The sequence below is a fragment of the Neoarius graeffei genome, chromosome 25 (genome assembly GCF_027579695.1).
Source record: "Neoarius graeffei isolate fNeoGra1 chromosome 25, fNeoGra1.pri, whole genome shotgun sequence".
Classification (NCBI taxonomy): Eukaryota; Metazoa; Chordata; class Actinopteri; order Siluriformes; family Ariidae; genus Neoarius; species Neoarius graeffei.
The window spans coordinates 35,159,794-35,271,077 of record NC_083593.1 but is presented as its reverse complement, the minus strand read 5'-3'; the positions used below and the strand labels follow the sequence as shown (position 1 = coordinate 35,271,077).

The window sequence follows — 111,284 nt, the reverse complement described above, 5'->3', positions numbered from 1 at the left end:
CTCTTCTTCCTGTACACCAACAGCTGCACCTCCAGTCATCAGTCTGTCAACCTCCTAAAGTTTGCAGATGACACCATCCTCATTGGACTCATCTCTGATGAGGATGAGTCTGCCTACAGGTGGGAGATTGACCATCTGGTGTCCTGGTGCAGGCAGAACAACTTAGAGTTTAATGCTCTAAAGACAATGGAGATGATTGTAGACTTTACGAGGAGCTCTGCCACACCCTCCCCCATCACCCTGCTTGACTCTCCAGTAACCTCTGTGGAGTATTTTTGCTTCCTGGGCACTACAATCACTCAGGGCCTTAAGTGGGAGACGAATATCTGCTCTTTCACCAAGAAAGCACAGCAGAGGATGTACTTCCTACAGCAGTTGAAGAAATTTGATCTGCCAAAGGCAATGATGGTGCACTTTTACACCACCATCATTGAGTCCATCTTCACCTCTTCCATCACTGTCTGGTACACTGCTGCTACTGCCAGGGACAAGGGCAGACTGCAGCGCATCATTCGCTCTGCTGAGAGGACAATAAGCTACAACCTTCCATCTCTTCAGGACCTGTTTGAGTCCAGGACCCTGAGGACAGCAGAAAGGATTGTGGCTGAATTGCTCCCCTCTGGTAGGAGGCTGCGGTCCATTAGAACCAAAACCTTATGCCATAAGGCCAGCTTTTTCCCCACTGCAGCTGGCCTTATCAATAAGGCCCAAGACCCCCACTGACTCTAACCTCACACTTCCAATCTGTAACATTAATGAATTTTGTCTCTGAACTGTGATTTTGCACGTTTCAAAGTCATGTCATACATCTTCATTCTGTGAACTTTTATTGCACATTCCGGCACACACTGCACAGCTTGATTATTTATTTAACCCATTGCACATATTCTCTTCGCCACGAGTTGGCCTAGTGTTAGGGTTAGGGTTAGGGTTAACCCTAACCCTAGTGTATCCGCCTCTCGATTGGAAATCACGAGTTGTGGTCGGGTCATACCAAAGACCATCATAAAAATGGTACCTACTGCTGTCTGGCAATACAGATACGAGTGGGGAGTCAAACTCTTGTGGTTACCAGAGGACTAGCCCCCCACTGTAACCCTAGCTATGTGAGAGACCGAGGGCTACAGAAACGGAGATTGGCGCAGCCATATGGCGCGGGAAGGACTTTCGACATATCACAATCAGTCCATATCACGACTCTTCTCCAGCTTCATCATGTGACCTATTTTTGCACATTCCGGGACATACTGTACAGCTTAGACTTCAACAACTCATGGATATACTCCTTAAATTTGTCCAATTTTCAAATTTCTCATCTCATCTCATCTCATTATCTCTAGCCGCTTTATCCTTCTACAGGGTCGCAGGCAAGCTGGAGCCTATCCCAGCTGACTATGGGCGAAAGGCGGGGTACACCCTGGACAAGTCGCCAGGTCATCACAGGGCTGACACATAGACACAGACAACCATTCACACTCACATTCACACCTACGGTCAATTTAGAGTCACCGGTTAACCTAACCTGCATGTCTTTGGACTGTGGGGGAAACCGGAGCACCCGGAGGAAACCCACGTGGACACGGGGAGAACATGCAAACTCCACACAGAAAGGCCCTTGCCGGCCCCGGGGCTTGAACCCAGGACCTTCTTGCTGTGAGGCGACAGCGCTAACCACTACACCACCGTGCCGCCCTTTTCAAATTTGTATATTTTAAATTCATCTTGTTTTTTATTCTATGCATATAGCTACTTTTGTCTTTGCTAAATTCTTCTCCCTTAACTGTTCAAGCACCAATCACCAAAGCAAATTCCTTGTATGTAAAAACGTACTTGGTAATAACTTGATTCTGATTCTGATAGAGAGAGAGAGAGAGAGAGAGAGAGAGAGAGAGAGAGAAAGTTGCTACTACTACTACTACTACACACACACACACACACACACACACACATTATTTATTATTTGTCATACAATTTTCTTCATCAGTTTTGCTTTTTTTAAACAACATTGTCTGAAACAATCCTGGTCCTATTCTCCATATTACCCTGAAGACTAACAGTATATTGTGATTTTGCAAACATACACACATCAGTCATGGTATTATGATGCATGTGGTTCTCGTTATCTGTAGCAGCTTTATCCTTCTACAGGGTCGTGGGCAAGCTGGAGCCTATCCCAGCTGACTATGGGCGAAAGGCGGGGTACACCCTGGACAAGTCGCCAGGTCATCACAGGGCTGATACATAGAGACACACAACCATTCACACTCACATTCACACCTACGGTCAATTTAGAGTCACCAGTTAACCTAACCTGCATGTCTTTGGACTGTGGGGGAAACCGGAGCACCCAGAGGAAACCCACGCGGACATGGGGAGAACATGCAAACTCCGCACAGAAAGGCCCTCGCCGGCCACGTGGCTCGAACCCGGACCTTCTTGCTGTGAGGCGACAGCGCTAACCACTACACCACCGTGCCGCCATGCATGTGGTTATGTATCATAATATTTATAATCATATAATAATGTATCATATAATATTTATAATCATAATATAATTATTAAATTGATTAATTATAATACTATGAAGTGCGGTGCGGTGGTGTAGTGGTTAGCACCGTTGCCTCACAGCAAGAAGGTCCTGGGTTCAAGCCCAGCGGCCAATGAGGGCCTTTCTTTGTAGAGTTTGCATGTTCTCCCCGTGTCTGCGTGGGTTTCCTCCAGGTGCTCCAGTTTCCCCCACAGTCCAAAAACATGCAGGTTAGGCTAATTGGTAGCTCTAAACTGACCATGAGTGTGAATGTTTGTTTGTCTCTATGTGTCAGCCCTGCGATGACCTGGTGACTTGTCCAGGGTGTACCCTGCCTCTCACCCATAGTCAGCTGGGATAGGCTCCAGCTTGCCTGTGACCCTGTACCGGATAAGCGGCTATAGATAAGATGGATGGACGATACTATGAACATATTTTAAAGGTTAAACTATTATGCCACCAAACAGCACAGTGAAATGTCTTTTAATAGGACTCAGCAAATATCTATCATAACAATTAATTATAACCAAGAGCTACAAAAACTCACTAGTTTCTAATCAGGGGTGGGTTTCCCAAAAGCATCGTAGCACTAAGATCGTCGTTAAATGGTAGAGCGAGCATCACAATGAACACTCACTCTCTCTCCTAGTTAAGATGCTCTTAGAATTAAGAGGCTTTTGGGAAACCCACCCCAGGACTGTATGTCTGTCACATCACACTCAACAATGAAATTAACACAGCGTGTTCTTTATACCAGAATGATACTGTATGGCCCAAGTCCATTTTAGGCTCCATGAATGGTTGTTGAAATGTTAGCATGATGCTAATGGGACATTCCACTGAATGGCTGCCATTTGCTTGTTGTACCACTCCCAAATTAAACTTAATTTGTTATATCTTTTCAACACTGATTATAATAACACACATATTTAACTATTCAAAATGTGCATTGGTCAACCTCAGGCTACGTTACAAGGTTTGGAAGTCAAAGATGGCTGCATTTTTTTCAGTCCTGTTACCAAAACTCTGAAAGTAACAGGACTGAGTTTTTAGCCTAGGATTAGCTAATACATGGAATTAAGCCACGTCACTAATAGCATGACCACACTTAGCACATTCTAGTGATTTACCAAAAATCTGTATTTTTAAAATAAACAAATATCATCTAAGAAATAATTTAAGTAACAGGACAGTATGTTGACATTGACCTTATCAGTCAAAGTTAAAAAATCATCAAATATACAGAAAAGTAAATGAGAGAACTAACTTTTGGTCTTCCCATGGCCTTCAGAAGACACAACTGATGTAACTTCCTGTTGAGCATGTGATTTATGGAATGTTCCAAATTTGCAGAGATGGGACCAAGTCACGCATGTGCAAGTCTCAAGTAAGTCTCAAGTCTTAACCTTCAAGTCCCAAGTAAGTCCCAAGTCTTTTTTGTCTTGGGCAAGTCAAGTCAAGTCACAGGCTCAAGTCAAGTCAAGTCAAGTCCAAGTCAAGTCACCTTAGGCGTATTGGTGTAATTTTAGCAGCAGAATATGAATTTAATACATTGAAAAGGCAATACATAAGTAAATGTCAGTAAACATCCCTGGCACATGTGCCCAACCTGTTAAATATTTGCATTTTAAATACTCATGTTCTGTAAAATACATAAAACAAAACAGTAATAATGTCACAAAGTTATTTATTGATGGCAAAATTGATTGCAAGATTGAAAGCCAACAAATGCCGCTTTTCCACTACCAACGCGGCTGAGTTGGGCTGAGCCGTGCCGTGCTGAGTTGGGCTGAGTCGAGCTGAGTGGGGCTGCTGGAGTTGCATTTCGACTACAACCGCGCTGAACCGTGCTGGCTGGAAGTGGGTGGACACATTGGGTGAAGTTACTGAAAGTGGGTGGACGTCAGGTGATGTCATTAGGCGGTGCAAACAGTGACATCAGTGATCTTTTAAGCGGTATAGTCTCACGACCCGGATAGTAAACAATAAACATGGAGGACATGGAGTCGTTAGTGTTGCTGGTCTTGGTGCTGTGGCTTGTTGTCACCGACAACGCCAACAGATACTGGCAAGAGCGTATAGATGAGGCGAGGCGCAGAAGGCTTCATAATTCTCGTAATTCGTAATTCTCCTTCTTCCGGGTTTACAGTGTTTACAGATCCCAGCGTGCTCGCGGGGCGTGTGTGGGCATGTGAGGACACTCCTCCTCACCAATCAGTGCACAGGGGAGTGTCTCCTCATGCCCCTAGCCCCACTCGGCTCGGTTTGGCTCGCTTCAGTCCTACTCCAAAACCGTGCAAGTTTTGGGGGCTGAGCAGGGCTGAAGCGAGCTGAGTCGTGCTGTTCTTAGATAGTCAAAACGCGAGCCATGTCGGGCTGAAGTGAGCTGAAGCGAGCTGAAGTGAGCTGAAAAAGGGTAGTGGAAAAGGGCCATAAGTTTCTCACATTGTCATCAGCCAACAAGAAAAATAAACAGAGAATTGGCATTCTGTTATGTGCATAGTTAAAAGAGGGTAGGACGACACTTTGGGTTAACAGGGGCATGAGCTCCTCCAATCTCTAATCACGTCAGATGAGATGATTATTATTAATAAGATACACGTGGAGAAACCTGAAGTGACTTCGATGTATGTTTGCGCCAGTAAAAAAAAAAACCCAAAGGATAGAGAAATGTGTCAGACATAATTTAGGTCTCAAAAAGAAGACCTGTTCGCCTGTGCAAAAGTGACATCATCTTACCCCATATGACAAGCTACAGAGGTGTGTGCAAAAGCGCTCTCTCGCTCTCTCCCTCTCCGAGGCTGCCTCAGCCTGTGCGGAGCGGGGACATATAGAACGACTTTGGCGCGGGAGTCTTGGTTCCCGCTATAATAGATTGTTACGAAAATAAATGTTCAATGAAATATGCATCCCGCGCATTCTTTTCCACAGGAACTTTGCTCACAACGTTTCGGTCGTGGCTAACGCACTGTCCTCCTTACCACAAGTGCAACGTTTTGGGAACAATACGGAAAGGACAGTGCGCGGGATTCAGCTTTCCTTGAACAATTACCCAGAGACTTTTTAAATTACCTCACTGGGAAATATCCAATGCACCTGTTCAGTTACAGAATTGTGCTCTCTAAATTGTAGTCATTCAAACCATTGTTTTGGCGGCCTGGTAGCCTGATATACTAAATGTAAATTCATGGTTTGGATGACTGCACAATTTATTTTCGTAACACGTGTTACAGCGGGAACCGAGACTCCCGCGCACAGTCAGCCTATTTTGCAGAGTTTAGTATTGCTGCTAGCCTGTATTCAAACAGCGAGTGGCATGCCGGGGAATCCAAATCGTGGCGCTTTTTTCAATAGTGCATGATAGGCAGTGGGACGGAGTTTTCTTTTCTTTTTTGATCGGCTAGTGTGACGAAAAAAATGTGCAGGTTGCTGCACTGCTATTTCAAACGGCTATGATAAACTCCCCTGCCTCTCTGCCCTATGGACAGTCTGGCTAATGTACACGAACACACTTACACGAATTTGTACTGCTCATGAACGTGTACATGTTCACAAGCTGACCATTAGCTTAACCCTGAAACAGAACAACAGGGTAGGAAGCTGCTTATGTTATTCAGCATCACGACTGCAAAGTGCACAATCAACTTACTACTACTGATATACAATATCATTAAACTTGACGTAACTACATTGCTTACCAGCATTCACATAAGAATTTCACAATAATAAACTGAATCCCTAGCTATATCTGCAACGGCTAAAATCCTCCTACCGCTCACTCTCGTGGCTAACACTGGCTAACGAGGAGTTTAGCTGCTATCACCAAATAACAACACATTAATAAACTTACTGGGCAGAATGGATCTTCAAATGCTGGACGAAATTGGAGGTCGTGGTCTGGCTGTCAGAAATCGTCACGTTGCAAATCTTGCACTGCGCCGTTCGTCGTTTACCTTCTAGGCAGTAGCCCTTGAAGCCGAAAGTGATGACTCTTGGGATGGCTGACATGATGATATGATGTGAAATCTGTGAACACATCGTGGCATGGGGTGTGCCGGTATATAGCCCACGCAGAGAGCGTGCCTGATGGACAGGGCGGTGACAACGCAATGGCAGTGCAATCAAAATTACTGAAGTATGTGCATATTACATTTTATTTTCACAATAAAAACACGATGGAAATAACACTCAAGTCACTCAAGTCATCGTGTGTCAAGTCAAGTCAAGTCCCGAGTCTTAAACTTCCAAGTCAGAGTCAAGTCTCAAGTATTTTCATGTTTTGTCAAGTCAAGTCACAAGTCATGAAAACAGTGACTCGAGTCGACTCGAGTCCAAGTCCCCAAGTCTCAAGTCCCCACCTCTGCAAATTTGTCAGATGGGGTAATATGTTTGGGTAACAGGACTGAGTGAAAACCCAGGGACACGACTAAAATGTGTATTTTAACGAAGATATTGTGGATTTCTTATGAAAAAAAAATATTTAAACCATGGATAGGATATGGAGTCACACAACAGTGCAAAAGAAATACTGTTTCTGAAGGATTTTAATCATAATATTTCATAGTTAAGTATAAAGTTAGAGTGCGGGGACTATGCTATTTTTCAGTGTTTTAGGTAGTTTTTATTAATCCTTACAATTATATATGGGTTGTTTTACAATCAGGGTATGCAAGCTAAAAATCACATTTAACACTTATTATCTTCAATATCAAAAGGCTTGACTAAATAAACTTGGTTGTTTATTGTAGCCCTGTGATAGCTCTATTTACCATGCAAAAAAAATTTGGTGATAACGTTATTTTTGGTGAATGTATGGCAATATATGTCATATTTAGCAAAATTACTCGTGTTATTTAGAAAAAGTGCTTTTTTGACCACAGGTAGCTCCAAAAGAGATGCACTTAAATCATTCTTTATACCATAAAACAAATATTTGGTTCCATATCATTGGAAACATAGTTAAGTTTTAATGTTGAATGCCAGTAAGTTTTCAGACTATTTTGATCAAATTAGTATGTAATTGTGTCAAAAAATGTCCTCTCCGAGACAGCTAATTTTTCAATATAAAATAACATATCTAAAATGATTATTTTCATCCTAAAATGTGGTCAAGATATTGGGACATAAATATTAGAGACAACTAACACAAAGCTTACAGCCTTATATTTAAAAGCACTATGGAAGTAGTGGATTCTGAATTGTCAAAAAAAAAAAAGTCCTCTCCGAGAATCACTTCATTTTTGACAAGGAGTCTTTGATAACATTTTTGCTACTTTTCTTTATCTTATAGCAGATTACACAAAACTACCATACACATATGTCAAAAAATTACCTGAAATCTGTTCTTGTCCTTCACTTAAAAACTGGTACAAGAACCAGTTTGAATCAATTTGAATTTTGGACCCCTGTGACACAAACTTTGTACCCTGATTGTCAAACAACCCTTATTTTAAATTTGAAATCAGATCAATGTGCAGGACATTCTGCGTAATAAGGAAATGTATTTTAAAGTACATTTTTATGTGCATTCATACATATAATTTTCTAGGGACGGAAATGGCACCGATTCGGTGGAATGGCTCTAATATGCACGCCAGGAGGTTTTACAGATCATAATTTTCTAATACCTTTGTTGTAAACGGTGACTAATGGATTGACAGGCACGTCTCCATGGCAACGTAAACAGCTCGTCACCAGCCCTTATGCTAGAAACGTGTATAGAACGACAGGGAGAATCTTCGAGAACATTCGTTTGTTTGTGTTAAATGGTGGCAAATTCGAACGATTAAGATAAATGAAGATTTTTTTTTTCAAACTGATGAGGAGTTTTGGGTTTTAAAGGGTTAATTTCAAAGAACCGGCGTCAACCAGATCACGTGACCAGTCAGCTGACTCAACGGATATTAAAAACAAGGGGCAAAAGTCAAGTAGGAGAGACTGAGAGGAGCTGCAGAGATATTGTGGGGGGATTCGGTGTACTTCAGCAGTTTGTGTAACTGTTCTGCAGAGTGAAACTTGCTTTTAGAAAACAAAAAACAAGTGAGATCTGGTGGTTGTTATACTTCCTGTTTGACATTGTGAGTCAGTCATGTGTGGTGAGAATGAGAAAGCGAGTCTGAGTCGGTTTGAACACACGGCTTGCAGGAGCCAGTGAACGCTTCACTGTTGAACTCGTTATCTGTGGATGATAAAGCGGGTGTTTACTGAGAGGATCACTGAGACTTTACTCCCATCCTGCTGCAGCTTGGCGGTGTTCAGGATGACCAGTGTGTGTTTGATCACTGCAGTTGTTTTGTTCCTGGCCTCCCTCGGCTCGTCTTCTCCTCTCCATGATGATGATGATGGTCTGGACATGGCTGAGTTCACGGCTGGAAACACACTGGATCGATTTAAAGTTCACTTCAACTGGCGCAACATTAGCTGTCCGGTGTGTAAAGCTTTCTTCACCGTGCTAGACGTTGCCCTTTTGGTAAGGAACATACATCTTTTATTCCTATAAGAGTGATTCCACGCTTATGGGTACTGAAATGGGGACATGAACTTATTTTTAAAAATTCACCTAAAACCATTTCTTTTTTTTTTACCATCAGGTCACAAAACATGTAATCTTTAATGAATGATATGTTAAAAGATAACTTTTAATTTTCTGAGATGTAATAAAAACATATTTATATGCCAAAGTCAGAATGTAACAGAAGTGTTGTGGACATATATATTCTCAATTTTAACAATGTAGAATCTCATCTCATTATCTCTAGCCGCTTTATCCTTCTACAGGGTCGCAGGCAAGCTGGAGCCTATCCCAGCTGACTACGGGCGAAAGGCGGGGTACACCCTGGACAAGTCGCCAGGTCATCACAGGGCTGACACATAGACACAGACAACCATTCACACTCACATTCACACCTACGGTCAATTTAGAGTCACCAGTTAACCTAACCTGCATGTCTTTGGACTGTGGGGGAAACCGGAGTACCCGGAGGAAACCCACGGGGAGAACATGCAAACTCCGCACAGAAAGGGCCCCGGGGCTCGAACCCAGGACCTTCTTGCTGTGAGGCGACAGCGCTAACCACTACACCACCGTGCCGCCCACAATGTAGAATTACTTTTTGAAACATAGGAAGGTGATGTTTTAGCAAATATAATTAATAAACATGTGTAGAATAAACATACACATTCTTTCAATAAGATTAACATGGTATATAGCTAGATTGTAATTAATTTGTAACAGACGCGAGATGGACAATCGTCACAGAAGTAATGTAACAGACATCATTTTGGAACTCATAGGCTTGACTTTGGCATATAAATATGTTTTTATTACATCTCAGAAAATTAAAGTTATCTTTTAACATCTCATCTCATTAAAGATTACATGTTTTGTGACCTGATGGTAAAAAAAGAAATGGTTTTAGGTGAATAAGTTCATGTCCCCATTTCAGTACCCATAAGCGTGGAATCACTCATAAGCTATTTAGGTGTTTTACAGCAAAACAGTCTGTAAAATGTATCTTGAGTATCAGTGACGTTAAACTAACTTCCAAACAGAATTTAATTAACAGTTGTATCAGTTGTGTATTGTGTTTTTAATGGACCTCTTTTTCAAATGCCTCAGTGACTCATGGTTCATGCTTGGGACCAGATGGCAGAAGCTTCAGTCACAAACACTCAACTTCTCAACTGGTTGTGTGTGTGTGTGTTTTTTTTTTTTATTTAAGTGACCTCTATGGGAAAGAGCTTTGACTGACTGATACTTGTGCATGTGACATGTAAAGGGAAAACAGAAGAGCAACCGAGAATATAAATCTAGAATGTTGGTTTCTTTGATTATACAGTGATGCTTGAAAGTTTGAACCCTTTAGAATTTTCTATATTTCTGCACAAGTATGACCTAAAACATGATCAGATTTTCACGCAAGTCCTAAACGTAGATAAAGAGAACCCAGTTAAACAAATGAGACAAAAATATTATACTTAATCCACTATTACATATCTGTGAATGGCAAAAGTATGTGAACCTTTTGCTTTCAGTACCTGGTGTGACCCCCTTGTGCAGCAATAACTGCAACTAAACGTTTGTGGTAACTGTTGATCAGTCCTGCACACCGGCTTGGAGGAATTTTAGCCCGTTCCTCCGTACAGAACAGCTTCAACTCTGGGATGTTGGTGGGTTTCCTCACATGAACTGCTCGCTTCAGGTCCTTCCACAACATTTTGATTGGATTAAGGTCAGGACTTTGACTTGGCCATTCCAAAACGTTAACTTTATTCTCCTTTAACCATTCTTTGGTAGAACGACTTGTGTGCTTAGGGTCGTTGTCTTGCTGCATGACCCACCTTCTCTTGAGATTCAGTTCATGGACAGATGTCCTGACATTTTCCTTTAGAATTCATTGGTATAATTCAGAATTCATTGTTCCATCAATGATGGCAAGCCGTCCTGGCCCAGATGCAGAAAACAGGCCCAAACCATGATCCTACCACCACCATGTTTCACAGATGGGATAAGGTTCCTATGCTGGAATGCAGTGTTTTCCTTTCTCCAAACATAACGCTTCTCATTTAAACCAAAAAGTTCTATTTTGGTCTCATCCGTCCACAAAACATTTTTCCAATAGCCTTCTGGCTTGTCCACGTGATCTTTAGCAAACTGCAGACAAGCAGCAATGTTCTTTTTGGAGAGCAGTGGCTTTCTCCTTGCAACCCTGCCATGCACACCATTGTTGTTCAGTGTTCTCCTGATGGTGGACTCATGAACATTAGCCAATGTGAGAGAGGCCTTCAGTTGCTTAGATGTTACCCTGGAGCCCTTTGTGACTTCGCTGACTATTACACGCCTTGCTCTTGGAGTGATCTTTGTTGGCCGACCACTCCTGGGGAGGGTAACAATGGTCTTGAATTTTCTCCATTTGTACACAATCTGTCTGACTGTGGATTGGTGGAGTCCAAACTTTCACCTGATTGTCATCCCATTGATTGAAAACACCTGACTCTAATTTCACCTTCAAATTAACTGCTAATCCTAGAGGTTCACATACTTTTGCCACTCACAGATATGTAATATTGGATCGTTTTCCTCAGTAAATAAATGACCAAGTATAATATTTTTCTCATTTGTTTAACTGGGTTCTCTTTATCTACTTTTAGGACTTGTGTAAAAATCTGGTGTTTTAGGTCATATTTATGCAGAAATATAGGAAATTCTAAAGGGTTCACAAAATTTCAAGCACCACTGTATACAGTACTACTACCCAGCTATTGGGACTGCACAAGCCAGTACATACTTGGTGCTGGTCATAAGCCCGGATAGATTGGTTGCATCAGGAAGGGCATCTGAGGTGTTTTTAAAAACATATGCCAAATCAATTGTGGATCATGTTAATCTGATCAGAGCAGCTTAGAGGAGGAGAAGAATATTTGTAACAGCACTAACACATTAAAAGAGAACGATCAATTTGTGGTAAAATAAACCATTTGCTATGAAAATAAATTTTAACATCAGCTACTTTTGTACCCAATCAGTTATAAACATCCCAAAGATAGAAATTACACAAGATTCTAACACAATTTTTATGATATCAATATTATTCTCTTCTTGACAAGGTGTAACATTCTTCTCTGAAATTGTGACGACCCATAGCTCGTTTTAACTTCTCTATAAATATACATGTTGACAAGAACTATTGATGCACCAAGTTTCATAATGACTACCCAGACTTTGAAACTTTGACCACATCGCCTCACTTTTTCAAACGGTTTTTGTCGGAAAATCATACCACAGGATTGACACTATGTGAAGTGTGAGGTCTTAAAGCATTGCATGTTTGTGCCTGTGTCACTGTTGTATTTGTAGGACTGTGAAATTGTGACTCAGACACTGGTGTTTTTTGGCCATGGCTGTCTTTTTCAGAGTGACACAAACATGGAGCATGTGGCTCGTGCAGTAGGAGAAGTCTGTGTCCGTTTGCACTTGGAAGAGGAAAATGTGTGCTGGGAAATTACGGAGCTCTTCCGTGATGACTTCATTCGTGCCCTCCAGGAGTCTCTTCTCTGGCCCTCAGAAGCCTGTGCCTTACTTGTGGGACCCTCATGTGGCCATTTTGACATCTATGCCCCCTGGAACATCACTCTGCCCCGTGTCCCCAAACCTCCAGTGGTCCCCCCTTCACCACCCAAACCTGGCTCACCTCAAAGTAGGGTGCTGTTCCTCACTGATATCCACTGGGATGCCGAATACTCAGAGGGCAGCGCGGCTGACTGCAAACAACCTTTGTGCTGCAGGAACGAGTCTGGTAGAGCCAACTGGAAGCACCGTGCTGCAGGTCACTGGGGTACCTACAGCAAGTGTGACCTCCCGTTGCGTACAGTAGAAAACCTTCTGCAGAATGTAGCCAAGACGGGACCTTGGGACTGGGTATATTGGACTGGGGACATTCCTGCACACAATGTGTGGTCCCAAACGAGGGCACAACAGCTGAATGAGCTGACCACCATCTCCAGGCTCATCAAGAAATACCTCGGACCTGATGTTACTGTGTACCCAGCGGTGGGAAACCACGAGAGCACACCAGTTAACAGTTTTCCTCCTCCATTTGTGCATGGGAATCGCTCTTCCCAATGGCTGTATGACACCATGGCAGAAGAATGGGCTCCTTGGCTACCTGCTGAAGCTCTGAAGACTCTGCGGTAAGCATAATTCAGCCAGATTCAGTGGAGGTAAATCATTAAATTCTGTTAACAGATTACTTGAAACTGTGTATAATTTGATGTTGAAATCTTTAACCCCCCCCGCGTTGCAACTTCATGAATGTGCTCAAAACATGGATCAACATTAGAACCTAAAAATAAGCTACAAAGTTAATTGAATAGTCTTTGAACACTGTAGCTAACTAAAATCGTCAATTGCCAACACGACATTTAAAAAAAACCCTGAATTTTCCACACCTGTATCGAAAGGGATAATTTAGAGCCTATGTATTTATTTACTAGAAATCTAGAAGTCAGTGAAAAAATGTTTTATTCCCAACAAGAATCATTAATTCCAATTATACTCTGGACCGTGAGACTTTTATGTTCTTTTGTATAATTATGTAATTATTTTGGTGTACCGTTGATTTGAATATGCATTGCCTAAAAATATATAGATATTACAGACATTTAGCAGATGCTCTTATCCAGAGCGATATACAACATGCCCAGAGCAGTTTGGGGTGCAATTGGGAGTTAGGTGCCTTGCTCAAGGGCACTTCAGCCATTCCTGTTGGTCTGGGGAATCAAACCAGTGAACTTTTGGCCCCCAAGCTGCTTCTCTTAAAGGAACAGTCCACTGTACTTCCATAATGAAATATGCTCTTATCTGAATTGAGATGAGCTGCTCCGTACCTCTCCGAGCTTTGCGCGACCTCCCAGTCAGTCAGACGCGCTGTCACTCCTGTTAGCAATGTAGCTAGGCTCAGCATGGCCAATGGTATTTTTTGGGGCTGTAGTTAGATGCGACCAAACTCTTCCGCGTTTTTCCTGTTTACATAGGTTTATATGACCAGTGACATGAAACAAGTTCAGTTACACAAATTGAAACGTGGCGATTTTCTATGCTATGGAAAGTCCGCACTATAATGACAGGTGTACTAACACCTTCTGCGCGCTTTGACAGTGCATTGATACGGAGCTCCGTATCAATGCGCTGTCAAAGCGCGCAGAAGGCCCCAAAAAATACCATTGGCCATGCTGAGCCTAGCTACATTGCTAACAGGAGTGACAGCGCGTCTGACTGACTGGGAGGTCGCGCAAAGCTCGGAGAGGTACGGAGCAGCTCATCTCAATTCAGATAAGAGCATATTTCATAATGGAAGTACGGTGGACTGTTCCTTTAACCATTAGGCTATGGCTTCAACTAAACCTCATTAAGTGTTGGCAATTCCATTCCAGCCGAGGAGGTTTCTACACAGCCCAGGTGCAGCCAGGTCTGCGGGTGGTGTCCCTGAATATGAACTTCTGTGCGAGGGAGAACTTCTGGCTGTTGGTGAACTCCACAGATCCAGCGGACCAGCTCCAGTGGCTCGTATACATCCTGCAGGATGCTGAGAACAAGGGAGAGAAGGTAGAACTGCAGTCTCTGTTGGACTTTCCATGAAATCTTCCAAGCCCAATTCCTGACTGACCCCTGCCTTGAATTTCATGTCAATGTTTTGAGAAGGTTAAAGGAAGACAGCCTTTCAATTTAATAAAATCGATAAAATTTCGTTCTCTCTGAGACTTGGTCATAATGATGTATGTTTATTTCTCTAATATCTCTCAAAATGTCAAGTCATTCTGTGACAGGGAACATATCTAATTTGAGGGAATTCCGTAACAAATAATATGCATGAAATCGCCCGGTTCATGTAGTCAAGCAAACACAGGAAGTGCATGTGTGCATAGCTGGCAAAACTTTCATGTGTTTCATGGCTGGACTTCACTCTCTGATCATCCCACTGTCTCTGCTGATCACCCAAGGTTTTTTTTTTTTTTTGGCTTTCCGTTACTGTAGTCAGTCTTCCACGTTTCATTCGCACACTCGCGTCCTCCATTTTTCTCTCCTGTTTCAAATTTGTATCCCACAATGCCTTGCGCGAACGGGGAAAGCCTACCACGTGATGCATGACGTAGTATCTTGAATTGGGTCATGGTGAAGCAGGAAAAAATGGCAGAGAATATAGGGCAACGTGGCCTTAAAGTCATTAATTATTCTATTGGGAAAAAAAAAACCTAATAAAATTGGAATTCTGTGATTCGAATTCAGTAGCTTTTGGTCCATTAAACAAAAATAACTGGGTCATCTCTAGCCGTTTTATCCTTCTACAGGGTCGCAGGCAAGCTGGAGCCTATCCCAGCTGACTACGGGCGAAAGGCGGGGTACACCCTGGACAAGTCGCCAGGTCATCACAGGGCTGACACATAGACACAGACAACCATTCACACTCACATTCACACCTACGGTCAATTTAGAGTCACCAGTTAACCTAACCTGCATGTCTTTGGACTGTGGGGGAAACCGGAGCACCCGGAGGAAACCCACGCGGACACGGGGAGAACATGCAAACTCCGCACAGAAAGGCCCTCGCCGGCCACGGGGCTCGAACCCAGGACCTTCTTGCTGTGAGGCGACCGCGCTAACCACTACACCACCGTGCCGCCCAAATAACTGGGTGTCGGGGAAAATTCTTTTTATGACCCACACTTGAAAAATCTGAAAGGCAGTCTACCTTTAAAAGTTCTTTGGGCCATAAGTTTTGCGTTTTATACCAAACATCTCATCTCATCTCATTATCTCTAGCCGTTTTATCCTTCTACAGGGTCGCAGGCAAGCTGGAGCCTATCCCAGCTGACTACGGGCGAAAGGCGGGGTACACCCTGGACAAGTCGCCAGGTCATCACAGGGCTGACACATAGACACAGACAACCATTCACACTCACATTCACACCTACGGTCAATTTAGAGTCACCAGTTAACCTAACCTGCATGTCTTTGGACTGTGGGGGAAACCGGAGCACCCGGAGGAAACCCACGCGGACACGGGGAGAACATGCAAACTCCACACAGAAAGGCCCTTGCCGGCCCCGGGGCTCGAACCCAGGACCTTCTTGCTGTGAGGCGACAGCGCTAACCACTACACCACCGTGCCGCCCAAATAACTGGGTGTCGGGGAAAATTCTTTTTATGACCCACACTTGAAAAATCTGAAAGGCAGTCTACCTTTAAAAGTTCTTTGGGCCATAAGTTTTGCGTTTTATACCAAACATGAACCGGAAATAATAATAACGCATCACGCAGGCGCATTTTTTTTTTTTTTAAACTAAAGCATGATGCATCATACTTGTTATCCATTTATTACATTTAATGTAGTGTAAGACTCTTGAAATAATTCAGAGGCTGTTGTGACTTGTATTATAGCAGCTGTAAACACTTGTTCCCTCTTGTTTTCCTCTGTGTTGAAGCTAATGGTGTAAAACAGCAGCTTTACCTCTGACTGATAAAGGGCTGATGCTTGAGTTCTTTCGAAGACGCTAAATTAATGTCGCCATACCGAAGACTTTTTTTAAAAATCTGTTTGTGGCGTGTTTCTCAGACACATCCCTGTGTAAATTGTTACTACAGAAGCAACAACACAGTAGAATGACCACATTAATATAAACCTTGGAGCCAGCAGTAGTGTCAGAGCGACTGTTATAGAAAATTAATCAACACCTTCTGACCAGTCAGATTCAAGAATTCAGAAGTGCTATAGTATAAGTAGAAGTTAAATACTGGTCTAGAGTCACATGGATATTTTGTTATTCTGTAGTGACACATAAGGACTGCTTTCCTTCTTGCTAGGTGCACATTATTGGTCACATCCCCCCTGGACTCTGTTTGAGCAGCTGGAGCTGGAACTACTATCACATAGTCAACAGGTTAGTTCCAAACTGACTGCTGTTAACCTCGTTCATTGCGTGTCATGTCTTGGTCAGTGGCGTTGTACAATGAGCATGTGGTTTTAGACACGGACTTTGTGCTACTTCCTTGTTGCACTTCTTCTTTTTCCAAGAGAAGAAGTGGTTGTCTTATTTGAAATGGAGGTCACACTGATCATTACAGACCATGTGATTCAGATTGATCCCCAGACCTGTAGATCTTGCTGCATGTCAATAATCCTATATTTTAATGTTTTAAGCTTTTAACTGCTGTTTATTTCTATGGATCAGGTACGAGAGCACTATAACTGGGCAGTTTTTTGGACACACGCACTTTGATGAATTTCAGATGTTTTATGATGAAGAAACAATGACCCGAGCAGTGGGTGTGGCTTACATTGCTCCAAGTGTAACCACTTTCATTAACCTGAATCCAGGTAAGACCGACATGAACATAAGTGTTGGGTTTTGTTTTTGTTGGATGCTTGTTTAGTTTGTGTACGTATTAGAGTATCTTATGACTATGAAGTGCTACATTAAACAGAACAGAAATCATGTCTGTGCTTTTGAAGCATAATAATAATAATAATAATAATAATGATGGGGCGGCACGGTGGTGTAGTGGTTAGCGCTGTCGCCTCACAGCAAGAAGGTCCGGGTTCGAGCCCCGGGGCCGGCGAGGGCCTTTCTGTGCGGAGTTTGCATGTTCTCCCCGTGACCGCGTGGGTTTCCTCCGGGTGCTCCGGTTTCCCCCACAGTCCAGAGACATGCAGGTTAGGTTAACTGGTGACTCTAAATTGACCGTAGATGTGAATGGTTGTCTGTGTCTATGTGTCAGCCCTGTGATGACCTGGTGACTTGTCCAGGGTGTACCCCGCCTTTCACCCGTAGTCAGCTGGCATAGGCTCCAGCTTGCCTGCGACCCTGTAGAACAGGATAAAGCGGCTAGAGATAATGAGATGAGCCCAAGATCAATGCATCAAGACAAATTACTATCAAAATAAGATTCTCCGATCCAATGTGCAGAATTTGCAATCAGTATCAAGACAGTAGACCACCTTGTCTCAGGATGCCCAGAACTTGTCAAAGTAGAATATATACAAAGGCATAACAAGGTAGCAACATATCTCCACTGGGCAATTTATAAGCACCATGACATTTAAAATGCAAGGCAAATGTTTCGAACACAAGCCGTCAACAGTTACCGAAAACAAAGTAGTTTCTGTACTCTGGGATATGTCGATTCAAACTGACAAAGAAATCAAGGTGAACAGACCAGATATAGTAGTGAAGGACAAGGAGAGAACCTGTCTGCTCATTGACATGCCTGTCCCCACAGAAGGGAACACCTCCTTTGAAGACAACAGAAAAACTATCAAAGTATAATGATCTAGAGATAGAAATGGAGAATGTGGGGCATGAAAACAGCAATAATTCCAGTGGTCATTGGTGCCCTTGGGCTTGTTAAAAAGGGAATTGAAAAATACACCAATAAGATCCCTGGGAACGTCAGAATTGAAGAGCTTCAGAAGATCATTCTTCTTGGAACTGCTCACATGTTCAGGAGGACTTTATCCATCGAGACTTGACTGCCTCAGGTTCAAGGGATGAACTTGGCACCATGAGAGAAAAGAGCAGTACTTTTAATAATAAAGAAAATCGAAGCATTGTGGGATTGACCAACAAAAGGAGCCCTGAAGAGAGAAGCGGAAAGCTTACTGATGGCTGCACAGGACCAAGCCCTCAACACCAACTCAATTCAGAAACACGCATACAAATTGGGAGACTCTGACACATGTAGATTGTGTGGCAAGCAGATTGAATCGACCACTCGTGATAAACAGGCGCACAATGCTTGTACAGAAATATTATAAGCGCCGACATGATAAAGTATGCCAACGTTTACATTGGTGTCTGAGCAAAAAATATGGATTTAAGACAGCTGAGAAATGGTATCAGTGTGTCCCAGAGAAAGTCCTTGAAAACGAGAAGGTTAAAATGCTGCAAGGCTTTACCATCCAGACTGATTGGGTGCTAGAGCACACAAGACCAGACATTACTCTAGTAACGAAAAGAACAAATGCTTCATCATCGATGTGGCTGTACCTGCTGACCATGACATCGAACAGAATGAAGTCGACATGATCGACAATTGCTCCCAACTGAGACTAGAGATAGCGAGAGAATGGAATAAAGAGACAACTGTAGTTCTGGTGGTAATAGACCCTTTTCAGTCACGTGACCTTCGTAAACGCGACCACCATTTTGGACATGTAGTGGACTTCGGCTCGAATCGGTTTGAATGTGAGGAAGGCGACAAACGAAAAACATAAAAGAAAAAGGAGCAAGATGCAGAAAACACCTTCACTATCCAGCGACGTAGGGCATTTACAGGGCAAGCAGAGGGAGAGGTATTTGCAAAAATTGAGGTTAGCAGGCTTAGAGAACGACGTTTACCTGCTTCCACCAGGATTGTTCGCTGACGTACGGAAGTACACGAAGCCCTCGTCTTTACCTGACTTCGGCCCACATGATCTGTATACCTATGTCGTTAAAAACCCATCGCCATACACAGGTATTGATCTGAAAGCGTATAAGAGTTTGGATGCCTACAAATATTTTGTGTCAGGCTGGGTAACATGCCTACATCAGCGGGTCGTCCCTGGAGCCGGTGGTCGCCATCTTATTACAGCTAAGGTTTGTTCACATTTTCATTTTCGGTCCTCAGGATAAACAAAATGTTATTAAATGTCATTGAAATAACTTCTTAGTCTGTTGAGACATGGCCCGTTATAAATTTGCTGTTACCAGGCAATGACCAAGAACTGTATTATTAGGGTCAGTGTCTGTGTTGTAGCAGTGCACTAGCAGCTAGCTGTTAGCACTAGCTAATGTCAACAACATCATAGCTGGTATGTTACTGTAGCAATGTTTACGTTCAGTCATTTGGATGACTGTTAAAACCTTTCAGTCTCAAGTTTTTCCTTTACTGTATTTACTAGTTTACTGTAATTATGATCCGGCAGCTATTTATACCGGATCCAGTGTAAATAGCTGCCGGAGCCAACGTCCGAGGTTCCAGAGTGCGCTCCGCTTAATTTGAGGGGGAGCAAGCCGGAGCGCGCTCCAGAACCTCGGCCGGAGCACTCCGGGAGCAAGCCGGAGCGCGCTGCAAAATGGCGGCCGCGTTTGTCGTGACGTTACGTGAAAAGGGTCTATAGAGTGCTTACTGACAAATTAATCTATTCCAGGTGTCTGTAACACGTTTTTTTTTCAAGCTGGTTCTCCCTCTCCGTCTGCAGCGTTAGTATGTAGCTTGACCTTCAAAATGGCGGACACCGGGGCGTCACGTGACCCTGTGACGTCAGGTGAAATATCTCAATAGGAGTCTTAGGGTCCATATCAAAAAAGCTAGATTACTACCTGAACAAGATGATAGAAATAACACCAGACATCGCCACCTTACAAAAGAGTGCTCTTCTAGGATCAGCAAACATCATCAGAAAGATGCTGTCTGTCTCAGGTTGTGAAAATTTGAACACACAAGAACAACTTCCAGTTTGGTAAAACTTTAATTGTGGAAAAACAAGTGTTGATGATGATGATGATGATGATGATAAAACATTATTTGAATTAAGCAAAGATCATAACTTTGCTGATAACCCTCAGATACCGTATGCTTTAATCTTGATTATTTTTTGTTGTTTTTGTAGGCTATCGTGTGTATTATATTGATGGTAACTACTCTGACAGCAGTCGTCTAGTCCTGGATCATGAGAACTTTATTCTCAATCTGACCTTGGCAAACGGTTTTCAAGAAAACTCCTCATGGTTGCCCAAACCTGACCCAGATCCAGCATGGACATTGCTGTACCGGGCTTCTCAAGCCTATGGTCTGTCCACCTTGTTCCCCGCTGACTGGGCTGCTCTGGTCCGAGCCTTCTTAACCAATGACCACATCTTCCAACAATTCTGGTACTTTTTGCACAAAGGCCATGTGTCTGTGCCCTGCGAGGATGTGTGTAAGAGCACACTGATCTGCTACCTGCGCAGTGGCCGTTATGACCTGCTGGAACAGTGCGATCACATTGGAGTCAAGAAGCCGAGAGGAAGTTCTATCAGAAAGACTCTGTGCTGATCAAGTTAGACATTTGCTGAAGTTCATAATTCCTCAACTAGTGTCAATGAAGCTATTGATCACTACTGAGTTCTCAAAACTGGGCACTTTTTTCTATGTTGTCAGAAGTGTGAATTTCAGGGATTTTCAGGGTTTCTCTAATGTGTAATATGCACTTTGTTCCCCAAAAATCAGTCTGTTTTGGAATTGCTGCATACAATTTCATAATTACTTTATTAATGCTTGGGAATAATTACAGTGATGTGTGTTGGGTGAAATGCTGTGGGGATTGTGGTAGAGAGATGTACTATGTTTCTGGTTTGTTTATATTGTAATTATTGACAGTGCTGTACAACAATGAAATAAAGTACAAAATCCATTATCATAATTGAAGACTAAAAAGCACACTTAGTCATGCCAAAACCTCAGATGATATAAAGGTCATGGTATCGAAACTGCACGCTACCTTTGTAGACTTCCTGCTTGTTTCATAATGGAGTGGAGTGATACGATTTGATTTAGATTCAATGCTGTTTTTATCACTGTTTCCACTATATTTACTAGGACTGATTTTATGTCTGACCAGGATTTGATTTTCAAAGCTATAGTGTTAACTTTTCAGTGTACACAGTTTGGCTAGGGGCCATGTTACACATGGTACCATAAAAGAAGTTCCTTTATAAGTTACAGTTGATCTCACCTTGGCCTTCATTGTCCAGAATGTAGCAGTCACTCTTGTAACTGAGAATGTTGTTGGTTTTTGACTGTGTGTGAATTGTTGATTTTTAACTGCTCTAACTTAAATGAAGCATTAAATTAATTTAATATTCTATGATCCAAGTTCCATTACATAATTTTTTTTTCCTAAGGCATGTGTATGTGATTTCTAAAAGTATGTGAATTGGTGTTTTTCACTTACTCTTTTTCTTTTCAATAAACGTAATCCTGCTTGAAGATAAGCTTCTTAAATGCCGTATCCCAGAGGTAGGATTTCTTATAACTGGGATAAATGCAAAATTGGGCCCTGATTCACATTCTTCACTTTTGATTACAAAAAATATAAATGTAGGAGATGAAACATTCAAAACAAATTATTTTTATAAAATACATCACAGACTTTTAGAATTAACCTGCTCCCCTGCTTTTATTGTATTAGACTGAATGTACTCATGGAGACTTGTGGCACTGACAAACTGATTCTTCATGTCCTAACGCAACTTTTTTGCAAGTTTAATTTATAATCTCACTGCACAAACCATATCAATATTCACATTTTGGTTTCATTGAGATGAGTGACATCATGACTACAACACTAAATAATGCCCATTTGAATATGTAGTACACGGTCAGAAATAGGGGTACAGTAGGAGTCCATTTCTGTCCCCTAAGGTAAAGTCTACACTAATGTACCCCCTCGGGCTCATTATTGGACCTCAAGGTACCTTTTAAGAGCCAAAAAGGTACACGTTCCCAAGCAGTACATAAAGGACACAAATGAGTACCTTAGCGGGTACTGGCCCAGTGACAAGCCGTTGTACTGCTAAAGGTACAATAATGTACTTTATTTTCTGAGTGTGTCTATGGCATATAAATTAATGCATGCATTTCATACTATATGGCCAAAAGTATGTGCTATAACAGGCTAATACACTTTTCTGGGAAGACTTTGCACTTTGGGAAAATGGCTTTGGGGATTTGTTCAGTCACAAGTGTATTAGTGAGGTCAGGCACCGATGTTGGAGGAGGCCTGTGCTGCAGTCAGTGCTCTAATTCAGTCCAAAGTGGGGTTGAGGTCAGTGGTGTCTCTGTGTAGGCCCCTTGAGTTCTTTCACATCAACCATGTCTTCATGAATCTTGCTTTGTGCACGGGAGCACTGACATGCTCGAATATGTTTGGGTCCCTTAGTTCCTGTGAAGAGAAATCACAATACTACGGCATACTAAAACATTCTAGACAATTGGGTACTTACAACGTTGTGCCAACAGTTTGATCAGCACCCACATGGTGTGATGATCATGTGTCCACATACTTTTGGCCATGTTGTGTAATTTAAATATATAAATGCATAATTGTTAAAATTTGTATATTGCCTCTCCACTCTGTAATGAGGAGTACTTTGACACATTTTAAAACTTGTGTAGTAGAAATTACTATAGATGGGAGTCGTACATGTTTCATGAGTGCCAATATGGGAACATAACCACTCCGTTTGTACAGTGTTGTACAAATTTCTGAAAGCATCTGTGCGTGTAGGTGTGAAATCTACTGTACATCATTATAATCAGCATAAATATACAGGTGATTACAGGAAATTGTGGACACCGATTAATCAAGAAATTCAGACTATTTCTTGATAATCACCTCGAGTGACTCAGTAAAATGGCGGCCAATCGCTTTGTCACTGTAAGTGAAGAATTACAAATTATGAAGGAAAATGCTGTTTCTAAAAGCACTAAAGATGCTATGCAGTTTGGCCTAAAACTATTCAAAGGTAAGGTGGTATTGTGATTTACTTTATCCATTTCAAAACAAAGTATTTTATGTGAGTCGGCATTGGTAAGCAGAGGTGGACAGTAACAAAGCACATTTACTTGACTACTGTACTTAAGTACACTTTTTGTGTATCTGTACTTGAGTAGTATTTTTTTTTGGAAACTTATGACTTTAACTTCACTACATTTGAAAGACAAATATCATACTTTCACTCCATTACATTTCTATCAAGGTCTTCATTACTTATCATGAGGTGGCTTTGAAAGTGGATTTTTTTTCTTTTCTTTTCTAAAACATGATTATTTTTTTCGCAGGTGACACTGAGACAGCCCATCAGTAATCACTAGGGTCACGTCACATCATAGACTGTATAAAATAAAGTTCAGTGATTTCTCAACAACATTATTTGAACACAATCAGTTGATGGCAGAATGAAAGGAAGCAGCTCTTCTGGGGAATGCACGCACTCATGGCCCATGAACCCATGTTTCAGTTTTCTGAAAGGATTAAAGATTCGTTTTGTTTTAAATGTTTGCTTTGTTTGTCGAAAATGAACCACATTACAGCCTACAAAAACTCACCATCCAACCTGCGGGAGTATATCTATGTACATAAATGTTTTATTCCAAGAGAAAGCTTGCAGTGAAGTTGTCTGTGCTTTTAGAGCTAGTGATAATGTTGCAATAGTAGTCTGGTTAGTCAAATGACTTTCTATGGATTTGCCCGCCAAGTTGCCATAGCGTTGTCCATGGCTAAGATTTACACATAGCTAGTTAACTTGGACACTGTTAGTTAGCATGTAAAAATTGAGTTACATTTTTACATGCTCACCCTCGACTCTGGTGATAATGCCATTCTTATCGTGTTAGACCTTAGTGCTGCATTTGACACTGTAGACCACACAACACTGCTGGCCCAGCTTGAACAGTGGGTTGGGATTAAGGGTTCTGCTCTAAAATGGTTCCACTCATACCTCCAGCAAAGAACCTTTTCAGTGTCCATAGGCCAATACTCCTCACCCCCTGCCCCTGTGTCTTGCGGTGTCCCCCAGGGGTCCATCCTGGCTCCTGTTCTTTTTTGCCTTTATAGGCTCCCACTGGGTAACATCATTAGAAAATTTAATATTACATTCCACTTTTATGCTGACGAAAATTCCTTGCAGCCTCTTCTGGACTGCCTTAAAGAAATTAAAAACTGGATGGCCAATAATTTCCTCCAGTTAAATGAAGACAAAACTGAGGTCATAATCTTCGGCCCCCCAAAATCCAGAAATTCCATCTCTGGCAACCTTGGCTCTCTTACTCCATTTGTCAAAACCCATGCAAGAAACCTGGGTGTTATTCTAGACTCCCAACTCAGCCTTGACAAACAAATCTCTTCTGTTGTTAAGACTAGTTTCTACCAATTAAGGATCATTGCAAAGCTTAAATCTGTTCTGTCATACAATGATCTTGAAAAAGTAATCCATGCCTTTATAACTTCACGCTTGGATTACTGTAACTCCCTTTATTTTGGTCTTCCTCAAACACTGGTGTCATGGCTTCAAATTGTCCAATATGCAGCTGCTAGGTTGCTTACTAACACAAAAAAACATGAGCACATCACACCTGTCCTAGCCTCATTGCACTGGCTTCCTGTCCAGTCTAGGATTCAATTTAAGATCCTGTTAATGGTTTTTAAAGCTCTTCATGGCTTGGCTCCCAACTACTTAGCTGCTGCTATTCATCCCCGTGAGGCTCCCATGTCTCTTAGATCTTCCAGCAGCGGTCTGCTCCATGTTCCCCGAACTTGTCTTAAGCAAAAAGGTGACAGAGCTTTTGCGGTCGCTGGCCCTCGGCTGTGGAACCTTCTGCCTCCTGACATTAGAAATGCTCCCTCTGTTACTGTTTTTAAATAAAAGCTCAAGACACACCTTTTCACATTAGCATTCCCTACATTTTAACTGTTTTTGTTTTGTCATGTCAGAAATTAAGTGTTTGTCTTTTGTTGCTGATGTTTAATTCAGTTGTTTTTGTTTCTTTATATCTATTTATTTTTACACTCTGTACAGCACTTGTCAGTGTAAACTGTGTTTAAATGTGCTTTAGAAATAAATTTTACTTACTTACGCTAACATGAATAACGTTAACTTAGCTGAAGTCCTTTCAGAAATGTTTCAGCATAACCTTGCCAAATAACCAAATGTAGAAATCTTTCATTTCTAGTAGCATTAGCTACCCAATATGATTTCAAGTTTGAAAAGAGTTTGCCAGCATGTCAGGTGGAGTTTCACTGACTAGCTAGCTTAACGTTAAACCACCATGATGGCACAGCATGCGTTCATTTTGTAAATCCAGTCGGTTGCTTCAGAGACATTAGGTATTGTAAGCGTTGTGGCAATAATACAACAATGCATTGACAGAAAATGTACTTTTAAATACTTAAGTATTTTTAAAAGCAAGTACTTCAGTACTCAAGTAAAAATTTGACTGGACAGCTTTCACTTGTATCAGAGTAACACTTGACCAGTGGGATCTGTACTTTGACTTGCATAATGAAGTTGGGTACTTTGTCCACCTCTGTTGATAAGTGACAAGTCTGTGCGCATTACATCTGCATGCTGCTTTTAAAGTTTTATATATTTTATACTAAAACAATTATCTGCCTCAGTGAAGGTCGGTGAATAATAGAGACGAAGTCCAGGTTGTTATTCACCGATCTTCACTGAGCCTTCGGTAAATAATTGTTAATTAAAATCTGCTATTATTTATATTTCCATTAAATGAGTGTGTTCAGTTCTACTTCATGTTCACATAAACCCAGTTTAACCCCAGTTTCCCCAAGACTTTTGTGCTGTTTGCATTCAGCAATCCATCATCAGTTCTACATATACCGTAGTTGCACTCTCAACATGGAGGAAGAAGAGAAAGAAGGGGTGGGGTCTTGGAGCAGGATTTACTTCATCAGTTACTTTAATTTCTTTGTTGCATCAACATTCCTTTCCCCAATCTCCATCTCTGCCAGGGATATCAAACCAAAAAAAATAAATTCATTTCAGCACGAGTTCCATAGTGGATAGGGAGGAGTGTTTACAGTCAGCTGAACTGCACCATGTGAGCAGTAGCCTACACACCTAATGCAAAGCTTTACTACTTCAGTGAAACTTCACAATACTGAGTGAAGCTTAGGTTTTGGCTCAAAATACATTCTGAAGCATATAAAACTTGAGAGGCAAATCTGATTCAAGCTTTTGATCCTGCCACTCAAGTACACATGCAGTAAGAACATTACAACATTTTAGAAGCTTCAAATCTGTGCTGCCCAATATTGTACCATTTTCTAAACATTTCCCCTTTTACATACATATTCCCTTTTTGAACAAGGTGTAAAACACATCATTCTGGGCAAAATCCTCTGTATGGCTCAGTGACAATTCTTCTAGTTAGAGTAGGGTACAGGGATGAGGTTAGCATTAAACTATGGCACAATGATGTGTGTTTCACATCACATCATTAACACTCTCTTCAGAGGTCACTGAATGACACTGTCACACCAAAGTCCTCTTTATAGATGTCCCAGACCTTGGACTTGTGTGGGTTGTCCAGTTCCTCCCTCGGCAGGTACAGCCTGTATCGACATCAGAAAAGTATGAAGAAAATAAATCCCAAACAGTTATGATGACAGAGTATCCAGGGCAGAAGATTCCCATCTGTTTAGACTCCAGTGTAAACAGTGTCTCCTACCTGTTGTTCTCTATAAATGAAGTGTTGAACCAGAAATAGAACGGACAGTCTTCGTATCCCTTTGGAAGGCCCTGGGCATAGAGGAAAGTGAGAAGCATGGTTAAACCATATTTAAAAAAAAAGGGGGGGGGGGGATGTAAAATATATATCACAATAGATAAAGTTGGCTTACAGCACTGGATTCAAACATGACTTTCACATCGCCACAAACCACTGGGCCGTCCTGTAGACTGATCACCACTGCGTTGTTTCCAGCATCAGGGAACAGCTAGGAAAATATATGAACATATACAAATGACAAATCTGAAGTGCAAAATACAGGAGAAATGTAAAAGTTTAGAAATCTAATGAAGATTTTCTATACTTGTATCAGTGTTTTTAAAAAAAAATAGTGTGAGAGATGTAGGCTACACACATGCATCTCTATCCAAAAATGTTTGGCAGATGTAGGGAATAGTTGTCATTACTGCCTTCCATTTAATATCTGTCCGAGTTGCCTACTCAAGCGTAGTCATAAATCAATTTTGACATCATTTTAAAATCTCATTACAAACACGGTCTTAAAAATAAAGAGAACAGATGATAAATTAAGAGACGGCATTAATATTTAGAACGGTTTCAGCATCATAGACAAAAGGAAAAAGTCCATAATAAAACTAGCATTCATTTTAGCATACAGAGGTAATCCTCAAAGGCTAATCTCATGGCTACTTTAATAAACAAGAGTCATCAGGAGATCATTACATATCCCACACATAAAACCCCAGTCCAAATTTTCCTAAGTTGAACTGGTTGCTATGGAAATCCCAAAATGTCAAACAGCACAACTCCTCTAGTCGCTTAACATAACTGTCAGCTTTCATGGAAAATTTCCTAATAGTTCGAGTTATGCTTCGGAAACTAAAATGTTTACAGACGGACGGACAGACAGACCGATAGCTATAGCCCCCTGCATTATATGCGGGGTGGGGGATAATAAATAAAAACAAGTCATTGGGAAATTCTGAAAATCCTTCCAATCTGGTAAAATATGTTTTATATAAAATTAAAGACGTGCATTGTCCAAAATTATAATCAATATAAATGTACCACTTAAGCATTAACATTTTTTTTTAAAGAAGTGTTAATATGGACATTTTCTTACAATATTTTCATTTGTACTACAAGTGCTAATGTATTTTAATTTATGCTAACAACTTTTCTAGCACCAGTACTACCTGACCAAACTGTAGCAGTGAAAACATTTGAACTTGAACAAAGTGATCTTATTTGTGTCCAACATATCCATTTCATACACAGAGAACAATACGATTCTCACCAAACTGGCATACAGATAGGGAAAATACCTAAACCCTTCAGATCCAGAGTAATGTGTTTTATTACCGCACAGTTCTCCTGTTTGGCACAGATGCACTGGAACACCTGCTCATTCTTCACTATGATGCGTACCTTCAGATCGCTGCCATTGCCCTTTCCAACACCTGCACAGCAAACACAAAAGCAGTACTAACTCAAACCCTGACATATCGTCACATATGAGGAAATAGAAATATCTAATGATTACCTGCGATTGAATGAATGCGCAGACTCTTGATTTTCAAGCTTTTTGGTGGGGGCAGCTGCCGGTTATATTTGTTCTTCATGATCTCATAGTATCCAACATACCGGCTCTACAAAAAGAGGGGACAAAAAGGCAGCCATTTAAACTAATCTCAATTGGGAAAGCAGTCTTGGCTTGGACATAGTTCTTGGCATTGCACAAATCACCTGAGATGGAGTTTCAACACCCTGGAATTTTGAACTCATGCTTTTATCCGTGCGCCTTTCACCAAAGTAGTCCAGGCTGTCCTGCCAAACACGAAAGAAAGGCGCAAGTTAAAGGAATACTTTTAAAATGCGATAGAAAAGTAAGTTTGTTTCTTTTTTTAAAAGAAGCATGGTACCTGTGCACTTTCAAACTGATCACTGTCAATTAGCCACGTGCACACCATCGTCCCTGTACGCCCTGTCACAGCAAAAAAGACTTCTCAACATGACCGGCTATAACCACTCCGTGCATCATGTCCTAAATAACTTTGCCATCTCATATTATAGTAGGTTTTGTGATAGACTTAAAGAAATGGACCACACAAAGTGTACCGTCACCTTTTCCCCCTTTGCAATGGATAGCAATGACATTGCACGAGTCTGCAGCCATCCACTCCCTAACATTGGCAGTGTATCTCAGCATGTCCCTGAAAACCACATAACACACCAATTACCTCACACTGTAGATCTTCAAAGCGAGCGAGAGAGAGATTTTAAAAACAGCATGACCTAATGATGACTCACTCTAATGATGGCACATTATGGTCATCAATCATCACACGTTCCACCCGATAATGGAAAAGTTTTGGATCATAACCTTTCTCACCTGAAATAAAATAAACATTAGGCTTAGTACTGTTCATAAGCACCCTTTCGGAAGGCTTATAGGCACACTCAGTGGCCACTTTATTAGGAACACCCATACACCTGCTGCTTTGTGCAGTTCTCTAAGTCAGCCAATCCCTTGACAGCAGCACAATGCTTCAAATCATGCAGATACAAATCAAGAGCTTCACTTAATGTTCACTTCAAACATCAGAATGGGAAAAATTGTGATCTCAAAGTGTGACTTTCACTGTGGCATGGGTGTTGGTTTGAGCCAGATGGACTGGTTTGGGCATTTCAGAAACTGCGGATCTCCTGGGGTTTCCCCCCCCCCACATCTCTAGAGTTTACACAGAATGGTGCAAAAAACAAACAAACATCGAGTGAGTGAGTGATATTTCTGTGGGTGGAAACAAATGCCTTGTTGATAAGAGAGGTCAGAGGAAAATAGTCAGATTGGTTCGAGGTGCCAGGAAGGAAAAAGTAGCTCCTATAAATCACTCTTTATAACCGTGGTGAGCAGAAAAGCATCTCAGCATGCAACAGCAGAAGACCACATTGGGTTCCACTTCTACCAGCCAAGAAAAGCGTAGAATCAAGAACACGTTCCTATAAAAGTGGCCGGTGAGTGTATATGTGTAACTCAACTTACTGCAGAGGTTGTAAACTTTGTAGTGATCCAGATGTTTAGTGTCCAGGAACCGGACAACTTCCTAACAACATATATAGCTAGTTATCTAAATGGTGCAGCCACGCCACTGATTAACTGGTATTCATTTTAAAATAATTTGCTCTAAACCGTATTATCAGCTTTATACTATTTCATAAGGTCCCTTCAAGATTTTACTTACTCTGATGGGATTCCTGTACAGGGCCTGTTTCCCAGATGAGGGGAAGGACATCGCAATGACTCTGTCTGAAAACCCAAAGAGCAAAAACATTATGAACGTTAGCAGACAACAGCACAAACGGATCACCTTTTTTTTTTTTTTAAATGAAGAACCCAAACCTGTGACATATGTGAGGTCCAAATCAAATCCATCCTTTTGGTACCGTCTTTTGTTCTCGGATACCTGAGAGGGTCACAAATATAAGTCTGAATTCAACCTGAACAGAGATCAATTTGACAAAGTGTCAAAAAATGTGAATGAAAAACAGGCCCTTGCTAATTTCCATCCTCACCATTCTTCTAGTGACCTTCTCCATCTCTTTCTTCTGGGAGGCCAGTCGGAAGATGCGCACCAAGATAAATATTCTCAAGGACCTCAGGAATGTCACTACCCTGTTGACAGTCGGGAGAGTACAACACACTCATCAACATGCATAAACGACTAATACAGTACTGTGGGATTCATGAATCTGATGGTCAGAAGGTGTTGATTAATATTTTTAGAACAGCAGCCTTGACAGTAGTGCCTACATTATTGGTTCTATAGTAACAGCTAATTCACAGAGACAGTAAGGTTTATCAAGTCAAAACAACATTTGAAACGGTAACCCGGTTTAAAACATGTCCTTATTTAAAGGTAGACTGCCTTTCAGATTTTTCAAGTGTACGTAAGTCATAAAAAGAATTTTCCCTGACACCCAATTACAGCATTTTGGTTTAGTGGACTGAAAGCTACTGAATCCGAAATCACAGACTTCCAAATTTATTAGGTTTAAAAAAAAAAAAAAAGCCTCCACTATTTTTTCCTGCTTCACCATGACCCAATTCAAGACACTATGTCATGCATCACATGATGGGCTTTCCCTGTTCACGCAAGGCATTGTGGGATACAAATTTGAAACCGGAGAGAAAAATGGAGGACATGAGTGTGTGAATGAAACATGAAAGACCGTCTACAATAACAGAAAGCGAGAAGAAAAGATGTTATGTTGTGAAGGAAAGGAAATGCAGGACCAAACTAAAATATTGGCGGTCAGCGAGCACCTCGGTGTGACCAGCTGTTCGTTTAGCGACAGAATGATGCAACTGTCAGTGCACGGTCAAGATAAACCTGTAGATGGCAGTAATGCAACACTGTGGCTGCCAGCTGCTATAAAACTCAAAAGAAGAAGGTGGTGGTAAACCTGCACATGCACACACGGACTTCCTCTGTCTGTGCAAAGCGAGCAATTTCATGCATATTGTTTGCTAGGGAATCCCCTCAAATTAAATAACTTCCCAGCAACAGAATGGCCTGATATTTTGTGAGATATTACAGAAATAAACACATCACAATGATAATTTCAGAGGGAACTAAATTTCACTGATTAAACAAAATAAAAACAGCATAGAGTAATACAAGAATTTTTTTTTAATAAAATGTACCTGGGAATGAGGCTTGTTCCTGAGAAATCAGAGAATGTGTAGATCATAGTGACAACCAATGTGATGACAACAATGCAGGCATCCATGATGTTGAGTTTGGAACTGAAGTACACCTTAAACCTAAAAACATGAAGGTGGGGTGAGGGTGGATTTACACACTGCACTGTTAATTCACTATTCACATAATTCAACACACACAGATAGATTTGCAATGAGGAAAGTGCTATAATTTCCTCAGCCTACTACATAAGTCAGCAATGAACAGAGCTATTATTTTTCCACATAACTTGCTAGAAACAGACAGGAAACAGCTGCCACAACACTTCCTGTCCCCTCCAGACTTATCAGCAGTTTTTTTTTTCCTGAAAGAGCTTCATATGTGGAAACTAGTATATAAAGCTAACATATTCCCCACTTTGCCGTCCCACACTAACCCTTCTACATAAATCCGCAGAAGCACATCGATGAGGAAGAAGAAAGAGATGACAAGTGAGATGGCCTCCAAAATAGTCCCTGCACCCTTACGGCTCTCGGATGACAGCGACAGATCAACAATGACCAGAATAATGTCCACAAAGATGAGCACCAGACCAAAGACACTAGAAACAACCATATTACAAAAGAATTGTGAATACAGCAAAAATGAAACAAAATGCGATTTTTAATAAACACAGGTCACATAATCACTCACCGAAAACCAAAAGACATCACAAAAGGAGCTATCCTTTTCCTAACACGGCTGTAAGACAATGAGAATAGAGAGAAGCCAATGAGCAAAAGTAACAGAACTGCACTTATCACAGTCACCATTACCATCTTCTTTGAGCTGTACGACGGCAGGATAGGTTCTTACTAGTACATGGTGTCCGGTTCCACGCTTTCCTCTTTGCCATCATCGATTTGAACCTCTGCCTCTTCCATCGCGCCGTTCCTATCCAAAGAAAGAAACCCAAGTAGCAAGAAAGCCTGTTATTAACCCATTAAATCCAACCTGTTATAGATGGACTAGCATTGTGCATCAGCAGTGTTTAAGATTTTCTGTGAAAAATCCCCATAATTTAGTATCTGAGCATGTGAGAGTGAGTGTAACGTAGCACCTCAATAACATGATCGACCCATAACCGTGTATTAGGGCTGCACAATATATAATTTCTGAATCAACCACATTGTCCTTTGGAATACAAATTTGTAACATGCAAATGAGCCATTTAATAAATCACAATATTTTGTTGTGCGCTTGGGACGTCTTGTTGTGTTCAGGGGTTGTTTCAAATCGTGTAATCGTGATATAGTATACTGCATTTTCTCCATATCATGCAGCCCTAAGGTTCAGCATTAGCCAGCTGGACTCTTATGTGCACAGTGTTTAAGCGGTCATTTAAGCTCCCGTTCTTGTGGCATCACTGATTGGGTTTACATTGCATTATATTTTGTGCTGCTTAGATTTAGAAGCATGATGTGCACTGGATTTGCAAATAAGATGAAGCTGCATGAGGGAAGAGTAAAGGTCATGAGTGGTGGTTAGGTTCATTTTCATGAAACGTTGTTCACTCACCCATTAACATCTTTGGAATCCGACCCGGGATTATAATGCACAGATGTCATTTTTTTTTAAAAAGAGATTTAAAAAAAACCTTGGTCTCCTGTTCTGTTCTGTTCCAGAAGAAGAAACCAGTTGTATTTAAGTGTGTGATTAGTTGTTTCATGGGTCATATTTAATACATTCTGAAAAAGAAGCTGCTATTATTGAAGAGAGGAAAACTTTGGGCAAATAAAACACAAACAACAATATGATTAAATGCATGCATGTATGTATGTATGCAGACCTTTTCCAGACCAGATAGATATTTACCTCAAAGTGCTCAGGAGGTCTTTGAAGAGCTCAGCTCTAGGTTACTGAGATTTAGTAAACATGCATGCTCTGTCTTTACACTTGAATCTTTGTGGCCTGTTCCAAAAGCAAGCAGTAGATGAGAACAACTGAGCAGTTCAACAAGCAAAACATCTCAAGTATGAGAGTAAACTTCTGATTTATAGTTTAAAAGACATAAAACAGCAAAGGGGGGTTAAAGTCTAAAGTTGATCATTCTTAAAATTCAATCTAGATCCTCCCCCCCCCAAAAAAAAAAAGATCCAGACCAGAGAGGGTTATTCTTGGCTCCTTTTCTTTGCAATCCTGCTGTTTGTTCAATTCCCAAAACGTTTTAAACTAAATCACAACACCAGGCGTTGCTCGGTTCTTAGTGTCCTACCTTTCTGATGGTTTTCTTTACGATGGCCTGACTATCCCGTGACAAAGGAAACGGTCCAAAGGTTTTTTCCTTCCTCCAGGCCACATATTCCCATTTATCCGCCCATATTCTGTGCAAACACAGCAGAGTAACATTCCTGATGATGATGATGATGTGTCATTTACAAACGAATCGACTCATCGAATCGGCTCTTTCTCGTGAACACTAGGAACTGACTCGCGTTTCTGAACAGCTGGGAAAGGAGGAGAAAATAGTTCTTGTGACTTTCTCGCTAAAAATGTGTTAGTATTTATTTATTTTTTTTGCCTTCAGTCTCATACAGAGTAATTGCTGGAATGTGAACATGAGCACATAGGAAAGATAATTCTACTTAGAATCTAAAATGTGTGTAAACAGGGTTAATGTTCTCATATGGTAGATTAGATAGAACTTTATTGATCCCTTTAGGTCTGGGTTCGAGCCCCGTGGCCGGCGAGGGCCTTTCTGTGCGGAGTTTGCATGTTCTCCCCGTGGGTTTCCTCCGGGTGCTCCGGTTTCCCCCACAGTCCAAAGACATGCAGGTTAGGTTAACTGGTGACTCTAAATTGACCGTAGGTGTGAATGTGAGTGTGAATGGTTGTCTGTGTCTGTGTCAGCCCTGTGATGACCTGGCGACTTGTCCAGGGTGTACCCCGCCTTTCGCCCGTAGTCAGCTGGGATAGGCTCCAGCTTGCCTGCGACCCTGTAGAACAGGATAAAGCGGCTAGAGATAATGAGATGAGATTAGATTAGATTAGATAGAACTTTATTGATCCCTTTGGGAGGGTTCCTTCAGGGAAATTAAAATTCCAGTAGCATCATTATAGGATAAACAGAGAATAGAATAGAAAAAAAGAGAGTTATATACAAATATGGGGCGGCGCTGTCGCCTCACAGCAAGAAGGTCCGGGTTCGAGCCCCGTGGCTGGCGAGGGCCTTTCTGTGCGGAGTTTGCATGTTCTCCCCGTGTCCGCGTGGGTTTCCTCCGGGTGCTCCGGTTTCCCCCACAGTCCAAAGACATGCAGGTTAGGTTAACTGGTGACTCTAAATTGACCGTAGGTGTGAATGTGAGTGTGAATGGTTGTCTGTGTCTATGTGTCGGCCCTGTGATGACCTGGTGACTTGTCCAGGGTGTACCCGCCTTTCGCCCATAGTCAGCTGGGATAGGCTCCAGCTTGCCTGCGACCCTGTAGAACAGGATAAAGCGGCTAGAGATAATGAGATGAGATTAGATTAGATTAGATTAGATTAGATTAGATTAGATTAGATTAGATTAGATTAGATAGAACTTTATTGATCCCTTTGGGAGGGTTCCTTCAGGGAAATTAAAATTCCAGTAGCATCATTATAGGATAAACAGAGAATAGAATAGAAAAAAAGAGAGTTATATACAAATATGGGGCGGCGCTGTCGCCTCACAGCAAGAAGGTCCGGGTTCAAGCCCCGTGGCTGGCGAGGGCCTTTCTGTGCGGAGTTTGCATGTTCTCCCCGTGTCCGCGTGGGTTTCCTCCGGGTGCTCCGGTTTCCCCCACAGTCCAAAGACATGCAGGTTAGGTTAACTGGTGACTCTAAATTGACCGTAGGTGTGAATGTGAGTGTGAATGGTTGTCTGTGTCTATGTGTCAGCCCTGTGATGACCTGGTGACTTGTCCAGGGTGTACCCCGCCTTTCGCCCATAGTCAGCTGGGATAGGCTCCAGCTTGCCTGCGACCCTGTAGAACAGGATAAAGCTGCTAGAGATGATGAGATGAGATGAGATATGAAAAAAGTCCAGCTGGAGAGGTATTGCACATTGTCCAGTATTGCTTTTTGTACTGCTCCTTCCCGTCCTCTGTCCTCCTGTTACCCCTCCTCCCCCCCAGAGAGGAGTTGTACAGTCTGATGGCGTGAGGGGCAAAGGAGTTTTTAAGTCTGTTAGTTCCTGCACTTGGGAAGGAGCATTCTGTCACTGAACAGGCTCCTCTGGTTGCTGATGACGGTGTGCAGAGGGTGACTGGCATCATCCATGATGTTCAGTAGTTTGTCCATAGTCCTCTTCTCTGCCACTGTCACCAGAGAGTCCAGCTTCATGCCCTGAAGCATGATTTTAAATGCAGTTACAGTGAAAGAAATCACAATGCACCATTATCAAAGTGATATTAATTCTTGAGTTCTCCACTCCATCCTCTGGAAAGACTTTGTCACCAACGTAGAGGTCCTTCAGAAAGCTGAGGCTACCAGCATCGAGGCCATGTTGCTCAAGAGTGGGCAGGATATGTGTCCAGAATGGAGGAACACCACCTTCCAAAAATTGTTCTCTACGGTGAACTATCAACCAGGTGGCTCAAGAGTGCCCCAGAAGCGGTACAAAGACCTCCTGAAAAGCTCCCTTACCAACTGCCATATTGATCCCTATGACTGGTCCTCACACGCTGCTGACCACAAGAGCTGGCGAAACACCATTCATGGTATGGTCAAGACCTTTGAGTGTGCCAGACGGGCCAACCTGGAGGACAAAAAGTCAAAGAGGAAGAGCAAAGTGCCCTCTACTACTACTACTACAACCACACTCATACCCTCTACTCCTGCACCCAACCAGTCATTCACCTGCACCCGCTGCAACCAGATCTGCCTCTCCAGAATCGGGCTCACCAGCCATCAGCAGGCGTGCAACAGACATGGACAACACCCTTCATGATCTTCATTCGCAAAGCCAAGCCATGATGATGATGATGATGATACTTATTAGCTTGTTTGACTGGTTATTTGTATAGAATGCCTTTAAAGGGGCTGGCTCACACTTCCCAGAAGCCTTTGTGCCAAGGTGCAAGTCACCATTTTCGTACCTATCTATATTCACTGTTTGAAAAACAAGCCACAACAAAGGCTACACTGACATTACCAGGCCAAAGTGACTCAAATCTGATTTTATGCCTTAATGTGACAGAGATCTGATGTTTTCTGGGCTGTGTGGACACAGAAATCTGAGCTTTGAACATGATTCAAATTTGACTCAGAAATCTGACTCAGAAATCTGAACGTGACTCAAATTTGAGTTACGTTCATATGTGGTCCTAAATCGGATATGTATTTGAAATTAATGAAAATGGGCAGATCGGAATTCATGTGGCTTTTTGCTTATACGTCAGAGGTGGACAGTAATGAAGTACATTTACTTGAGTACTGTACTTAAGTACACTTTTTGAGTATCTGTACTTTACTTGAGTATTTTTTTGGAAACTTATGATTTTAACTTCACTACATTTGAAAGACAAATATCGTACTTTTCACTCCACTACATTTCTATCAAGGCCCTCGTTACTCATTATCATGAGGTGGCTTTGAAAGTGGATGCATTTTTTCCCTTTTCTTTTCTAAAGCATGATTGGTTTTTTCACAGGTGACACTGAGACAGCCTGTCAGTAATCACTAGGATCACATCACGTCCATAGACTGTATAAAATCAAGTTCAGTGATTTCTCAGCAGCATGATTTAACATGATCAGTTGATGGCAGAATGGAAGGAGGTGGTTCTTCTGGGGAATGCACGCATTCATGGCCATACCTAGAACCCATGTTTCAGTTTTCTGAAAAGATGAAAGATTAATTTGGTTTTAAATATTTGCTTTGTTTGCCAAAAACAAACCACATCATGGCCTACAAAAACTCGTCATCCAACCTGTGGAAGCATATTGAGGTATGTAAATGTTTTATTCCAAGAGAAAGCTTGCAATGAAGTTGTCTGTACTTTTAGAGCTAGTGATAACGTTGCAGTAGCTATGCAGTCTGGTTAGTCAAATGACTTTCTATGGATTTGCCCACCAAGTTGCTAACATTTACACATAGCTAGTTAATTTGGACACTGTTAGTTAGCATGTAAAAATGGAGTTACGCTAACATGAATAACATTAACTTATCTGAAGTCTCATCTCATCTCATTATCTCTAGCCACTTTATCCTGTTCTACAGGGTCGCAGGCAACCTGGAGACACAGACAAACATTCACACCTATGGTCAATTTAGAGTCACCAGTTAACCTAACCTGCATGTCTTTGGACTGTGGGGGAAACCGGAGCACCTGGAGGAAACCCACGCGACCTTTCGGAAATATCTCATCTCATTCTCATTATCTCTAGCCGCTTTATCCTTCTACAGGGTCGCAGGCAAGCTGGAGCCTATCCCAGCTGACTATGGGCGAGTGGCGGGGTACACCCTGGACAAGTCGCCAGGTCATCACAGGGCTGACACATAGACACAGACAACCATTCACACTCACATTCACACCTACGGTCAATTTAGAGTCACCAGTTAACCTAACCTGCATGTCTTTGGACTGTGGGGGAAACCGGAGCACCCGGAGGAAACCCACGCGGCCTTTCGGAAATATATTTTAGCATAATCTTGCCAAATAAACAATGTAGAAATCTTTCTTTTCTAGTAGCATTAGCTACCCAATATGATTTCGAGGTTGAAAAGAGTTTGCTAGCATGTCAGGTGGAGTTTCACTGACTAGCTAGCTTAACGTTAAACCACCATGATGGCACAGCATGCGTTCATTTTGTGAATTCACATTTCTGTCTTTGGTAACGGCATTAGGTTTTGTAAGCATTGTAGCAATAATACAACGATGCATTGACAGAAAATGTGCTTTTACTACTTAAGTATTTTTAAAAGCAAGTACTTCAGTACTTTAACTTAAGTAAAAATTTGACTGGACAACTTTCACTTGTATCAGAGTAACATTTAACCAGTGGGATCTGTACTTTGACTTAAGTAATGAAGTTGGGTACTGTATCCACCTCTGTTATACGTATATGCCAAGCGCTGTCTTCATCAGCCAAAACTGGCTGTGAGGCAAATCAACAATGGAGGAGAGATATAATAGCTGCAAAAACAGCAAAAGCATTTTGTTTTCTTGCCCTGATCATGCACAGCTGAGAAACTGTTTGCAGTCCTCCAGAGCAAAGTGCAATGCATACATTAGCTACTAATGAATCTATTTAGTCTATTTTAATATCATGTCTCACAAATATTTTTTTGTTGGTGGTGATGCAGATGACTCATGCAAAAATGTATCAGTGTGCACATGAGCCACTTCAGAGACAGATGTGTTCATGTTACAGTTAGATACAAGTCACTTGTAATTCTGAATGTGAACTGTCAAGATAGGCCAATCTGATCTGAGCAAAAAATCTGAACTGAACAATAAGGCTTGTAATGTGGATGTAGCCAATGTGGCAGCATCCTAAGCCATAGATCATAAATTGTAATGTGAAATTGAAGATATTTTGTCAAATTAGTTATATTTTCAATTATTTCAACCAAGTCATTACATTTTCACATGGTTATTCCAATTTAAGGCGGCATGATGGTGTAGTCGTCACTGTCGCCTCACAGCAAGAAGGTCCTGGGTTCGAGCCCAGTGGCTGGCGAGGGCCTTTCTGTGTGGAGTTTGCATGTTCTCCCCGTGTCTGTGTGGGTTTCCTTCGGGTGCTCTGGTTTCCCCCACAGTCCAAAGACATGCAGGTTAGGTTAATTGGTGGCTCTAAATTGACCATAGGTTTGAGTGTGACTGGTTGTGTGTCTCTATGTGTCAGCCTGGCGACTTGTCCAGGGTGTATCCCGCCTCTTGCCCATAGTCAGCTAAGATGGGCTCCAGCTTGCCTACGACCCTGTAGAACAGGATAAGCGGCTACAGATAATGGATGGATGGATTCCAATTTAAAGGACCGGAACAGGCCTCAGCCATCTCATGGGTGGCATAGTCTATTCAAAACTTCTACATATCATACATCGATGAAGAAAAAGTTCGAGATGGGTTTTCAGTGGATCACTAACAGTGACAGTGAGGTTATGCTGCACAGAGAGCAGAGTAGCAGTCACATGTTTTCAAAAACAACTGGATTCTGGTAAGTGAGCGAGCCCCTTTAATCCAACCTCATAATAGAAGACCAAGTAAGGAGTAACATACTCCGAATTGTGACGTGAGACAAAAACAGTACTCTCTCTCTCTCTCTCTCTCTCTCTCTCTCTCTCTCTAAAACAAGCAAACAAACAATAAAATACCTGTCATTTTACTGAGAAACTAAAAAATGTAAACTGAACTATTTTTGGAGTTGAGGTTGGCTCTTCTTGGTGAACTGAGCTGAGTCATGTGACTCACTGAAAAGATTTGGAATTCCCATCACTACTTCCCAATGAGTGCTGACCCTGATCCCGAACCTCCCCCAGCATTCCAACAACATATACACAACCTTCAGCAATGAACTAAAATGGCATAATGGACTAAGCTCATTTTACTATTTTATTTAATTTTATCCTGACACCCTATAGGCCAATTGGCCTGTCAGCCTCTTACAAGGCTGTCTGTGTCTATCAAGAGCACATTTCATCTACCATCGGCTTGCTAGGCCTGTCGCAGCTTCCCAAACAAATACATGTATTCACACCTGTGGGCAAGTTAGAGTAGTGAGTTAATCTAATCAGTATGTTGTCAAGCTGTGGGGGAAACTGGAGCACCTAGAGGAAACCCACACAGACATGGGGACAACATGCAAACCCCACACAGAAAGGCCCCTGTTAGCTGCTGGGCTTGAACCCAGAACCTTCTTTGCTGTGAGGCGATAGTGCTAACCACTACACCACCTTGCCGCCCCATTTTACTCTAACTTATAAAATTATATTGAAATAAACAGTGAAATATAAGGACATCTCTTAATATGTTTGAAGTGCAAAGTGAATTTTCACAATTTATGCTCCATAAATTTATTAGTATTCAAGGAACCATACAGTGGTGCTTGAAAGTTTGTGAACCCTTTAGAATTTTCTATATTTCTGCATAAATATGACCTAAAACATCATCAGATCTTCACACAAGTCCTAAAAGTAGATAAAGAGAACCCAGTTAAACAAATGAGGCAAAAATATTATACTTGGTCATTTATTTATTGAGGAAAATTATCCAATATTACATATCCCTCAGTGGAAAAAGTATGTGAACCTCTAGGATTAGCAGTTAATTTGAAGGTGAAATTAGAGTCGGGTGTTTTCAATCAATGGGATGAGAATCAGGTGTGAGTGGGCACCCTGTTTTATTTAAAGAACAGGGATCTATCAAAGTCTGATCTTCACAACACATGTTTGTGGAAGTGTATCATGGCACGAACAGAGGACCTCAGAAAAAGCATTGTTGATGCTCACCAGGCTGGAAAAGGTTACAAACCATCTCTAAAGAGTTTGGACTCCACTAATCCACAGTCAGACAGATTGTGTACAAATGAAGGAAATTCAAGACCATTGCTACCCTCCCCAGGAGTGGTCGACCAACAAAGATCATTCCAAAAGCAAGCCGTGTAATAGTCAGCGAGGTCACAAAGGACCCCAGGGTAACTTCTAAGCAACTGAAGGCCTCTCTCACATTGGCTAATGTTAATGTTCATGAGTCCACCATCAGGAGAACATTGAACAACAATGGTGTGCATGGCAGGGTTGCAAGGAGAAAGCCACTGCTCTCCAAAAAGAACATTGCTGCTCATCTGCAGTTTGCTAAAGATCATGTGGACAAGCCAGAAGGCTATTGGAAAAATGCTTTGTGGACGGATGAGACCAAAATAGAACTTTTTGGTTTAAATGAGAAGCATTGTTTGGAGAAAGGAAAACACTGCATTCCAGCATAAGAACCTTATCCCATCTGTGAAACATGGTGGTGGTAGTATCATGGTTTGGGCCTGTTTTGCTGCATCTGGGCCAGGACAGCTTGCCATCATTGATGGAACAATGAATTCTGAATTATACCAGCGAATTCTAAAGGAAAATATCAGGACATCTGTCCATGAACTGAATCTCAAGAGAAGGTGGGTCATGGAGCAAGACAACGACCCTAAGCACACAAGTCATTCTACCAAAGAATGGTTAAAGAAGAATAAAGTGAATGTTTTGGAATGGCCAAGTCAAAGTCCTGACCTTAATCCAATTGAAATGTTGTGGAAGGACCTGGAGCGAGCAGTTCATGTGAGGAAACCCACCAACATCCCAGAGTTGAAGCTGTTCTGTACGGAGGAACAGGCTAAAATTCCTCCAAGCCGGTGTGCAGGACTGATCAACAGTTACCGAAAACATTTAGTTGCAGTTATTGCTGCACAAGGGGGTCACACCAGATACTGAAAGCAAAGGTTCACATACTTTTGCCACTCACAGATATGTAGTATCAGATCATTTTCCTCAATAAATAAATGACCAAGTATAATATTTTTGTCTCATTTGTTTAACTGGGTTCTCTTTATCTACTTTTAGGACTTGTGTGAAAATCTGATGATTTTTTTAGGTCATATTTATGCAGAAATATAGAAAATTCTAAAGGGCTCACAAACTTTCAGGCACCACTGTATGTGGGTGGCACGGTGGTGTAGTGGTTAGCACTGTTGCCTCACAGCAAGAAGGTCCTGGATTCAAGCCCAGCAGCCAGCGAGGGCCTTTCTGTGTGGAGTTTGCATGTTCTCCCCGTGTCTGCATGGGTTTCCTCCGGGTTTCCGGTTTCCCCCACAATCCAAAAGACATGAAGGTTAGGTTAATTGGTGACTCTAAATTGACCGTAGGTGTGAGCATGAATGGTTGTTTGTCTTTGTGTCAGCCATGCCATTAACATATGGAACCATATGTTAATATCAGAAGCTTAGTTTCATGCATCAGAGAATAATTGTCATTTTCTGACAGTTGATTAGTCCAAGAGCTGTTTACTCTGAGCTTAAAGGTGCACTATGTAGCATTTAGGGGGATCTATTAGCAGAAACGGAATATCCATCCACCCATCTATTATTTGTAACCGCTTATCCTGTGCAGGGTCGTGGGCCTATCCCAGCTGACTATGGGTGAGAGGCGGGGTACACCCTGGACAAGTCACCAGGTCATTGCAGGGCTGACACACAAAGACAAACAACAATTCACACTCACATTCACACCTACGGTCAATTTAGAGTCACCAGTTAACCTAACCTGCATGTCTTTGGACTGTGAGGGAAACCGGAGCACCCGGAGGAAACCCACGCGGACACGGGGAGAACATGCAAACTCCACACAGAAAGGCCCCTGTTGGCCACTGGGCTTGAACCCAGAACCTTCTTACTGTGAGGCGACAGTGTTAACCACTACATCACCGTGCCGCCCAGAAATGGAATATAATATTCATAATTGTTTTAATCAGTGTATAATCACCTGTAACTACAAATCATTGTGTTTTCATAAGCTTTAGAATGACCCCTTCATATCTACATAGGGAGCAGGTTCTCTTCCATGAAGCCCACCATGTTGTATCACTATGTTTCTACATTAGCCCAGAATAGACAAACCAAACACTGGCTCTTGAGAACACATTTCATATTTCACATTTTTACAACTGGCAGCTTGAATTCTACACTGGAAGAAGAAGAAAGGAAGACAAAGGACATGAGTCATTTTCAGAGACTGATGGTGTTCAGTACAGGTTTGCTTTTTCTTTTAATTTAGTAATTTGTAAAACATTAATATAAATAGTTGGCCCTGGTACTTATTTAAATTGCTGTTGCAGTTAACAGTTAACCACATCAGTGGTTTTCCTTGTATAGAATATCTAATATATAATTGAATGGTACGTAGTGTTCGTGGATGTGGAAATAATAATGGAAATAAGACAGTCAGGTTAGGAGTAACGTAATTTTCTGATTGACATTCTAATGAACCAACTGTAATTTCTAACTGTCAGTACCGGATTAGTTTTCTTCCTTTTTTTTTTTCTTTTCTGAGAAGTTTTTCATGTGACACTTGTTACAAGTAGCCTGCTCTGTAAGCGGCCAAAGGAACAGAAGAAGAGTTGGTACAAAGAAGTAGAAAGAAGAACTAATGTCAATGAAGTTGCATTCTTGATCATGTAAATGTTTTGGAGGTTCCAATAAAATAACATTATGCTTACAGTTTAAGCTTGTGTGAAGTAAAGTTTTATTTGTGCTCATGTAGTGTAAGTGTACACATAAAGCCCAGGTATATCACGTAGCCAACCAACCACAAGCCAGGGTTTTAGTTTTTGGAAGAAAACCGTAAAAGTTTCAAAAAGTGTTTATGACATTAGTATTATTTTATTTTACTTTTATATCACAAATTTATCGGAAACTCACCTAAAACTATTGAAATGTTAATTAGCCTAACAGTTGCTAAGAGAAACAAAAACGTGGCTGCGGTTTTACAGACAGATATTATTGCACATGATGGCCACTGTAGGTTCTAATACATGCTTGGAAAAGGAGGGGTGAGGGAGAGGTATTCAGTTGGTTGCAGTCTGCAACTTCACCACTAGATGCCACTAAAGCCTTCATAGTGCGCCTTTAATTTGAAACAAAGCTTTCTGAACAGTGAGACTCTTTTGTGCACATAGTACATAATAACAACATCTGGTGGTTAAAAACAAAGTATACTGCACCAGGGTTGACACTGTAGCCGTGCTTCATTATTACCTCTGATAAAATTATCGTTTCGATTGTTGTAATAGCTAATAACTGTCAGACGACATTACTGCATCACACAATTCATGCAGATTTTTCAGTTGAACTTCTCATCTCATCTCATTATCTCTAGCCGCTTTATCCTTCTACAGGGTTGCAGGCAAGCTGGAGCCTATCCCAGCTGACTACAGGCGAAAGGCGGGGTACACCCTGGACAAGTCGCCAGGTCATCACAGGGTTGACACATAGACACAGACAACCATTCACACTCACATTCACACCTACGGTCAATTTAGAGTCACCAGTTAACCTAACCTGCATGTCTTTGGACTGTGGGGGAAACCGGAGCACCCGGAGGAAACCCATGCGGACACGAGGAGAACATGCAAACTCCACACAGAAAGGTCCTCGCCGGCCACAGGGCTCGAACCCGGACCTTCTTGCTGTGAGGTGACAGCGCTAACCACTACACCACCGCGCCGCCCCCAGTTGAACTTCCATTCTGCAAATCTCCCATTCTACCACATCCCAAATGTGTTCTCTTGGATTCAGATCTGGTGACTGGGAAACACACTGAAGAACAATGAACTCATTGTCATGTTCATGAAACCAGTTTGAGAGGACTTTTGCTTTGTAACATGGTGCATTATCATGCTGGAAGCAGCCATTCCAAGATGGTAAATTGTGGCCATGAAGAGATAGACATGGTCAGCACCAATACTCAAATAGTCTGTGGCATTCAAGTGATGATTGATTGGTATTAACATTCCCCACACCATTACAAAACCTCCACCAGCCTGGACTGTTGATACAAGGCAGATTGTGTTAATGGATTCATGCTGTTGGAGCCAGATTCTGACCTTACCATCTGTATGCCTCTGTAGAAATCAAGATTCATCAGACTAGGCTACATTTTTCCAGTTTTCAACTGTCCAGTTTTCTGTTCTTGGCTGACAGGAGTGGAACCATAGGTGGTCTTCTGCTGTTGTAGCCCATACGCCTTAAGGTTCAACATGTGCATTGTGAGATGCTTTTCTGCTCACCAAAATCGTATCGAGTGGTTGAGTTACTGTAACCTTTCTTTCAGTTCAAACTAGTTTGGTCATTCTCTGTTGACCTCTCCCATCAACAAGGTGCTTCAGTCTGCAAAACTGCTGCTCATTAGATGTTTTTTATTGCACCATCCTGAGTAAACTCTAAAGACTGTTGTGTGTGAAAATCTTACAAAGATGACTTCTGACTGTGATGCTGTAAATGTAGATTTAGATGATGTAACAGATGTTACACATAAAAAAATTCATGTTAACGATCCCACACAGATACCCTAAAGATTGCACTTACCAAAAAATCAATTATGCCTAAGACTCATCTACTCTTCAATATACAACTGTAGACTTTAAAACTTCTGCTGCAATCATAAAGAACCTGATGCTTCCAATCCTTCCAATATACTCAATACTGTTTGTCTTTATAGAATACAATTGTAGAAGAATAATGGCTCATAATCACACTATCTGGTGTCATCTAGAAGAGGATGCGTTCCCTTTTGAGTCTGGTTATTTCAAGGTTTCCTTATCACGTCATTTCAGGGAACTTGTATTCAGCACTTTTGCCTTTTTTTAATTTCTCAAAAGGGATCTAAATCTACATTTGGATTTCTGTAAAGCTGCTTAGTGACAGTGTCTGCTGTTATGAGCTATGTAAATAAAATTGAATTGAATAGAATTGAATTGAAAACAGAATTCTGGTAAAATATAGGTGCATTTTTATGAATCCAAGGTGAATGTGAATCTTTGGACTTATATTTTAGAAAACCATTTCAGTTCCTAATAATGGTACTAAAAGTTCATATTCATAAGTTCACAGTATCCATTTTGTAGTTTGGTTTGTTTTAGAGAGAAAAAAAAGGCCAATGGAATGTAAGGAATGGAAAAGTGGTGCAACACTTTCTCTGGATTTAATGTGGACCATGCAGAACAAACTGATCCTATAAATAATAGCGTGAAGATTCTTACTCCTGAGCCATCAGCATGTGGAGAACAGTTCCTGGAAATGAAGCTTGCATTACGCATGTTACAGTCAACTCTTTCTACTGCTACTGGAGTCTTGAATATCTTAAAGAAACTATATTTAACCTTGTAAAAAACTGCTAACATTGCGGTGGAACTGTGGATTTTTATTGCCTTCCTTGATTTTGAAATTTGAGTTTTTTGATTTCGTGGTCATGTCCATGTTGATTCTCCTTTTGATGGTGTTCTCTGGAACTCTGCCATCAGGTGGCTTGGTAAGAAATGTTATTTTTTTGATTGCTATTTCAACACATGGGCCTACTTTTGCTCTGACAAAGTGGCCACAAGAAGTGTTATTCCAAAAGGCTACAGTTAGGTAAATTAGGCTGTTTTTCTTTCCCATCTATAACTTTCAAATATATGTTGATATTAAGCTGGGTCTAGGTTTAAAGTAGTTAATAAATCTAAATCTACAACTTTACTATTATCTAGTTAAATGGGTCGTTCAGTGACAAAGCCATCATTCAGAATAATGCAATGCGTTTTGTTTTCAGTTTGAGTTGACAATAACAGAACAAAAAATTGTTTATATAAAAAAATATGGATTTGGAGGAATAAGAGTTAAAACAGTTCAACAGTATCACCTATACACTACTGAATAGAAATAATAGACAGTCATTGCTGTAAAATACAGTGATTACATAAAATAGTCTAATTTAATTCTTTGAATATGTCTCATCAAGGTTTGTATTTTTAGTGTTTTAATTATATTTGAATAATTATTAATAACAAGAACCATCAAAATACATAGCTCTAGCTTCAGTTAGGTGGCTAATCTTAGTGAAAAAAGTTTGTTTATGTCTTTCTTTTGCATTAATACATCAATGTTAACACAAAGAAATAGCCTAATATATGAATCACCTTTACTAACATTCAGTGAGATGGCAGTCTTATCTAAAACAAACATACTAATATGTGTAAATACGATATGATGATCATTTTTTTGTATTAATAGAGCCATCTTATCAGTGAGAAGTCAAATTAAGCATGTTAGGACATTTTTTATCTGGGCTATTTTACTTGTTGACCGTGATGACTTCACTCGAGGCATATAGACATTTAAATAACTAAAAAAAAAAAGTTTCCCAGTGATTCTCTGTGTAGTTAAGGGTTCCTGGGATCCCAAGGGACCTCTTTGGGACCATCTCTAAAAGGGAGACCCTCTGTTTAAGGATTCCCCAGAATAAACTAAAGAAACCTTTAGGGTTGTAAATTTAACAAGTTTCTTTACACATCTTGTTAGAAATTATTATAATATGTATGTGTGCAAAGAATTAAAATGTTAAAAACAGTCTATATTTAGTGATTAGAAAAATGAAAAATGTCTATAATCCTTTTTTTTTGTCAATTGAGACAGAGGATGATTGTCCTTTGGAGTTGTTGGAACTGAAAGAGAGCATTCAGAAACTTAATTATGAGCTGATACTCGGGGACTGGAAACTGCAGCACCTGCATATACACCGCCACATCAGACCTACAGCACAATCAAATGAGGACATTACGAGCCTACCAACTCTGCCAAGCACTGGGGGAAACCTGCTGGTTCATGATAGAGGTGTTATGTTTATACAAGTTATTATAGATTATACAGTGACATCCATCTTAGCTAACTGCAAATGTAAGAGGGCGACCGACCCTCGATGGTACTGATTGCAAGTAATGAAGTCACTAACTACTAGCAACATCAGCGGCACACTTAAAAGCAGCGTCTTTGCACAAAACAGGAAGCATTTGAAAGTTTACTATTGAAATATTTGATATGTGTAATGGTTATGGTTTTATTATGGTTTAGAAATACAGTACATTTAAAACTTTGTATAGAAAAGAAGGGAAAGATAAAGGACCTACGTAAGAAATCAAACTACAATCAGTATTATGAGAGGAAAAATGTTAAACAACCAAAGTGATGAATAAAGGGAAAAGATGAAAGATGAGGTCAGTGCTGTCCCAAGTGCTGTGCCAGACCCATGCCTGAATTAGCATAATGAGAACTTGAAGAACCGAAGACTATCATTATCAATAGTGCTTGATAACAGTGACTAAAAAAATTATAAGGAAAAAAAAATCAGTTCTCGGTAGCACTCTAGCATTTTTCTTTCTGATTGCAGAATTTTCTCTCAACATGCATTTTATATACACTACCGTTCAAAGGTTTGGGGTCACCCAGACAATTTTGTGTTTTCCATGAAAAGTCTCACTTTTATTTATCACCATAAGTTGTAAAATGAATAGAAAATATAGTCAAGACATTTTTCTAGCCATTTTGAGCATTTAATCGACCCCACAAATGTGATGCTCCAGAAACTCAATCTGCTCAAAGGAAGGTCAGTTTTATAGCTTCTCTAAAGAGCTCAACTGTTTTCAGCTGTGCTAACATGATTGTACAAGGGTTTTCTAATCATCCATTAGCCTTCTGAGGCAATGAGCAAACACATTGTACCATTAGAACACTGGAGTGAGAGTTGCTGGAAATGGGCCTCTATACACCTATGGAGATATTGCACCAAAACCCAGACATTTAGTAGAATTTAGCTAGAATAGTCATTTACCACATTAGTAATGTATAGAGTGTATTCCTGATTAGTTTAAAGTGATCTTCATTGAAAAGAACAGTGCTTTTCTTTCAAAAATAAGGAAATTTCAAAGTGATCCCAAACTTTTGAACGGTAGTGTACTCTTGCTATAAATTTATGGCAGACTGACCTTTTCACCTTTTATGGGGTGTAATAGAGAATCAGAGTGGAGAACTGTAATTATGAAAGGGAATTATGTATTTGGGCTGTGTTTTTTTACCTTCAGACTGCTCAGAGTTGTTTGACAGGCGGAGACCCGAGAGTGGGTTCTACCGGATCAGACCGGATAGAACTCTTGAACCTTTTCTTGTGTACTGCGATATGGAAGATGGAGGAGGCTGGACTGTGGTACAGAAACGTCGCAATGGTAAAGTGGATTTCAATAGGTAGGCTATGACTCTTCTCTGCCATTAATGGGGAATCGGTGAGACAGCTGTTTCCAAATTGGTTGACAAACAAGAATTTCAAATGTTTTCCATTCATTCATTCACTTATTCATCTTCAGTAATTACTTTATCCTGGTATTGGTTGTGGCTGCCAGTCCATCACAGGGCACATATGCACACACATTTGAACACTGATTCATACTTAGGAGTAATTTAGCATAGCCAAGCCACTTACTAGGGTGCTTTAGGCCAGTGGGAGGAAAACAGAGAACATTATACAGTATTATTAGACATACAGGACACTTGTTTTTATTCCATTGAAAGTGCATTCTATTCCCTTCTAGCAGATTTCTTTCATTTGGTTTGATAGCATGCAATATTGTTAGCATATCACTTATGCTATGTGTATTACGCCACTCTACCCCATGGAGAATGAGCGTTGAATATGGTTTACAATATTGCAAGGTGGTCAAGACAACGTGACGTCACACGTTGGAGCTGATGTGAATATTCAATGAAAAAGTTTTCTGCTGCGCATGTGCAGAAGCATTTCTTTGTTCGTCGGGAAAGAGAAAGACGTGTTGAACACCTGAAAGACTACCAAAACTTCATTAGATGTTCTTCACGCATATTTATAAGGGGGAAAAAAAACAAACAAACAATGGACACTGAAAAACTGGAAAAGAGTGTGTGTATGTCAATAGCGGACTGTTACTATTAGAGCTGGGACTTCATCTCAGCCAAACCAAAAAAGCAACAGGGCAAAGGATTTTGTAAGGGATTACTGGCAGGCTGCCAGGTTGCTCTGTTGTATGTAGTTGTCGATGTTTATTTTAAAAGTAACTAAGTAAATTACATAGGGAAATGAATACTTAAGTCTGAGTGAAAAATACTGGCATGAACATACATGGAAGAAGAGTCTGGAGACAGAAATCTTAGTTTCTCGGTCGTTAGCCTGTGCAACTTGCTCTTGATAGCACTGGCTTGACCGCTTTATTAGCATTCGCTAACACTACTGATGAATGCTACATCAGCTGGAAGGTGACTTCACTGCTGCACTGATGGTTAAGCTTGGCGTTGGCCTTTGAGTAGGTCCAGGATGATAAATTTTTGGTTCCTCCCACTATAAATCAAAATCTGATTGGTTAATTCATCTGTCACTTCCTACATAAACATACACTGCCTCCCGACAGTGAAGTCCTAACCAATGAGTGAGCCGGCTCTAAACTCTTCTCAGCCTAGAGACAAGAAACAAAAAAAATCTCATTGGATAACTCTAATGTTTTCAGAACAGTAACCCTTTCATTTCTGAAGCAAATTTGATAGAAAATGAGGCCAAATAAGAATTAGAAGGGAATAATTATAATTAAATTATGAAAGAAATTAAAGAATGAAGGAAATTAAATACATTTGAAATGCTGATATGTTTGGGCCTTCTCTGAAGACCTAGAAGGCCCTGACGGTTCCCCTCTAGTGTATGTATGTATGTATAATAATAATAATAATGGCTTTGAGTGGTATATCAGATATATTCCATTCAGCTAGCATGATATTGAACTTGTCTCCGACTTGTTCAATATCATGCTAGCTGAATGAAACATATCTGATATACCACTCAAAGCCAGCCAATATTATTTAAATATTGGAGGAATAAGTATGTTCCTCAGAATTTGTGCCTGAATGGGCATTTTGAAACCATCCAAGGGATTAAGCTTGGCTATCTTTGTGAGAAGGATATCAATTACGGGATTAAAAAGGAAAAGCTTCTCTAATTAATACTAAATTACAATACATCATGATGTTTGTACATGTTCATGCAACATAACACATAATAACTATTAACCTATTACTGGAATGCCTTCTTTCCAGAGACTGGGAGGAATATAAGAATGGGTTTGGTCATCTCACATCAAGCAAAGATGAGTTCTGGTTGGGCAATGATCATATTCACTCCTTACTTTCCAGTGGTAGGTTGCTGTTGGTTAATCTGTAAAACATGTTATCCCATGTTCATGGGAAAGATTTAGTTTATCTGTATATTCCATGAAGGTGAAAAGGTAATGAAGATTGATCTGATGGACTGGAATGGAGAAAAATCATATGCGATATACGATAACTTCAGAATGGCAGATGAAAAGGTAAGCATTAATATCCTATCATCAATATCTAAAAATAAAAAAATAAAATAATGTTGCATTTGTAGTATTTCCAATCCCCAAACATAGTGTGTCTTATATCCGCTCCTGTACATTCAGGATAAGTACAGGCTATACTTTGGCATGTACAGTGGCCGGGCTGGAAATGCCTTGTCTGGTGGGAGTAATATGGTGGAACAGTGGTCTGCTTCCCACAGTGGCATGCTGTTTAGCACCAGAGACCAGGATAATGATCGCTACCTGCAAGGAAACTGTGCTGTAGAGAACAGTGGAGGCTGGTGGTACAACAGGTAAGGTACAAAACCTATACAATGTTGTAGAACACATTTGCAGGTGCATATTCAAAAGGATCCTTTATTACAGTTTCAACAAGGGTTCAGAACATGTTACTTACAGATGGTGTGTATTCAGACTAATCCTTCATTGATAGCTGTTACACAATTATTTGCTCCTCTTTAGGTGCCATGCTGCCAACTTGAATGGAAAGTTTTATCGTAGAGGAAACTATACAGCGAAGTATGACAATGGGGTGGTGTGGAGCACCTGGCGAGGATTCTGGTACTCCCTCAGACACACAAGCATGAAGGTGCGACCTACAATATTTTTGGACAGCCTGGGAAGTGGAGCAGGACCTGACAGCTAAAACGTTACACTTTATGCTTATGCTTTATGGCATGAGAAGTGAATTTATGCCACACCATTATGAAATCCAAACATGCAGAAAAAGTGCCGACTGCAGTAAAATATTCTGATTATAACCTACAGTTAACATGCATGTGGATCACAGATATACTACAGATAGATTAGGGACAAAATTAGCTCATGTTTTAAGTCGTTCAAATTCTGTAAAGCTGCTTTGCGACAATTTTTATTGTTAAAAGCGCTATACAAATAAACTTGACTTGACTTGACTACAGCATTCCTTTGCTTTCTGGAGTGTAAAATGATATAGTAAACACACATCAAATAATACCTGCATGAAATGTCATTTATGATAAATATATCTTTCAATGTGTATGACCATTATCTGAACAGTACCAGAACAGTCTCTCTCTCTCTCACACACACACACACACACACACACACACACACACCATTCTATCATTATGGGTACCTGCTATTGTCATAATTATTAATACAGCTAATTAACAATATTTTATACCTGCTTTTTTCAATAAAATCTGCAGTTGTTTAAAAATTTGTTTTCCTCCTGGGGGACCAGCAAAGTGTCATATCTCTATCCTTGTAATGACATGATATACAAACACCTCCTTACACCCCCATACTGCACTTTCAATTTCTATAAAATATACACTATTCAGGGTCTGCATTTACATGAAGAACAGGAGGCATAAAAATCTAATAAAGGTAAAGACAGATAAACATGAAATTTATTTACAGTACATACAGAACATAACTTCCCTGCCCATGAGCTGAGACATTTCTTCCAGTGTAAAGAGACTCCCACAGTTTCAACTACTCTGAATTATCCTTTAGACTACATCCAGATTATGATTAGATTCTTTTAAAACAAAATTAATATGCAGTAATCCTGCAAAATTCCTAAGATATGAAAATAGCTTATTTTCCATTTGCAAAAAAAAAATGCATTTATCATTAGATTAAATATTGTTTATATATCACAATTTAAATGGTTTTAGAGACAAACCAAGCTGCTGCAATATATCACTTAATGCAATGAAAAACTAATCACACGAGAGCTTTTTCGTTGAATGTGTACTCATTTACTTGATAATTTCAACTTGGTGTTATCTGTTAAAATATCCAAGTTGACCTTTGGCAGTATTAAACATCCACTGTATAGGATTTAAGGGGATCCATCAGCAGAAATAGAATATTCTTTTCATAAGTATGTTTTCATTAGTGTATAATTAACTACGAATTGTGTTTTCATAAGCTTAGAATAATATATATCTAGAGAGAGCATAGGTCCCCTACTTCCTAGGAGCTGCCATGTTGCACCGCTACAGTAGCCCAGAATGGATGAACCTCCAGAGAATACTTTCCATGTTTCATGTTTTTACAAGTGGCACCATGAATCCAGAAGGAAGAAGAAGAAAGGAAGACAAAGAAGAAGAAAGCAGAGGCATCAGTGCTGACTGACAAGTTTGAGAACCCAAATTTTGAAAAATGGAGGAATATACTTATTATTACCTCGCCCGCTACGGAGTAAGCGGGGTGAGGTATTGTTTTCGGTTGGGTTTCTTTGTTTTTTTGTAAACGATATTGCAGGAAAATGGCTGGATCAATTTTCATGAAACTTTCAGGATAGATGGGCATTGGTCTCAAATAGAACCTCCAACATTTTAAGACTCATCTGGTCAAGGTCACCAAAAAGGTCAAAATAGGTTTTTGTTGTGGCTACTGCCTCATATAGAGGTGTTAGCCACTACATCATTGTGCTGTAAGAATGTAAGTGTAACGATTGCGCGCTGCGCATGCACATGCACATGTTCCGATTAAAATGGCCAGTGAGTGTATACAATTCGGTTCACCATTCAAAATAAATGGACTAGACTAAAGAAATCGCTTTCGGACATGTTTATGCTTATTACAGAGGGAAAGTGCATTCCACTGAGCTCTAGCGCTGGGCCATTTCCAGGAAATAAGTGTTTCGGTCATGGCGACAGTGTGTGTATGTCAGCCTCGGTTCGGTGGTTTCAGTTTCGAAAACTGTAAGAGGTAAGAGTAGAATAATATAAAGTACAGACACTTGGTATATTTTACTTCTATGATTTTTAAATTGTTCGTAAATATATCTGCTATATTTACTGAGTGGACATGGTATCAGAAAATAGTTGTATTTATAAGCAGTAGCCACATGTACCCATAGGGTACCTTTTTTTTGTGATATCTTCCTTCATATCCATCATAAGTGCTACCGGGCGGGGTTTGTTTTGCCGGGCAACATTTGTTTAGAATGAGAAAAAGCAAGAGGCCATGAATGTAAGTATCAGAAGTAGACTACAGGCACCTGATGGCCACCATATTTTCTGATATGTGCTTGGAAAGGGAGGAGTAATGGAGGGGCATTCAGTTGGTTGCAAACAACTGAATCCTACAGTGGTGCTTGAAAGTTTGTGAATTTTCTATATTTCTGCATAAATATGACCTAAAACATCATCAGATTTTCACGCGAGTCCTAAAAGTAGATACAGAGAACCCAGTTAAACAAACGAGACAAAAATATTATACTTGGTCATATATTTATTGAGGAAAATGATCCAATATTACATATCTGTAAGTCGCAAAAGTATGTGAACCTTTGCTTTCAGTATCTGGTGTGACCCCTTTGGTGTGCAGCAATAACTGCAACTAAACATTTCCGGTAACTGTTGATCAGTCCTGCACACCGGCTTGGAGGAATTTTAGCCCGTTGCTCCATACAGAACAGCTTCACCTCTGGGATGTTGGTGGGTTTCCTCACACGAACTGCTCGCTTCAGGTCCTTCCACAACATTTCAATTGGATTAAGGTCAGGACTTTGACTTGGCCATTCCAAAACATTAACTTTATTCTTCTTTAACCATTCTTTGGTAGAATGACTTGTGTGCTTAGGGTTGTTGTCTTGCTGCATTACCCACCTTCTCTTGAGATTCAGTTCATGGACAGATGTCCAGACATTTTCCTTTAGAATTTGCTGGTATAATTCAGAATTCATTGTTCCATCAATGAAGGCAAGCTGTCCTGGCCCAGACGCAGCAAAACAGGCCCAAACCATGATACTACCACCACCATGTTTCACAGATGGGATAAGGTTCTTATGCTGGAATGCAGTGTTTTCCTTTCTCCAAACATAATGCTTCTCATTTAAACCAAAAATTCTATTTTGGTCTCATCCGTCCACAAGACATTTTTCCAATAGCCTTCTGGCTTGTCCACGTGATCTTTAGCAAACTGCAGATGAACAGCAATGTTCTTTTTGGAGAGCAGTGGCTTTCTCCTTGCAACCCTGCCATGCACACCATTGTTGTTCAGTGTTCTCCTGATGGTGGACTCATGAACTCAGAGGTGCCCACTCACACCTGATTTCAATCAATGGAATGACAAACACCTGACTCTAATTTCACCTTCAAATTAACTGCTAATCCTAGAGGTTCACATACTTTTGCCACTCACAGATATGTAATATTGGCTCATTCTCCTCAATAAATAAATGACCAAGTATAATATTTTGTTTCATTTGTTTAACTGGGTTCTCTTTATCTACTTTTAGGACTTGTGTAAAAATCTGATGATTTAGGTCATATTTATGCAGAAATATAGAAAATTCTAAAGGGTTCACAAACTTTCAAACACCACTGTATGTTCATTAACAATGCTTCTAAAGTAACAATGCTTACTGTATATTTAACTTGTTAATCATTTGCCAATAACATACTAAATCTCTTCAGAGCACACTGTATGATCTGAGAATAAAATTCCTGTAGTGTGCACATTTAATATGACTTGTGATGTTAATAGATAACTAATGAAAATAAAATGAAATTTATCCACAAAAATAATAAATTATTTATCATTCAGCTAATTATACAAGTTGTTATCAAAATGGTCATTCCCAAGTAAAGGCTCTAAACTTATTTTAAAAGGCAAACCACAACAACCAGAGAAACATTTAATTGTGGGAATTCAGCTCTGGAGTTTCTGATCTGGACATTCTGAGATATAAATCAGGTAAGTCAGAGTTCTTTCATTATTTCTGTTCCATCCTCTTCTCCCAGATATCCAGAAATGTCCATCATTCGCTGCTCATCCTCAGTCAGGCCATAGGAGGAGCTGCTATAGTCTGCAGAGAGTGGGAGGCTTCGGCATCGGCCCCTGCTCTGATCACAGCTAGAGAACGTAGAACTTCGCTGTCTGTGGTGGCTGGTTGATGAATTGGCTTCTCGCAACTTTCTGGCCAAAATGTTCCTCTGGATGGGTGACGGACCTCTCCTGTTCCAATTTTGTTCTGCCCTTTCTACTCGATCCATCCCAAAAGATGGAGTCCAGCCCACTCCAGAAGTGTCAGTTACTCGATTTTTTGCTGGTATTGAAGTCCCTGAATAACCCATTGAGGGTTTGGATTTTGAGAAGGAAGGTATATCTACCCAAGGTCGCTGCTGATGGTCACTACAGCTGTCATGCATCCTATATTTCGTCTGAGACCAGTCCTCCATCTCAGGTATTGGATGCTCCCAGGCTCTGGTTCTACAGCTGCCTTCTGGAAGCTGACGGGGGGCCACTTGAGTCATGCTTCGCTCCCTAAAAGGCTGTGGCTTAGGTAACTGCTGCAGGTTGCTTTCGTTGAAGCTAGATGTCCTCCTGAATTTTGGATTCTTAGAAAAACTGAGTCTGGTTCGTTCCACCATTGCCACCCAGTCTGCAGTGCGTTCTTGCCGTCGATCCCGATCACTAAAAACAGCTTTTGGTGTGGCAGAAATAAGGTCCACCTTGACCTTGGGGTTCAGTCTGTCAGGCAGAGTGGCAGAGCTTCTGTGAGACCATGTGGGCTCTGTGAAAGGGGATTTGCGGAGGTGACCGATATTGACTTCTTCTTGACTTTCCAGGTCCTGAGGCACCGGCGTAAGTCCAGCAGATGTTGAGGCTGTGGCTTCCACCATGATGTCATCAACAGGACTCTGGGAGACATGATAGACTTGTGTGGCCTCTTTAAGTCCTTTCTTTTTCATTTCCTTAAGCTGCTGCTGTGCCAAACGGTAACCAAAAATGGGTGGAAGAATCTTTTGACCAGAGGGGGACAGCCTCTCAGGATCCTGGGGTAAGGGTGTGGGGAGGGAGAAACTCTGCTGACAGGCCAGTACCCCCTTGTCTGATGCTGTTCGCATAGACATAGGGCATGTTTGGGTTTTCTGAAGTGCAGCTGCCCCTACACTCTCAGAGAAACTAGGCCTCTGCATGCTGCGTCCACAAATAGAAGCCTCATCCGAGTTCTTGCGTCCGCCGGGAGAATGCATAGACTCAGGCCGTGCTGAGCTACACTTTGGGGCATGGCACAATTTCCTCCACACTGTGATGAGAATAGTGACCAGGATGACAGTCAGACAGAGAGAGATGCCAGCCACGACAACTAGATTTCCTCCAAGAAAGGAGTCCACAGTTGGAGGAGGTGGGACAGAAACGGGAGGCAGGATGTCTATAGATAAGACAATTAGATAATAGGGCAGACTTTCAGAAATTAAACTGCTACAAATACAAATTTGAGCTTCTACTTCTATTCTGCAAAAGAATAAAAAGACATGGGACTGAAAAAAATGTTCCATCACACATTATAAGACATTAGTGATGACCATTGCTTACCTGTGCAGTCCTCCAGGGAGCAGAGTGACTGCTCTCGAACCATGCCAGTGCACTGTATCCCACCACCAGGGGGCAGCAGGCACTCACGCATACGCTCTCGCACCCCTTCTCCACAGGTCACACTGCACCCACTCCATGTTTGCCATGGGCCCCACATGTCTACTAATAAATCACACATACAGGTTGTTAACTGAACTGATTATGCATCCCAGTAGAAAAATTTCAATGGATATAATGCTGTTGGTGATGGTTAATCAGCATTATTATATTATCTGGATATGACAAAAATACACTTATATTCAATTCAGGTGACCTGCAGTAAAAACTCTCTTGAAAGTTTAAAAAACTTAAAATCTCACCAGCATTTCTTTGCACAATGATGCACGTGTGTGCCAAACTGGAGGACTGACTGTAGATGCGCTCGTAATGAAAGCAGTACTTTTTCTGGCCAAGATCAAACTGGGAGCAATTAAACTCTGTTTCATTCTCCCCTCGGGTGAGAAAGTGAAAGGCAAGCTGAGAGGGAGGTTCATGCTCTGCAGCTGCACTGGCCTCTTTATACAGCAATACCTTCCCTGTGGTGACTGTGCAGGGTGGAGAGAGCAGGCGGACAGACACTGTTCCCTCACAGCCTCTCCTGTAGATGTTCTCAACCAGAAGCTTGTAGGAGAAGATCCGAGACAAATAGAGTGGTCCTGAGGATTTGATGTCCTGTTGAGTATAGTGGGACTTGAGAGCTACTTGGATGAAGCCAGCCTCAGTCAGCAGGGAGGCACACGTGAGGTCCACATGCTGGGACTTCACAACCTGGATGTCATGTGTCGTTCGTTTCTGCACCTTGTCAATGGTGTTCTTCCCAATCTGGTTGTGCTCCATGTAGCTGACCTCTAGGTAGAGGGATGAGTTGCTGTTCAGGCAGACATGGAAGTCCATGTTGGTAGACACAGAAACCTGAAAAGCACCAGAGCTGTGGTTGTTGTTAGTACGTTCCACTCCAAAGTGGAAAATGGGCCACTGGATGTGTAGTACTGGGCTCCACCAGCTGGAGGTACTTTTCAGGTCACCCTGGTGGCCCATTTGGTCTAATCTGAAGCTGAAATTCCCAGCATATAGGAAGTATGTGCAGTCAAACTCCACAATGCCTGCTGACTGGTTGAACGGCAGAGGTCTAGTTCGCACAGTTAAATTCTTATCAAGGTCAACCAAGTCCATGGATAGTTCGCTGTCTGTCATGTTGCTGTTAGCAGTGTATGTGACAAAAACACTGGCATTGCTTAGAGCAACATGTACTGGGGCCCACGGATGTAGACCAGCCATTGCTGAAAACGGGGGGAAAAACACAAAGTAAAACACAAGCGAACAAAAAAACAAAAAGGGACACAGCTCGTAAATGAAAACAATTAATACAGAATGATGAAAATATACTATAAGTTACTGAAATATACAGTCCAAGTTATAAATCTACAGCATTCACCTTGTTTCCGATTGTTGAACTATTATTTCCCTCATGAACGTTCCCTAAATTAGATCTTCAGAAGGTATAATTCAGTTCACTCCTTTAGTCTCACCCTTGCTTCCATGGATCTTGCAGTAGAATTGTACCCAAGAACTGCTGCTGTAATCGTAAAGACTGAACTGTGTCAGTTCTCCTATTTACATTGTGCTCATTCTGAACATCCTGTCAACGCATTTAGTACTGTTTGGCTTTATAGTATACAGATGTACAAGAGGAATGATTTATAATCCTGTTATCTGGTGTCACCCAACAGAGGATGGGTTTCCTTTTGAGTCCGTTTCCTTAAAGTTTCTTCCACAGGCCATCTCAGGGAGCTCTTCCTTGTCACTCTTGTCTCCTACTTGCTCATTACGGATCTAAATTTACATGTATTTCTTTAAAAGATGCTTTGCTACAACATCTATAATTAAAAGCACAATTGAATTGAACTGCTTTGATACATCTATCATAAACAGGAACCCATATTTGTCTATTCGACACTTACTGCCAGATAATGTACATACTCTAGATCTCTCTCTCTCTCTCTCTCTCTCTCTACCCCCTCACCCCCATTTACATCTTTTTGACAATAGACTCTGGGTCCTTACATTCACTTGAGCAAGTCATTGTGACTTACGAATGCCACTACACAAAGGTCACTTCCCAAGAAAAAAAAATACATAAACCAACGGAAAAGCGGGCAGGAAAAACACTCCCTCCCTTCTCTTCCTATCTAAGCCTGCTCGACTAAAGAACACTGCTTATCCTGGACCACTATGTGATATCAGGTGCCATAATTATATACTTAAAAGTAAATGATTATGTGCAATGAATTTATATAGCTATGGATCAAGGTATTGCAACTAATCTTATCTTGTTGAACTTGTTGTATCATTACAGTCCTTATTTATATCTTCGTGTGTCTACTTACCAAATCCCATAAGGAGGAGCAGGAGCAGAAATTGGACGAGTGGGGTGAAACCCTGTATCATTCCGACGCATGTGTCCTCTTTCTTGCTTGCTCAACATCACCTTTTTATCTTCCAACAGCCCTGTAAGTTCCACACTATTCCACAAGGCAGCAGAAATTATCAATAGTTTTACAAAATGCTTCATTTCATTTATTTAACATCTCAAGACATGCACATATATAATAAAAACAGGATTATAATATGTTAAATATACACAACTGTCTAGTTCATAATATCACCAAAAAGGCACTCTTGGACTACGATCATCTCAGTGAAGCTAATAAATAAAATAAATAGTTCAGCAAGTCCTTATAGAGAGCAAGATCTTTCTAGATTAGCAGTTTGTGCTACAGTTTTCCTTACTTTGTACTTACATAAACATCTACATCCAGCCCAAGCAGTTTGATTCCTGTATTGAAAACTCAGCTGCTCTTTTTCCGCTTGACTCAGCACCAATCTTCGTATTTTGGGGGTTCCTGGGATCCATATACTTTATACTTTCTGAACAATCCTAGCCTCAGGAATGAACGCATCAGAGTCAGATTTGTTCCCCAAACCAGTGATTCCAATTTTCCAGCTTGTCCAATGTCCAGTGAAAATACACAACCATCAGTGCTCCATCTCCAGTGTTCCATCTATGACACACACACACACACACACACACACACACACACACACACACAAATGTAGATGTGTGTGTGAACCAGTTCACAATGAAAGAACAAAAAGAAAAAAGAAAAAGCCACCACATTTCATAAATGACACTAAGCAAAACACATGTTGCACAGGGGAATCCAGAAATGGATTACATTACTCTACTTAATGTCTTAATGTTAGACTCAGCTGTATTTGTGCTCTCTTTATTATGCTTTATTTATATGTTTAGAGACTTCAAACCTTTTCTCTTCTGTATTTAAAGGAGACGGATTCTACGTTAGACTTTACTCCCTTGTTAGTGAGCTCATAAAACTGTGTATTTATAACTCGAGTCAACCACAAGAGCACTACTTAATTTAATTTAAAGTTGTGGCTAGTTGTGCTATTTAAATTGATAGCCTTTACGCCCATTCAAATGTTTGGTGCATGTGAATGCACCCACAAACATAAAGTACTGCAATAGCCTACTAAAACACAGAAAACATTTAAAATTTTTAATAATAATAATAATAATAATAATAATAATAATAGGAAGAAGAAGAGAGATACAAAGAAGAAGAAAAAAAAACTATTTCTTTGAACTCAAGTTGACTTGCCCAGTTTCCACATTTCACTGAGTTCATATGCTGATATTTTATTTAATATTTTCTGTAAGACTGATACTCCCTGATAACTTCATTCTATATAAAATATATTTAGTCCAGTAAGCAGTCTATGTGGTACAACAGATAAAATGCCATTTACTTACAGCATCTGTGTGATGAACAGAAAGAGGAGCTGAGGGAATCATAAACTACATGTTTATCCACTATATCGATGCCTACCAAGGCTCTGGGAGCGTCAAGGAGAGGAGTGGAGAGCAGAGAAGAGGAGTGGAAAGGAGTGGAGTAGTTGCTGAGAGTCTCTCACACTGCTGCCAGACTGGGTGGGTTTCCGTGCTGGTTTTCATTGGATTGGAGTAAAATGTGTGTGTGTTTGGGTGAGTGGACAAAATGTGGTTTAAAAAAAAAAAAAAAAAAATCATAAATTCACTGCTTTCTCATGTACCTTAAGAACCTAGACTTACCGGCCACTTTAATAGGAACACCTGCACCCATGCTTATTCATGTAATTATATAATCAGCCAATCATGTGGCAGTAGCACAATCCCAAACAAATAAATAAATAAATAAATGGGGGGGGGGATCACGCAGAAGCAGGTCAAGAGCTTCAGTTAATGTTCACAGCAAACATCAGAATAAGGAAAATATGATCCAGTGACTAACCATGGCATGGTTGTTGGTACCATATGGGCTGGTTTGAGTGTTTCAGAAACTGCTGATCTTGTGGGATTTTCACACAGAATGGTGAAAAAGAGAAATAAACATCCAGTAAGCAGGAGTTGGGCAGCACAGTGGTGTAGTGGTTAGCACTGTTGCACCACAGCCAGAAGGTCCCGAGTTCAAGCCCAGTGGCCGATGGGGGCCTTTCTGTGGGAAGTTTGCATGTTCTCCCCATGTCTCTGTGGGTTTCCACTGGGTGCTCTGGTTTCCCCCACAGTCCAGTTAGGTTAACTGGCTACTCTAAACCATAGGTGTGAATGTGTATGTAAATGGTTGAGTGGAGAAAGCCTCTATAATCATCCAGCAGAAGGCAACGGGAAACCACTACTGTAATTCTTCCCTAGATTTGATGGCTGAAGCTGTCAGAGTGGACCAGCCATCAGGCAGAACACTAAAGAAGGAATGAGCACGAGTTCTGCTGATTGAAATTCCTTGTCAATGAACAAGGTCAGTGGAGAATGGCCAGACTGGTTTAAGTAGACCAAAAGCCGACAGTAACTGAAACGAAACCGTCAATGACGGCGTAGCTCATTCCAGCCCCGTCTAGTCCAGAAGGAACGATCTAAAGAGAGCCACCTTGCACAATAAATGTTGCAAGCTGTATACACCCTAGGAATACCGACCTATTTGCCAGAAAGAATCCAAAACGGCGAGGAATTGACCAAGCAGGAGTGATTTTTGTTGAACTGCTCATTAAGGCTTAATTAGTCCATAATTTCATTAATAATTGTAATTAAGCAACTCTGGGTAGAAGTTATATGCACCCTAGGTACCCCTACCTTCATGCCAGAAAGAATCAAAATCGGTGAAGAATTGAGAGAGAAGTAGTGATTTGTGTGGAAACTGCTCCTTAGGGCTTAATTATTCCATAGCTTCATTGTTAATTGCAATTATGCAAATTTGGGTAGAAGCTATATGCACCTCAGGCAGACCTAACTTCCTGCCAAAAAGAATAAAAATCAGTGAAGAACTAAGAGAGAAGAAGCGATTTTCGTGAAATGTGGACGACGTCGGATGAATGACGGACAACCCATGATGGGATAAGCTAATTGTCTGTTGGCCAGATGAACTAATAATCACTCTTTACAACCATGGTCAGCAGAAAAGCATCTCAGAAGGCACAACGTGTCAAGCCTTGAGGTGAATGGACTTCAAGAGCAGAAGACCACATTGGGTTCCTCTCCTGTCCATCAAGAACAGGAAACTTAGACTACAGTGGATACAAGCTCACCAAAACTGGATGATGGAAGACTGGCAAAAAATTGCCTTTTATTTTCAGCATATATCCTTAAAATGCTAACATCTTTATTATGCTTTGTCATGTCAAGAGAAGGTCAATGTTTTTGCACAGTTATAGCACATACATTGTACTGTGATCGTGATCTGTTACTAGCATTGGTTCAAAATAAACTATATCAATAATGGGAGTTTAATCATCTATCATGAGTATGCGCTTTATCCTGGTCAAGGTTGTGGATTCGGAGCGAGTTTCAGCAGAGTGTGCATGCAGTGGAGGGAGAATTCACCCCATGATGGGACTCCAGTCCCCATGCACACAAGTGTACAAACTCATTCACACTTGTGGGCAATTCAGCAGAGCCAATCTGCCTACCTGCATGTTCCGGATAGTGGAAACCAGAGAACATGTAAGAAACCTACAAGAACACAGGTGAACATACAAAACTGCACACAGACAGTAATCTGAGCTCAGGATCAAACCCTGTTTAAGTCACATTTCATCATTCTCCTAATCATATGATGACAAGATTAAAGAAAGCAAATATCATTATCATCTTAATGTCAAGGGCAGCACGGTGGTGTAGTGGTTAGCACTGTTACCTCACAGCAAGAAAGTTCTAGGTTCGAGCCCAGTGGCCGACGGCGGCCTTTCTGTGTGGAGTTTGCATGTTTTCCCCGTGTGTGTGTGGGTTTCCCCCACAGTCCAAAGACATGCAAGTTAAGCTAATTGGTGGCTCTAAATTGACCGTGAGTGTGAATGGTTGTTTTTCTCTATGTGTCAGCCCTGCAATGATCTGGTGACTTGTCCAGGGTGTACCCCGCCTCTTGCCCATGGGCAGCTGGGATAGGCTCCAGTTTGCCCATGACCCTGCACAGGATAAGCGGTTACAGATAAGGGATGGATGGATCTTAATGTCAAGTTAAAGGTTTAACCCAAAATCACATACTGGAAGAAATGTCACTTTATTTAGTTAATAAAGGCGATTTTAGGATTAAACTTGCATTATACAGCCAGAAGTTTGACCACACATTAATATATGTGAGCCTTTCCCAAAGTGTTGTCACAAAATTGGAAGCATAGCACACAGTTGCCTAGAATGTCCTCATATGCTACAGCTTTATGAGTTACTTTCACCTGTTCCAGCATGACAAATCCACACACATGGAAGAAATGGTTTGCCAAGGTTGCTGAGGAAGAACTCGTGTCCTGCACAGAGCCCTGACCTCAATCTTGCTCAACACTTCTAGGATGTACTGGAACACTGACTAGGGCCAAGGCCCCCCTCACCTAACCTCACTAACTCTCTTACAGCTAAATGAACATAAATCGCCACCGCAAAACGTTCCAAAATCTAGTGGAACACTGGAGGTTATTTTAACAGCACAGGAGGACTAAATCTGGAATGGGATGCTCAAAAATAATATCGGAGTAGAATTCTCAGGGTGTCCATAAACTTTTGGTCACATAGTGTACAACCATCCATGCCCACTAGGACCTAGGCGTACATATTCTGTGAAATGGAAAGTGTCTTTTAGATGCCTGCATACTGAAGTTCAAACCTAAAATTTATCCACGCCTTTGGTTTCATTAGTGAGGCTCTCGGTCATAGTCTTTCTGATCAGGGGTAGGTCTATAATTACTGTTAAGTAATAGGACTTAAGACAACTTCTTCAAACCCATACCCATATGTAAAGAACTAAGTACAGTAAAAATCAGAATCAAAACCAACATTCACCAATAACACTTCACACTTATTACACAGTTGAGAGCTGAGCATCCTGCAGTGTTGTTCCACAAGTCCAGTCTACATCGTGAACAGTTCTGTCCTGTTTCGAGGGCGCTGGGAGATCAGCAGAAAAGGAGTTCAGTAGAAAAATTTGACTATTCCTGCTTATCAGACTTGTACATCAGAACAAGTTGGGATAAAAACGCAGGCCTTCCACAGAGTCGTCTCTGCATAGATGCCCCATTTTCTCAGCAAGCAGCAGCCTGGAAGAAAGGAAGGCATTGAGACTTAAAAAGAAATAGGCAAGTTAATAATGCTGTTACAGTGGTGCTAGAAAGTTTGTGAACCCTTTAGAATTTTCTATATTTCTGCATAAATATGACCTAAAACATCATCAGATTTTCACACAAGTCCTAAAAGTAGATAAAGAGAACCCAGTTAAACAAATGAGACAAAAATATTATTATACTTGGTCATTTAGTCATTGAGGAAAATGATCCAATATTACATATCTGTGAGTGGCAAAAGGATGTGAACCTTTGCTGTCAGTACCTGGTGTGACCCCCTTGTGCAGCAATAACTGCAACTAAACGTTTCCGGTAACTGTTGATCAGTCCTGCACACCGGCTTGGAGGAATTTTAGCCCGTTCCTCCGTACAGAACAGCTTCAACTCTGGGATGTTGGTGGATTTCCTCACATGAACTGCTCGCTTCAGGTCCTTCCACAACATTTTGATTGGATTAAGGTCAGGACTTTGCCTTGGCCATCCCAAAACATTAACTTTATTCTTCTTTAACCATTCTTTGGTAGAATGACTTGTGTGCTTAGGGTCGTTGTCTTGCTGCATGACCCACCTTCTCTTGAGATTCAGTTCATGGACAGATGTCCTGGTATTTTCCTTTAAAATTTGCTGATATAATTCAGAATTCATTGCTCCATCAATGATGCCAAGCCATCCTGGCCCAGATGCGGCAAAACAGGCCCAAACCATGATACCGGTACTACCACCGCCATGTTTCACAGATGGGATAAGGTCCTTATGCTGGAATGCAGTGTTTTCCTTTCTCCAAACATAACGCTTCTCATTTAAACCAAAAAGTTGTATTTTGGTCTCATCCGTCCACAAAACATTTTTCCAATAGCCTTCTGGCTTGTCTACATGATCTTTAGCAAACTGCAGACAAGAAGCAATGTTCTTTTTGGAGAGCAGTGGCTTTCTCCTTGCAACCCTGCCATGCACACCATTGTTGTTCAGTGTTCTCCTGATGGTGGACTCATGAACATTAACATTAGCCAATGTGACAGAGGCCTTCGGTTGCTTAGAAGTTGCCCTGGAGTCCTTTGTGACCTCGCCGACTATTACACGCCTTGCTCTTGGAGTGATCTTTGTTGGTTGACCATTCCTGGGGAGGGTAACAATGGTCTTGAATTTCCTCCATTTGTACACAATCTGTCTGACTGTGGATTGGTGGAGTCCAAACTCTTTAGAGATGGTTTTGTAACCTTTTCCAGCCTGATGAGCATCAACAATGCTTTTTCTGAGGTCCTCAGAAATCTCCTTTGTTCATGCTGTGATACACTTCCACAAACATGTGTTGTGAAGATCAGACTTTGATAGATCCCTATTCTTTAAATAAAACAGGGTGCCCACTCACACCTGATTGTCATCCCATTGATTGAAAGCACCCGACTCTAATTTCACCTTCAAATTAACTGCTAATCCTAGAGGTTCACATACTTTTGCCACTGATGGATATGTAATATTGGATAATTTTCCTCAATAAATAAATGAGCAAGTATAATATTTTTGTCTTATTTATTTAACTGGGTTCTCTTTATCTACTTTTCGGACTTGTGTGAAAATCTGATGTTTTAGGTCATATTTACACAGAAATAATAGAAAATTCTAAAGGGTTCACAAACTTTCAAGCACCACTGTATAAGAAAATAGAATAGAATAAACTACAACATGTAACTCAAGCAGTACCTCTCTTTTGCAAGAAGAACAGACAGTCCTAAAAGTTTAGCAAACTCCTCTGCTGTTAAGGAGCCCTTCTCAGACACCTGTGAAACAGGAACACAGTCATAGTTCTTCATTTCATATTTTTCATTCCACCTTAGCACTTTCTGACAATTTGAGATCCTGAGTAAACAGAACAGGGCAAAAATACAATATAACTCTACTGTATATATTTAACAGTTCTTCCACGAAATCGAGTCGTACATGAGCTGATAGCGGCTAGAAGCCGTGTACGACAAGCTTGAGTGGAATAACTGCTTTATTCTCGCCACATTCACTGGATTTTGAGAAACAGAGCATATTTATTTTTTTGCAAATTCGATAAATACAAGCTTTATACAAAACAGCTGACAAAATCATTTCTGCTGAGAATGTAAACAAACTGGCGAAATGACAGTAGCAATTTGTGAAAAATGCTATAATAATTCTTGAAAAATAAACAAGATGCATTCTTACCATCAAATACTTTTATTCCATATTTTGTAGCTTTTTTGTTTTTTTTGGGGGGGTTTGTTTTCGAGTAGAGTTTTTATTTCATCCTTGGTTGGTTGAGCAACACACTCCGCCATTTTGTTTTTCTCTACTCACAGTATATGAGCTGATAGCCTAGTAGTACAGTAGCCAATCAGAGCGCATGATTGCTCATATCCAGTGACTGGGGATAGAATAAAATAAAATATACTACACACTGTACTCAAGTTTAACAACTGCTGTCCAAGTCATGAGACTTTTTTAAATGAGTAATATCTTAAACTTCTCTGTTTGGCTGATCTGACATAGCTTTGGACCTTTGACTGAAAACATAGGTCGAAAATGCAGTCACGCAAACGCTGTTAGTCTCCTGTTCACCAACCACCTGTTTTGCACAATGTCTGAATTAAACAAAAAATTATATATGTCTAAATATTAAAAGTATTACATCTGGCTGAGATATTAAAGTTGCCATACTGATAAACAGAAAGTATAATAAAGAGTAATTTGGAGGGGGCATGACTTTTGCCAAATAAATAATGTTGATTCTTGGACATGTTCCACCACTTAGCTGCCGAGTTGTTTATTAACAACAATAAACATAATAATAATAATAATAATAATGCTGGGCGGCACGGTGGTGTAGTGGTTAGCGCTGTCGCCTCACAGCAAGAAGGTCCGGGTTCGAGCCCCGTGGCTGGCGAGGGCCTTTCTGTGCGGAGTTTGCATGTTCTCCCCGTGCCCGCATGGGTTTCCTCCGGGTGCTCCGGTTTCCTCCACAGTCCAAAGACATGCAGGTTAGGTTAACTGGTGGCTCTAAATTGACCGTAGGTGTGAATGTGAGTGTGAATGGTTGTCTGTGTCTATGTGTCAGCCCTGTGATGACCTGGCGACTTGTCCAGGGTGTACCCCGCCTTTCACCCGTAGTCAGCTGGGATAGGCTCCAGCTTGCCTGCGACCCTGTAGAACAGGATAAAGCGGCTAGGATAGGATGAGATGAGATGAGATAATAATGTTTGTGGCTTTGTATAAAAGCTACAAACAACCATAAAAACTATTACACATCTGATGGTATTCGTTTCTTGGGCTCTTCTGATTTTGTTGCTGCTCTTAATAATATTCACATAACAGTAATCGACAAAAACGCCCAAAGATGAATACATTTCTTGCGGTAGCTTTGCAAACATTCGCTCAAAATCTACAAAAGATTTTTGTACAAAAACACGGCCACTGTTAAGCAGTTTCCTGAGACACAAACTCTGTATGGACTGAGGGCCTCATTTCTATGCAGTTGCTTAGGAACCGAGAGAGAAGTTTGCAGCACACGGCTGTGGTTGATGCATAGCTCCAAGTTCCACTCTCCCAAACCCCCAATTAAACATGATGTATCGTAAGCGGCTGAGGTATGGATGGCTACCTCGAAATGATTTAACAGGAGAAATGTGATGGAGGCTTGAGACTCACATTATCAATAGCAGATGCAATCATCTCTTCTTCACTGTGAGATTGAAGCTGAACCACCATTACGCCACTGTCAAACACTCGCAACCTGAGAGAAAGATAAACAATAATGAACTGATTTCCATCGAGAACCACAAGTACAGCAACAATATAAAAAAAAAAAAAAATTAGGCCAAGCTCCTTGAAGCAGTGTCCAACCAATACACCACGGCTCAATTTAAATTATTAGTGGGATTAGAAAAGTGAACGGATGTTTTCTTTTGAAAGATGGAATGCAAAGAGGCCTCTAAAAACAGGAAGTCAGACAGGAAGTGGCTGCTGATTCCTCCTTTGGCTTGCATCCCCTTACTCACTGACACACACACACACACACACACTCACCTGAGAGGGAGTTTCAGAGATTCAAACAACTTGCAGGCATTGACCATGTCCTCAGGAGAAAGAAGCTATAGTTCAGAAAGAAGATTAAAGAGTTTCAATTTCTCGCTACTGCATAAATACCTTGAACTAACTTGAAATTCATTGTTTTTTAAAAAACATTTCGTTTGCTAACTAGCAGGAAATAAGCACAATATGTGTGTTCCACCACTCCTTCAAAGCTTACCAAGCCTATCATTTTGATATCTATTCATGTGAGCTGTATAATTAAACATAACTGTATAGTTAAACATAATGTGAAACATGTGGGAAGCAACAAAAAGACAATCCTGAGAATGCACCTGATCATAGAACGAACACACACACACACACGTATATATAAAAACACACATACACACAGTCCACATTCACTGGATATGCACAATCGCGCACTCCGATTGGCTACTCTACTACTAGGATATCAGCTCGTATATTGTGAGTAGAGAAAAACAAAATGGTGGAGTGTGTTGTAAACCAACCAAGGACGAAATAAAAACACTACTCAAAAACACACACACACCCAAAAAAGAGGGGGGGGGGGGGGGGAGAGAAAGGAATAAAAGTATTTGATAGTAAGAATGTATTTTTTTAAATTTTTCGATTATTATTATAGCATTTTTCACAAACTGCTACTGTCATTTCGCTGGTTTGTTTACAACCCCGATTCCAAAAAAGTTGGGACAAAGTACAAATTGTAAATAAAAACAGAATGCAACGATGTTGAAGTTTCAAAATTCCATATTTTATTCAGAATAGAACATAGATGACATATCAAATGTTTAAACTGAAAAAATGTATCATTTAAAGAGAAAAATTAGGTGATTTTACATTTCATGACAACAACACATCTCAAAAAAGTTGGGACAAGGCCATGTTTACCACTGTGAGACATCCCCTTTTCTCTTTACAACAGTCTGTAAACGTCTGGGGACTGAGGAGACAAGTTGCTCAAGTTTAGGGATAGGAATGTTAACCCATTCTTGTCTAATGTAGGATTCGAGTTGCTCAGCTGTCTTAGGTCTTTTTTGTCGTATCTTCAGTTTTATGATGCGCCAAATGTTTTCTATGGGTGAAAGATCTGGACTGCAGGCTGGCCAGTTCAGTACCCGGACCCTTCTTCTACGCAGCCATGATGCTGTAATTGATGCAGTATGTGGTTTGGCATTGTCATGTTGGAAAATGCAAGGTCTTCCCTGAAAGAGACGTCGTCTGGATGCGAGCATATGTTGCTCTAGAACCTGGATATACCTTTCAGCATTGATGGTGTCTTTCCAGATGTGTAAGCTGTCCATGCCACACGTACTAATGCAACCCCATACCATCAGAGATGCAGGCTTCTGAACTGAGCGCTGATAACAACTTGGGTCGTCCTTCTCCTCTTTAGTCTGAATGACACGGCGTCCCTGATTTCCATAAAGAACTTCAAATTTTGATTCGTCTGACCACAGAACAGTTTTCCACTTTGACACAGTCCATTTTAAATGAGCCTTGGCCAGAGAAGACGTCTGCGCTTCTGGATCATGTTTAGATACGGCTTCTTCTTTGAACTATAGAGTTTTAGCTGGCAACGGCGGATGGCACGGTGAATTGTGTTCACAGATAATGTTCTCTGGAAATATTCCTGAGCCCATTTTGTGATTTCCAATACAGAAGCATGCCTGTATGTGATGCAGTGCCGTCTAAGGGCCTGAAGATCACGGGCACCCAGTATGGTTTTCCAGCCTTGACCCTTATGCACAGAGATTCTTCCAGATTCTCTGAATCTTTTGATGATATTATGCACTGTAGATGATATGTTCAAACTCTTTGCAATTTTACACTGTTGAACTCCTTTCTGATATTGCTCCACTATTTGCCGGCACAGAATTAGGGGGATTGGTGATCCTCTTCCCATCTTTACTTCTAAGAGCCGCTGCCACTCCAAGATGCTCTTTTTATACCCAGTCATGTTAATGACCGATTGCCAATTGACCTAATGAGTTGCAATTTGGTCCTCCAGTTGTTCCTTTTTTGTACCTTTAACTTTTCCAGCCTCTTATTGCCCCTGTCCCAACTTTTTTGAGATGTGTTGCTGTCATGAAATTTCAAATGAGCCAATATTTGACATGAAATTTCAAAATGTCTCACTTTCGACATTTGATATGTTGTCTATGTTCTGTTGTGACTACAATATCAGTTTTTGAGATTTGTAAATTATTGCATTCCATTTTTATTTACAATTTGTACTTTGTCCCAACTTTTTTGGAATCGGGGTTGTACATTCTAAGCAGAAATTATTGCCAGACGTTTTGTATAGCTTTTATTTATCGAATTTGCAAAAAGTTTCTTAAAATCCAGTCAGCCAATGTCGATATATTAACAAAAAAATTTATTCCACTCAATCTCGTCATACATGGCTTATAGGCCACTCTGCGCTGTGCGCCTCATTGACTATCAGCTCATGTACGACTTGATTTCATGGAATAACTGTTTATTCATCTATGATATTACAAGGTTGCACAAAGGTATGAAGTTCATCTTGAAGTGGTGAACATATTCACGAGTGAACGAAGCAAATAAGTGAAAATAGTGGCAACATGAGAAGATAAACTTCACATCTTCACACCCCCGTGTAATGTTCTTTACATTACTGTATATGGACATGTCCACAAAAAAAAAAAATACGCAAGTTAATCAAAAGAATTTTAAATTTTGAACCAGTTTGCCATTTTGACAATGTGCATCAAGTCAGCGGTAAAACACTGGGAGTGATGTCATCGGAGTGAAACAGGTCACTCGGATCCGCTGTGTATTTTGCATGAAAATTACGAGTTTTTCAACAGAAGAAGATAAACTTCATATCTTCAAGCCAATGTGTGATGTTCTTTTTATTATAAGACACATTCACAAAGTACCCAAATTTATCAAAACAATTCATCGATTTCCTCACGACTGACATGTAGAGGTACAGTTGCCGTCCAGATGTAGTTTATATGGAAAATACGAGTGGCATATTTCCCAGTAAAACACTTGTGTCAATGTGTGTGTTTGTTTTGAAGGTATACTGTACCTTCCTCCATTACTCACTACCCTAATTATTGTTTACTGTTAATATTATAAATCGCTTGAGAAATGAGGTTTCACCTCCTTTGGGCACTTTATATTTCTGCATTTTTGTTTAAATGATCTCATTTTAAATCCTCCAAAATGAAATACTTGAAAATCTAACCAAGTGATTATGCACAAGTGAAACAACAAATGTTTCTTATTAAATTACGAAAATATGGAGAGAAAAACCCACATTGCAATTTTGTTGGAATAATCTGGATCTAATGTAATTTGCAACAGGCAAAATCTTATAACTGTAATTAGGCACTTGTAGCACTCCACAAATTTATGCGCTGCAATTAATTATCATAGTGTAGGAGTCTTTTTTTAAAATACAGGATTAAGATGTTTACCCTCCAAGTACACTTGCCTAATAAAGCACTCTTTTAGAGTCACATTAGGATTTGAGAGTTATCAGTTATAACAGGTTCCAGAAAGGTTTATGCTTCCTTATTTTTTCTGCATTTTGTTTGGTCTTTGGCAAGAATAGAAATTATAGCACAGTGCGACTGAATTCAAACACTCCAGACGGCTGTTGTATGAAAATAATCCAACAATAATATAACCTGACACGAAGAGGAGGATTATCACACCACCTCAGTATGGATTATTTTTCTATAACTGCATGGTCTGTGAAGCGTTTTTCCTTACTCAGACTACTGATTCTAAATTCAAATGAATAGCTGCACCATGCCATACTACATTACTTGGCAGAAAAGCACGAGAAGTTTTTTTTTAAACAATATACAGTACTAGTCTATATTTTGACTATTTTCTACATTGTAGACAATACTGAAGGCATCAAAACTATGAAATATCATACGGAACTACATGGTAAAAAAAAAAGTGTTGTTAAAAACTTTCATATTTTAGATTCGTCAAAGTAGTCACGGTTTACCTTGATGACGCTTTGCACACTATTGTCATTATCTTAAAGGTCCCATGGCATGAAATTTTCACTTTCTGAGGTTTTTTAACGTTAAAATGAGTTCCTCTGACCTTCTTAAGTCACCCCAGTGGCTAGAAATTTCATAATGTGTAAACCAAACTATGCCCAATATTTGAGAATGGCGCGTCAAAACAGCGCGTTGAGAAGCTCTTCCCTTGCCGACGTCAGCAAGAGAGATGATCCCCACGCTCCCCCTCTGGATTCCCACCCACTGTATGGATTGCCCGCCCAGCTCAAAAGTTGCCACCAAACATGGAAGTTGCGCTGTACATGGATGTGACAACACAGAAAGGAGTCTGTTTTTACTGCCGACGGGAGAGCCCCTGAAGACGCAGTGGCTTAATTTTATTTACTCCAATAATACGCCGTCGAGTCTACCTAAGACGGTGTATGTTTGTCGGAAGCATTTTCCTGATGAATGTTTCCACAACTTGGGACAGTACAGGGCAGGTTTTGCACATCAACTGTCACTGAAGCCTGGGTCCGTACCAAGCATCCCTGCCGCATCAGCCACAAACAGCGAACAAGTAAGTGTATAACTGTTAAGTCGTTTTGCCGTGTTTTAAAATCGGTGCCACGTTAGCCTTGCAATGGCTACATTAGCTGTGCAGCTAACCGCTTCCTGCAGTTAGCCAGGTACTCTGCGCTACAAAACCAAAAAGCATGCAGCATGCTCTGTTATAATAGCCAATCAAAACAGTTTTTACAAAGACACCCACATTCTTTTTTTTTAAGTCACTCGTTCATTTTATTTGTTTGTTTAGTAAAAACCCAAACATTTGTTGAATTTATTTTATTTCCTCGCGTCGCACCTTAATGACGTCAGCGCGCGGTATTTTTCCCTTCGCGGTTTGTTCCTTCTCTCTCGCCATAGTAAGACACCCACATCCGCTTGTTCTGACCCACTGGAGGTAGCGTCACAGTGCTGTTAGCCAATCAGAGGTAACACGTTTACATGTCATGAATATTAATGATAAGACCCGCCCCCACCCTCTACCCTTCCCCGCCTCCTGCTTCTCATTAGCAAAATGACGCACTGGGAAAAGCGCTGAAATGGGGCTTTCTCCCAGGAGGCTATATCTACGTGCCGAGGGTTCATTTCGAGAAAGGCTGCGGATATAACATCCGGAAACCTCCACGAGCCCATTTAAAGCATCAGCAAACCACCATGCCATGGGACCTTTAACCAGCTTCATGAGGTCGTCACCTGGAATGCTTTTCAATGAACAGGTGCCTCGTCAAAAAGTTAATTAGATTAGACAGAACTTTATTGATCCCTTTGGGCGGGTTCCCTCAGGGAAATTAAGAATTAGTGCAATTTATTGCCTTCTTAATGTGTTTGAGATCAAGCAGTAAATAATAAATATACAGTAAATAGCCTTATTCCACAACTGTAGTAATCCATATTATGTCAAGAACTGCTCAACTAAATAAAGAGAAACGACATCCATCATTACTTGGCATGTAAATAAATAAATAAGCAAGTAAGCCACACATTTTTGATTGCCACTATATAGGTACACATTCCAGACTGAACTGTCAAATGCTGCCCTGAATACAATGGAATACATACCGACAGGTGTAATATAACAGGCATGCTAGTTTACCTCCATCCCTCGTGCTCGATTCACCAAACAGTAGACCTCCGTGAGGGCCATCATACCCCCTCGTTCCTGTAGAGATCACCAGCATTGGAAGAATAAGATAAAATGCACTATAAAGAGCTATAGCAAATTAAAAGGACATTAATCTGATGGCCAAACAAACAGCATTTCCTTGAAAATGTCTCAAAGTCTACTACTACTGCTAATAATAATAATAATAATAATAATAATTAGCTCAGTCTTGCAAGAAACTACAGACCTGTTCACAGTTTGTACACAATGATGATGTACTACAGTGTACTTGCAAAAGTATTCATCCCCCTTGGTGTTTGTCATGTTTTGTCGCATTACAAGCTGGAATTAAAATAAATTTTTTTGGGGGGGGTTAGCACCACCTGATTTACACAACATGCCTACAACTTTAAAAGGTGAAAATTGTTGTTTTACTGGGACACAAACAATAATCAAGATGAAAAAACAGAAATCTGGTGTATGCATAGGTATTCACCCCCCAAAGACAATACTTTGGAGAGCCTCCTTTTGCTGCAATCACAGCTGCAAGTCTCTTGGGGTATGTTTCTATTAGCTTAGCACATCTAGCCACTGGGATTGTTGGTCATTCCACAAGGCAAAACTCCTCCAATTCCTTCAAGTTAGATGGGTTGCGTTTGTGTACAGCAATCTTCAAGTTATGCCACAGATTCTCAATTGGGTTGAGGACTGGGCTTTGACTAGGCCATTCCAAGACATTTAAATGTTTCCCTTTAAACCACTCCTTATAGCTTTAGCAATATGTTTAGGGTAATTGTCCTGCTAGAATGTGAACCTTCGTCCCAGTCTCAAACAGGTTTTCCTCCAGAACTGCCCTGTAATTAGTGCCATCCATCTTTCCTTCAGTCCTGACCAGCTTTCCTGTCCCTGCAGATGAAAAATATCCCCACAGCATGATGCTGCCACCACCATGCTTCACTGTAGCAGTGGTGTGTTCTCAGGGTGTTGGGTTTGCACCACACATGGCGTTTCCCATGATGGCCAAAAGGTTCAATTTTAGTCTTATTTGACCAGAGAATCGTCTTCCATGTGTTTGGGGAGTCTGCCACATGCTGTTGGACAAACTCCAAATGTGTTTTCTTGAGCAATGGCTTTCTTTTCTGGCCACTTTTCCATAAAGCCCCACTCTGTGGAGTGTATGGCTTAAAGTGATCCTATGGACAGATACTCCCATCTCCACTGTGGATCTTTGCAGCTCCTTCAGTGTTATTTTTGGTGTCTTTGTTGCATCTCTGCTTAATGCCCTCCTTGCCTAGTCTGTGAGTTTTGATGGACGGCCTTCTCGTCAGGCTTGTAGTGGTGACATTCTTTCCATTTTGTTATAATGGCTTTAATGGTGCTCCCTGGGATATTCAAAGTTTGGGATATTTTTTATAACCCAACCCTGACCTATACTTCTCCACAACTTTGTCTCTGACCTGTTTGGAGTGCTCCTTGGTTTTTATGTTGCTTGCTTAGTAGCGTTGCAGAGTCAGGGTCCTTCCAGAACAGGTTGATTTATACAGACATCATGTGACAGATCAAGTGACACTGATTGCACACAGGTGGATCTTAATCAACTAATTATGTGACTTATGAAGTGAATTGGTTGCACCAGCTCTTATTTAGGGGTTTCATATGAAAGGGAGTGAATACCTATGAACACTCCAGATTTCTGTTTTTTCATCTTAATTATTGTTTGTGTCCCAATAAAACAATTTGCACCTTTAAAGCTGTAGGCATGTTGTGTAAATTGAATGGTGCTAACCGTCCAAAAATCCATTTTAATTCCAACTTGCAATGTGACAAAACAGGACAAACACCAAGGGGGACAAATGCTTTTGCATGACACTGTACATATGCGCATGCATTTTGGCAACAGAAGTATGGTGGAGATCAACAGCTTGTCAACCTATGCAAGGGGATTAACAAGAAAAGATCACAAATGTTACCTCAACAAGTTGACTTTGACAAATGCTGACCGACTTCCAGATCCGTGTGCTATTAATGAGTGGGTTGAAGACGTTAGCAAGTGGCCAAATGTACATGAGGCTTGGGTTATAATGAGAAAACGAGAAAACTACGTCCACACAGTGAATTGCACCTGTATGGCAGGGTAAGTAGCCTATTATTTGGTGGTGTGGGCTTGTAGCGAACATAGTTCAGAGCTCTATAATATAGTCGCTACGCAAACATGAATTATGCTTCTGTGTTACTGTCCTTTCAAATTTAACTTGCTATTATACTCTCCTTACCATATCAAAAAAATTGTATGCCTTGCCCCGATAACTTAGATACAGTGGTGCTTGAAAGTTTGTGAACCCTTTAGAATTTTCTGTATTTCTGCATAAATATGACCTAAACATCATCAGATTTTCACACAAGTCCTAAAAGTAGATAAAGAGAACCCAGTTAAACAAATGAGACAAAAATATTATACTTGGTCATTTATTTATTGAGGAAAAAGATCCAATATTACATATCTGTCAGTGGCAAAAGTATGTGAACCTCTAGGATTAGCAGTTAATTTGAAGGTGAAATTAGAGTCAGGTGTTTTCAATCAATGGGATGACAATCAGGTGTGAGTGGGCACCCTGTTTTATTTAAAGAACAGGGATCTATCAAAGTCTGATCTTCACAATACATGTTTGTGGAAGTGTATCATGGCATGAACAAAGGAGATTTCTGAGGACCTCAGAAAAAGCATTGTTGATGCTCATCAGGCTGGAAAAGGTTACAAAGCCATCGCTAAAGAGTTTGGACTCCACCAATCCACAGTCAGACAGATTGTGTACAAATGGAGGAAATTTAAGACCATTGTTACCCTCCCCAGGAGTGGTCGACCAACAAAGATAACTCCAAGAACAAGGCGTGTAATAGGCGGCAAGGTCACAAAGGACCCCAGGGTAACTTTTAAGTAACTGAAGGCCTCTCTCACACTGGCTAATGTTAATGTTCATAAGTCCACCATCAGGAGAACACTGAACAACAATCGTGTGCATGGCAGGATTGCAAGGAGAAAGCCACTGCTCTCCAAAAAGAACATTGCTGCTCATCTGCAGTTTGCTAAAGATCACATGGACAAGCCAGAAGGGGCCTGTTTTGCTGCATCTGGGCCAGGACAGCTTGCCATCATTGATGGAACAATGAATTCTGAATTATAGGGGAGAGTGGGGTAAGATGAGCCACTTTTTACATTTTTCATCATAACTACATGTTAAAGCCATTTTTGCTTCCAGTCTACACACCATACCAAATTTCAAAGTGTACTGTTACTATCTGAGCAAAACATAATTGATAAGCTCTTATGGTTAGAGTGATATTACCTCTTGAAAAAAAAATGTCAAGTGGCTCAACTTACCCCATGCACGGGGTAAGATGAGCCACTGTGTGGGGTAAATTGAGCCAACACAAAACATGTTAGGTTAACAAAGTAAACAACTTTTATTATTAGAAATGCAATCAATGAATCAAGTCAAGTCAATCAAGTGGGGGATAGGGCCGTTGCATAGAGAAGGGGAGATGAAGAGAGAGGTGATAGAACGAGATGGGATAGGGAGGGATAGATAGATGGATAGAGAGAGATATATGCGTAGATAGATAGAAAGAGGGATGGTTAGAGAGGGAATGAGAGATATACTATATTATAGAAATTACTAAAACAGTAGAACAGTGCCAAAAGAATCTTATTTCTTTCAGTAGGTTAAAACATTGCTAAAACATGCAGCAATCATTCCATCAATCATTCAATCATTTAATCATTATTCAATGTTCCAAGCGTTCAAATGGCAAGGGAACACCATTTGCCTCTCCCTCCGTGCTGTCCCCCCAACAGTAAAGGGGCGGGGCAGTTTTTTCATAATATCCTGTCTTGACAGGACAGCCTCATCTTTCTCTTTGAAGACAAAGGTTGGCTTTCTTGCAGAGCCATGGCATGACCGGCTTCTTTTGAGAAATCTTGCCTCTATTTCGAAGACATCCAATTTGATTATCTGGCCAATGAAGAAATGCACTTTCTTCTTCCCTGTGTATTTTGCCACAACATAATCCCCCACATCTAACAACTGGTCTTCCTCATCTGATGTCATATATATATATGTTGTTGTCATATATGACCAGTAAATGTGAAAACTTAAGTGTCATCCATATTGGGTAAGCTCAGCCACCAATGGGGTAAGTTGAGCCAGTGGCTCAACTTGCCCCACATCTAATGGCTCATCTTACCCCATGGCCACCATTTTGTAGAAAAATGCTAATAAAGGGGATTAGGCTAATCAAAATTATTTTTATTAGCATTCATATCATAGCTTAGAAAGCCACTAACTTAACCCTAATGTGTCTAAATATTATTCTACTTTTGTCTTCTCTAAATCATCTTCACTGTGGACAAACATGGAATTGACTTAGAAAGCACAAAAACACATTTTTATAAATATGTCCCTCACCTAGTTTGACATGTGGTGCTCCTCTCCACAAGTGTAAGTAAATGGTCCCGGCCCCCTTTGAATGTGGTCACATGGTCACATTTGTTTACTGTTTCTTAGAAACAGGGGGTGGCTCATCTTACCCCCTGGCTCATCTTACCCCGCTCTCCCCTACCAGCAAATTCTAAAGGAAAATATCAGGACATCTGTCCATGAACTGAATCTCAAGAGAAGGTGGGTCATGCAGCAAGACAACGACCCAAAGCACACAAGTCGTTCTGCCAAAGAATGGTTAAAGAAGAATAAAGTTAATGTTTTGGAATGGCCAAGTCAAAGTCCTGACCTTAATCCAATCGAAATGTTGTGGAAGGACCTGAAGCGAGCAGTTCATGTGAGGAAACCCACCAACGTCCCAGAGTTGAAGCTGTTCTGTACGGAGGAACGGGCTAAAATTCCTCCAAGCCGGTGTGCAGGACTGATCAACAGTTACCGGAAATGTTTAGTTGCAGTTATTGCTGCACAAGGGGGTCACACCAGGTATTGAAAGCAAAGGTTGACATCCTTTTGCCACTCACAGATATGTAATATTGGATCATTTTCCTCAATAAATGACCAAGTATAATATTTTTGTCTCATTTGTTTAACTGGGTTCTCTTTATCTACTTTTAGGACTTGTGTGATAATCTGATGATGTTTTAGGTCACATTTATGCAGAAATGTAGAAAATTCTAAAGGGTTCACAAACTTTCAAGTACCACTGTAGATAACCTTACCTGATATGAAGTGGGCGCTGCAGACACGAGCATTTTTGATTGTGTCCTCATTACAGTCAACACATTTAATCGCTTGCAGCCACAGACACCACCGGTTGCCCTGGAACGGTCGTAATCCTGTAAAACTTGAGTCCGCCGGCGGAATATTGATTCTGACAACCATATATGCAACAACCAGACACATTTTGATGCTGGAAAGAGTTTTTATTTGACTTTAAACGCTTGCTACCTCGTCTGTGTTGGTCAGAATGGCTGGAGAACAACACCACTTCCGTTGCCTAAGTGCGCGTGCAATTTTTGATGACGTCGGCTGTGAAGGGATCTATAACTCACTGGACATGTAATTTATGAGACAGATAAACTGAGAATTGTCTACGATGTTTTGTATAAAACTCTTGGTTCCAACATGCTGCTCGTTTCCTAACTCTTATAAATACAAAGACATTCACATTTAGTCTTACCTCCAGTGGTGCCTGCAACATGTCTCCCAGCTGTTTAGCAAGCTGCATGTGGTAATGCGTGCCTGAGCCGTGCGTTTCCCTGGTTACGGGGTTGGCGATGCCCATGCTCAACAAATATGATTTGAAGCGGATAGTCTGCAAAAGGCAGACAGCACTGGACATTGTCACATCAGGATATTTCACCATTGACTGAAATAATACGGGTGACTTATTTTTTTTTAAAGCTGAGCTTGATTACAGTGTGCTGTTTTCACTCTCATGTCTACATGTCACTCTGACAGGATTTTGGCTGTGTAAAAGAAGGGCTTGCACGTGTTTCACAGAGCCACATGACTTAATGCCAACCATACACTAGATACTTAAGGAAAACAGATTTTTTTTTAAAAGACTAAAGTCTGACACCCTCTCACATCTAAAGACAATGCTTCATTAGTCACAATGTTTTAGTCATGGACTATGATTCTGCAGGGTTGCTATTCCCAAGGCTTCAACTTGATTCCTTTTGAGAGATGTTCCTGTCCCTGCTTTGCTGCTGGAGAGAGCTCGCCTATTGGTTGGTGACGATATCCATGTCACTGTATGAGCCAAGACTCTAAGCTCATGATTGTATTAAACACAGACAATTTTAGCAGAAAATCAAGATGAATAACAGACTGACTTAAGACAGCTTCATCCTGACCACCTTGCACTGAAAGATCGAGATGATGGGAGCACGCCACAACTCCAGCAAAACTCTCACGATTTTATTCCAACATTGGAAATTTATCTGCGAAAATTAAATCGCTTAACATGTCGTTTGATGTAAGGCCGGAATCAACCAAGTTAAGCCATTAAAACATTCAGTACGCTTCCTAATGCCATTTAATGCTGCTTTCAGGAGACAACATTTGATTTCCAATTGCATTTGCACAAATAGAAACTACATCCAAATTTTAAATATTTAACTCCAACTATAAGTGTAGGTTTAGAAATGACTCAATATGAAACCAGTCAGTCAGTCAAAACTTAGCCTTGATGCAACTTTGCGTGGGTTTCCTCCGGTTTCTCCTACAGTTCAAAGACATGCGGTTATGCCCAGGCCAGATGGCAGAAAGACGACGCATGCTATGACCTGCAATTGGTCAGGTGGTACTGATCGCAGGTGGACGCAGGAGTTTTGCGTCAAATCCTTTGTTGTGGTCAGACGTATTAAAAGATGCAGTGTTTTTAAGCTGAGTCAACCAGTCAGAAGCAGACGCAGCAAGATGCAGTGCACAGAAGACCTTTAAAAAAAAAATAAGGCCATAAGCCTGCTCGCAGGTTGTTGTAAACTATTTGCAGGTGCAGTCTGCGTGTACCTGTGATGCATCACAGCCATTTCTAAAGACTTGTCTTCCCCGGCACCTAGTTGCCACTACCTGCTTCAACCTGCGACTGGTCGCTCAAGCGTTGCATGACCGCCTGCCTCTACATGCACCGATTGGAAGCGAATCACAGCTGAAATGCGAACAGATCGTGATGCACTTGTGTCAACCTGCCTCTACTAAAGACCCTCTGCAACACTCTGCCATTATCTGCCTTGTCGTGCGTCAACGCAAGACCAGTCTTGTGTCTACTTGTGATTTTGTTATTGCAGGTAGACGCAAGTAGTTGAAAACTAGTTGCAGCCTGCCATCTGACCTGGGCATGGGGCAGCCATGGCCTGAGGTTGGGCTGAAGTGCCCGTGAGCAAGGGCACCTAACCTCCAACTGCTCCCTGGGCATTGGGTATGTGTGCTCATTGCTCACTTGTGTGTTCACCGCTTCAGATGGGGTAAATGCAGAGGTTAACTTTCACTATGTGCTTAAGTCTGTGCTTGAGTGTATGTGTGACAAATAAAGGCTTCTTGGCTTGGCTTCAGACTTGGACTGCCTGAATTGTTGATTTCGGTAAAAAAAAAAAAAAAAAAAAAATTATATAAAAATGTAAGAATAAAAGTTATTATGCACTTTTTGTGTTGAAACAGCCTACAAAATTTCCCCAAGTGTAAACATGGCAAGCTGACTTCAGATAATCTCCTCAGTTATCCATATGAGAATTACATCTACATTTCTGGCATTGAGCTGATGCCCTTATCCAGAGCAACTCGCAGAATTGCACTGTAGTCTAGATCACATCCTAATGCTAGTTCACTCGATCAGGCACCAAGAGAACCATCAGTTTAAAAACCCTGTCAGAAATGTTAGTAGAGTATAGCCTCGGTCACAACCGGCTGTACGTGCTCCTACGGCCGGTCTACATGCAAAAAACGCAAGAAACGCACGGAGGGCGCGCGTGTGACGTGCTGATTTTCGAGCCGTAGACTGGCCGCAGAGGTTCTTTGTCATGTCAAACAAACTCTACGGGTGCTTAGGTTTTTTTCAGGTTGCAAGACAAACTTACGGCCTCGTGTGTCTTCCGTACGGCCGATGTGCATCTTTCGTACGATTTGCTGGTGTCAGGTTTGGGCAAAATGTCAATTTTTTTCGTACATCGCACTTGCGGACTCCGTATGTGGGTCGTGCGCCCCACATACGTAATTAGTGCGGGCAACGCACGTTCAGATATTTCGTACGTCATCCATGCATGTCGAGTAAGTCGGCCGTGCATTGGCCGTACGGCGAGAGGGCGTCAATCGCACAAAAACTCGGGTATATAAAGCTGCAGGGGTGCCTACGGCCATTTGTACACGTAGGCTTTAATTGAGAGAAAATCCAATTTCATTTAATTGCTTCAATATGCCGAAGGCAAAAGGGAAGAGGAGGATAGAAAAGGTGTCGGAGACAGAGGAGAGAGAGGGGGTGACAGAGAGGGAGGAGAGAGGGAGGACAAGGAGCAGTGAGGAGGAGGATGAAGACCACGACAGTGGCCAGCAGGCCAGGAGTGTGTCGTACTCTTTTGGTGTAGCAGACGAGGAGGTTGGTAGATTTTTTCCGTGCCAACCCTTGTTTCTACGACAAGACTTTGGACCTGTACAGCAACGCCATCCACAAACGGAAATTGACACAGGACATTGCTCCTGAACTACACACAACTGGTGAGTATTGACCTGTTAAATACTAATTATGGTGCTGTTTTGGCATTTTCTTAGTAAAAATCCAATGTCGTTGGTACGCACAACGTACAGATCGTGCAACCTTCATACAAAGCCTACATGGAACGCACAGTCAGTACGATTAGTGCACGTTTGAAGGACATTGGTCTTACAACTACGTGCGTTGGCTGTACGAATGAAGCGACAGCTGTACGTCCGAGCAGCCTCAGATTTTGTGAGTGGTACGCACGTTCGACTTCCAGGTTGTACGTTGGGTGCGCGGTGATCTTACTCTTTTATGGTCACCACAACTACGTTCTCCACGAACAAAAAAAAAAAACGCAGCGATTTGGGAAACGCCAAAAATCGCACGGCCAAAAATTCGTACGTCCGGTTGTGACCGAGGCTTATGAAAAAAGAGAATACAATTTAAAAAAAAAAAAAAAAAAAAACAAGAATCCTGATGCACATATAATCTTGAATGCTAGGTTGTGTTCTTATTGGTGAACATGCTGTGATAAATATTCATGCTTTAGTTTGCCTGCAGTGTACCTTCCCATTGTTTTACACTGTAGCCTCACCTCATCCTCAGTGATGTCCCCCTGTTTGTCTTTGATTTTGTTGGCGATGGATCTGGAAAGCTCGACCATCTCTTTAGCCTGAGGAAGAAGAGGACAACAGCAGGTCACTATGATGTTCTACATAAATGGGAGGTATGGCATGAGGGCAGAGTGCCTGACCTTCTCCATAAGCTTGCTGAGATCTTCAAATGCCTGGTGGAAACAGAGAGGGGAGGAGAGGAGGATTAGAACAGAACAGGTCATCAGCTGACAGCAGCCCACACTGGGGCTAAATCAACACAGAAATACTTAACTTTTCTGGTGGATTTGGATAACTGATACTGGTATTAATAACACATTTACAGTAGAAAATAATAAAGCTGTGGTCTATTTAACTGATACAGGACATCAGAAACTTTTTTTCGCGTAATGAAGGAGAATAGGATTCTTTTTGTTTCCTTTTATTTTAAAGCTGCAGTTCCTTATCTTGGAGTTCCCTGTCTAAAAGAGGGAGGGACATGATAGTTAAATCAATGGACAGCGTTTCAATTCGGCTCCTGGGTAGGCTTGCCCTTATCTCTACTTTTAGCAGGACAGGAAGCCTTTCAAGTCCCACTGCATGGCGTCACGCAAATGGGGTCATGTTCTATTCCAACATTAAAAAAACAAAACAAAACAGAAAGGGATACAATAGTCCTGCAGTGTTGGAACACAACCCCATCATCAGCCATTGCCTTCATTTTCACAATCCATCATTAAGTTTGTTCTGTCCACCTTGCTAGCTTTCTCACAGATCTATCATCTCACCTCTGAAATGTTTTTGTCTGTTTCTTTCCTTTTTTCCTCCAGCTTCCGCTCAATGCCAACAATCCCCACTGCACGTGTTCTTCCTGCCTGTAAAAGCACAAAAGATGAGAAAAAAAATTATTAGCCCTTCATGCTGTCACGCATAACCACACACACCTCCTCCACCACCACCACTAAGAACAACATGCACAAACAACCCTCTTCCAAAAAAACAACAGAGCGAGAGGAAGGAAAGGGTAAGGCTCGCAGTAATTCCTCATTGTCCTAACTATAATACTGCATGGTGCAAAGAAAACTGAGGCTCCAGTCATATCACAGGTTTAGCAGTTCGCAGAACAATGATGAGCGTATCACGTTAAAGAGATCAGTCTATTCTTAACCATATTAAAACAATGACCCCTAGTGGCAGGGGTCTACAGGAGACGTTAATATCACACACACATACACTATATTCCCAAAAGTATTTGCTCACCTGCCTTGACTCACATATGAGCTTAAGTGACATCCCATTCCTAATCCATAGGGTTCAATATGACGTCAGTCCACCCTTTGCAGCTAGAACAGCTTCAACTCTTCTGGGAAGGCTGTCCACAAGGTTTAGGAGTGTGTTTATGGGAATTTTTGACCATTCTTCCAGAAGCGCATTTGTGAGGTCACACACTGATGTTGGACGAGAAGGCCTGGCTCTCAGTCTCCGCTCTAATTCATCCCAAAGGTGTTCTATCGGGTTGAGGTCAGGACTCTGTGCAGGCCAGTCAAGTTCATCCACACCAGACTCTGTCATCCATGTCTTTATGGACCTTGCTTTGTGCACTGGTGCACAGTCATGTTGGAAGAGGAAGGGGCCAGCTCCAAACTGTAAAAACAGTCTGCATGCCTAGGTGCTTGATTTTATTCAACCTGTGGCCATGGAAGTGATTGGAACACCTGATTCCGATAATTTGGATGGGTGAGCAAATACTTTTGGCAATATAGTGTATATACACACACACACACACGTCTGGCAATAAATGTATATTGTGTTCATTATAGGTCATTAATTGGGTCCTCTTAAGACTCTCTCGTTTCATATCAAAAATTCATTGTTTATGTCCTTTCAAAAGCTCTCTTTTCATGTCGCTTGGCTCTTTTCCTCCTGTTATCTTCCTTCCTGGCAGTGTCGATCTTTTTGCATGCGTCATAAATGCACTTCCACTGTGGCTGCTCAGTTACAAGATCCTTCCACTTGTGCAGTACTTCACCATGCTTCAGAATGTCCTTGATGGCATCTTTGTATCTGACCAATGGGCGACCAATCTTTCTAAGACCTTCTGCCAGTTCACCAAAGAACAGTGCTTTGACCAACCCATCATGTGGTAGATGTACAATATGCCCCACCCATCGCAGTCGATTTCTCCTAAGTATGATCTCAATATCTTCAGACTTAGCATAGTCCAAAACTTCATAATCCCATTTGATTTTAAGAATAGATCTAAGATGCCGTTGCTGGTTAGTTCTTAGATTTCTAATATGATGGCGGTAAAGAACCCAAGTCTTGCTTCCGTACACCATCACTGGTATAACGCGTTGATTGTACACTTTAAGAACCATAAATATACAAAATGATTGTTAATTACGATACGTAATAAAACTAAGGACCTTGTTACCAATAGGTGAATTCACCGAAGTTGCTTTAAAGGTCTTATTTGACAAATACATTTCATCTCCGTTCCTCCTGCACTTTTTTCTTTTACTTTCCTTGCCCCCTTTCCTCAGTTTTTCAGGAGGAACCAAGCAGTCAGAAAAGGAAGTATGGAAACAAAATGGTGGGTGTGTGGGGCACAATTTAAGAACTGAGAAGCACCGTTAGTTTTCTTTTCATCACATCACATAATTTTACAGTGAGTAAAACTTCAGGCAGACCTTCAGTCCTGCTTGTGTAATGGGCTGTGACACTGGCGTATTCTCCCACCTCTTCTGAGTCATTTCCTCGCTCAGACGTCTGTAAAACTGCACACAGTTAAACGTTACTATAAATCTGTGTAACATGCTATAAACTAAACTTTGTGCATCAGACACATTTAGATTCAAATGTTTAGAATCCTTTTTTACAGAAATCGCTTTAGTCACATACCTCTATTTGCCCATGTTCCTTAAAGGATAACTTAATATAGGAGAACTTGCTGTTCTGGTATGGCCCAGGCTCTTTATTAGCAGGAGCTGGATGTAGATGAATGACAATCTTGGCACTGGAAGAATTTAGGGATACCATAAAACATCACAGTGCCGCAGATAAATATTAAATGAAAAAGTTAATATTTGGTGTGATGACCCTGTGCTTAAAAAAAAAAAAAAGTACTCTCAGGCACAATACATGCAGTTTTATAAAAAACTGCCTTTCAATTACATAACTTGGGCTACACTCTGTATTTCTGAATTTGGGCTTTTTCCGTCGTGATACAGGATAATTTGGGCTTTTCTGCACGCGCAAAGTGCTGTTTTCCCAGCGCTCTGTGTTTAAACCTGCTGCTGCTGCTTTTTTAGCTACAAAATTATGAATGAATAAATGAGTTTATGAATGTTATTTTTACCTTTATTGCAAAATGTCTACAGCATTAATCCCTCTTGATGTACATGACAAAAATAATTAGAATACAGTTAGTTAGTATTTAAAAGACGTGTTGGGACCTGAGGAGAGCCTGGAGGAAAGGAGCCTGTGAATGAAAAAGCAAGTTCTGCACTGTCGCCATCAAAAAGACAAACCTGTAGCAGACCTGTGACACAAAAGGTTTTTCAGTCACATCACAAGAATCGGCAGCGCAATTCACAGCATGTATTCAGGTAAAAGATCTCAGTTTAAATGAAACGTCAGTGTCTGAGACTATCATCAACAAGAGGACCAAGCTCCAAGTTACTGATTCCACCCACACTTACACAACTGTGTGTATTTAAGATGCAAGCTGTATCTTAACCTCCTAGGGCTTAGCGGTCACATGCGTGGACAGCACTTTATGGAAATTCGGAACAAGAATCCACATACGTGGACATACTTTTTCTCTAAAAGTACATCTTATCAAAAGATGATGCTTAGTTTTTATTCTAATCAGGTTCTAATAAGCCCAAATAGCAAAGAGAAATAAAAAATGCATGTAAAAAAAACAGCTTGGGCCTTAGGAGGTTAAATACACACAGTTGTCTTGAATAGCTCTCTTTTATTCAGTCTTTTACCTGATTTAAATCATGACACTAGGTATCAGAAAGTTATTGCAGTTGAGGTCAGATAACGTGGGATACAGGGCTATTTTTAGGTTTTTAAATGATACAGGAATTATTAGGAGAATTTAGCATAACAGGGTCGTAAACATTCTGGTTCACACTCCAGTTTAGAAGGTGGCGGTAATGCACCTAAAAGCTGTTTGCCAACCGCCACAAAACAAAGAGGAAGAAAGATTTACCTAATGTGGAAATCCCGCTCTGGTCATTGGTACGCGAGTCTCGCTCCTCCACGAAATCATGGCATGCCGATCGCCGTTGATGGAGAATTCGTGCTCTGCACGAGGCTTACGGTTAGTTCGACGAACCCGGAACAACATGGGAATGGTGTGGATTTCGCGTCAATTATGAGAAGTACATGCTAATTCTCACTAATTTCGGTGTTTTTAAAGAAGAAAGTCAAAACATTGGATTTTATGCAGCCAAGTTTATTTAATCAACATTTCATTTAAAAAAAATATTTTTTAAACTTTTGGTAGCATATTTTTGGCGCCTGACCTTAATTTGGGCGCCTACGATGTTATCCGTCGCAGGTTTCATGTAACTGAAAGGCCTGAAATGAGCTGTAGGTTTTACTGAGCGTCCTGCAGAACTAGACATGGTTCTTCTGGAGACTTTGATGATCACACTTCCTTCTTATTTTTGCACCAAAACCTAGCAGCCTTCGTTATGTTTTTGTCTAAAAAGTGTCTTTTACATAATATGTTGCTTTCTTGACTGACGTACAAACATTTTTCTGTAACATTTAATTGTGTGCTGGAAAACTAGGGGAAAGGGGGGCATTAGGCCCTGTGGGGTGTTCGGCCCCACTACATTGAAAATGCATGAAATTTATCACCAGCATGTCAGACATGATTGCAGATTACTCAGGAGTCAATCGGAATGTGTGATAACTGTACACAATAAAATAAAATAGAAATTGAAAGTTGGACTCTTCTGCTGGGGGCCTATTGCCCCACACCAGTGGGGAATAGGCTCTACTGTTTAAAAAAAAAACAAACACCTTGACTTGTTGGAAAACTGTTGCACTTTTAACATTGGATTTGATGCCAGATAATTTGGAATTGTTTGTTTGTTCTATTACACTGTTAATAAAGCTACATTCTTCATACCATATATATATATAAAAGGATTAAAGGAAAAAAAAAAGTGGGGCCTAATGCCTCCCTTTCCCCTAATATTTATTCAAGAATCTAAAATATGTTTTTGTACTGACTTGATATCATGTAGAAGTCATAAAATAAAAATCTGGTGTACAAATAGGCCCTGTGTCCAAAATCATTCCATACTCACTGTATAGTGGACTATATAGTGAGTTCGCCATTTTGTAGTGCTGTCCGAATGTACAGTGAGAATTATTACACCCTTTATAGTGCACTCAAAGTATCCCACAATGCAGCACGAAAAGTAGTGTACAACTGATGGTCACTAACCAAGCAATATATCCCATCATGCATTGCAGTCACACTGAAAGAAATCAAATCAAAAGCCTCAATTTTGATTTAATAAAAGGCAGCGGCAAAGAAGAAAGCATTCAGTCTTGATTTAAGAGAACTGAAAGATGCAGCAGACACAAAGTACTTTATATTGATTAATGTGGGAAAGACGCTCAGTATAATATGGATTTATCACAAAAATACATGCATGTATTTATTATTTTGAAAACCCACCAGCCGACTGATCTGGTATGCTTTAGTTGTACAACAGTAGAAAAAGAAGAAACCTTTATTTGTCACATGCACACTTCAAGCACAGTGAAATTCATCCTCTGCATTTAACCCATCTGAAGCAGTGAACACGCGTGCGCGCACGCACACGCACACACACCCAGAGCAGTGGGCAGCCACACAAGAGCGCCTGGGGAGCAGTCAGGGGTCAGGTACCTTGCTCAAGGGCACCTCAGCCCAAGGCCGCCCCACGTCAACCTAACTGCATGTCTTTGGACTGTGGGGGAAACCGGAGCACCTGGAGGAAACCCACGCAAACACGGGGAGAACATGCAAACTCCACACAGAAAGGCCCTCGCCAGCTGCTAGGTTTGAACCCGGAACCTTCTTGCTGTGAGTCAACCGTGCTAACCACTACACCACCGTGCCGCCCTGACGTACTGACGTAAACAACGGCGTGGCAGAGTAGTGTCCGAAAGTGTTTGCCCCCCCCCTTTTATCAATGAGCTTACTATAGTTCTCTATAGTAATTCCCTATATAGTGAGTAGGGAGTAGTGAACAAGTGAGTGATTTTAGACACAGGGAGGGTGTCAAAAACTTCTGTGCAGTACTGTATGTGTAAAAGAGTACAAAAACACATACCTCTTCCCAATTCCTGCAGCCTGCTCCTCAAAGAAGATGATCTGAGACAACGGTATACATATACAGCACTCCTACATATTCACACACAGTGGACAGGCAAGTGTGACTACAATCAGTGCACGTTTATATACAAGATATTAAGGGCCATCTTCTGTTCAGTGCAGAAAATAACACTGAACATGGACTTACATGATTCTTTTGATCCCTCCAGATTAATCGATGTGTGCTCAAGAGGACCACTCCTGCATCGAGCTTCACCTGGAAAGCAACACACCAAAACCATTTTTCTCCTCAGAAGAGACCATGTAAAAACTCACTCTCAGCAATTTTACTCTCTTAAAAAAAAATAATAATAAAATAAATATATATATATATATATATATATAAAGCAGGTTAATTACCTAAAGCTATTTAACTAATTCATATCAATAATCAACGCATAAATGACTCCACAAGTTAAATTAACTGTCATTGCCTAGGATTCGCCAAAGCCCATCATCATGTAACTAGCTAGGGAAATGGCGGAACCACAAATGAGACACTATTTTATATGTAGTGCACTACAAAGACCATAAAAGCGATTGCTTACTACCCTTTGTAGTGCACTTCCATAAAGACAAGCGTGTAATTTAGAATTCGGCCAATGCCATTGTAAACTGACTAGCTGCTCTGAAGTCTATAAAGTTACAGACCTTGTCGTCTCCATCATATAATCTGACACCCCTCTGCTGAATAACTAAGGTTTCATTTATTTCAAGGAGTCCACTGGTCCACATGAATCGATCCATTTTTAAAAAAAATTATAAATTGCTTCGTCGATATATAAATTTGGATTAATACATTTCCTATGTGAAGTTTCTTCCTTGCTAGTAAATGTTTACTTCCGGTATGGTGCCCAATACAGTGCCTGTGTACAATAACAATATATTTTGTGTTCATTTTTTTATACGGTTTCCACGCGAATGTTTTTTTTAAATAATAATAATAATAATAATAATAAGCCCTTCTTATAAAATATCAGAAGTCCGTGTTTTCTCATTTTAATCCACAGTCAACCTGCATTGACTGAATATTGTACATTGACACATTTTTTTTTATTCTTCACAACAAGCTCTGCAGGAGGTTACACATAAATTTTTTATTTCCAAATTACTTGTTTTACATGTAAGATACACTTTATATTAAATAATACTTTTTAGATAATTAACTAGTTCATAGTGGATACATGCGCGCATGCAGCCAGGAAGGGGTCCTAGCACAGGAAGTCGTTGTACATTCAGACCTCCTGCGAGCAAGAGGCTAATCAGCTAGCATAGCTAACAACAGATACGAAACAAACGCGAAGAGCACGCGTCTCTGATTCTGATGTTTTGTGCAGTAGTGCAAATGCATCCGACGATATTCCTGTAATTATATGCATATAAGTGTAGAACAAAATACCATCACAGTTATATTTTTGTATGAACTGCAGTCATGTTATTAAGCTAGCTAGTCAACTAACAAAATCAATAACTAACTAGCTGACAAGTAGCCAGCTAGTAAAATAAACGGTTGTTCTGTCAAAATGAACTTGATCTCATTAGATTAATATTTTGGTTATTGTGCATGTAATGTTTTAATGAAATACTATTGTAGTAATCTATCGGTTTTGATTATTTTTTTCCATTGATTGCTGCTAAAATGCAATAGCAAAACTTTATATATATTTTTTCATTCACTGAATATTAAATCAACAACCTCGAAGCTAACTTAAACCCGACCACCTTGTGACTGAGTAACGAGTTATAAGATGGATAAGAAATCATTTGACATCGTTTTGGACGAAATAAGAAAGGTAAAAGCACACTTTTACGATTTACATTGACCCCTAAAATGTGATGAAGTATGTTAAATGCTCGAAACCTGTTAAGTTTCTTCAGTTTGCACTGTAAATAGAAAAAGCAAAGGAGCCATTTTGACACAAACTTTCTTTTAGTGTGTTTTGACAGATCAGCGGATTAAAGCAATCGAGCAGGTGCATGGATATTTCTCCAGTGAACAGGTACAGCTATAGATCATCACTGAAGCAGTGTTCCTCCTGTCCTGGAGGGTTTAGGGGGGAAAAACAAACACAATTTGATTGACAAGTAAATTACCAGGATTAGATGGTACATGTTAGGTCCTATCTCAAATGGGGCAGCCATGGCTTGAAGGTTAAAGAAGCAGCCTTGAGCCCAAAGGGTTGCTGGTTCGATTCCTGAAATCGGCAGGAAAAATGTGAGGGGAGTTGAATGAATGAACAGCACTTTCCCCTCCCTCTGTATCATGGCTGAATTGCCCTTGAGTAAGGCACCTAACCCCCAACTGCTCCCTGGGTGCCGTAGCATAGCTGCCCACTGCTCTGGGTATGTGTGTGTTCAGTGTTTCAGATGGGTTAAATGCAGAGGAGGAATTTCACTGTGCTTGTGTACATGTGACTACTATTGGCCCTTTTCCACTACCCTTTATCAACTCACTTCAGCCCGACACGGCTCGCATTTCGACTACCTCAGAGCAGCACGACTCGGCTCGCTTCAGCCCTACTCAGCACGGTTTTGGAGTGGGGCTGAAGCGAGCCAAACCGAGCCGAGTGAGGCTGGGGGCGTGAGGAGACACTCCCCTGTGCACTGATTGGTGAGGAGGAGTGTCCTCACATGCCCACACACGCCCCGCGAGCACGCTGAGATCTGTAAACACCATAAACCTGGAAGAAGAAGAATTACGAGAATTTCTGAAGCCTTATGTGCCTCGCCTCATCTATACGCTCTTGCTAGTATCTGTTGTCGGTGACAACAAGCCACAGCACCAAGACCAGCAACACTAATGACTCCATGTCCTCCATGTTTATTGTTTACTATCCGGGTCGTGAGACTACCGCTTAAAAGGTCACTGATGTCACTGTTTGCGCCGCCTAACGACATCACGTGACGTCCACCCACTTTCGCTAACTCCACCCAATGTGTCCACCCACTTCCAGCCAGCACGGTTCAGCGCGGTTGTAGTCGAAATGCAACGCCAACAGCCCCACTCAGCACCACATGGCTCAGCCCAACTCAGCCGCGTTGGTAGTGGAAAAGCGGCATATTACTACTTCTTGTGGTTCTTATTGGTACATGCCTCTGAGTACTACAAGGCTGTAGTTTGTTTGTTTCATCTGTAACCGCTTATCCCGTGCGGGGTCATGGTGGGCAAGCTGGAGCCTATCCCAGCTGACCATGGGTGAGAGGTAGGGTACACCCTGGACGAGTCGCCAGCTCATCACAGGGCTGATATACACAGACACAAACAACCATTCGCACTCTTGGTCAATTTAGAGCCACCAATTAACCTAACCTGCATATCTCTGGACTGTGGGAGGAAACCCATGCAGACAGGTTGAGAACATGCAAACTCCACACAGAAAGACCCTCGTCGGCCGCTGGGTTCGAACCCAGAACCTTCTTGCTGTGAGGCGATAGTGCTAACCACTACACCACCCTGCTGACAAGACTGTAGGATGTCTCATTTTGTGGTTAAGAAGAGAGTTCATTAAGTATGTTTGTATGATCTCAACACTTATGATGTGTTTGGGTTGAAACTACCTTTTAACCAATACTTTCAAAAAAGAGCTTCCTTACTTTATGTGCTCTAACATGTTTAAAAGCATTAAAAATTCAACAAGTCAGTGTTATTTTATCCCTCCAGTTGTAAGGTGAAATAAAAGTAAATGCGAACCGTGAAGGTAATGTTACTAACTGTGAGATTCATTCACAAGCTCTTCTCCTCCCCATGTACATAAACATCTGCAGTTGGAGGAAAAGGATACATTGGATATGTGAAAATGACTGCACAGTATCATGTAATATCCTGAAGGCTTGAGAACTGTCCCAAATGTGTGTATTCAAGATCTTGCATCTTGAGTTTGAAAAGGCTGAGGGTGCTATTTGGGGCAGGGTGTTAGAGTTGGCAAAACTTTAAACTTCTGGAGTCCTGCCCTCCTGAATTCGAATTTGGAAATGCTACTGTAGTGCTTTGGCGTTTAATTTATTGTGAAACTAGTGCTGATAGAATTACTTGTCTATCTGTAGGTGATCGACATTCTGAAATACTTCTCCTGGGCTGAGCCTCAAGTGAAGGCAGTGAAAGCATTTCAGCATGTAAGTTCAGCATATTGTTTAAAAGTATTAAAACAGTGCAAGTGTGAGATGTCCTTGTATAGTACATTGAGTGTAATAACTGATATATTTGGGGTTTTTTTTTGCAGAAAATGGTGGCCATTCCGACAACCAAGGTTGCAAACATCTTGAACACTTTCACGTTCTCGAAGGACAAGCTATTGGTGCTGGAGCTTATAGCTCTGTAAGTGATTGTGAACGTGTTGTAGTTAATTGTTTGTTGAGTGCATTGTTTATCATTAGATGCAGCTATCTGTTTTTAAGAGCAGTACTCTTTTCATGACAGGAATATATCTGACGCCCATAATTACTTACCAGTGGAGGAGCAGTTCCGCACTCACCTGGCAGAGAGGAAACGTGCACGACGTATACTTGAGCAGGTAAATGTGCATCCTGCTAAAACTTAATGCTGTAATTGAGTTTCTGTGTGTCCCTTTTTTCCAGTGTTTGAATGGGATTTGTAATGATTTGTGTCAATATTGCTGTGGCTGCTGGGTTCTTCGCTGAAGTGTTTCTTCCAGGATGAATGACAGAAATAGTGGTAAAGAGAGTGATCCAGACATTCGCCCAGCTGGAAAATATATTTATTCTTATGTCAGTGTTCCCCTAAGTTTGCTGGTTTGGGGGGAGGGGGCGCTGGATGTGCGTGGTCACCTGTAAAGGCCAATTTATGCTGACAACCCAGTCCTCGCAGACGGTGTCGCAGATGGCCTCTGCGTAGCCCCCCCACCTTCGCAGATGCTCTGCGCGCACCTCCCAAAAATTGTGACCACCGCAGAAGCCTCACAGACAGCGTCGCAGACAAGAGGGCTCTGATTGGTCCACTCTACATCCGCTGTACACGCACTTCCGCTTCCCTACTTTCCCGGTTTGGTTTGTTTTCACGACCGGCATTTTTAAAAACACGAGCGAAGATGGAGCAGCACGAAGAGCGGTTGATTGAGGAAGTGAGGAAGTACGTACATCTATACGACTCCGGTTCTAGTCATTATAAAAATAAAAAGTTCTAATTATAAGTAACCGGAGGATAAACACTCCACTAACCACACCCACCAACTACTCCTAGCGACTTTGCGCTCCCTTGCGTTGTGCCGGTGAATAACATCGCGCACGCCTTTACTCCCCGCTCAACAATAAATTACAACTGTCTGCGAAAAGCTATCTGCGAAAGCCTTGTCGCAAGAGCATGCAGAGGCCTTAAGTTTGCTGGTTTGGGGGGAGGGGGTGCTGGATGTGCGTGGTCACCTGTAAGTCCCCTCCTGGCAGCTCCTAGTACAGAGCATTTGGACCTGAACAAACAGTTAAAGGAGTAATAGTTAAGTCTTCACATTTAGTTTAGAACAATAATTAGTACAATTTTTACAATATAATTTTTTTTAACAACTGAACAATTGTTTTACAAAAATTTGTTTTGCAATAGAACATTTCTTTGACAAATCTTTTTTAACAAGTATTAAGAGATTAAAATGGCATATGAACCATTTATGGTTCTAATTGATTTATAATTGTAATTAGAAAGTCTGAGGGGGCGGCACGGTGGTGTAGTGGTTAGCGCTGTCGCCTCACAGCAAGAAGGTCCTGGGTTCGAGCCCCGGGGCCGGCGAGGGCCTTTCTGTGTGGAGTTTGCATGTTCTCCCCGTGTCCGCGTGGGTTTCCTCCGGGTGCTCCGGTTTCCCCCACAGTCCAAAGACATGCAGGTTAGGTTAACTGGTGACTCTAAATTGACCGTAGGTGTGAATGTGAGTGTGAATGGTTGTCTGTGTCTGTGTGTCAGCCCTGTGATGATCTGGCGACTTGTCCAGGGTGTACCCCGCCTTTCGCCCGTAGTCAGCTGGGATAGGCTCCAGCTTGCCTGCGACCCTGTAGAAGGATAAAGCGGCTAGAGATAATGAGATGAGATGAGAAAGTCTGAGAGCTTATTTCTTCTTTCTGTAATTTTTCACTCCCCTCTCCACTGCCTGTCACTATGTGCCTGTCACTATGTGATTTATGTGTTGAGTGAAGTACAGTTTACTGACTGCTCGTTTGAAATAACGTAAAAAAAAAATAGTCATTTTCCATGGTTAGCTAACTTGAAGATGTTTACAAAGTGATATATTCCAACTTGATCTCACTATGAGTATTTGTAACATAACATTAGCTAACTTAATATAGATTGTGTCTGAAGACATCACTCACACTTTTTTGGGGAAAAAAATGTCGTCTGTCCTCCATCTTTTGCTGCTTGGGGGGTTCTGACATTGCTGCCTATTGTTTGAATCATTTTTCAGCACAGGAGAGGGACAGGGACCAGGCAGCTTGAGCAGGGGATGTTTCTGCATGGCCCTAGTGCCTGCAGTCTCTCCTGTTTTTGAGCAGGTGCTCTTTCCTCATGGTCCTAGTGCCTGTACTCCTGTTTTTGGGGGGTTTTTTTGCTTGTTTTTTTTCTTTCTTCCTTCCCCAGACCTTAAAATGCAAGTTCTCCCCCCCAATATAATAGTAGGAGAAACACTGTATGTCAGGGGTGGGCAAACTTTTTGGCTCAGGGGCCACATTGACTTTTGAAATTTGCCAGGCGGGCCAGGCCAACACCAAATTCATACATATCGAACATAAACCGGAAAAGCTTTAGTGTTATTGTAAGGCCTTCACTGACAGAGACCCAAATGCAGATCAGATTGACATTTATTTTAGTTCTCAGTCAACAAAGGCAGAGCAGAAAAATGCTTGCAGTTCAATAGATCGGCACATAAAAAAATATATACACACAAAAACAAACACCAGCACTACAGCAGCCACCCACGACAACCAAAATTACTAAGAGTTATACTTTTTACATTATTATGTCTGTAAACATGTGACTACCATCTTATTACAGCTCCAACATAGTTTTAAAAAGAGAAAGTGTTAATACTCACATTCACTCAGCAACCACTGAGCTGTATTCGTCCGTGCGTGCGCTGACTGGTTGTTAGCATAATTAGCATGCTTGGAGGAAAAGTGCCGTTTGATGTTATATTCCTTTAAAACTGCAACGGTTTCTTTGCAAATAAGGCATACAGCCTTTGATCGGACTTCAGCAAAAAAATATTTAGTTGTCCATTCTTTATTGAACACCCTGCACTCACTGTCCACTTTTCTTTTTTGAGGACCACTCATTGTAAAGTTTTATCCTGTGTTCTCGAGATCATCAGTGTCACGGGCGCCAGAATGACTTCCATGGCACGCGCTGCACCACTCTGCAAATGTAATCTCGCGTGAATACAACTGACTGGAAAGACAGATCTCTAGAACACCTGTCTACGTGATAACACTGATGCTTATAGTTTATAGATCTGCTCAATCGTGTTTATATGATTGTCTTCCGGATTAAAACGCCGGATTAAAAACGCCAACGGGCCGGATGTGGCCCGCGGGCCATAGTTTGCCCACCTCTGCTGTATGTTGAACATTTGGGAAGATTGCGGTTTTGCTGTGTCTTTCCTTTCAGTTTGTTCATGTGTAATAGCTAGCTGTGCACTAAAATTGTTAACTTGCAGTACACACTAAATTCACGTGTGGTGTGAAACTCTGTTCAGGTGTGTAAGGTGGGATGTAAAGCCCCAGTAGCAATGGTTTCCTCCTGTGGGATGATCCCTGGGAACCCTTATCCTAAAGGCAAACCCAGCCAGATCACTGGAACCTTCCCTGTGAGTACGACTCTCTATAGGTTTAGACTTCTCAACCCTTTAGAGTGTGGCAATTGCAAGAACAAAACGCATGTAATGCCTTCTGTACATTTTCAGGGATTTCCTCCTAGAAAGGAAGGCGAGGAGGTGAGTACAGAGGGGAAAGGGATTGCCAACCGCATCATTGGACCCAGCAAACCGGTGAGTCTCTTCTCTCCAACATGTAGTTTCTTATTAGTCATGTTATTTGTTGTCACTGCAGTATTTCCTGTAATTGCCTGAAAGGCATGATAAACAGTCTAAGTGTCCCTGGTTTTATTTTTTAACAGTCTCCTTCGACCTACAATCCACATAGGCCTATACCTTACCCGATTCCTCCTTGCAGGCCGCATGCCACCATCGCACCAAGTAAGTTTTCTTCCCTAGCCAAACAAATGGCCTGGCACAGATAGATAGCAGGTGTAACTGCATGAGAGAGAGATGACCCAGCATAGAGAGATAAACATACTGTATTGCTCTGAACTAAGAAATTGACCAGAGGCTGTACTCTGGCTACACAGATATACTATCAGTGCCATATTAGAGAGAAACCAAAAGAACCAGTGAGTGTAAGAAAGAAGCAGGAGCTGGGTAAAATCTCACTGTGACGACTTTAAGTGAAATGTATAGATGGCTGTTTTTCTTGAGTGGAAAAAAGTACACCAGGGAGAGAGCAACAAAGAATTGTGGCTGGATAGATGACAGTTCTTCTCTTTCTAGACAGACAGACAGGAGTCATTTTAATAACCAGTGAAGGTGATGTAATGAATAATAGAGGTGTTCAGTTTTAGAGTGGTGTGTGAGTTGAGTCAAACTTGGTGGCAAGATGATATCTTGGAGTAGTGTACCCAGAATCCAGTAGGTTCTGTTCCCCTGCTCAGGTGCATACAACAACGCAGGCCTGATATCAGTGGGAGGGGTCATTACAGCAAATGTGCCCCCTCCACCCTACACTGCCACTCCAAAGTCAGCAGGTATGATCACTGCTGCTACTGCAATCACCGCCACTCAGCGACATGCTAACTTGCCCGCTGCTAACTGCACTTATCCTTTTCTAGCACGCAGTCCTTGTCTCCTCCGCTGAGCATGCTGCTTAATAGACCTGACTGATTTAATCAGAGTAATTTGAGAGAGTGCATTTTTAATCGCTATAGCTGTGATTTTAATAATAGTCTACATTATTAATGTTTAACATGTTTAATGTGTTAATGTCATGTACATCACAGCCACAACCCAGCTTGCACAAGACATCTGATCTATTTTTGGCTCAGCTGTATTTTACACAGCTGCTACTTTGACCTCCAGTATCCACAGTACACTATGGTGTGCTGTTTTGTGCTAAAGTGTTTCCTTGACTTTTTAAAATGAAGGTTAAGATAATCCTGTTGTTTACGGGTAGTTTTATAATTTATCGTAACACTGAAACGCTTTAAACTGAATTTGGTATTAGCACTGCATTAATTGGTTCTTTTCTTGTGGTGTCGTAATGTTTGTATTGTAATGCTTGATAGATTTTTCTTACTATTTATACTGCTAAAATATTTGTTTAGCTTAGTATATCTTAAAGGAGAACTAAAGGCGAATTTTTTATCATCAAAATTCTATTTCTCTCATTTTATTAAATATAGGAATGCATTTCTGACAGCTATTTTGTCATTGCTATAGCAAGTTATGAGTGTTTGAAATATGCTCTGTAATAGGGCTGCACGATATCAGAAAAATATGCGATATTCGATAACATGACTGAATATCTCGATATCGATATGTATCACGATAATTAAATATATAATGTTTTTCTTACCTCTACTCGCCGTTCTGCCCTGTATCTAGCATTTAAAAAAAAACACCCAATGCATCGCTTCCATTCCAACATTATTTTTTATTGGAAAAACATGGCTACACCTGCAATGGTGTCCATCAATCATCTTTAAATCTCTTAATTTTTGTGAGCGCAGCAGAAAATGTCTTAAGTTGAAGTAAACAAAAAACTGAAAACTACATTACATTAACATAAAGCATTCAAAATGGGAATTTCAGCGGCTCCCGGGAGATGAAGGTGAGCGACACAGATTCACCATAAACTCAAACACAATCTGTTAATAACACATGCGGGTGAGAGAGCAGTGGTGTGTGTGTGTGAGAGAGAGAGCGGTAGCGTGTGTGAGTGAGCGAGCGGTAGTGTGTGTGTCTGAGAGAGAGTGAGAGCGGTAGTGTGTGTGAGAGTGAGAGGTAGTGTGTGTGTGAGAGAGAGAGCGCGGTTTTATGTTTTTATGCTTCTGTACAGCAGTGTTTGTCCCAGTGAGCCGCCCCACCACTGTTTTACAGGTACATGTCTTGCAAAGTACCTGAGTTTGCAGTACATCACCCCTCCTGAATCCAAAGTACTTCCAAATAGCAGACGTGCATTTTTTTTTTTTTTTGGAAACCAGTTCCTCCTCACACAAGTTTGTCTCACCACACTTGCTTCCGCCATCACCACGAGGCTTTTACTTGTTTTGCAATAGGGGCGGAGTTATCCCGCGGCGCTTGTTGACATTCAAATGTGATTGGACGGCACAGAAAAATGTGCCTTTTATCGAAATTTAAGTAATTTTTGCGGTATGTGTATCGCAAACTATGATATCGCGATATCGATACTCTTTCGATATATTGTGCAGCCCTACTCTGTAATATATCAGTCCATATGTCAAAGCAACAGCCATAAACGAGATTCGTTGAGACCTGTGCGAGACATCGTAGGACGGACGTAAAACGTACAGCAGAAATCAAAGTGACCAACATCTGCTAACGTTGTCAAAAGACACGTGCGCCCTCTTTCGAATGCTGATGTAATCAAGCTGGAAGTTTTGTTCGTTTTGATAGCAATCAGGAAAGTTTGAAAAAGTAGGCAGTAATCGTCATTTTTTTTGTGCAACATTTCATTTGGAAAACAGTTTTCAAAATGGCGGCGCTGACACCTGGCTGACACTTCATGTTTCGAAGTCTCACACAAGCCTCGTGAAAATCGCGCAGTTAAGTGCCGCCTGCCGTGGACCAAACGAACTAAATTCGACACTGCTAAAAACCGAATAGGCCGATAAGTACAATATTCAATTGCAATTAGTTGCCAATACGAGTCACGATATAAGGTTACTAAAACCGAAAACGTAATTGAATAACATGTTAATTAAGAAATAAAGCAAGTTTAAAAATGACTTCTCCTTTAATAGAAAATAAAGACAACTTGAATCACAGTCACAACATTGGCTTGAGAATTAGATTAATTGAGATCAGATCTCACTGGCCATTTAAAGGTATGATTTGGCAGTTGTAAAAACCCTTCGGGTAAATACGTGGGAAGTGTGTATTTTGGGTAATGTTTACATTGAAGGGTTTGGTTGAATTGGTGGTGAAATTCACGTTGCTATTTTTTCATATTTTGTAAGCACTTGCATTTAGTTGATTTATTTATTTAAAATATTTACATTTCATGGTTTCACGAAGATATGAAGTTTATCTTCGAGTGGTGAACATATATTTCATGAGTGAGTGAAGTGAAAGTGATATATTTTTCAACACGAGAAGATAAACTTCATATCTTCGCCCCACTGTGTAATCTTCTTTATATTATTATAGACACATCCATTAAAAAATGCAAGTTAATCAAAAGAATTTTAATTTTGAACCACTTCGCCATTTTGACAACGCAGATCAAGTCAGCGAGAAAACATTGGGAGCAGGCCTGGAATTTCCTCATTTTAGGGGCAGGGCCACTTGGCCTTTTGTGCTGTCAATTTTTTGAGGGCACGAAGGCCAAAAGCCAGGGCACCAAGGCCATAAAATAAAACAATGATTTTAAGTTCACATCTATAATGAATTTAATTTAAGGACTAATGAGTCTTCTGAGGAAGATTGGAGTCTCAGTCGAAACTATCGAGCAGGTAAAGAAACATCATCTACACTATTATGTCTGAAGATAAGAAAATATTGAACACATCTAAACTTATCAATCCATCACTCACTTCAAAAATTGTAAAACTTATTAAACCTATATCCTCCCGTAATTTTTGTTCAGTTGACACCGAATGTGCAAGAGCATCTTCAGACTGTACTACTACGCAGATTTTTGATTAATCAAAATTGAGCCTGGAGTACATCAAAATGTTTGATTGTAAATGGAACATATACTAGCATGCAGGCTACTGATTAACCCATAAGAGCCCAGACCGATTTCTCAATCAAGGAAAATTATTGAGGAAATAAAATGAACTAAATAGACGACAAAGAAAACATTTCTGACCTTTTATTTTTTAAAATAGCACTTTCATGTCTCAAGATCTGAAATATTAAATTGCAAATTTGCAGAACACTGCAACACTATTACACTGTTAACCCCAAAGTTCATTCTATGCAGTTTGAGTAAATACCACTTTTAAAGATTAGTTTTATTGCATTACTTAAACAGTATGAGTATATGAAGAGTATATGAGACGGTCATTGGTTGTACTCATTTTTGTAATTTAAACAAACTTAAACTATCGTGTTTTACCTCAGGCCACAGTGCTGCCCTGTTGTGATTGGCTCAAAACTTAAGACAAATCTGTGCTTGTCCGTTGACGGCTACAGAGGAAGTTGTGCCATTTTCTAATTTACACAGAGGGGGTAAATGAATAAAAGTAAATGTTAATGTTGTAATGATGACAACAAGAATGAGAGAATCTCTTGTGATGGTGATCTCGTCAAGATGGCAGCAGTTACACTTCGGTTAAACAGCAAAAAGAAACATACAATACTAGTAACAAAACAATGCTAACTGCATAGATTAAAAAAGTGGCTATGAACAGACAACAGCACATATCACATGTCATATTACGACAGGAACAAGCAGTAGTAACATCCATGACCTTACGCTTAAAGCTCGACAAAGGAAAAACTTGACAGCAAGCTAATTAGCATTTGTTACCGGCTACAGTCGGTACTCAGCACCTTAAAAGTGGGTCAACGTTGTAACGACATAACGTTACTGTACTGTACAAGCAATGCTTATTTAACGGTAACAAACTTAAGCCCTATATGTTGAAATTCCTATCTTATTTGTTCGTTAATTTATCACACAGTCTTACCTCAGTCAACTTCTTCCCTCCTTCTGTGAAAATTCAACATCTCAGACGCGGACATAAGTGGGCGGGGGATGTGTTTGATTAAGTCTCCTGGTTGGCTGGTGATAGATTGGTGTCATTATAGCACGTCGGAGTGGTTCATGCCAGGCTAGAGTCCGATCCACCACTGATGAGTTGCCCAGTAAGAATCCAGAATGTCATCAAAAGACGTATTTTTTTCTCAATAGACGCAGGTGATGTTAAAGCCTATTGGCAGTCACGAGGCAGACTACAAAACCGCAGGGCATCAAGGCCACTGTGGCCTTACGGCGGCAGATATTTTTTTCCAAGAGCACAAGGCCAAATTGAGGGGGCATGAGGGCCATGGCCCTCGTGAAATTCCTGCCCTGATTGGGAGTGATGTCATCGGAGTGAAATATCGGAAATTATTATACCTACAGGACACTTTTTTTGATGGAATAAAAACACGTATTCTATTCCTTTCTAGCAGGTTTCATTCATTTGGTTTGATATCATGCAATACTGTTAGCATATCGCTTATCCTACATGTATTGCATCACTCTACCCAGTGGACAATGAGCACGGAATATGATTTACAATACTGCATGGTTGTCAAGACAACATGACATCACATGTCGGAGCTGATGCGAATATTCAATGAGAGTTTTCTGATGCGCAGAAGCATTTCTTTGTTCGCCAGCGGCGCCTGTAGTAAACTGTTGCAGTGAATTGAAAATGCCATAAGATAAGTATTGCATGTAAAACTTCCTTGCTAGTGAGTGACTGTGATAATTTGTAAACAAACATGGCCGCCAGGTTTGCTTTGTTAAATACGGAAGATTTTGAGAGAATTTTGAAAGAGAAAGCCGCGTTGAACACAAGAGGAATGTATATGTATAATAATAATATTGGCTGGCTTTTTTTCATGGTATATCAGATTTACTCCATTCAGCTGGCATGATAGTGAACTCATCTTTGGCTTATTATATCTAATATACCACTCAATGCCAGCCAATATTATTTAAATGTCACTCAGGTCAGTGATGTATTTCATATGAAAAATGCAAGCTTTTTTTTTACACGAGAAGATAAACTTCATATCTTCAAGCCAATGTGTAATTTTCTTTTTATTATATAGACACAATTCACAAAGAAAAAGTACCCAGATTTATCAAAGCAGTTCATGGATATCCTCACAAGTGACATATAGAGATTTGTCAAGGTTGCCGTTCTCGACGTCCCAGATGTAGTTTGTATGAAAAATACGAGTGGCGTATTTCCCAGTAAAACAATTGTTCATATAATTTAAATATTTCTCAAACCCGACTGAAGAATAGTGTCATAAGGGGGCACTGTAGCACCCAAAATGTCAGTACAATCCTTGAACTTTGACTTGAGACACATACTGACTTTCTGGCTTGCTTTCTGGCTTCTGCATATATACTATGGTTTTGCTAAGTACGACAAGATTTTCTTTGCTGTTAACATTGGTTCCTTTTTCAGCTTGTCGGTTTTTGTAGCCCTGCAATATTTTAGGTGGTGGCTTTTAAGAAGCAGAGTATACTGTGCTTAAAATAAATGCATTCATTTTAAAGCTTTGCATGTGCCTGTACCAATAGACCTCACCAAATGGATCTTCACTCTCATAATTTCTCTGTCTTGCCAGTAATAATAATTTCCTCATGTTTATTCCAGCTTATGCTCGACCTGCCAGTCTACAGAATCCTGCCTCCATTGTCTCAACTGTCTCACCTACCATTTCAGCTCCTTCTACCCCTGTCAGCTCCCAGCCTCAACCCTCCACTCCAGTTACCCCTGTTTTCCCTGGTGTGGTCTCTTCTCAGAGTCCTGTTACCCCATCTCCTGGCCCTGCCCCAACTTCCTCAGTTATCAAAAGCCCTCCTTTGTCTGCTGGCTCTCCTCAGGTTACACCAAACCCCAGTGGTCATAGCACCCCTACTCCCACTGGCTTACCGCCTTCTGGCAGGAACACTCCCTCAGTTATCAGATCCCACACCCCTTCCGGCACACCTGGCATACCTCCTCCACCTTATGGGACGTCCCGCTCGGGAACACCATCAGGCATTCCCATTCCAAAGGGGGCAGCAGATCCTTCTCAGAGTTTAGCACTTTCCTCCTCCAAGGGCTTTCTGCCTTCTGCTGAGCCCCAATCAACTCTTACTAATCCAAAATGCTCTAACAATTCGGTCATTCGCACTTACACACCTGCAGGAGTGCCACCTGGACGTTCCACTCCAATGCAGGTAATGGGTACCTTATCCTCAGTTACCCCAGTGGCCCCCTGTACATCCAGTCCCAAACCATCCTCTGGCACATCTCAGGCTGGCACAGCTAACCCTGCCTTGTATAGCGACCAACCCTCAATCTCAGTAGTCCAGCACAGTGGAGGCAGTGGCAGTAACAGTCCAGTCCCCTCTGCCTTCAAAGGGCCATCATCCAGGTCAGGCACACCCTCACTCAGCTCACTAGTGATACCCAACTCTGCAGCCCTGGCTCGCTCGCTGGGCCTGAGTCACAGCGCTGCCTCTCCTCTGGGCACTCTAGGTTCCCAGCCTGGAGGAAGTCCTTCCACACCATTCCAAGGCATCTCTCCCTTTCCTACACTGTCCACAGCATCACCTCTAACTGTAGCTCAATCTTCCATGCACTCTTCAGTTTCTTCTGCTCCAACAGCAACTTCCATTGCATACTGTGACCCCACTGGGGTTTCCTCTCCTTCACCCTTTGGCCTTGGACTCACCACAACCCCCTCCATGGTCCCAGGCTTGGCCCCAGGGCAGAGTCCTGCCTTCGCTGGGTTTGGAGGTTCAGGTCCTCCAGCAGCAGGCAGTCCTGTGCTTTCCTCCTTTATGGGGCTCCCAGTTGCTTCTTCCTCAGTAGCCACAGTGGCGCCTCTCCAAGCAGCTGCAGTGGCAGCAGGTGTCCCCTCCACCTCACCTGTCCTTCCTGGCTTCGCCTCTGCATTTAGCTCCAACTTCAACCCCACATTGGTGGGCCAACCAGGGTAAGCGTGTGCAAGTTTTCACACTATTTATCAGAAGTTCCAACTGACATCTAAGTGGTCTTTAGACCAATCTGTATTTTTCTGTTACAGTTGAGTGTACAATCGGAGTCAAAATAAAATCGGGCAAATTGGCGAAAAAGCCACTTGAATGTGAAAGGACTGGGGCACATCCTGTAGTGCCAGCTTTGCATTCCAATGACGTTAAAGGCTCACTTGAACTTTTTATTGTCCTGTTTGACAGGAGTGAGAGAGAGAGAGAGCATTATTCTCTCTTGGATTATCAGTTAATTGGTATTCAAATTTGCCATCCACTGACAATAGGGCAAATGTTATATTGTTGTGCATGCACTCATGCTCCTTCAAAACACAAAGTCTAGTTAGGTTGTCAGAGATGTATCCAACCACTCATTCTTAACACTGAAAATCATGGAGTGGGGAAATCAGTAAACAATAAATCTTTAAATGACAGTTATTTATAGCTATTTAATTACTGAATGGCAAAAGAGATTTTCCTGGCATGAGGCCAAAGTGCAGCGCCAAGCTTTCATGTTTTGTTTGATCAAAGGTATTCTTGAGCTAGTGGGAGGGATATTAAATCACCCTCATATCTAATCTTACAGTTGACGTAGGATTGTTTGGGTTAAAAGTATGTCCTTATCTCTAAGATTTGTAAGCCTTGGTTTTGTTGCCTCTCTTCAGTAGTGGCCTTCAGGCCCCAGGAGGTGCTGCCTTCCCTGGGCTACTGTCATTTCCTGCAGGAGTTCCTGGTTTTTCCTCCAGCGCTGCTCCTGCAGCTCTCTCGGGCCTCCACAACCCTGCTGTACAGTCAGCTTTGCTGCAGGTACCAATGACAGAGTAACTCTAGGAAAATCTGCTCCATTTTACTCCGGATATACCTGACAATCACACACTGACTATGATGAAATTTTAATATGGCAGTTTACAAAACTGTTGTGTGTGATGGTACACTGGTCTTATTCTAATATGAGTGTTTTGATGTTTAGGCTCATTCTGCATCAGCGTTGGAAAACTTTCCCCCTCAACCTAATGGCTTCAGCAGCTACCAAGCAGGCACGCCATTCCCCCCTCCAGCTGCAGGAACCCCCTTTCCCCTTCAGCCCGGTCTGCACCCACAGCTCGGCTGGCAATAATCAGTCATAGGATACACTGTGATATTAAACATCCACAGTAATATCATGGATACTTCAAAATACCCTTGTGCTGCCCCTTTTGGAGAAAGCTGTCTTGCATTGTATGTTTAAAAGCAGAATTGCATGCAATAACAAATGTAACAGTTCAACTTTTAAGATTATTACGCTAGTATTTAAAAACACATTTTTCTCATTAACACTCTAACAGCAGGTGAAAAATGCTAACCAGCCCCAAGAACATGGATACCAGCAGGGTTCCCTCTGGGTTCTGAAAAATATTCTCCACTTTTTTTCTTGAAAAATGAAGTCGAAGAAGTATTCTTCACTTTTTCTGTTTTTTTTTTCTTTGTTACCGACATGTCAAAGTGGACTTAATACAGGTTTATACCAACCAAACTGGCACAATTCAAATATTTCTACAGATGCAGCTGGGCCTCTCCATTCCATAAAAAAATTTACGCTTCACTCCAGCCTCTAATAAGAGAGGCTTGATTTTGGGCTCACTGTGCACCATTTAAGCTAAAATAAACCTCTTTAGTTTGAGCTTACTTAAGGTTATTTTAGCATGGAATTATTCAAAAGTGGTATTAGGACTCCGTTTAGCCTTTACTTCAACACAAAACTTGATTTACAATTAAACAGAATCAAGCAGAGTCTTGGACCAACCAGCAGTGAAGGAATCTGAATTTCCCATTGATTTATAAACCAAACACAGAATGAGACCATGTTTTACATCATATGTTCGCCACGGGAACTCAACATGCCACGCCCCTGAAACATAGAGCCCTTCAGTCGCTTGCTGACTGACAGCACTTTCACTTTGCCTTTTTTTTTTTTTTAACCGACCCCTGTGCTCAGGGATGGTAGGGGCTCTGAGTGTGTCTCCTCCATGGCTGTTTCAGCCCTTAAATCATCTTCAGTGCTTGAAGAAGCCCACCCAAACAACTTTGTCAGTTTAGACTCCGCCATTGTTTGGTACACGCAGAGATAATGACACCAACACACCAGGCTGATTAAGATGTACTGCAATTGGTCAAAAGCTTGGTGCTCATTTGGTCATTATGTGTAGTTGATTTTTATTGGTCATAAGCATGTGCTCTTTGTTTACACTCTGGCTTCCTGCCGTCTCCTCACTGGGGTTGGATTTCAGCAAACGGATTTGTGGAGCGATTTGTAGGAAAGGCTACTCATGATAATGATAAAGATGACAAATACATTCGTCAGCATGATGACTGCTAGTAATTTTTTCTTTGTCACTGAAGGATTATGTTTGTCACTGACGAGCGTGACGAGCACCGGTGGGAACCCTGTGCCAGAAAGTTTGTGGTTACCTGCAAAGGAAAACCTTGCCCTGAAACACACACAAAATGTAATGTCCTTGAGTGCAATGCAGCTATAAGACAGCTGTGCTGAATTATGAAAGATGCAAGGCTCGGCTAGTATGTGACCCACAAGCATGATGGTGTTGATAGCGGTATTAACATGAACGTTGAAGCTATTGCAGCCGATTGTTCAAGCAGAGTGTAGAGTTAAGGAGGTGAGAACTGGATAGATTAATAGACTGAAAGGTCTTTAGGTAGAAATGAAGCAAGCACTAATTCCCACGGTCAGTGGCATGGCAGGGAATCTAGGAAACCGTTAGCCAAAATAAAAATCAACCCAACATGTTAAAAGTATTAACTCAGAATTTCATTAAAAATAAATCTTGGTCGCCATTGAAGATGGCATGTTAATTGTAAAGATTAGCATACAAGTCATTCAAGGTACATTTTTCCTTTAATAGAAATGCAATGTTTTGAACAGGGATAAAAATGTTAGACAGTTTTCATAATATGAAAACTACATAATGTTCAGCTCTGAGAATAGGAAGCGCTTGGAGTGAGTACCTCATTGGGCTGAGTGGGTGTGTGGAAGGGTGCATGAAATACAGTGTGACATTAAGAGCATTCACAATTAATGAGGTCTGTGAGTGTAGAGAGCGGTTATAAAGTGTTTCGAGTTACCTGAGATTGAAAATGCTTTTGTTCTACAGCTTTCTGAGATATGTGCATTTCTGCTGAAAGTTAAACTAAGCAATGATGATGGTTTGAACAGAAATGTTGGAATGTACCGTATAGAATTAATCCTACACTATCGTGTGGTGTTAATTTTGTTGTTTTTTTAATGTATCTATTCTATTTAGAAGTAGGATTTTTCCTTCATTTAACATGATGTTTTTGAACCACCAGACCACGAGAAAATTGTTGGATGCATAGCATAGATAAACTGTGAAGAGGACTATCAGGATAGTTTCCTCACATTTTCCTAAAAATCTGTGCTAGTTGGAAGTTCATCCAATGAGTTCTTCTATTGGTAATATACTGTATGTGTAAATACCATTGAGAAACGAAAGCAGCTGTTAAATGTGTGTATGTGTTGGGCTATGATTTTTTAAAAAACTTTATTTTAAACTTTTTTTTTTAACTTACTGGTGTCTGTATAGAAGGAATTGAGTAAATAACATTCCCTGGACTAGTCATGGATTTACACATGTTTGTAGATGAAGTTGATGACTATCAAATACTGTACTAGACAGAACAGTAGGAGTAGCCTGCTTTATTTCATATGAAATAATAAATACAGTTTTTTCTACATGCCTGCTTTGCTTTTCAGTTCAAAGCATTTTGATTGTGTACAATTTTAGCACTATAGAGTGTAACAAACATCAAATAACCACTAAATATATTTAATTTGAGTTTAATTAAACTACACTTTCAGGACATGAAGTCATTCTTGAACCAACACTAAGCAAACACTATTCTGGGTCTCTTCAGTCACTTCTTGAGAATGTTAGATT

At 41.0% G+C, this 111,284-nt stretch overlaps 6 protein-coding genes across 11 annotated transcripts; 3 read left to right on the top strand and 3 right to left on the bottom strand.

The window, feature by feature from the left end:
* Positions 1-8,429: 8,429 nt before the first annotated feature.
* On the top strand, positions 8,430-21,915 carry smpd1 (sphingomyelin phosphodiesterase 1). Its single transcript, XM_060908142.1, has 6 exons — positions 8,430-8,996; positions 12,441-13,216; positions 14,459-14,630; positions 16,887-16,963; positions 17,255-17,400; positions 20,677-21,915. Exons 1-6 carry the CDS (start codon positions 8,712-8,714, stop codon positions 21,099-21,101), a joined length of 1,881 nt encoding a protein of 626 aa, XP_060764125.1. The 5' UTR covers positions 8,430-8,711; the 3' UTR covers positions 21,102-21,915.
* A 4,587-nt stretch (positions 21,916-26,502) lies between these two features.
* On the bottom strand, positions 26,503-34,412 carry tpte (transmembrane phosphatase with tensin homology). Of its 3 annotated transcripts, XM_060908239.1 has the most exons (20): positions 34,275-34,412; positions 33,875-33,970; positions 33,578-33,675; positions 32,876-32,953; positions 32,714-32,761; positions 32,457-32,621; positions 32,023-32,142; positions 30,891-30,990; positions 30,718-30,781; positions 30,560-30,624; positions 30,361-30,421; positions 29,628-29,709; positions 29,442-29,530; positions 29,240-29,301; positions 29,064-29,144; positions 28,861-28,966; positions 28,680-28,777; positions 27,469-27,564; positions 27,297-27,367; positions 26,503-27,180 (listed from the first exon to the last, which is right to left on the bottom strand). In XM_060908239.1, the coding sequence occupies exons 3-20, from the start codon at positions 33,625-33,627 to the stop codon at positions 27,078-27,080; spliced, it is 1,539 nt and encodes a 512-aa protein (XP_060764222.1). In that variant the 5' UTR covers positions 33,628-33,675; positions 33,875-33,970; positions 34,275-34,412; the 3' UTR covers positions 26,503-27,077. The 3 variants fall into 3 exon arrangements, with proteins under 3 accessions (XP_060764222.1, XP_060764223.1, XP_060764221.1); XM_060908240.1 differs by lacking the exon at positions 33,578-33,675; XM_060908238.1 differs by lacking the exon at positions 34,275-34,412 and adding an exon at positions 34,162-34,266 and having other exon boundaries at positions 33,578-33,970.
* Positions 34,413-46,767: 12,355 nt separating this feature from the next.
* Positions 46,768-53,098, top strand: fgl1b (fibrinogen like 1B). The gene is made up of 7 exons (XM_060908407.1): positions 46,768-47,024; positions 48,163-48,364; positions 49,609-49,768; positions 51,638-51,735; positions 51,818-51,906; positions 52,024-52,214; positions 52,384-53,098. Exons 1-7 carry the CDS (start codon positions 46,965-46,967, stop codon positions 52,565-52,567), a joined length of 984 nt encoding a protein of 327 aa, XP_060764390.1. The 5' UTR covers positions 46,768-46,964; the 3' UTR covers positions 52,568-53,098.
* A 3,107-nt stretch (positions 53,099-56,205) lies between these two features.
* On the bottom strand, positions 56,206-62,268 carry LOC132873599 (thrombospondin type-1 domain-containing protein 1). 2 transcript variants are annotated; one of them, XM_060909315.1, is made up of 6 exons: positions 62,117-62,268; positions 61,086-61,346; positions 60,672-60,806; positions 58,605-59,564; positions 58,246-58,407; positions 56,206-58,081 (listed from the first exon to the last, which is right to left on the bottom strand). In XM_060909315.1, exons 3-6 carry the CDS (start codon positions 60,730-60,732, stop codon positions 56,625-56,627), a joined length of 2,640 nt encoding a protein of 879 aa, XP_060765298.1. In that variant the 5' UTR covers positions 60,733-60,806; positions 61,086-61,346; positions 62,117-62,268; the 3' UTR covers positions 56,206-56,624. The 2 variants fall into 2 exon arrangements, with proteins under 2 accessions (XP_060765298.1, XP_060765299.1); XM_060909316.1 differs by having other exon boundaries at positions 58,246-58,404.
* A 2,605-nt stretch (positions 62,269-64,873) lies between these two features.
* On the bottom strand, positions 64,874-92,204 carry vps36 (vacuolar protein sorting 36 homolog). Its single transcript, XM_060909551.1, has 14 exons — positions 92,008-92,204; positions 91,505-91,573; positions 91,316-91,386; positions 87,867-87,981; positions 87,656-87,742; positions 85,754-85,840; positions 85,127-85,159; positions 84,968-85,045; positions 81,355-81,489; positions 75,670-75,735; positions 69,991-70,055; positions 69,613-69,697; positions 67,645-67,721; positions 64,874-65,919 (listed from the first exon to the last, which is right to left on the bottom strand). Exons 1-14 carry the CDS (start codon positions 92,101-92,103, stop codon positions 65,838-65,840), a joined length of 1,146 nt encoding a protein of 381 aa, XP_060765534.1. The 5' UTR covers positions 92,104-92,204; the 3' UTR covers positions 64,874-65,837.
* Positions 92,205-92,595: 391 nt separating this feature from the next.
* On the top strand, positions 92,596-111,081 carry proser1 (proline and serine rich 1). Of its 3 annotated transcripts, XR_009651576.1 has the most exons (13): positions 92,596-93,149; positions 93,291-93,356; positions 95,401-95,469; positions 95,577-95,671; positions 95,774-95,867; positions 99,045-99,155; positions 99,252-99,335; positions 99,464-99,542; positions 100,055-100,147; positions 105,968-107,297; positions 107,997-108,138; positions 108,302-108,549; positions 108,657-111,081. XR_009651576.1 is itself a non-coding variant. In XM_060909271.1 (12 exons), exons 1-12 carry the CDS (start codon positions 93,105-93,107, stop codon positions 108,446-108,448), a joined length of 2,355 nt encoding a protein of 784 aa, XP_060765254.1. In that variant the 5' UTR covers positions 92,596-93,104; the 3' UTR covers positions 108,449-111,081. The 3 variants fall into 3 exon arrangements, 2 of the variants coding, with proteins under 2 accessions (XP_060765254.1, XP_060765255.1); XM_060909271.1 differs by having other exon boundaries at positions 108,302-111,081; XM_060909272.1 differs by lacking the exon at positions 100,055-100,147 and having other exon boundaries at positions 108,302-111,081.
* The last annotated feature ends 203 nt before the right edge of the window (positions 111,082-111,284 follow it).

Excerpts from the sequence above, each read along its gene's own strand:
- tpte (XM_060908239.1), bottom strand. The coding sequence starts at position 33,627 with ATGACATCTGTGCATTATAATCCCGGGTCGGATTCCAAAGATGTTAAT. Across the intron at positions 30,991-32,022 it reads GGAACAAGCCTCATTCCCAG|GGTAGTGACATTCCTGAGGT; the intron begins GTACATTTTATT and ends GACTGTCAACAG. Across the intron at positions 29,710-30,360 it reads CAAAGTTTACAACCTCTGCA|GTGAGAAAGGTTATGATCCA; the intron begins GTAAGTTGAGTT and ends ATTTTATTTCAG.
- LOC132873599 (XM_060909315.1), bottom strand. The coding sequence starts at position 60,732 with ATGATACAGGGTTTCACCCCACTCGTCCAATTTCTGCTCCTGCTCCTC. Across the intron at positions 59,565-60,671 it reads GCTCCTCCTTATGGGATTTG|CAATGGCTGGTCTACATCCG; the intron begins GTAAGTAGACAC and ends CCCCGTTTTCAG. Across the intron at positions 58,082-58,245 it reads CTCCCTGGAGGACTGCACAG|ACATCCTGCCTCCCGTTTCT; the intron begins GTAAGCAATGGT and ends TCTTATCTATAG.
- vps36 (XM_060909551.1), bottom strand. The coding sequence starts at position 92,103 with ATGGATCGATTCATGTGGACCAGTGGACTCCTTGAAATAAATGAAACC. Across the intron at positions 91,574-92,007 it reads TATATGATGGAGACGACAAG|GTGAAGCTCGATGCAGGAGT; the intron begins GTCTGTAACTTT and ends GTTGCTTTCCAG. Across the intron at positions 70,056-75,669 it reads ATCGAGCACGAGGGATGGAG|CTTCTTTCTCCTGAGGACAT; the intron begins GTAAACTAGCAT and ends TCTGAACTATAG.
- fgl1b (XM_060908407.1), top strand. The coding sequence starts at position 46,965 with ATGTCCATGTTGATTCTCCTTTTGATGGTGTTCTCTGGAACTCTGCCA. Across the intron at positions 48,365-49,608 it reads CCTGCTGGTTCATGATAGAG|ACTGCTCAGAGTTGTTTGAC; the intron begins GTGTTATGTTTA and ends TTTTACCTTCAG. Across the intron at positions 52,215-52,383 it reads GGAGGCTGGTGGTACAACAG|GTGCCATGCTGCCAACTTGA; the intron begins GTAAGGTACAAA and ends GCTCCTCTTTAG.
- proser1 (XM_060909271.1), top strand. The coding sequence starts at position 93,105 with ATGGATAAGAAATCATTTGACATCGTTTTGGACGAAATAAGAAAG. Across the intron at positions 99,543-100,054 it reads GCATGCCACCATCGCACCAA|GTGCATACAACAACGCAGGC; the intron begins GTAAGTTTTCTT and ends TCCCCTGCTCAG. Across the intron at positions 107,298-107,996 it reads ACATTGGTGGGCCAACCAGG|TAGTGGCCTTCAGGCCCCAG; the intron begins GTAAGCGTGTGC and ends GCCTCTCTTCAG.
- smpd1 (XM_060908142.1), top strand. The coding sequence starts at position 8,712 with ATGATAAAGCGGGTGTTTACTGAGAGGATCACTGAGACTTTACTCCCA. Across the intron at positions 14,631-16,886 it reads CTGAGAACAAGGGAGAGAAG|GTGCACATTATTGGTCACAT; the intron begins GTAGAACTGCAG and ends CCTTCTTGCTAG. Across the intron at positions 17,401-20,676 it reads TTTCATTAACCTGAATCCAG|GCTATCGTGTGTATTATATT; the intron begins GTAAGACCGACA and ends TTGTTTTTGTAG.